Raw genomic sequence first — 121,896 nt, 5'->3', positions numbered from 1 at the left:
ATTTAACCCACAATGAACCTACACATAAATGATCTGCATGTAAGGAGAGGTCACCAGGACCACTGCTCTGGAGAATAAGGCCCAGGGCAGAAATCCCATTCTGTGAGGACCTGACTATGGGATGCAACACTGGGCCTATGGCAGCAGCCGTGTCAAAGACAAAGCTTTCTAAAGAAAGGGGCTGGTGCGTGTGATATCTCTGTCCTCAAGCATACAGGAAACACTGCTTGAGAGCCTTCACTTCAGCTGTGCACTAGAAGGTTTTTTATACCTCTCCATCTAGTTAAATTTTCTTGGCTGCCCTCCACTCTGCCCACAAAGCACTGCTTGGAAAGGAGGAAACTCTTATTTGCATGCACAAAGACTGGCAGATTTCTTCCTCCACACAACGATGCACTATTCATAGGAAGTGCAGTCCAGCAGGTCCCTTACCATGTGTCCAGCAGCATGCTCGTCCTCACCACCGTTTCAGCTGAGCTCATTCAGTGGAGTGAGCCTGGTGCTAGTAAGTATGAGAAGACTTGGCCTGGTGATGTGCTCACGTAGCTTCATTTTTAGATCTTCCCTGATGGGAGAAATTGAGAGCCAAAGATGTTACACCAAACATACTCATCCAATTACTGGAGCACTTTGAAAAGGTGATATGGATCAGTCTAACACCCCAAGCTCCTTCTAGAACAGAACGTGAGCATGCAGACGCTGCACTTTTGGGAAGCATCAAGAACCAGACAGATTAGCTTTGTGGCTTTTGTTAGTTGGTTCTGACTTGCTTTTGACTTCTTGCCTGCTCACTATTAACACCCCATGGTGCAGTTGTGTTTGACTTCACTATAACAAACCCTGATTTATATGGCCTCACACCATTCCTCCTCCTTTGTGTGGCCTTGAGAACAGCATAACAGGCATACTGAAATGGAACCCATTTAAATCAGTCACTACCAAAGGAGCAGACATCTTCAAAGAGAGCTATCTTTGTGAATCAAACTTCACCCTTCCTGAATAACTGTTTTTTTTTGAAATGAAAAAGCTTATTGGGGTTTGGCAGAAGCTGACAAATACCTACTCCAGAGAGTAGACTTTAAAAAAAAAAAGGTGAAAGCACGACTGAGATTCACAGAGCTGCACAATAAAGAGAGAAAAGATCCAGAGGAAAATCAAATGTGCTATATTCATCACTCAATCACTCAATTACAAGTATCCGAGCAGCTGTCCAGTGAAAGGAATTCAAGCTCCCTATTTTATGGCGCGTCTCTGAACATTGCTGATGCTTTTCCACATGGAAATGCAGCAGATGAGCTGTATACTTTCCTAGACCCATTGCCAACAGAAAATCTGCAAACCATTGTCACTGATACTAACTTAGGAGCCATGCTGTAACATACCCTGCCACCAAAGTGTGTCCACTACTTAACGCACTGCTTGCTTTAGGAATGTGGCTTTTCTTTGGTACACAGTGAACACTGCGATTATGTGTTGCATGTGCCAAACAGGCAGGGCTGGGTGGGGAAAGAGGAGGGAGGCTTCAGCTCAGAAATGATAGTACCTATTTTTAGGTTCCCGAAGCCAAGCTGTGCTGCTCCCACTCTCTTCTGATGATCCAACACGTATCACTCTAGATGTCACCAATCCCAGGCAGTCATGTCAGTTTGTGGTGCTGGGCTTTAGCATCCTGGGGGAGGGAAGATAAGCAGCAATTTTTCTGAAGTCTGTGGCAGGAACAAACTGTATCATGATAAATGTAATTTTATTATTAATATTTAGATGAGTTGTGTTTTTTGTTTTGTTTTGGTTTGTTTTTTTTAGTCTGAACTTGCTTTTAGGAGATACATACCTGGCTCTGCGTGCTCTGACAGCCTTCCACCAGAATGCAGCAGAACGTCCCCTTCACTGAAACATCCTCTATGAAAACCTGCTGGGCAACCACAGGGGATTTTTTAAAGATCTGGTTTAAGGATATTGAACGACCAAACGCCCTCTTGCTCACTGCTGCCTGGGACACATAAAAGAAGGTCTAATTGGAGTAAATTCAGGTCCCAAGTCAGTTTTACATAATTATAGTGTTTATTGGGGGCTGCACAGTCTTTTCATAGCACTCTAGGTACTACAGTCCCTGATTCCCTCAGAGATTTGACCCACAAGCAGTTTACCACACATCTGCTTTGCACTAAGAGCCCTCTGCATGCTTTTAACACACTACCAGCACAAGACAGGGATTAGTGTAGCCCCTTGGTGACAACTTATTCAAGTAACAGAATCCTCAGGTACCACAACCCAAGTGCTCTGCTCACGTCACCTGCAGCAAGTACCCGCTGGAGTTATGCCAGAGCTCTCTGAGAAAGCAGGGAACCAAACTGCAGTCTCTTAGGTCTTCAGCTGACCTACTGCAGGAACATTCCTTCTGTTTTCACCTGCTTTTCTCCGTTACGCTATCCTGCAGTACACTATGCAATCAAGTAATTAGAAACACAAATGCTACAGTTTCTCAAATGCTGGAGCATTTATCTTTAGAAATGTAACAGTGAAAGAAAATGACACCATGTAAAAAGACACCATTGTAAAAAGGAAGGGTTTGCTATATTAAAAAAAAAAAAGTTACATTCTTGATCAAGAAAAAACTGGCATGAATAATCACAATCGTATTTTGCAGCCATGCAATCTTTTTATCTTCTTCTCTCCCAAACATCTGAAGAATATGAAGTCTGAACCCTTTACATGAAAATAGTTTAAACTAGCATTGACAGAAAACACGCAGCCATATATTGACCTGAGAGGCCAGAGAGAGTTCAAACACGAGTGAACTGTCCCTGATCTTGGATGGGGGCTGGCAGAGCTCACCTGGACCAGCCGCACCCTGTGTCACTGCGCACCACTTCTGCCAGCCACGCAGCCTGCGGGTGCCTCAGCTGAATTCCTTTTCAGCAAAGGCTGGCTGAAGGAGAGCAGTACCATTATATTTAATCACAGTGGAGTTTTGGTATCCATAGAAGAATCCTGGAACCAAAGTGTATATTCATGATCGGTGACTACAGCCTGGTATAAAATGTCTGCACTGCTTCTTTCCACTCCAGTCTGTGCCTTTGAAGTCATGGTAACAGCTTTTGGATTCGAATCCTCTGATGAGACTCCTTGATTTATTAGGTAAAACATCTGGAAAAAATGAAGACTTGTGGCAGTGTAAATCCTCCAGAAGGAGCAGAGAGGTTTTGTCTGAGTAGTACTCCTGTCAAAAATCAAGGAAACCTGAGCCCTGGTGACTGGCTTAAGGTTGCTCCGTGGTTGCAAAGCTGCAGCTCAGAATGGGCCCGTTCATGTTTCACCCACTGCCCTGAAACCATCAGGCAGGCTCGGCCGAGGCCGCGAGCACAGAGAGGAATGTACATCAGCTAACAGCCCTTGGTGCTGGGATCGTGCCACAGCTAACTAAATGATTTTCATACGCTCTTGCAGCTTGAATGTCGGTAGCAATTCTGCCCTTGACATTAATAAGGTAGCTCCTGTTATAAATCACTCCGTACTGTGGAAGCAGTATGAAATGTAAAATACCTGCCTCTCTCCCTCAAAGAAAAAGGCAACAGCGAAATGCAGACAGGCCGGGAAGACGTAGTTCAGGTCACCTACACTGCGGTTCTGTGCTGAAAAGGGGTGGCAGAGTGACTCCTCTGCTCCCCAGTTACAACCACCTATGTGAGGAAAGGAACGCTGGCTTCGGCAGGAGGCAAAAATTACCAGCCTTGGATAACGCTGATTTGAAAGGAATAAAACCTGCACAGGTAACAAACAAGAAGACACACATTTTGTGAAGTGGATTTCTTCTTTTATTTGGAATGAGCCCTGAATCAAGGCAAAAAATGGACCAGGAGGAGCAGCTTGCTTTGCCCCGGAGTTGCTGCTGATGGCTTCTTCTATGAGAGGTGTGTGCAGGGACACGTGTGTGAGCAGATGCCTCTCTGCCTATCTGTAAAATATTTGTTAGATGAGGGCACAGCTATAAAGCACAGAGGTACTTGACTCAGAATTATTTACTCTCTCTGCCTCCTCCATACACCAACCCATGATCCAAATTTCAGAGCTCCCGCTTTTTTCCCCAGAGAGCCATCTTTTGACAGTCATTTTCCCATCTAAATCCCCCTTCCAGCGATTTGAATAATGCAGCTGTAACACTAGCCCGAGTGCCAGTCTTCTTTTTGGAGGGGGTGTAGGGCCGGCAGAGGAGGGGGGAGTTCGGGGAGTATTTTTTTAATCAGATAAATTATTGCTGGGAAACCAGCCACTTCTCTCCATTCAATTTATACTCTGTGGGGAATCCATCTAATACCCCTTCACCGAGTGTGAGGCAGGACCAGCGAGATGCTGTCTCAAACCAGGGAGGAAAGCAAAAGATGGGGTGGAGCACTGGGAATGAACAAGCCACTGGAGGAAGGGGCTATGCAGAAGCAGAAAGGCAAGAAGAAAAGCCTGAGCACGCACGCAGCTCCTCAGACGAGGAAGGAAAGGAGAAAATGTTCCTGCTCACTTCTCCGCTGGCAAATTGGAGCTGACTCGGGCTGCGAATGGGGCGAGATGAGCTCGGGCTGGCTTGCGGAGGTTTTCACCTGCAGGGAGGTGGCGAAGCTCCAGGCAGGTCCGTGGCTGCACGGGATGCGGGTTCCTATCGGGCGCTGCTTGAGTTTGCAAAATGGGCTTAGTGATTTCACCCTGGCTCCCAGGAGAACTGGGACCATGCCTGTTCACCTCCCCATAGTAACTGGAACTGGTTAATGCCTTGTTGGCTGGCTGAGAGAAGCCGAGGGCTGGGAACAGAGACAGCTCCCAGCACATCGGGTTTCAGACATGCTTGCAGGGCAGCATGTCTGGGAAGCTTGCCGTGCTGTCTGGGCATACCTTTTATTCTTGTTTGTACTACTTTAACACCTAAGGCCCCAACCAAGACAAGGCTCCATTGTGCCAAGGCATTGTGCATGCACATAGCGAGAGATGGGCTGTGTCCTGAAGAGCTCACAGCCTAACCAGACAGACAATTAGAGGTGGGGAGTGGAAACAGGTGCACAGAGAAGGGAAACGATTTCCCCGAGCTCAGGGAGTGAGTCAGTGTCCAAACCAAAACCAGAACTCAGTGCCTGATACCAGGCCACAGCACTTGCTTCCCTTTCATGTGCTAAAACCAATTCAGCCTTTACACATCTCACTGTAGCACTTCTCAGTGACTATACGTTTGTATCGAGTTTGTAAAGAATTACAGGGCAATGGCACCTGAATGGATGTCACGGCACACTTTCCTGGCCTTTTCTTCTTCTGCAGAACAAAGAAAGAAAAGCTTTAGTGGGAGAGTTGGCGGTGAGCTCGGGAGACAAGGAGACTTCTGAGGAAGATTGCCCAGATTCTGGGAGTGACTACAGTACAAATAATGGTAGAAAATAAAGGAACTGACTCAGCAGGAGGCAAAGGGAAACAAGTGGAAGAGTAACTCTGATCTGGAAAACTGCATGGAGAATATGACATACCAGGCAGAAAAGAGAAAGAAGGCAAAAAAGAATCCAGACGTGTATTGCCTGCATTTCAGATAGTTTCCTTCTGACAGCCTGTCACCAAACTGCTGAGCACCCATCCTCAGAAAAGCAGGCCTTACACATAGTCCAGTTATTTTGGGCCCAAAACAAACAAAGAGATTCCTTTAATTCAGAGCTCATTTCCATCTGCCAGTCCCCATGATTTTCCATCTCCAAATACAAACTGCTTGAAGCTGTTGTTCCCAATACCACAGTTTCCTTTCCCAGGTAAAATTTATGGTTAAAGTAACACAGATCTAAACATGTAATTAAACTCCTCTAGCCTATCTACCAAACAAACTTATTTTCAGACTTCAATTAACCTCTGAGGTTACTTCTTAGAATTGCAAATCTCGCTAGAAATGCCAGAACCACTTGTGGCAGGATGAAGTGAGCCCACTGTGTCGGGTTACGGGGATCATCTTAACCTGCAGTGGTTCTTGTCCAGCTCAGAAAAAAAATCCTGAGCTGTCCATTCCTGTCCATTGTCAGTAAAAAAAAAAAAAAAAAAAAAAAGTAACTTGGCATTTTCTCTTTCCTTCCTAGGAAACAGAGAAGAAAGTGTTATCTCCTCCTCCTCAGATACCGTTTTCTTGTATTTTGAGTCCCCAGACATATGTACTTTATATAAGTGCTGCCCATTTCAGAGGTTTTATCCTGGACTGGATGATATCTGGTGGTAGGGGTATTCAAGTTGCTTTGTGCATTTAGTCATCCCTAAGTGTCTTTTTGGCAATCTGTTCCAGATTCTAAGCATTTTACATTAAGACTTGGGGACTTGGTAATCTCCCCTCCCAATCCCCACCAACAATAGAAATATCAACTCTTCAACCTTAAATCAAACACAGATCTCTCTAAAATCCTCACCTGGAGCCATCTTTCACAAGTCTCTTATCTTGGTGACTGCTAGACTCCTCAGGATCCACAGTAGTCTCCCTGTCAGAGGAAATAAAAACAGATCCCATGAATCAGGACCTCTTCTTGACACGAACAAGGTGGAGGGGATGCTCTTTGCCTGCAGCTACAGTAAATTGCTGTTTAAGCCTTGCCAACATTTCTGCAGACTCACCGGGCTGTGGGAGGTTTGGGCTGCTCCATTCTTCCGCGTTGGTTATCATCTTTCATTTCTTTTACACCTGATACCATGTGGTTTACAGAAATCTCTCTGGGCCCAATAAACTATGGAAGTAAGCCTCCTTATTCTGTTTTCTTTCTTCTCCTGCCCTTCTTCATTCATTTCCTGGCTCTAAACTAAGCAACCGAACCCCCCAGGGTTCATCGGTAAGCAAAGAGCAGCCAGAAATGACAGGAAAGAGGGTCCTGCCCAAGCATGAAAGAAAAGTAAAGACAGAAGGAGTCCCCAGCCCTCTAACAGGGAAGAAGTATGCCTGATTGCATCACTCCTACGCTCTATTACACACAGGGTGAGCGAAGGACAAGGAAAACCAGCCTTTATGCAGCCAGGGATCTGTATTCCTTCAGGAAACAGTTCATGTGCTGCTTCTCAGGGGCAGCTAGAAGCACTCGGAGGTTTGTCATCACCTGGGCTGGAGGCCCTGACAGGCTGTGTCAGCGCCGGGCTTTTCTTCCCAGCTCCCCTGTGACCGTCCCTGTGGCGCACCTGCGAGAGCAGAGGCAGCAGGACCGACAGAGCTGCTCCCCACACCTCCGCACGGGGCTGATGCACCCTGCTTCTCTTCACCGGCACTCCGCTAATGGAATATGTGCAGCCACACGCGGATCCCTGAGAAGCAGAAATACCCAAGCCCGGTTATTAGGGAACCAGATCCCACAGATCATCTTCCCCCCTGCCCTTCCCCACAGCGTTCCAGCTCGCTTCCAGCTCACTTCCATGTGCTTGGCTGGACAACTGGCAGCACATGCTGGGTCGGAGCAACACGTGTGCTGCCTGGCCAGCTGGCTGCTGCTGCTTCTCCCAGCGGATGTGGGGCTTCTTCCACTAGTGGGGATGGCAATTTGTTTTTTTTTCCCTCCACTCAGCTGCAAACCTTCAGGTAACTCGTGGGAATTTCGTATCACTCTGATTGACTGACACTTTCAAAAGTAATTCAAGGGAAGGGAAGAATGACAGCGTAACAGTAGGATATTTCTTTAGAAACCAAGATAAAAATGCTAGTGTAAAAGGGCTGATAGAAATCTTGTTTCCTTCACCCACAAATTCCTTGATGCTGGAAAACATACCCCCCCCCCAACCTTTCCCATATTCTCCAGTTTGCTACAAGTTCTGACATGAACAGCTTCTGCTGGGAATAGCTGACTGTGCCAAAATATGATAGTTGCTGTTCCTATGCTGTCCTCCCCTCCCCAGATTATCACATTTCAGCTATTGACATTGCCCAGAAAATGAAAGTTGCTCAGTGTTTACTAACCCTTCTGCTCCTCTCTGCTCTGCAAGGACCTCTGTGGGACAGCCGGCTCTCTGCTGTTTACAAGCCCATCTGCTTCTGTTGCTTTTCTCCACCTGAAGTTGGAATGCTCTGTTCGGGATATTGCTCACAGTTGTGTTGGGAACTGCAAAGAGCAGATGAGGATTTCAGGTGGTGAGCAAGCAGCATGAAATGAAGAATACAAATATGTTTTCCTCTAAATAGTCCTAAAAATAATATAAACAAGAACAAGATGACAAAGGAAATTCCAAAAAGCTAAGGATGGCTTCAGCACCACAATCGTTCCAAGGAGAGACCCAAATTACGAGAATTTAAACATTTAGAATCAAACCAGAAAGGGAAAAACACATGTGCTCCAGTGACTGTTCTCCTGAACTTACACTGCTGCTCTCTGCATTTTCAAGTCTCTCAAGGTAGAGGTACAAGACTCTGCTTTGCCCAAACCTGTACAGCTGCTGTGAGCTGCTTAGTTCACAGTTCTCCATGCAGTTTAACTCAAGGCCACATTTCCAGGGATAAAAGGGGGACCTTGGGAGTCAAAGAGACTGGAAACCTGTCTGCCCATACCGCCTTCAGTGGAGCGCCCAGAGACAACCCTAAAAAACAGAGCTGCTTTCCTAAGAGCCTGAGCTAAGCACAGCTGCAGGAGGGACCAGAGGGGGCTCTTCAGAGTCTTAAGGCACTGAAATGCTCTCCATAGCCCAGCACGCTGCTAGTCAGCTAAGCACACCGTGCGACAAGCCTGGGCAGGCTGCTGCAGACATCCACATGCTCTGTGAGAGGCAGCTGCATGGATGGGAGGCAGACGGGTTGGGGAGCACGCGGTGCTAACAGAGGCGGGTGCAGATAGAGTGAATGCCTCCAAACCCCGTGTTTCTTTGTGCCACAGCCTCTGCGCCTGGCTCGCATGGTGGAGAGGGGCTGCACTGTGATGTCTGGGCACTGCCTTGGCCGATGGGGAGCAGCAGAAGGTGGCAGTCACTCTTTGCTCCCAGATGTGGGCTTCACAATGTTGGTGCCTGGCTTGGAAGAGAAAACAGAAACCGTTGCTGCTTCTGGCCCTTCTGGGAGCTAAAGAAAACTAGCAGACCCCAAAGAGAGGAGCTGAACTGCCCCTGATGAGGTCACATCAGAAAACAAAGGTGACCAGAATAACCTCACTCTTGCCTTGTGCTGTTTTTCACCAAAATTTGCTAATTTGGGCCAAGGACTGGCTAAAGGAAGGGATCAACTACAGCATTTGGGATGGTATCCATGCTGTGTCCCTAGTTTTAGAAGGGTCAGCTTGCCCACAGAGACATTTGCCACTCTGTGTGGCAGAGCAGATGCGAATTTTACAGGACACACACATACTGGAAGTTCACACTGTGTATGGACAAAGACTGAGAAGGAGAAGGAAATACTGGAGGTGGAGAGGGTGAGATCTCACGGAGGAAGAACCCACTGCAGGTTCCTTCTATTGTCCCTCTGTGCATGGCTCCCTCCTATGCTGTCGGGTCACCAAACTCCACCAGTTCAGGGTCAGAAATTTGCCTGGTTTAGGGAGGAACACGATGCCCCAGTTGGCAGCTTCCTGACTCTGCCCCACCAGCTCAGCTCAGCACGACTTGCACAGATCACGTCCCAAGTCTTGAGGCTATTGAGAAAAGAAGCTGTGAGCTCCCGGGAAGGGAGGAGCTTGCCAAGGCAGCTGCTCTGCTCAGATGTGCAACCTGTGGAGAACATCTCCTTCCCTCTGCAACACTAGCGTGCCCTTTTCAACAGATGAGTGGGCTTGGATTACCTCTTTCTAAGCACTTTATGGTAACTGGGCCCCGTGCAGAGGGAGATCTGAAAACCTCAGAGCTGCTCAAGGCTACTGGATGAAATGCTGGCTCAGCTTACACCCATGGACAAAGGGCACCCGCACCTCTGAGAAGCGCACGTGCTTTGTTCCCAAGTTCCAGCAGAGCTCAGCTCTGTGGTGGGCACCAAAGCAAACTGCTAGATTTACAAAGATGCTTTCACATCTGTGCTAACAAGGTGCTGGGCTGCTCTGGAAACTTCACCCTTAGTGGGCGAGGGGAGGAGGAGCGAAATCACACTGCACAAAGCTTCTGCCTTGTTCACTCTTGGGGAATCTTCTCATTCAGCCTAACCACTCCTCTGAACAGCTAGGTGCAACACCCCAGCATAAAACAGTGCCTGCAGCAGTGCTGTAGCGCTCAGGGCCTGGATCAGGACCTCTCAGCACACATGCTCTTCATTAATGCTAACCCGGGAGCAGAAATGATCCGAGAGCAAAACCTCCGAGAGGATTAAGCACAAGCTCTGGTGCAGGGAGGGGATCCAACCTGAACTTCCTCCAAATCACGCAGTCAGATCTGGTTGCTCTGGTTTGGACCTGGCTCTGGCAAGACAAAGTGACGCAGTGAGACGCTGAAAGAGGGGAGCAGAAAGAAAGGAAAACAGTCCGCTCCCTCTCACCCCAAAAGCACAGTGCCTCGCTTCTAGGCCCCTCAGTGTACACAATAAACTTGTCTCCCTTCCCTCACTCCGGGTTACATTGTTCGCTTTCCTGCAAATTGTTTCCACATTCTGTATAAATAACCCCAGTGCCAGGGAGGGGGAGGGAGGGAGCAGAGGGGCGCACGGAGAAGGGGTGGGAGGAAATCAGATGTCTTTGTTACTTTTCAAAAAGAAGGTGGAGGATGCCGAGAAGCAGTTTGGAGCCGGAGCCTTGGCAGGCCGAGCAGAGAACTGCCATCGAGCTGTGTTCAGACCTGGAGGAAGAAGAGTAAACAAGGGAGAGATTATATATAATTATAGACAATCATGTTGCTGGGGATAAACAGGAATCAAAAGCATGGAGGCACTGAAGTCTGGCACGTCCCCAAGCACAGAACAGAAGCCAGCCAGCGAGAGGCAATGTGGCTGGAAAGCGCTTCCCTTTGGGCCTGTTTTCAGTTAGCTCAGGGGCTGGTTTTTTTTCCTCTCTTTTTGGCTTCAGGCATTCCCCCATAAAGAGACGAGCCTGCCCAATGGGAAACAGAAGCCAAACTGAAGTCAGCAGAATCCTTGTCTGCGACATTAATAGATTACTCTGTGAGAAACGTCAGAAATGTTTGGAAAAGATACAGCCCGCTTAGGTCAGCAAAAACAACAACAACAGGAATTTCTGAACAAAAACGGCTTTAGAAACACTCCTGAAGTGGTGCCTGCGTGTCCTGAGGGCACTCTCCTTGCAGGCAAAGCCACGCAGGAGCAGGAGGCAAAGGGTGAGCTGCAGCTAAGGGTCCTGCTCCCAGTGCCCCTGGATCAGGGCTTCGTGACAAAAAGTTGTCCAAGCCCCTTGGCTGCCTCACCTGCTCCCGGCGTGCGTGGTGCTGAGCTGTCTGGGAGTGCTGTGTGTTTGACATAGCTCCCTCCTCGGTTTGCTGCAAACCAACGGCAAAAAGACGAGCCACTGCCTGCGCCATGGGGCACCCCGTGCTCCCTCCCGCCTGTCTCTGCATCTGCAGGGGGAACAAGCAGGAACCCGAGCGTGATGGGGCCCTCCTGCCACCGCCTGCCCGCCCGTGCCGCGAGGGCACCCAGCTTGCTGTATCACAGCCCAGCACGTCAGCAACTGCTTTGCCTTTGCAGAGCCTGGGAGGGAGAAGGAAGAAGCCTCTGCGTGTGCTGGAGATGATTCTGGATGTAGTCAAGCGAGCGGGTTCTGATGCTACAAGTGTTGTGGCCGAGACTGGGGATGCTCATCTGCCTTGGCACAGCTCTCCCTGAGTGCCTAACAGTGCCCTGTGAAGGGGAGAGGAGGAGGAAATTATGAAGAAACAAAGCCAAGAAGCACAACTAAAACAACGGCATATGGCCCACGAGGTTTGTGTTGTTCTGTTTCTTTTTTTAAGAAGGACCTTGGGGGATTTGAAAAAGAAACAAGAAAGAAGCCTCGTTCATCCTTCTTTTCCTTCCCTTGAAGGCTCCACAGCTCACTGGAGAGTTAGAGGGAAGGCGACATGACGAACAAAGGATGGCAACCTCAGTCGGTGACAGAAGGAGGATTGCTTAGCAAGGCAGTGTAAAAAGCTCTCTCCCAGGCATTGTTTTAAATCCAAATAGCTTACAGCCTGCTGAATTCTTAAGCCATTTTCCTGATCTCTCAGCTGTTCTTCATTGAGAACTCAAACAGACATTTCAAAGCAAGAAAGCAGAGAGAAAATATAGATATAGATATAAGAAATAACCAAACCTGTGTTTAGAATCAGCTTAAGAGTACAAGAAGCAGGGCATGCACAAAGGCTCTTCTACTTTCTCTCCTTCAGTAAAGGTGCTCTGAATGTCCTTTTTCCTAAGGAAAGAAAATGGATTTTTTAAGGGAAATTACATTTCCTCTCTGAGAACAGTGTCACAGTTTGGTGAATGATATCACCTGGCTATCTGGGTATAGTATTTTCTGTATTTTCTGTGAATTCATCATTGTGGGCATTTTCCTCCAGGATTTCTTATACCAACAAATCCTTCACCAGTGGTGGAGACATGTTGAGGGACATATATGCATCTGCGTAAGTGCAAGATCTCTCTGTTGGCCGTCTACAAACTGCCGTGGTGTTACAGGTGAGGTCAGTTGAAGCATAAAACAGGAGTCATGTTTATCTCAAAACTGCTAGAAACAGATCAGAGAGGGCAGCAGGAATGGAATTGGAAAAAGACAGCAATGGGTTAAAAAAGGCATTTGGGGTCCAAGCCTTATCTGCTCTAAATTTACATTGACTGTGAGGTAATATCTAAGCAACCTACTCCCACACGAAGTTACAGCAGTTACTTCCAAACATCCCAGGCACGAGTGTACAGAACCGAGAATAAAAACAAGATAACAGAGCAATATCAAAAATAAGCTGATCATGTCCTTTAAACACGTGCCTGTGTGCCATGCTGGACAGAAACAGTGTCAGAAGTTTAGTGATATGGTGAGAGAGTACAAGTGAGCCAAACTGACAAACCTGGACAGATAATAGCCGCTTTACTTTCTCTTTCATTTAGAAGTAACCAAGAAGGGAGAAGGATACAGAGTGCTTGTCCTGATGTTCTGTCAAAAATAAAATGAGGTTACTGCTCTACTGCAAGCACAGATGAACATCAATCACAAGTCCTTCATAAAGTCAGGCCCACAAAACAGTCCCTCAGTATTATTAGAAAGCAAGACTTAAAAGTTTATCAAAGTGGAAAGAGCAGATCCTCAAGGGAGAATGGATTTCATAAGCAATCACCAAATCCTTCTCCAGGCACCTCAGTGTGACTTGCAAGGCGGCCAGAAAGTCAAAAGAGCTGCTACCTAAAGAACATACAGCGAGTGGTCCCAGCAGGAATCATGGAGAACACCCTTGGTGGGATAAAGTGCCACTCCTTCCTTGCCTCTTCCAGTCCTCCTAAAGCAAAGAGGAAAAAAAAGAGTACATTGTCTGCATCGCTGCTTGTTTTTGCGTTGCAAAACTTATTTGTATGTGCTGGGGGAAAGGTTCCCTTTGGCTTGTCACAACATCTCCACGTCTGGGTACGTCAGTTGGCAGTCTCTGCTTTGGATGGGCTCAGGACAGGAGTATCAGACCAACACTTCGGTACCCCAGAGCTCAACAGCTCAGCAGCTGCTGAAGGTCAGCAGAGGCAAGACCCAACTGCATTTCAGTTCTAATAATCCCATTTTGGATACTGGAACTTGGCCACGGGGAATGAAAACACGACTGAAGCACAACTGCTTTATCCCCACCCTGCCTGGCGGCCAAAGCAATGCTTTGGGGCACTGGCCTGTGAGTCCCACTTCTGGCAACTCCAGCAACTCAAAGGAAGCAGAGCGATGGGATTTTTCTCCTCGTCTCCTTGCTGGTGGCACTGGAAATCCTTGTAGGCCACTGAGAAAGCATGCTGCCCCCTTGGCTGGTGCTCACACCTCTGCTGTTGCTGTCATCCCCTGCACATCCACTTTTGAAATAATTACTTCCATGGCTTATGAAATAACTCATGTCACTGACGGAGACTGATGAGAGCAGCCCTCCAGGCCCGAACTGCTGGGTGCAGGCACCTTTCAATATGCTGCCTGCAATAAATGTGGCAGGGGGAATGCAACGTTTTGTTCAATGAAAAAAAAAATCCCATTTCAAGCTTCTGAAGGGTTATTATAAGATGTGGCACGATAAAACTCAGGACATGAGCCTCTTTAGATTTAATAATACATGCTATCGATTTTTTCCTGCAGAAAAACTTCAGTGAACACCCTTTTTTGTTTAAATCTTTTGTTGCAAAATTGATTATTCATTGAAAACATAAATCGCAAAGATTTGACCAAGTGATTTCTTAAAAAGTTCAGATTTCTGCATCAAAGCAGACATTGCTAAAAAGCAACAACCATTTTGCTGTACAGTGATCGTTAGCAGAAAAGCAACTCTGACAGTAAGTTTTTAATTAGCCCATATAAATGTGTATGCAAATGTACATAGCTGCATTTCAAAGGAAAACAACTCACTCCCTAAAACAGAAATGCTTCTACAATAAAAGCTACAGAAAAACAGCAAATAGAAATATTCTGATCCTAACATACATGTTAATATGTCTGTTAAGCAGACGAATAGGGTCAATTTATCCCCGCCCCGCCTGACCAGGGCTCCCAAACTGTCCAGAAAAAAGCCACCCACAACACAGTTCAGGAGCTGTGATCCACAAGCTGTATCTGCTGCTTAAGTACCATGCCCCAAGATCATTGTTAAATTGCTTTCTGAAAGATAAAATATGATGGTTAATCTGACTCCGACGGGTATATTTTTATAACCGATGCAACATGGAGGTATCATTTAAAGGATGCGTTTGTACATCACATTCTTTAAAATATCAGATCAGGAAACCTCCTGAATGCTGCCTACACCGCACGTCTGATTGGCTTCTGTTCTCCAAATGGGAAGGGGGCAGGGAGGGAGGTGAAGCAGCCGCAAGAAGAGGATTGAGATACACACAAGAGAGAAGGGAGGCAAAGAAGAAGATCAATTAATGATCCGATCCCGGTGAGAAAACAAGTACAAATGTGGTCCCTAAAGTTAACGCCGTTGGTTGCAGCGAGGAGCCAATCGATCGATGTTGGCGATGGCGTGGGGAGCGACGCGGAGCGCTGCGGTGGGAGCCCAGCACGGGCTTCCAGCGGGCAGGGCGCAAGTCCCCAGATTACAATAAAGCAGCTTGAAGGTGACAGATTTCATTGTTGAAGGTGATAAAATTCCATGTGGTGCGCTGCAAAACAAGGGCTGGAGCTCAGCCCGCAGAAGGGGATGCAGCCCCAGACAATGTGGCAGGAGTTTCTCCTCCCCTCCTCTCCCTGGAAATCGGTCCAGAAGCGCCCGAGTGCCCGAGGTGTGCGACTTGTTTCTGCCTGACCCACGGCTGCTGCTCGTGAACCGAGCACCTGGTGGGGCTCCCTGCCTCGTGCCTCTATTCCCACCCGTGCGGTGGGAGTGCAAGGGTGATGCAAAGCAGCAGAAACATCAGGCTGGCCTCACAGAGGGTCCTGCAGCAGGCAGGATCCTGCAGGCCACGTGTCAACGTGAATGAGTTGGCCACGGCACCTTCTCCCGTTTGTGTTTCGCTGAATTCTCACTAAGAAGATCCCTGCTGAGGGACAGGCCAGCGGGGCCGATCATGAACAGTGTGTCCCAATAGCTTCAGGTTTTGTTTTTTCAGAATAAGCCCTGACTGCCGTTACACAGGCACACGCCCATGCAGCAGAAGTCCGACCTTCATGCCACACTTTGCTGCAAATGTTTTGAGGAAGGATTGAGAAAGGACAGGTGTTTGCTGTTCTGCTCTAACAGGGGCTGGATTTGGTCTGGATGCTGCCCCCAACACGGCTGCTTGAGATGCAGGGAAGACTCGGCAGCAGCGATGTGAAAGGAACAGGAAAATCAAAGCCTGAGACTAAACTAGCAATTAGACCAGCCCCGGAATATATTCAAGTCAACTCAATCCATACAAGAATTTCAGTCACGGTGTGCTCGTGCCCACACTTCTTCCTCCCTCCCTTCCTCTCCCGCAACCCAGGGCTGAGATCCAGCATTCCTGTCTGCCTAATCAGAATATGCAAGAAGTGCAGTGACAACACGTCTCCTAAGATGCTTTATCAGTTTTGCAAAGTCCCAGTTCATCCTCCTCTTGTGGATCTATTTACATATTGATGTATTTATTCGGCTCTCTCCACCAGGCATGCCCCATGAGATTAAACCATTTTATTTACAAAGACATTGGGGTTGCAGCTCCTAACAATTAAGTCAGCCAAGATATAACTTTGCATGTGCTTTCAGATTGATGTGTGAACAGACAAAAGCGGCCTTGTCAGCGATTCAGGAGCAGCCGGAGGGAGGACCGGTTAAACCCCATCTATATAAACCAGTCAATAGCTGCTGCAACTGGGAAAAATGAATTGGGGTGGTGGGAGGCGCAAATACGCCAACGGGAAAGATAATGAGCCAGTAGGAGTGATGGATAAAACCTGCAGAAGAAACTTTGCCAGCGTAGCTCACCTTAAAGAGCAGGTTCTTCAGAGTAGCTTGTGCTTCATGGGAACTCGCAGGCTCACAGGATTTGCCCCTGCTCCATCTCACCCATCAAAGCCACCTATTAAAAAGGAGAAAAGCTGTTTTCTCTCAGAGGGCTATGCAGGAAGGGAAAGGAGGATGGGAGGAAAAGGGAGAAATATCTTGCAAGATGGAAGTCAGCAAAAGGTCATTTAAGATAAACTGCAGCTGACTTCACGCTCCGGGCAAGGCGCTACGGCGCCTTCTGCAGAGAGCTTTTCCCTGGGCAGATCTCCAGAACACCCTCCGTCCTTCTGCTCCCCGCTGGCATCTGATTGGGCTCCAGTTGTCAACGCTCCTCTCCATACCCTCCCTGGGCACGGCGTTGCGCTAACAGGGCGCATGCTTTGGGCCAGCTTTGCAGCGTTATCCTCCCAATTCCTGTGCAGTGCCACTGAGCGCCAGCGAGCCCTGCAATTAAAACAGCATTAATCAAAGCACGCGCTGGATGCGGAGGTGAGCAACAGGCACCTGCAGGAGTAGGAATGTCCAGCACACCTTCCTCTTTGTCTCTCTGCCTTCTGCCAGATTTAGTATGTCCATCAGAGTATTCTAGGCTCCACCAGACACAAAAGCTGAAAAGCCACCTGCGTATTGAGACCAGTATAAATCTGGCACGCTGCTGCCTGCTCCTGACAGCAATCTCATCGGTGCCAGCATTCTTCTGAGCATCTCTGACATTTCGGAATTATATTTAGAGACCTGCATGTGAATTTAATTTTGAAGTTTGCTACAGAACACTGATATATAAATATTCTGCACACCCCGCCTGAGGGTCTATTGGTGCACAGCAAGGCTGTGCCAGTGCCTGTAATTAAACAGGAATGGGCAGCCCAGGGAAGGAGGACTAAACGGTAGTCTTAACCATCTTAAAAGTCGGCACTTGTCTGCTTATTAATTCTCATCCTGATCTTTTGCATAGCACTATCGCCAGGCTAATTAATCACAGGTGCAAGCATAAGCATTAATTGCAACAATGAATCACTCTTTTTTTTTTTGTCTGTGCCTGGCCATTCCTAGCCTATAGGAATGCTGCTACTCCCGTTACTTTTATAATTATTATAAATACAGAGCCAGCAACATGCACTACATTTGTAGGCATTAAAAAAGACATGGTATTTGGCCTCAAGCACTAACAATCTGGTGCATATTCGGGGGGTGATGAATGCATTTCACTGACAGTCTGAAAATGCATTTCCTGGATCATTTTAATTCAGGAATGGTCTGAGGACTTTAGGTAAAGCACAGGTTTTGGGAATCCAGCGTCTGCAGCTCTCCTGGTCAACACTCTGCAGCAGGTCTTGGCTGCTCATGGCTTGTTGGGACTGCCAAGGTGCACGGCGGTCTCCAAATCCCGCTGCCCAGCCTGCCTCGACCTCCCTGGGAAATTACAGAAGATGGGAGGGCTCTCAAGAGCAGATGGCAGGAGGGAAATGCTCGGTAACCTCAGGGTCTCCAGGCTCGGATTCAGCTTGAGCGAGATCAACCCAAAGCCCTGACGTGCAGATGAAAGGAAGGGATGTTGTGAACCTTCGAAGCCAGGCATGTGCCCAGAGACCCCCAGTACCGCTGGAGCTGTCAGCAGACGCTCTGGTGCCTGACCTCCTTGTGCCCATGAAGAAACCAGGGGCTCCAGGGGCTCACAGGACAGACACAGGGCAGGCAGAGGGGAGCACAGGGGAGCTGAGGCCACCGTGGCCTTTGCTGCAGGGAATTTGGAGCCTTCCAGCCCGGTGCTGGGCGAGCTGATGTCTTCCCTGGCACGGGCACAGGACAACACAGGGATGGAAACACGTCTCAGCATACTGCATAAGGGGTAAAAAGCAGAAAAGCTGCTGACTGTGCTGCGCTGAGAGATTAGATTTTAAATGTATTAAATGACTAACGTGCATTATGCGTCCTTCCCAGGCCAAACCACCTGCATACGCAATGTGTGGCTATGATGTGGGGTTGACAGGTTCAGGCAAATGGTTCAGGACTAATTTTCAGTGTCAGACTGGCAGAAGGTGCTCCAGACAGAAGCTCTTGAGGCTGGGGGAGATGAAGCCAAAGCTGCGAAAACACTGCTTTTTAGGGAGAAAACAAAAGCTAAAATTTGAACAGCTATAAAAACACAGTTTGTCAACCAAACTACAGTAAATATTTCCTTTCTTTGCTAGCACAGAGGCTGGGGAGATAAAGAAATAGCTGAAGGAGAACTCAAGGTGAGCACCCGTTATTTACAGCTGCTGATGAATAAGCAAACCCCCACACTGTGTTTTCCTACAGGACAGCAAATGCTCTGGCCTGCTTAAGAGTCTGTTTAGTTGTTATTTTTTCCCCTCCTGGGGTGCGCTTTACATGCGGCTCCAGTGAAACGCCGCACCACTATTAATTGCTCGCACGCACATAAAGCACACGGCATTCTCCTTCCCCACCGCTGCGGTCCCAGCAGATCAAATGGGGGAGCTGGAAAAGTCACCTACCAAGGCAGAGGCTTGGAGAATAATGTAAAAAAGATCCAAAAGGATTTGTGTTGCTTGTTTTTGTTGGTCTTTTTTTTTTTTTTTTTAATATAATTTACTTCCCTCTGCCAGCTTAAAAGCATAGGCTTGTTTGAACTTCCTAGGGAAGTCGGGAGCACTGAAGAGAAATTGGCAGGCTCCAATCTGGCTGCTTTTCCTTATTATGAGAAAATACACTCTCGTCTCCTTGTCTAAGGGTATGAATTCTTCATCTCATATTGTGTTTGCACAGAAGCGTGAAATGTATCCTGAACATTGGTCGTCACCCACACTTCACAATGCGAGAACAACGAGGGCAGTGAGACATGGAATGAGAACGGGAACGCCACAAAAGTGGGGGAGCGGGTGGCTGCTTCTGTTCCAAGGCCCGGGCTCTTGCGCTGCATTCACCATATCCATGGCATTTAAAAGGAAACCAGAGGCACGTTTTTCCTCCGAGATGCTCAGGGGCCCTGTTTTGTGAGCTGTTGTCCCTGTGGGAAGCTCCCTCCTCCCTTTCCGTAAATGTTCCCCCTGCTGCCGCTGAATCACCAAATAATCTGGAGACCCGTGGGAAGGGAATTAAATGGTGGTTATCACGCTGCCATGTTCTGCTCACTTTATTTGTTTTAAATGACCATGAAAGCAAAGGGGGGAAAAAGAAAACACCCAAGTGGAAAGTTAATTGAGCTCCTGAAATGTCTTTAAAGGAGCACTGTAGGCTGGATTACGATGCCTCGGCTCCCACTGGTGGCATTTGCTCACATGAGTGGGCACCTGATCACGCATCATGCCTGGGACCCCTTCTCTAAAGGATCCACGTCTCTTGGAGCCGAGGACAACCAAAGCTACCCAGCTGCAGGGACCTGACAGGGGGCTTGATAGGACGGCATGCTCCAAAACTGGCCAGGAAGGGAGCAGGCTGCGGCACTTGATGTGGATGAAGGCCACAGGGGTTTGTGTCCTGGTTTCTCAGCAAGGTTTCCTACTCCAAGGAGAGTAGCCAAGGAGCTGGCCCAGCTGGGCTCTGGCATTAGGAGGGAAAAACTATTCCCCTGTCCGTCCTGGCTACTTTCTCCCAAAAAGCTCCACTTACGGTTAGGAGAAATTGGGAACCCACAGCAACGGGAGGGAACTTCCCATGGAGGTGGAAGAAGGAAAAAGACCAAAACATGGGGAGAAGACCCAAGCAGAGAAGAGGGAGGAACTGTCTCGAGCAACTGGATGGAGCTTGAATCTAGGAGATAGGGAGTGAAGAAAAGCCAAGACGTGGAAAGGCCGGTACCACAATGCAGCAAAGAAAAGCAAGCCACCCACACCTGAGGGAGAAGTCAGGGCGGGACCGTGTGGGAAAAGGGGGCTCAAGAGATCTGCTGTGGGAGCCCAGGGATCGGGCAGGGAACCTGCTGGACCTGCTGGAGCAGCTGCGCACGGGCTCAGCTCCGAATAGAACACAACTTGCCTCTGGCTTGTTACACCTGAATTTTATTACGAGCCCAACACGCCGCGGTAAATAAAAATGTGTTCCTCTCTAGTCAATCTGCTGCTAGATCTTAAAATCCTCTAACCTGCAGGAAATTCTAACAGAAACCCTTCAGGAAGGATCCCTGCATTTTTATGCAGAGGTTCTGGGTCCTCTGCAAAGCCAAACAAAAGCACATGGGAGGAGGGAGAGCTGAGCTCCTCTCTGCCCTGCCCTGTGCACCCCCGTTACACTGGCCAGGCACCGCTCCTGGAGCACTGCAACTTTCTGATCCCTTTGTCTCCTCTCCTCCCTGACAGAGGATGCAGTCGCTCCCTGTCAGCTCTACGGGACCCAGCAGCAGTTGTCAGGATAGCCCACCTCCCACGCAGCTCCTCCTGTCCCTGTCCTCCGTGCCCTAGATGCTTTCTCAGGAGCCTTGTAACCACGGCTATGATCAGATCACACTGCTGAGATTCGCAGCACCTCTTCAAGGGGGTGCCCAAGGCTGCTTCCCCAGTCACCCTCCTTTGCTACAGTTTCGGCTGCCTGCATGGCCTCTGATCTGTTTTGTTCCCCATTCATTAGTGCTTCTACAGGACTGACAGCTAACCTGCATGGAAAAGCAAGCTGGGGGAAGCTCAGGGGTGGATATAAACTGTGGGAGTGGTATACTACAGCTCTCCAGGGACACTCACAGTAGGCTGCCTGTGGGCTGTTAGAACAGCAAAAGCTTAAATGTTCCCTGGACAAGGGAGCCAGCACAACTAGGAACACCTGGCTAGAAATCAGAACTGAGATTTATTTTCCTTTTTTTTTTTTTTTTTTTTCTTAAAGGAAGAAACAAACCCACAAGAAGTCTGTTCTCAGGACCACCAGAGGAAGGCAGATTTCCCCCGGTGCTGGTACCTCCCGTAAGCCTGCCAGGGACCCCAAGCCCAATGAGAGCATCACATCCAGAGCTCCCATGACCCTGGTGCTCTGAAACACAAGCAGACAGCAGGAGTGAGGTGGAGGTACGCATCCTACCTTGGCTTGGGAAGATAATTAAAAGGGCAGCCAGGGATGGGAGGGGGGATTAAGGGCCTTCCCTTAGGTCCTGCTCCACTAGGTCAGCACTTTCTGGGAATTGCTGTGTTGCCAGATGTTGATTGGGCATCTGACAGGAGATGAATAAAGTCAATAAAGTTCTTATTTCTGGCTATAAAAAATAATAATGAAAAGCAGACCCAGGTGGGGGAGTAGGCTGCACAAAGCTTTCCCAGGTTGCACTGAGCTGAATGGAGAGGGAGCTTTCCCTTCACAATTTCTCCTGCCTGCATGCCACGAGCAATCGGTTGTAAATCAAGCAGTTGGATGGTACTGGTGTACAGTCAGAAGTATTCCTTGATTCCTGTCAAAGGGAGGACCCTTCATTCATTTTGCATGACCTTCTCCCACTGGCAGTGCCAGAGCTCCCCAGCCGCAGCCCTCCTTCAGAGTGCATTGTGCCAAGCCAGCCCCACTGGTTCAGGGCTCAAGACCCAGGGGTCTGTGAACCAGAGCAGCTCAAATGTCTCCATGAAGGCCATATCACCTTCTTTTAATGACAACTATTCTGCCTCTCGCTCTGCAAGTGAGAGCTCCTGTTACCATGTCAAAGGCTGCCCCACTTCCTCGTACCTCTCCCCAGAGGTACAAACGTGCCTGTGCTTTCAGGTCCTGGGTAGCTAAAGATCGAGTTCTGAATATCAATGATTTCCTTTGTGCTCTGCTGTACCAGCCTGGGGATATTTGGCTGGGGCACTCTGAGCAGTTCTGAGACTTCCAGACGTCATTTGTGTAAAGAGCTTTGCTACACAGCCGCTGTCAGAAGAGCTGCCTTTGTCCCCTCGTGCAGCAGTGACCCTTCTCTTAGGAAGCTCTGCAGAAGGTACAAACTCCTACCACGCCAACACCTCCCACAGTCAGGTGGTAGCTGCTTTGAATTTGGTTTAGGAGGTGAAAAGAGATAGATAGAAACAAATTCATTGGTTTGAAACCCTCATAACCTGGGATCTAAACAAGCTCCTGGGCTGCATCCCCCAGAGGTCCTGAAAACCTGAAGCACTCAGGCAAGGGTGTCTTTATGCCATGTCAGTGCTTTCCCCATTAACAACTCTTACACAGCCTGAAACTCCCCTAGTTTCAGAGCCAGCCTTCAACAGGTCCTGTACTGCTGGGAACACTGGCACTTACCTCGCCTGGCTCTGGATAAGCTTGTAGATCCAGCTCACTCCACAGCAATCAGAGCAGCCCTGTTCCCCACCAAGATCCAGGCTGATAACTGGCACTGGCTCCACAATGGCCTCTCTACAGGAAAAGAAACATTCAAAATGTGTATGAGCACTGTTTGACAAGGAGGGCACCACCACAAGGAGAAGGTCCAGCATGGCTGTCACTCTTTCCTCCTCCCCAGGAGGGCAGGAAGCAAAGCTGCATTACTGGGGTGGGTTTCAACCCAGCAGCTAGCTCCCAGACCTCTCACAAAGCCAGGCACCACTGTTCTTCAGAAACAATAATGCCTTCAGCTCTGAAACTGTTGCAGTCCACATGGGAAAACCTTCTACTGGACCTCTGAAAGCCAAAGAAGAGTTAATTGCTGATCTAAAACCCGGCAAGTTGCCTAGATACCACGGGGCACGATCTGGTTACACTTGTGCAAACAATCTGGCACCAGGCAGTGACGCACACACCTTTGCATTTAACATTTCTGTTTTCCCAAGCCTTAACCTCACTTGTCGGCATAATGGACTGGGAATACACATTTAAGGTGGAAAGCATTTCTGGAAACTGGTTATTCTTCAAAGCCTTATTTACTGGATGTTCCAATAGCCACAATTCAATAAATGTACAGCAATATTATGCTGGGCAAAAATATTTGGGATAAAAGAAGAGTGAAACTCCTATTACTGTTTTTTATTCGATATTTTTATCAGCGATCTAAATGACGCTATAAAAATCCTTGTTGTGGCAAAGTTTGCAGATGCCAACAAGACTGGCGGTAGGGAAACAACAAGCAAGACTGGACTATCAATACACAGCGATCTGAAGTAACTGGGAGTTGGCCACACTCCAGTGAAACATGATTTAAAAAGTCAAATGCAAGGTAAGGCATCTGAAACCAGAAATGCAGGTTACTCTTACAGGATGCTGCCTCGGAAAGCAGTTGCTTTGAAAAGGACTTAGAGGACATCCCAGAGCTCTGCTTTAGCCCCAGCTGCGGTGCAAGCTGCCATAAGGGACATCTCCGATCCCTCCGTGTTCAGAAAGGGCAATCACAGACCCCAGCAGGGGGTGATCCTTCTCGTTCATGACACCAGTGACAATCTGCTGGAAAGCTGTGCCCAGTCTGTGTTCTTCCTTCAAGGAGAAAAACACAGAAGCAATTCAGGCAAAGCAACACAAAAAGACCCAGCAGCTGGGTCCTGCATGCTTCCAAAGGAGCCCAGGCCTGCTGGCTTACCGAAGATGTGGCTGAGAAGGGATCTCATTTCTGCTCCTGGCACCGATATAGGGGAAGGCAATTGTGGGAGAGGGCTTTGGGATACTATGGTGCTTCTTCTAAGACAACGGCAAAAGCTGGAAATTAGAAATTTAACCTTGAAACAAGACACAAACAGCAGCAGAGGCCGTTCAGTACTGGAAGCATTTGCCAGGGAACTAGGTGAAATTATGGGATTAGCTGTGTTTCAGAAGCCACTCTTTCATTCACCTTCTGGGAGAAATTACACTGGCTGTAAGACAAAACAAGACTGTCGTAAGCCCAGCTGGTCCCAGAGCCGAGTTCTTGCTCAAGCTGTTCAGAGAAGGCATTTCTCTGTGACTACTTGGAGGAAGCATTGTGGAAAGACTCAGGCAGCCTGAAAGACTTTTCCTAGCTGCCTCAAACTCTGCACTGTGCTCTGGGGGATACTTCCACTGCTTAAGCTTTACATACTGTAAGTTATATGACTGTCTCTTCCCAAATTAAGCAAACACAGATTCCCTCCTGCAGAGCTGCAAATCTCAGTATCAGTTTCTCCAGTCCTCACCAAATCCTCACCAGTCTGGCTCTGGAGAAAAAGCATAAAGAACCCCCGTCCGCTCCTTGTTACAGCTGGGGAGCTCTACAGATATCAGCGAGGTTTCAGGGTGTAACAGAGCAGAAACCAGCTCAGCATGCTCATCTTCTCAAGCTAAGTCTGTCCTTCTGTTTCAATAGATTAGCTCTTCGCCTGCATTTCCCCTTGCACAGTGATGCCAGCCTGGCCACAGCAACAGTGAGCAGCGAACAGCGGGAGGCCCCGCTTCATCCAGCACCAGCTCCCAGATCTCTAACAGTGGCGGCTTTTGTTCTCCTGGTTCCTATCTGATCTCTCCAGCCCCGTCTTACAGCACTCTGCATTCCTCCTTCAGGGCCCCATCCTGAAGTAACTTTCATGAAACAGTGTATTACTTTTCTATTTCACACCCAGACCTGGCATCTGAGCAAAAATAAAAAGTGATCAATCATCACACTGGTGCAGAAGGGTCTTTCTTCCTCTCTCTCTTCGTTTTGTAAGCTGAACTATCAAAAGTGAAAGTTCATCTTCTGTTTGAATATGCAGGCAACACGTAGAGCTGAGCACGGTGATGCAAGGAGTGTGTTTTACAGTTTGAAACGAATGCATTGCAGAGAATAAACTGATAATGCTAATCTTACCTGCACATCTTCCTGCCAAACTCACTGGAAACTCTTGTCACAGCTACTGGGTGAACTACACTTTGGACCAGCCTCACCTGACACAGTGCCCCACACATCTCTTTGCTCCTAAATCCAAAGTCACCCGTGGGAATCAGGCAACTTTTCCAGTTGTAGACTGGATCTTGGGTGGAGTACCAGAAGCAAACGCCCTCAGCAGATCTGAAGTCTGTCCAGACAGTGCCGTCCCTTCCCTCTGGTGAAGCAGCAATGCTAATCACAAAACAAGCAACTTCCTGATTGCAAAGTATTGCTTCCCTAGAACAAAAGCATTTCAGAGTGAACATGGTATAAAAACAACAAAACAGGCTGTGCATGTTCAGATTATCTTTCCTTAGGCACTTCCAGGAACAGGAGGCTGGTTTGACTGGCTTCCTGAAGACTCTTCTACAGTTGTATTGGCATTTGTCTTATTTTGGACTAGGGCAGCCCCTTTGAGGTGACCTTACTGCACTTTGGTCCACACTGCAGAATTGGATTCCTTTCAGCCAAAACTAAATGGCAAAGTGTGCTCCAGAAAACCACCTAGCGTGTCCCAGTGCTACTGGGTATTCCAAGCCACTGGGCCAGATTAGAACTATCCCAAACAAATCACCCAGGATGCACGTAGTGGACCAGCACCAAATGTTTCACTCCCCAAAGCTGCTCTTACTGCACCTTGCTGCTTGCTAGTGCAAGCACAACCGTTATTAAACCTCTCCCTGCATTTGCTCATCTCCCTGCAAGACTTCATGGTGCTTTGCAGTACATGGCCCCTTTGTAAGAATTAGCTCAATTTTTCCCCCACGCTACATGGTTTAGCTAAGCAAGGTTTCCTCTGGCAGGAGACAGAAGGCAAGACACCTGGAGCTAGCAGCTCACCCTGTTTGCTTGCAAGTGTAGCAAGTTCACACGTCTTCTCCATGGAAGTCTGGCTTGGCACAGCAAACCCTAGGGCTTCTTAAACTCACTCACAGTAATTCCTAGAGTAAAGAAAAGCCAGGGCTGAGGTTCATGTTGAAAAACATGTGTTCTCATGCTGGAGGCACTGAAGGAAACAGAAGGGCAGGTGAATTTCCATAAAGAAATTACCAGCGTCATTAAGGATTAATAATTATTTTTGCATCTGATAAGTGATTGTAGCATTAATCTCCTGCAACAGTTTTTTTCTTAGCTGTTGTGTGTACAACCAAATTCTTTGCAGGATCACCTCTGGTACATTACCTGACATGCTCAGATGACAGGTTGTATACGGCATACTCATTCACTAGTTATTTTCCAATTACCATGTAGCTGTGGTATGATGAGTAATCTTGTACAGAGAGAGGGAATCTTAATTTGACTGCCCTAAAAACAGGTTACTGTGATTTCTAATGAGTGTCAAACAATAGCAAATCCTAACCAACCAAAATAAAAGGTAGCTGGCTAGTGTCATGTCTAATTTCACTAAACAATGGTATCATTAAATTCTCCTGCTACGGTTGATTTTGAACTGTCGGTGAGAATGAATTATGCCTGCTACACAGGGATTTCATATTTCTCCTTCGGTTCTATCTTTGATTTACTCAACAGATTTATTTTATGGTTTACATTTTAATATTTTTGCCCTTCTGTTAATGATAACAGATGTCTGGATTTTTGTGGCTCATCTTCTTAATGGCGGAGAAATCAGGAACATGGAACCTGGGTGTACTGTCAGTGTAACTGGTCACCTTTTAACAACTACGCCAACTCAGAAATGCAGGTGGTGGCTACCCCCAAAAGATTGCTCCTACTGCAGGAATCTCAATCCAAAACCATCACTCTTCTGAATGCTGCCCCAGAAGCTGATTTAAATCAGAGACCAAAACAGAGGAAAAACCACTCTCCTGTATTTTCACTCTTCCCTTCCTCAGAGCCTCATGCAACAAATCAGCTCCTGGTTATCGTACGTCTTCCAAAGACTGAACTTTTTTTCCACAGAGTGGCAGAAAGATGAGCGCGAGTAGCACCGTCAGCAGAGCAGCAGAGGCATCGCATTACCCTCAAAAACTGGTCGGAAAGCTGCTGGAAAGCCCTGAGCATTGTCTGCTGGACAGCTCAGCTGTCTCACGCTCAGTGGGAGCGGTGCGGCGGGCTGAAGCGGAGGAAGCGCCTTTCTTGCCCCGACTGGCACGGTGCTGCCGAGATGTCGTGTAATGAAGAGCACCTAAAAGCAGAGACCCAGATGAGCTTGGCGTTCAGTGCCTCGGATGAGGGCTGTGACAGGAATAAAACTGATAAGAGCTAACCATACACATAGACACAGCTACACTTCCACATCGCTGTGTACTATAACAGGCTAGGGACTAGAAGTGTAGCATCTCTTTCTGGTTAACTCTTCAGCATGTGAACGTGCCTGCATGAGAACAGGAATGTTTTGTTCCTATCCAGTTCCCCCTCCTTTATCTACAGGTAATCAGGAACAGCTGCATGCTTAGGTTAGTCCTTGCTCACACACAAACATAAATTCTCTGATATAATTGCTACATCAGCTACAAACAGAATACATATTTTATATACTATAATAAAGCATGGCCAAACACAATATATATTTTATATACGACAATAATACATTCCATCAAATGTATTATTTGTTACAGAACTTTCTATCAAATGCTGCTGTGCAAATGTTTACACCAAGAGTGCATAAAGGACTCTAAAAATCCAGAAATGAAGGAAAAATCTCTCTCACTCCTCCTGCCGGTCATTCCTCACCCCCATACCTCCGGCAGACCTTGTGATATAAACTGCCCATCTCCACCGACAAGACTGCAGTCCTGGTCACACCTTCAGTTCTCTGTCAAAGGTACTGTAATTGTCATGGAAAGATCTTGGACCAGTCAAAATCGTATTGCAATTTTGAGCCCACTTACATAATTTAGCAAGATAATACTGCCAAAAAGCAATTTCTCTGCAAAGAAAGACCATTGAGGCTTGCCTGATCCCTTGAGCTTCGTGTCGTCTGAAATTTAATGATCCTACTTGTTGTGGTGTTGCATTCATCTTTAATAAAAATATTAAAACACTGCAGCAGAAGATCTTGCAGGACTCAATGCCCCTGCCACCTCCCCACTGACACCCACCTTTCACTCCAAGCCGGGGCTCTGTCTTCCTGCCAGTATTTTATCCTTTTCAATAATGGATTATTTTAACCTACATTTAGGGGGTTTGTACCATAATCCATCATGCAAAATTTTGTTAAAACCTTCTGGAAAACCAGATAGATTTATGCTATCTAGACTGATAGTTATTTCATTAGCATAAGCGATCAAATTAGTCTGACATGATTTACCTGCAATATATCCATGCTGACTCACTCCCATTACAGTACATTTATTCTTTCTAAAAAACCAGCTGCAAACTAGCTGTAAATGAAGGCTACCAAAAGGCTTTCCTAAGAACAACGTTCTTCTTGAATCTTTGCCTCCTGTTATTATTTCTGTTGTGGTAGAGCGTACACATTTTTGCATCATTTTGGGAATGGGCCAGATTCAGAGAGCCAGAGGGTACAGTTACAATTGGAAGTACAAAAGAATTATCTCTCCAGAGAGGGCTGCTATAGTCAAGGACACTTGACTTCTTTCACAGAGAGCCTCAGCAGAAAGAATTAAGCCTGGTATGAGACACTCAAAATAGGATTTCATCTGATCTGATTTTCTACAGACTCTGATGAAGCAGGAGCACCAGTAAAGTCTACCTCAGTAGCTCCCAACCACTGCATCACCTTCTACATCAAACAATTAAAAAAAAAAAAAAAAAGCTTTTCCATAAACTATCCTCACTGCAGGAAGAATTTCCTGACATGTAACCTACATCTTTTCCCACCACAATTCACATCCATCATTTCTTATCCTATCCCTGCCTAACAGGAGAGTCAGGTCCAATGAATCTGTTTTTGTAGACCGAGCAGAAAGACCTGTTGCTCTTTCCCCAGGGCAACAGAGAATTTTCTCTCAAACTGAAACCTCCACTTCCCTTGCTCCACTGTCTGGTTGGGACCTGTAGCTGGACACTGCAATCTTGTTGGGAGATCTCTGTCTGCCGAAACAGGGCTTTCAGGGGAATTGCTTGAGTTTTTGGTAGGAAAAATTTCCTTGCAGGAACAGAGCTGAAGTCCAGAGAAATAAACTCCACCGACACATTCAGCCACAACACGCTTTCTCTTCTTTTTCTGCCCCAGCCCATGGCTTCAGCTGCCTGCCTCACCCCCAGGCACCTCCTTCTACTGAGCTGAAGGGAAGCTCGGGAGGCTTTTTCAATTCTTCTGGGTACACAGAATTGGTTCTTACACTTTCTATACCCATCATGAGAGCTTGTAGATAATAATGTTCCTCCACACCTGAATGCAGTTGTCAAACCACAATGAGCAAAGCCCGCAACGATTTCTACTGTTGCAGTGCACAGGCGCTGCACAGGGGCCAGGGGTGTAATCCCAGCTGTGCTAGTGGCCCCTTGTGCCTCCTTCAGGCATGTCACCTTTCTATGGGAGCCAGCCTCCTCTCCACCTCGAGTCTGCTCCGTATGTTTAAATCCTGAACTCTTCCAAGAAGAGACCAGCTCAGGTATTTTCCAGGGCCCTCTGTCCAAAGACATCTAAATCTGCTTCCCTAGTAAAGGTACAAACCACTCTCCATTAAAAGAGTTTTCTTTCAGTTTGCTGTTGGCTGAATACTCAGTAGAGATTCAACACACAGGATTTAAAGACTGCAGACGGGATGACTTGGGAACTTACTGCGTCCTGCCTCCGAGCTAGTTTTTGTCTAAGGAAGCACTCCTGTACAGAAGGGTGCTTACAAAGGTCCACTCCACAGGCAGGCTATCAGGAAATCTGTCTGTTACCAACTGAATCATTAAATTATACTTTTAATTTCGACTGTTCTTCAACACAGTGAAGCTACATGCAACATCCTGCTGAGGGCAAAGTGAGTCAAGTGGTTACTAAATGGTCACAGCTAAAAGGTAGAACAAAGGTCCAGGCATTAAAGCGAGCACAGAAAACCAACCCTTTTCCACCATACAGCAACCCTCTGTAAGGCTTCCCCCACTGTTTGGCATGGTAAAATAATATAGCCAGAGATGATATTTTTTTTCCCCCTACATACACTCTCATTTAGTTTCTAGGGGAAAAAAAACTTTTTAAACTCTTAGGGATTTGCTTATTGTGTTTTAAATGAAATAAAGTTAACCGTGACAGTCACCGGGGTGCTCGAAGCCTGCTACGTTGGATCAGTTAATCGAGTGGATAAGATGTGTCCTTGGGGAAGAACAGGTGCCAGCCAGGCTTTATCCCTAACTAGCCAGCAGCCTCGATTCGGCAAAATTCTCAAGTGTGTGACTAAAGCTGAAGCACATACTTAAGCATCATTGACTTCAAACGGTTTTAAGCACATATTTAAAATTAAGCAGAAGCTTTGATAACTTGGGACCTTAGTCAAAGCTAAGGACCTCCAGGAAATCAGCAGATCCTGCGCATGTTCAGGGTCTGGCTCCAAGCACAGGATACACATGCCACTCCATGTAAACCCCCTAATTAGCACATAATCTGTAGACTACCAGGAAATATTGGCCTCTTCTCTATCAGCACTGTCAAAGTCATGACAATGCTGCAGAAACCGTTCCCCTTTAATTACATGTGATCATTGAAGCTAACCACGTACTGTATAATTAGTAAGAAAAATGAACTATTTAAGCAACTTGCATTTAACAAACAGTAGTGGCATTCTGATTGCAATTCAGTATTCATTTACCATAAAAAGATCTTATGCAGGAAATGGATTTTTCTGATTTTAAAATCTTGCAAACTTGAGTTTCTCCAGGGTTTTCAAACAAGAAGCCCTATGTTCTGAGCAGGCTGGAGGGCCAGCAGCCACAAGGTAGCTTACCAGGCAGTGTGACCTCTGAGCAGGTTCCTAGCTGGATTAAGCCCAGCTATGTATTACTGTGAATGGAGGAAAACAAAAACAAAACAGAAAAAAAGGGGGAAATGATAGGTTTTCTCTCATTTGACAGAGATCTTGCTTTTCCCTCTTTTTTCCCTTGCACATTTTCATGGTTTTGTAGACAGGTAATTACATGTCTGATGTAAAGACCAACCCTCATCATTCCTGCTTCAGAGCTGACAGGGTTTAGTTGCAATTTTATCACAGTAATCACAGTCAGTAGGACTGTATGTGGGATGCAGCTGGGGTGGAGGAGGGAAGAACAGCTCACTTGACCACCTAGTCAAGGTTTCTAAATGGGTGATGTGGAATCAGTCACAGAGTTACTGCTCTTACCTTTGGCTTCATCTTCTAAGCATGGGAGAAAGAGACCTGAAGCAATGCAGAGCTGAGCTAAGTTCTCACAACACAAAACAGGGTTGCAAGATCATCCACGCTCACTTTCAGGAGGAGATTAGAACACCTGAGCAGAACTGCACCCAAGCCAGTGAATGTGCTCTCTCAGGAAGGCTAATTAAGTGGGGTGAACATAGACAGTCCTAAGCTTGAGCCAACTCAGCATCTCAGCCCCGCAGTTCCCGGCACTTCCATTCTGGCATTAGCAATGGCAGAGCCAGCTCAGTCTGCCTGGCCTCCCCGCCCAGACATGCCCTTCGTTTCCCACAGAGCCCCACAGCTACATTAGCTTGGACTCCGAAACTTAAACCAGCTAATTGCTGGTAGCGGCGTGGGCTAGTGAGCACATGTCATTTGTGGAGGACAGGAGCGAGAAACGTCTCTCTGAACTTACGGCACCACAGCCCACATGGGGGTTATCTTGCAGCTTCTTCCAAAGGATCTGGGAGTGGACTCTGCTGGGGAGAAGCGGAGAGGACACCGCTGTAGAAGCATTACATTGACATTTCCACCAGAATGTTGGCACAGAGGATTTGCTTCGTTGTCATTAGCTGGTCTGAGGAGGTCGGAGTCAGAGCTACACTGCCCAAAACTGCCAAGACCAGGTGTAAATGAACAAATGAAACAGTGAGAGAAATAAGAAGGAGTGAAGTGAACAAACATTTGGTTTAACAGCAGCTTCCACTCACCTGGCACTGAATCTTGTCAAAACATCTTTAGCTCATCACCAGCACTGCTCAGCAACAGTGTCATGCCATCCATGGGCCTGTAGGACAAATAAACCTTTTTGCAAGACCCGAAGAAAAAGGAAAGAGTGAAAACAGTTTTGCAGGTTTTCTAGTGGCAGAACAGCCAGGAGAGAAAATTGATATTCCCCATACAGAATCCAGTGTTAAAGGCTGGATAGGAAAGGGGTCCTGAAATTACCATCATGAGCCTACACCTGCTCAACGAGTGACAATCTTTGGATGAGAAGATAAAATCAGGAGCATCACAACTAACTCAGGACGCCTGGTCACAACTATGCTCTGCTGGTGCTATTGAACTCCCTTAAGCTGCCCTTTAGCAGCATGTCCCTTTCTAAAACTGCCAGCGCCTTTGTTCTTCTCGAGAATAGCTGCCCGCTTGTGCACACAGAGGCAGGGGAAGGTTGGACACTGTGTGTTGCATTGTACTGTCAGCCTAAATAGAAGCTGATGGGATAATAATTAATTGCAGTCTCCCTGTAATAAAAGACAAGACAAAGCAAGAGATATAAATAAAATCATCAAAGGAGCTCACAGAATAGGAGCTGTGTTTGCATTTTGTGGGCAATTTACAAGCCAAAGGAAGGTTGGGAACCCAAGGACTGAAAAGCCATAAAAATCTATGGAGCCCTCACAAAACCGTGACAGCGTCTCACTGATCTGTCTTGTTACCAGGCAGAGGTATAAATTCCCTCAGCACCTCTGTTGTTTAAGGAGCTGGAAAGGGAAGGGAAAAGAGGCCTGAGGTGGGAGTGACCCCAGGCTCACTCAGACCCGAGCAGCGGGGAGGTGCCCTCGGAGAGAATAGAGGGGACAGAAGGCACCGAGCTCCGTTCCGAGGGCAACAGGCTGCCAGCAAGTGCCGCCAGCCCGGAGGTACGGGCTGGAGAGCTCTGGGCCGCCGGGAGCACTTTAATGGAGACATTTTAAACTCCCTTTGTACTGGGAGAGCTCCTTTCCTTACGGCCTGCATGAAAGCAACCCCTGCCCTGCCCTGCCACTTGCCAAAGCCCAGCTGCTTGTCCCTGCTCCCCGGCTGTTGTCACGACTGTCACCTTCCAGCTCGGAGGGAAGGACGCGGCAGCAATGTCGATGTTGGGGGGAGCCGCTGCCCCCAGCGCTGCCTCAGCCTCACGGACAGCTGCACCTGGAGACAGGGCCAGGGGACAAGGAGGGGAATCCTGCTCCTGCCCCCTCGCCATGAGACTGCAAGAAAAAAAAACGGGTGTTAAAAGAGTATGGATGTGAAGGGATCCTCTGTCCCAGACTGAACTCCCGTTTAATGCCCGGTTCTCACGAAAGTCACATAACCAGGAGCCTAAACACCCTCACAGCAGCACCAGTTACATGGCACATCCCAGAAGAACTGAAAGATTATTCGGTGCTTTCATAAGAAAGAAAATGATACAGCCCTCACAGACATATGGGCTAAACTGCTGCTGGTACAAGCCCCTTCTTCTATGAAAATTGGCCATTATACATTCAGCTCATCTCCATATTGCCATTAATCCCACCATGGAGATACAGACACTTCCCTTGTTCGTTCCCTAAAGTGAATGTAGAGTGTAGGGAGAGAAAGAGATGAGGCACCTCCTCTGCCTCTCTGGGAAAAGCTTTTCTTGGTAAATGGGTACACACCAGGGACAATCTGGAAGCATAGATCCTAAATCCCAGCCCAAATCTGGGCTTTGTTTTGTTGTTTTTCTCCCTCTCTTTTAAAAAGTCTCCTTTCAGAAATTCCTTCTCTGGTTAAACAAAGCCAAGGTAAAGAAAAGCAACTAATTAAAATGAACTGCCATTACACAATAACCCCTCCCTGCCAAAGGCAAACACAATCTTCTTCCCCCAAAGAACACATAAGCTCTCAGCTAAACAATAATTTCCTTAACCCAGGCAGCAAAGGCTTCCTTTCACCCGCTACCTAAACAACGAACAAAGCAACCAAGAGGAAAAAGTCGCCTCCCTTTCCCCGTGCCTGCCTTGCCAGAACCCGACATCTCTGCGCTAGCGATGCCCGTCGGGGAGGGCAGCGTCTCCTCGCCTCGTGCAGCACGCGGAGCTCTGCCTTCCTCGGGGCGGTGTGCTCCTGGGGACGTACTTGGGGACCTGGTGCTACAGCCAGGGCAAAGGGATCTTTACGGATCACTCTCTGCCTTGTGTCTCCTTGCAGACTAGGAAGAAGAGGTGGCATGGTCCTAAGAGTCCCTCCGCACAGCAGAGCTGTTGGCAGCCTAGGAGCTCTGGTCTCATCCTGGGCTCTACAGCTTTTGCATTTGCTTCTGTGCAAGCAAAACCCCACTGCTGGGGTGGTTGTCTTCAGTGGCTGAGCCTTGGTTCTAAAAAAGCAGGAATCTGGGCTGCCAGAGAGAAGGGTCAGCTACGGTTTACAGGTCTTCACATTATCAACTTTCTTTGTGGTCCAGCTGGAAAGAAAGGAGAGCGCAAGTGATCCATGCAGAGCACGTGGAAAGTGACGGGAGCTCTCCCTTCCCAGCAGCAGGGCTGATCCAAGGATCTGGAGGCACAATGCTCAGCTGTGCAGCGTCCCCGGCCAGCTCTACAAACCAAAAGCAGACGAGTATTTCAATCACCACAAAGGCCGGGGAAGGCTCCCGTCACTCTGCAGGTAACCTTCGCTCACTAAGCAGAGCACATCTTTGTCAGACAGCAAAGCCAGAGCATAGCTAATGCGCTGCGTGGGGGAGAGAAAGACAGACAGGGAGCTAATGTGTGTCCTTGACTCCAAGCAAGTTGAGAGCTGCAACAGAGAGTAGGAGAGATCTGGAAAACACCCAACTGCTTGTGGGGGCTGCCACCAGATTCTCCCTCCAGCTTGCAATCAGTCCTGTGGGTAGGGAGAAGGGATGCAGGCTCCAAGCCGCTGCCAAAGGAAGAGTGCACGGCAGGGCAAGCGAGCAGAAAACTCCCAGCTCAGCTGCAGCTGCGCCAGCTCGAGCTGAGCCTGCTGCTCACGCCTTGCCACCATCCCACTCCTGAGAGCAGCCTTGCTCAGACCCGCTGCAGTGATCTGCTTGTGAATGCTCCCCGAGCCAGTCCCGTCAGAAAGGGCTGTCGTTTTCCATGCTTTAAGTGTACACCGATGCTTTGCTTCTGCCTCCGTGCCCTGCTGTGAGGGATGGATGTTTTGGGGTGATCCACGAGACTCAGCGTGAACCTAAGTGAGGGAGAGCCTGGGCAAGCAACACTAGCTGTGCCTGGGCAAGAACCAGCTCCATTGACCCAGCTCCCAGGTCTTCAGTGCCCAGCAGCCACCAAAATGATGTGTGCAGCCTGCTCTCTGTGCTAGGGGCATGGATCAGCCCCAGAGCTCTGACCCCAGCCCTTTGTTACGGCACTCGGCTACAAGACAGCCTCCTCACCCAGCTGGCACAAGGTCCACAAGCCTTTGCTGTCCACTGCACTCTCCTGGTTGCAATTTTTAGGTCAATCTATGACCTAAAACTCAAAACTCTTCCAGTGGTTTATGCAGGAGCCCCTGAGCTCACCCCCCAAAACCCAGCTCCATCCCTTCGTGGCTGCTACATGGCTGGGCGGACAGAAGTGCCCGCTGGGGCTGGGAGCGGCACGGGGCTGCCTTCCGCGACCTCAGGACATGCACGTTGAGGCCACCTCCTGCAAAAGGTCAGGTCCCCGACCTCATCACATTCAGAGCAAGAAGAGCGTGCCAGCAGGGTCTTCACACGAGCTTCTTTTACTTTGTGCTGTGCAGAACAGAGGCACAAACAGCTACTTGCCTGCGCTGCAGGAAGGGACCTGACAGCAGAGGGGCATTAGCTTTAGCTGAAATACAGGAACTTTAGAAAAAAGGGGGTCTAAAGATGGATCAGACGCTCATCTGATCACATCTTCAGCTACAGAATTTCCCCGTTCTCCTAGCAGTTTCTTTTACCTGCATCCAGGCAACAGGAACGAGGCTCACTACTACAGTCATTATTGCACACACCGCTACGACCTGCTCAAGGTAATTCCTACTCCAGGGCAGAGGAGAGGGAAAGCGCCGGTGTTTGGAACAGCTCCTGCTCAATTGTCTGGAAGGTGATTGAACGCTGTAGCACTTAGATCCACACCAGCAGCCAGGCGGGAGTGGGTCAGAGGTGACAGAGAGGATCTTGCCATGTGAATATAGAGTTTAAAGAGAAATATTTCACTCTGATCCCATTTAAAGCCCCACGTGCGATGTGAGCAGTAGGAACATGTCCACAGAGAAGCTGTCTGTGCCATGATGCCACCCACAGCAGCATCCAGAAAGGAAGTGCCTCGGTCCCAGGCTTAGAAACTGCCCCAACCTTTGCACCAGAGGGGAAGAAGGGTGCAGGCACCAACTCTACCCACCCCGAGCACAGATCCCACACTTCTGCTCCTTTGATCTCTGCTTGCTGGCACGCAGCCTCGGATGGCTGATCAGCCAGATGCAAGATATGGCCAGGACCTTGAACCTCTTGCGGTTATTGTATCTGAACCATCTTGCCTGTCACGCAGGTTAGGAAATAGGACCGATATTCTGCATGGGAGTGAGCACGCTCACACGCAGAACCAAAGGCAGTTTGAAGCCTTTTTATCAGTAAGCGATAACACCTGGACTTTGAGCGTATATTCAGATTATTTAGCAATTAGTAGTTAATATTCTCAGTGATAGGACGTGTGAACTGCAAGCAAGAGGGGTTTTTGGTCTCCTCTCCGAGTGCTCTTGGATCCTGGACTCCTTGGCAGGAGGAAGCAGCTGACTACAGCCATGGTGAGCAGCTGCTCGTGTCCGTGAGGAGCGCTGCCACCCCATCTCCAGATCCTTGCACTCCGAGACCTGCCGCCTCCTGACAGGCCTGCGAGGTTATTTGGAAGGAGGCAGCCGGGGGTGGCCTCGTGGATTTTAATCAAAACTACGGTCGCATCAGGGATTCTGTTGGATATGGCACACGGACAGGTGGGGACCCAGTGTGCTCCAAGGCATGGACAGGTTCATGAGCCTTGTCAGAAGGTGAAGAATACACCACCGTGGCGTTAGGCTGCCTGGGACAGATGCACCACAGTGACAGGCTTGGCCCAGTCAGATACCTCCAGCACTCGGTGCCCAAAGACACTGGCCCGGCTGCCCAGCAGGTGTTCTTCAGGTCTGTGAGCATGGACCTGCAGACCCATCAGGGGAAGGAAGAGCAAGAGACAAAGCACACGGGATGGCCACGACAATCTGATCAAGCTGTACTGCTAATGCTCCTAGGAAAGAAATGCTGGACTGTGTGGTTTATTTCTGCTTTGCTTTACTGCATGTGCCCTAGGAGAAAAACCAGACACCAGCAGATCTCTCTCACTGCCACAGGACTCTCAGAAGAGAAAATGCTCCATCCAGCAGAGCTCCTGCATGCTGAGCTCCTGCAGACACATGAGGACTGGATCAGCACTGAGCAGATGTATTACAACTTTCCCTCTAATGGTTTCTACAGCACCTGAGGGGCTGTAGGCCTTTCTGTTAATGCTCCACATGACTTTCTGAGCTCTCTGCCCTTCACTCGTGGCCTCTTGTGATGCAGAGTTGAGCCTCCTGTTCCTACAGCAGCATGCAGAGGGCACAAAGCTATTCTCTTGACCCCCCCCTTTCAGGCCGATGAGATTTACCTGCTGCAGCCACAAAGCAGCTCACAGACAGCAACAGCATCCTAACAGGCTGATCAAGGGCAGGAAGGCAGAAAGCTGCTAAGTCCTGAGGGGACTTGTCAGCTTAAACTTTATCTGCTTGAGGCCTGCAAGTCCTGAGGTAGTCCTTGCAGAGCGTTATGCTCACAGAACAGCTCCCACACTTTGACAGTAGTTCCTCCATTCTGTGCATGAGCTTTCCTCCTTCACAAGGTTTTGTTTCACAGACATTTTGTTCTCGTGAAGTCTCTGCCATGCTGCCAGGTGCACAGGTCTCCACTGCAGCGTGTCTGTGGTGCTGCAGAGGTGTTTTATGAACACCACATTACTTCCTGGCCCTGGGACCTGGTTAAGGAGAACATCCACATGCTCTGAACCCAGGGGAGCTCCCACCCCACGATCCTCCAGGTGTGGACAAACCTTATCACGGCAAGGCCAGGATGTTCCGTTGTGTAACCCCAGTGCATCGTGGTGCGACTACGCAGCCGCGTGGATCAGAGCTGCGCGGAAGGCACAGGATGGGCACCAAGGACTGTGCAAGCAGAGGAGCTTGGTTCACTCAATAGAAGATTAAAGTTGCCCTGACTCAAGGGAACCTACTCCAGGGTTTGTCTAGGACAAACCTCTCAACAAGGCGATGACAGCCAGGGGTTGGCAGGATGGCTGCTCGCACACCGGGGGGTCACAGCTCCAGCTCAGCGGGACTGTTTGTTCTCTGCCTTGATCTTCATCCCTCGGCTGTATTGAAAGGACGTTTGCCCGAGACAAGCGTGTATGGCACACAATGTCAGCTTCAGAACAAGCTGCGAGGAAACAGATTGAGTTCTCTGTGCAAACCAACTGCGAATCCATTCCTTGGTGGCTTCTCTTGTGGGACACTTCAAAGGCACCAAGCATCCACAACACAGCTGCTGCCCTGGGGAAGGAGTTGTTGAATAGCCTCTGTGAATGAGAAGTAAAAAATTAAGCAGTTAGATTTGGCACGTGCATCACAATAAAGATCCCCGAATGCTCAGCTTCTCATTGAACCTAAGGCGGGCTGTTAATTCGTTATTCACTTCCCAGCCTGGAAGGAAAAGCATGTTATACCCGAGGGCCAGAACCAATGAACAGAGCCATAAATCAAGCAGTTACAAGACCAGCAATTAAGAAACAAGCCGACAGAAGGGAGAACTCTGTCAGTAATAAAGCAGACACACCACAGGATCTGCTGAGTGCTCAAAGCAACTGGGGACACACAGTCCTTTCTACACTCCACCTCTAATTCTTCCAGCCATTTGCTGCCTTTTCCCTCTGTCTTCTATTTCCTTTTATTTCCTCCTGCTCCCCTTCCAGTTTTTCCTCTGTTCTCTTTCCCCTCTCTTCTGAAAAGCCAATCCTTCCTGAGAAAGCACGAACATACCTGCTGAGCCAATGGATTTACCAGCTGCTGCCCAGGAGCAGAGGCACGTGCTGGCACCAGCAGCTGCGTGCGCACGGCCCCGCGAGCGCCACGAGTGCTGGAGGGAGCAGAGTGCCCTGCGCCTGCCCAAGGACTGCAGCAGTACCTGAGCTCTGGGACAGGGGAGGACATCCCTGCAGGTCCTGGGATGGTGTTGCTGAGGGAACAAGTGGCTGTGGGCAGAGCTGCTCATGTAAGGAATGACTGGGATGCCTCTACGAGCACAAGTCAGGTCTGGCTCCCTTGACTTTGACCACTGCCCCTCCAGCACTTCCTGCTCCATTTCTGGCTCCTTCTCCTTACTCACCACTGGAAATCCCGCCCTTGCTTCCCCTCCCGGTGTTACAGTGTTGTGAGCAGCCCTGGACACTGGCAAAGTCAGGCCTGTGCAGCTGTTTTCTGCACGCAGCTCAGGCACATGCATGTGAAACCTGAGTGCAGGACAGGGGTATTTAACCAGGCTCTTGCTCGCTCACATATCCCTTCCGGCCCAGCACACTACTGCATCTCTAGGACATCACATATTTGGGAAATCACAGCCAGCATTGATATATTTTGTCTACATCAGTCTTTGTCACATGGTATGTGTATAGAGAAGAGAAACATGGCAATTTTAGAGCCTTATTTTGTCAAGGCAGGAGGAAGACCAGATATTCCTCTCATCATTCCAAGACCAAGTGGATCCAGTTACACCAAGAATTAAGATTGTGATATTCCAGTGCAGCCTCAATGGCCTGGAGGAATCTCAGATCTGTGAAGTTTCTCTATGGAAACACTCGCTGACATCACCTAGACACTGCCACGGCAGCAGACACCAGGGTAAAAGCACATGACACCAGGTCAGCATTATCGCACCACGGCACATGCTCAGCCTCTGCTGGTCCAGCACATCCCAGCTCATGGTGCCGACACTTCCCAGGAGGTGAGCTCACAGCCCAGGGAGTTTCCAAAGTAACAAACCCACCTCAGCTGCCGAAGCCTTTTCCTTTTGAGGCTTTTCCCCCATAAAGACATCAGTTCTTGGTCAAGGCTGAGACTTGTGCTAGCCACAAGCACACCATCTGGAAGAACTGCGAGCTGCCCTCGTCCTGGCTGGCACGGGCAGAGGTGACCCAGCAGAGGCCATCAGCCAGGCTGAGAGCGGCGCATGCTGGGGAGCACAGGGGCAAGGAGGGTGCCCCGGGGATGCCAGGACAAGGCCACGTGTCACCAGCGACCACAGCCACTTCCCAGACAGACTGCTCTCCTCTGCGGGGTGAAGCCAGCCTGTCCTCAGCACATCAGAGGCACAGCTGATAGGCACTTCAAGGAAACAAAGCGCTGCCTTTGAGAGCACGTTACTCCAGCGCGCTCCCAGCTGTCTGTGGTTTTGATCTCGAATGGCGAGGCTAAAGAGTCGCTAGTCCACAAGAGAAGGAAACATCTCCTCCAAGGCTGAGCACAGAGGGACTAATAATCCACCTCCCCCAGCGCCGGGGCAGGGAGGCTTTGATGAGCTCTTTGGCAAGTGCTGTAGTAAGAGGCTGCAATATAGAGTTAACTAATTAGGTCGCTGCACAGCAAAAGGAAAATAAAGTAGAAATCGTTTCTGTTCAAAGCAGATTCCAGCGAAGGAGAGAACAGCTGCATTACCGGAGACAGGCTGCAGCGAACTCCACAAGAAATCGGGGAGGGGAATGGGCTTCAAGGTCTTGAGGAAAGCAAATCCCAGACACGAGGCCACAGCAACAAAAAAGGCTCAGCAGCTGGGGAGTCCTTGGGAGATGACGGGAAATCCTCTTCAAAGGAAGGCTTTTCCCACCCAGATCTTGGCAAGCCACTGCGAGCAGTTATGTTTTGCTTATCCGAAGTCTCTTCCAGGCCGGCCAGCTGCAGATTTCACACTCGGAATGGCTGGAGAGTTTCTGAACTCATCCCAAATGTGCCTTGTCCTTCGATGACAGGATCCCAACAGACTGCGTGTGGGGTTGTAGAAGTGTGCCCTCAGGCATCCCAATCCGTTATCTGATGGTTCCCTGGATTCACAGAGCCATGGAAAGGGCACCAGCAGGTGCCCATCAGAAAGCATCCATGGAGCTATGCTCCTCTTTTCCACCTGTAAGCACTGAGCCCTGTAAAGGAGATTTTGTCAGTCTCCTCCTCCTCCTGCACCACCAGAAGACATTTCTTAGCTGCCCGTATCGTACAGGAAGGAATAACATGAGAGAACAGCAACTGCTGGTGCTTCCCCCGTGGGTATGTTTTCCCAGAAATGGCACGGAGGCTTTCCATGGCATCAGGTAGGCTTTCGAGCAGCACTTGATGGAAATCCAGCCGCTTGGCTTTGCCCCAGATCGCTGGCACTCTGGGAAGGTCAGAGCACTGCAATAAGCCATATGCTCAGTCTTGGCTTCCCCTCACAGTGCCAAGGCATGTCTGCAAGGGATAAAGCCAGAGGGAACGTTAACTGATCACCACTGAAACGGAGCCTCTGCTTGGCTTCCACCCTAATTAACTATCAGGAGGCGATGCCGGAAGGCCCCCGCATTGCCAATAAAGAATGTGGGGCTGGTAATTAATTAGTAGCCTATTGGGATCCCAGCACCTCTCGCCCACAGCCGAGCTCTCCAGATTGATACAAAGGGGATTTAATGGAAACACAGCAGTTTTCCCATTACGGCCTAAAGCAAAACAGAACTAGTTTTTGAAGGAACCTCGTTTATAGTCCTCTCACATGACTGATGCTTAACACCTAACCCTGCAGGTACGGGGATGTATTGGAAAGAAACCTACCTGCAGAATACTGGAATAAGAGAGAAAGCCCCTTAGGTAATTTGGTGAGCTATCTCTGTTCACCATCCTCCATGCATAAGAAAACAGCAAGAGCAGAAGGGTAACAGAGGCAGGTCTTGCACGTCAGTGTATAGCTTACAGCACTCCTGGAGACTCCTGGCAGCTCTTCTCTGCCAAAAGAGCAAGAAAACCCCACTAAAACAGAACACACCATGAAATGGGCATCAGGACATCCTGTCTGGAGGGGTCAGGAAGGGACAGTTTTGCTGGGCTGATAACTGTGAGGCCAAATACCATGACTCCTTCCTGTGCTTGGAAGCTGGAGGTGAAAGGCCTCAGAGAGCTGGAAAGGAGACAGCCAGCAGCAGATCAGGTGGTTCTCATTGCTCGTGTAGGGAGCAGTGATGATGGGTGATGTCTAAGCACCAAGTTGTCAGACCCAGGGGACAGAGGGAGGTCAAAAAGGGCATGAGGAAATCACATCAAGGCAGTCGAAGGTAAAGGATGCTCAGAAGACAAGATGAGGAGCAGCTGCCAGAGGTCAATGGATGATCCTGGAATAAGACTTCTCGAAGGTTACTGAGGGTTGCTCTGACTGGAAAAGAGTACAGACAAAGAGGGCATCCTGCTGAGAACACGATATTCCTGGGTATCAGAGCCTGAGATAGCACAGTATCGCACTGACAGCAGAGGACAGGCTAGAACAGCCCTGCACACCCGCAGAAAGAAGCCAGAGCTAGTGCTGACATGATAAAGAGGAAGCCATGTGCACTTGTGCTCTCCCTGTGAAGGGAAAATATGCCTCATACACACTAAAAAGGTGCTAGAAGCACACAAACAGTTGCCTCAGACCATAGTTTCATTCCCTTATCCTAAACTTTTGCAAGTGTCACCTTCTGGTTTTCCTCCAGCTCCAGCCGCTCTGGTCCTGCAGTCTTCAGCCCTCTGGTCCAGCCGTGTTCCTCTTGCCTGTCCCTCTCACCCACTGAACTCTGCAGCTACCTCAGCTCTCAAGCCCAAGCTTGCAGTTGCTCCATCTTCCTAACAAGCTCTCTGGCTCATTAACCTTTCATTTTGCTTCTCTTCCTCTGTTCAAGCTGGAGCCTTTCAAGCTCCCTCTCCTGACTTGAATTTTGTCTCCCTTGGACTCTTGCTCAAAGCAGAGGTCTGCCGTGCTTGCTCTTATGTCTGTCAGCAAGTTACAGCATCTTCCTGACACCAGCAGCTGTGTGCTGGCTCCTCTCGCAAGTGGGCTCCATGCTGGGAGGTACTGTAACCTCTCCCTTCAGACTCCTGCAGTGTTCCCAAAAAATCTTGTCTTTTCCTGTCCAACGGATATCGTTTTCACTTCTCTTTGTAGGCCCTCGTTTTTCCACATACATAAAGCTGTTGGTACCATGAAAATGTCAACTCAACCATCAAGAAACAGATCAACTGGTATGAATCATTTGGAAAGAAAAAAAAGATCAGAACGGAAAAATCTATGATTCATCCACACCTTGGATAGTGTGTGCACTCGTGGTCCCTTCATCTCAAAGGGGATAGCAGGACTGAAACAGATTCTGAAAAAAGCACAACAGATGGTCAAAGACACAGAGCATAATTAAAAGCACAATTACCGAAGGCACAGTGAAGTAGGCTCAGACTTGTTAGCGTGTAAAAGGAAAGGCTTGCGGGGAAAAAGTCAGGGTGTGAAGTCATTACTGGTCTGAAGGGGGACTGGCTCTTCACCTTCTCTTCCAAAACAAGAGCTCCAGGCCAGCGATGAAGCTAAGAGGAGGGAGGACCAGCCCCACGCACCCTACCTTCTCTAAGACCAGGGAGGCCACCCTTCCTCGCTGCTTTTGAAGCTGGTATAAGGTCTTTGCTTTGGGTTGGACTGAGGACCAACCATATTTACCTCTGTAGTTCCCATTTCCCCAGGACTCTCAGCCAAAAATCCTCTCTTCCTTCACATCAGGAAAAAAAAACATCCCAATGTTCTCAGAAGTTAATTATATTACTGCTGAAGGCCTTTCCTTGCCTTCCCCCATCTGTCATCTTTCATTCATTATGGAGAAAGCAGCCCCCATCTTCTTCTATCAGCTCACAGCACCAGTCCACCCACCAGATTTTCAAGGAAGCGCTGTCGTGCTTTTCCTTATTCATACTTCTGGAAGGGAGGAACACCCACAAAGCTGATTACTTGTCTTCTTCAAAATCTTTCACTGTGATTTGTGCAGGAAGTTTGACAGCCATTAGCGCGGCGTAGCACCAAGATCACAGTCAGTATCACTTCACTGCTCCTCTGTTCAACTCCACAAGGAGGTTCCACAAGGAACAAGTCCTCTTTGGCCACAGTCAGGAAAGAATCTCCTCCTTTGTGCAGATGCTATGAGTAAGAGGATGGCTTGGGATTAGAGGGAAGCAAGACCTAGAAAACCATGCATTGCTTGCCCTGCCCTCCCAACAGCCAATCAGTTTGGATGAATACTGTCAAGTGAAATGACAAGATGTGTTCTGGCCTCCTTCCAACTCCTGGGCATTAAAGACACAGAAAAAGACAGAGATTTTAGAAAAGATTTCACACTCAGCTCCAGGATAACATCCATGCAGCCATTTTTCACACTGGGGGTGGCTAAGCACCGGATAGGAGTCCTTGAAGATATAACAAAACCTCTCTGGAGGCCCAGATCACCTGGACCTAACTTTGAAGCTGCCTTTGAGCAGGGGCACAGACTGAAGACTCCCTCGGGCTCCTTTCACCCAACATTATCCCATGATTGTAGGAGTATATGGCCCTGAAACAGCATGCAGAATCTCACTTGCCTCGTTAACAGCAGGACTCTCCTCCAGGCGCAGAGCGCCCCACAGAGCTCAGCTCTCCTCCCCGGCTCACTGGCACGAGGTGCCCACACAACAGAAGAATGTGGCTCGGTCCCTGTGCTCGTTGCCCTTTAGATGCAGGAGAACGGCTCCTGTCTTGACAGCATTCCCAGAGTCTTGTAGGTAAGCCAGAAGTAGAGGGTGCCCCTGGAAAAGTAATCTGCAGGAAAACTAAAGTGCTGCTGTGAAATGCTGATTGGTTTGCATTTGAATTTTGGTAGAAGTGCACTTATATCAATGTTTGACTCTTTAAAAAAGTTACAGGTTCATAAGAGCCTTCCTAAAGAAAAGTGCTTGGCAGAGGGGGGGTGTCTGCAAGAGAAACACCAGTTCCCATTGACAGATACTCAGGATGAGAAATAGCCCTCCTGTACACACACAGACACCTCGGGATTGGCCTCCTGCAAGGACAGATTTTACATCGTCATCTGGAGATCATCATGGAAAAGAAGGGTTTTAGAAAGCCACTTTATAACCCTGAGCATCAGAATAAGTAAACGTGCAGCATCTCACATGCTTTGCTCAAGAGATGAACTGTCACAGGCTTTTGATGGGATTCCAACTAATTCCACTACGGATACAAAATCTGGCTTTAACTCTTCCTGTGCTATCAGCCTTAAGGTTTTTACGTTCAAGCAGATTTTCAGTAAGACCTTCCATGAAACGGCCAAGTACAGCTATTCTCTGTGCTCATTTCAGCCAAGACATTCTTTAGCCCTTTCTCAGTGCAGCACTAGGAGAGACTGGACTGAGCTGCAGGGATATGGGTGGGAGAATGTTGCTTTTTGTTGCTCTCCTTTGGGAATGCAGCAAATGTTTTCAGGGGCGTTTTCTGTATTGAGATCACTTGAAGTTGCTTGGACAGTTCTGCTCGGCAGCCTCAGCCGGTGCAGCAGTGTGGTGGAGAAGAGTTCTGCTAGCGGGAAACTCAGCCCTGAAGACCTTGCCTGGGGTTATGTTTCCAGAAGGGCATGAACCTAGGGAGGAGTAGACAGAGCCACAAGGGGAAACATCAGAGAGCTCCCTTGGAATAATCCCCTTCGTGGAGAAGGGCTTGAGCAGCTGTAGGCTCTTCCAGATTATACCTTCTGAACCCCCAGGGTCAGCCAGAAAGGGGCTGGGTTGTTACTTCCCCAGCAGCCTGACTCTGGAAACAACACCCACTAACACATGCACACAGAGGAGGGTTCAGCACTAGATATGCCCTCGTTTTCTACAGATGTAATAATAAATGGGAGTGCTTGCAGTCCAGAGAATCCCCTGCTGCCCTGTTCAGCAGCTGGCTAGCATCCTTTTCAATAGCCACTGTATCCTCTAATGATACTCCCTGCATTCCGTGTTCTTGCAGGCAGCCAGCTAGAAGTGCTTATGTGCAGTTAGAGCCTGCGTGATGATTACAGATGATAAACATAATTATTTTGGGTCCTGATTGCCTCTGCTTTCTTCATTCTGTTGCTGATGTGTAAAACAGCCCCAACGTTATCAGTTCTATGGACAGAAACACTGTGAAGAGACAGCCTTCCTCCTGAAGGAAGGGCCACGTGTTCAGGGAAATGAACAGTTCAATGCAACGAACTGTTCAAGGCACTGAGCTGCAGCTGTGCCAGCCTCCGGCCTCCTGAAACACAAAGTCTTTAAGATGCACCTGAGCACTCTGCAAAACCAAGGTCAGAGAGTGATGGGAAGTGGGTTTCATTATTTGGCTGTAAAACCAACAGACAGGAAAACATCAGCGATGAACCAGTTAGGCTGACTTCTGCTCAGAGCAGTGCTGTCACACAGGCATCACAGAACGCAGCATTTTAGGAAGCTGAATAACATCGAGTCTCCTGAAGCAGCAAAATGTCCCATCAGACCTGTTACTAGCATGTGTGAAGCTGTGGGGTGGGACAACACTTTCCTGCACCACCCAGGAGCCGACTGCCTTCAGATTTGCAGCAGCAGGTGGAATCCAGAGTACCGATCTCCGACTTCTGTTTTGAACCAAAACTGGGACCCGACACACCAGCAGCGCGGTGCAGGGAGGCTCTGCTCTGCCCCATGAGCCCAGATCTGCTCAGCCAACCCTGGGAGATCTGCCACGTGCTGAGCAGCCACACTTGGACGTGGGTCCATGGGGCAGCAAACACGTGCTGTGACACCGAGCAGGACCTGCACAGGGGAAGCAACGGATGGCAGGCCCACTCCCTGGTCTTCTGTTGTCTTCTCTGTACTCTCATATGGTCCTGTTCGTAGAGCTGGGGGGTGAACTCCCTTTTATACGATCTGTTCCACATGCTGAGGGACAGAACTGGCAAGGTCTGGACATCCTGAAGAGCAACATAATCTTTCCTGTTAATCCAGGAGAAGGGCGGTATTGGGAGAAGGCTGAGAGGCAGAAGGAACAGCAAGGCTGGCAGAGCTGATGCTCACACTCGGCAGCCCTGTTTCCCTCCAGCATGACCTGGCTCCTCCAAGGCAGCCAGTGCCTGGGACAGAGCACTCTGGAAAACAAGGAGTTCTTTAAGTTTTCTTATTAGATAAATAAATCAATCCAGCGATCACGAGGCCCTGAAGCCAAAGTGGCCAAGGATAGGAGAAGCTAGAAAAGCTTCAGTGAGAACAGGTAACAAGAGACGTGTTTACCGCAGAAGAGAGACAAGGCTTCTAACACTAGCAGGCTGCTGCACCACAAACATTCCCTATGGCCTGGTATGGCTGCACAGAGATATTTACACGTACAGGCAGGGAGACGCCAACCCCTGGCTGGTGAACAATCAACTTTTATCCTCTCCAGACCAGCAAAGCCAAGATTTCAGTAAACACGCAACCCCAAAAATGTGCCTGCGGATTGGGTAGAGCAGAGCCTGTGCTCTCCTTGCCAAATAACAAAGCCGTTCTCCTGTGGGTGGTTTCATGGTGAGGTTTCTGTGGGGAGGAAGTGTTTCTAGTGGTCAAGGCAGGGAACAGGGGTTCAGCAGACCTGGCTCCCATCCCTGGCTCTAGGCAAATCAGGGAAGCTCCGACTGCAGCAAATGTGAGCTCTCGCAGGAGTCACTGCTGCCCTCTGCTCACCTCTCCTTGCTCAGGTGCAAATTGCTCCTCTGAGGATCACAGAGACGCGGGCTTTTCCCCACCTGACAGTGCTTCCTGACCTTGCAGGGTTATTGCGGAGCTCGTGTGATTGATGCCTGAAAGACTGGCAGAGCTCTTTGGATGACAATCTGTCTGGAAGGTATTGGAAGACGTGCACATGCGAGTGCTGACACGTGAGAAGGAGACATGCATCTCACACACACTCTTTATTTCCCTCCACGCTCACAAGTCTCTACCCAGACTTGCTGCATCCGCTACTCGTGCATTTAAATATTTACAAGATGGATCTGCAGAAAACCTGTGTTTCAGAGCAGAGTAGCCAATGCTCTGGCTGAACAGATGCCCTTACAAATACCCAACCCACCTCCCTGCTTGCCCAGACTCCACATTTTACTTACAAAATCAGCAAACATGAAGCCAGACTGAAAGCCTACAGCAGATACAACCCAGCTCTACTCAGTTCTGATGGGCTGGTGCCAGTGACCTCCCCTGGCCCCTGCATTGTTCCCTCTCTGTTTCATCCACAGATGTCATTAACCTGCTGTTTTTCCCCTCCTCCAGCTCATTAATGAAGACACTGAAGAAGACTGGACCTAACCCTGATCCCTGTGGCATGCCATTAGATAAACACCTCCTTGAAGAGTTCCCATCAACCTCTTATGTATGAAGGACTGTTGTCCTGAGGTGTGCATAGCTATTAGAGCTAATGACTTCACCTGTCACAGCTTATTTGCAGTGAACCCCACAGGGAGAACCCACCAACCGCATCAACAGTTTGTAAAGAAAAAAATAAAAGAAGGAACACCACATTGTCACCCAGGATGGCTCTGTGTTTAGTGGGCACACCAGGTTTGTCTGTTTACAATGTTTTACCTGACTGCTGTTTCTAATTTCTGTCCTAATTTTATCTGCATGCTGTTAATTTTTTTTTTCAATCTTCTCTTACCTTGTTGGCTGCATTTCAAAAATAGGTGGCATGAGTCAACCGCAGTGGACCAGTGTAAAATCTTGTAAGATACTTCCCTCAAGTGGAGGGAATAAAAATCACTCAACTGAGTGTCACAGGCTCTGAGGTACCTCAGGTAGCAGAAGATAATGGGAGATGGACACCTAGATGAGGTAGAATCTGCCAACCTGCTTGAAAGTTGTTAGGAGCGTAGAGAAATTATCAGTGATACTGCAAAATAAACCTCCCTGCTCTACAAATGTCAGGGCACACAAGACGACACCCAGCCACCCTTTATAGCAGATACCAAAGGAGCGTATGCTCTGACAACCTGTCAAGTTACTACATGGACAGATAATGTATATCCATGAGCAGGTTTTAAAAAGTCCTGAATGCAAGCTGAGCTGAGCGTGCCGAGTGCTCCTACATGACGTTTCAGCAGACATGGAAGAGGCTGTGGGGTGAAATACCTGAGCCCTGTACAACAAGGGAGCCTTGTCTACCAGAGCCTGCAGCGGGGCTGCGAGGGACAGATGGGAACGGAGTGAACCAGATATAGATTGCAGTCTGTTGGTAGAGCTGGCGTGGGTGGTATCTACACTCACCCTAAGGCTGATGTCTGATCTCATGATCACTGTTTTCCTCAAAGCAGGCAATGAAACATGAACAAAGAATTCAGATCTCGCTGTAGTTTTACTGTTACGATGATAGCAGCTCAGCTCTGGTCTCTTCCGCGTACATTGAACAGGAGAACATTTCATCTCCTGCAAATGAAAAGAGATAAGAAGGGCTTAGCACAAGGCAGGATTTGTCTCTGTAACCGATCAGTCCAACAAAGGGAAACACAAACCGTTTATTACTGAAAATGAGTTGTGCCATCGAGGCAGATGCCTGCAATTATTTCTGTTAAATATTATGTTTCATTAACTGTAAAATATATAATTAATAAACTTGGCCCCTCATTTTTGTTAAGTTTCACTGCAAAGACCTTATTACTGGAATAAATCTTTCTAGCAGCGCATGTTGGCAGAACAGAGGAAGGTGCACGCCCCTGTGTGTGTGATAATTTCCTTATGCGAAACTGAATTATTAGGGAGGAATAATCACCTCTCTTCACAGCTACGACTGTAGATACACCCCACTCTGAGACTCATTGTTTAAGTTCATGCCTCTTAGAAACAGGGAAGAAGACACTGCTTTGGCTGGCAAAGATGATTTGATCTGAAAGCCAACAAGTTTTCTTTCACTGTCAAGTCTGCAGAAACAAAACATAAAACCTGATTTTTGATTCACTCCATTAAAACAGTCCATTAAAAAATTCTTCTGACTATAAAGCTGTTCAGAAAGACCTCTGTGGTTAGGCTGCTACCCAGACTCTTTTATAAGCCCTGTGTTCATCCACCTCACGATACTGTAGTAGAGCTGCAGGACTGTGATTTGCTTTCCACATACATCAGAACTGTTTAGATTTGGGGATGTTTGGTGATGGCTGTTAAACCATACCAATTAGAAATGCTTCAAAAATGCTGCTGAAATTTGACTCCAAGCATAAAATTCCCCTTAGATTTTGTCTCCACTTGTGATCTTTACCTCAAGCTAGTTGATTGCCAGTTCACCAAGGGTAATTAAAATATTTCCAAAGGCTGTTCTGGGCAATCTTTTTTGCCTTGCTGCAGGCTACAAATGTTCGTGGTTTGCCCTAGGCCAATGTTCATTCCTGCCTGAGTTGGCACAAGCGGCAATGCATGCCAAACGAGGAGGAAAGCTGCCTCCATCACAATTCTCCCCTCCCAGGGCAGGTGGCAGAGAGAACAAGAGACCAGAGGTGGACGGAAGGAGTGCACAAGCACTCACCGGCTACAACTTCTGAGCATCGAAGAGGCAATAAAACTCTGGGAGGAGAAGAGGGCTGTATGTACTTTAATAAAACCGTATCATCTCACTGCTTCTGAGATGTCTGGATGCCCCTCAGCAGAGCCAGCAGGCTCCAGAGATGAGGGAGGGCAAAAGCGCTGCAGGTCGTGTGTGCTGGGAAATGCACGAGCCCTGCCTTGCAGCAGGTCAGGCCTCAGGACGCTGCACGAGATAACCTCACCCTGATGCTGCCCTGAATCTAAAGAAAGGGGCCCATTCTCCGCATCATTTCAAATAGCACTTAGGAATGTTCAAACAGCCAATCAATTTGATTACACAGAAATTTTAGAGTCAGCAAATTATCTAGTTAAATGATGCGTATAGAAATGTTAATTCAACAGCAACTGAAACCTTCTTAAATTTCTTACCATCTGAAGGCAATAACCCTATATGAAGAAGAAAAGTGAGGGGCTGAGCATTCTGTCCTTGCAGGAGAAATCATAACAATATTTTAGATATTGCCTATAACATAACCTCTTCGCAGTTACACAAATAGCACGGGTTGAGATTGAGTTTAGAAGTACAGCAATGGAAGCTCTGAAATTGCATTACACAACCATTTGCCATGGTTTTGCTCCAGGGGAGGGGCTCGTAGATCAGCTCATCTTCATCAACACGTCTCTCTGCATAACCGTTGTGTATGAAAGTATAATTTTACTTTTGTATACAGAAGCATGATGACACTTGGCTGTATGACACGCGCACACCCCTATCCCTCAGCAGCCACAAACCCCTCTGTGCGCACACGCCGACTCTGCTGACTACCAGGCGTTATTTCGTTCCACAGGATCCCCGCTGGGTCAGACCAGGAACACTGGAGAACGAAGATGGAAAAGTTAAGCAGCTGAACTCTCTGGCTCTTGGGCCGCACAAGGGGGAGGGAAAAGGGAGGCAAAGCATCTGGCTTCCCTGCTTCTCTAACAGCCTGGCGGGAAGGCTGCTGTCAATTCCGCCTTCTGCCTTGTTGGAAGAAAGTAGAAGTGACAAGAGGCCCTCCAGGCAGGCAGCCAGGAACCAGAAATTCAATTGAGTTTCCTCCCGAAACTGGACTTTTTTGGAGACCCTTTCCCTGAAATTGTTTTGCCTTAAAAAAAAAAATTTCATCACAGTTCAGGGCCAATTCATCACCCGCGGTCTCCTGGCTCTCCTCTCCTCCAAAAATGCGTGATTTGCACAAACGGATTTCCATTTTCCAGGCTGCTCTACAACCAGCCGCACCCACAATGAACACACACATGCATAAATATGCACAAACACACGCATGCATAGACACAAACACTGTTATTTATAGACACAGGCATTGCCACAGACAGATAAATACACGGGCGCGTTTCTTTCCTATATAACATGAAGGGAGAGAGGTGATGCTGCAGCTGAATTCACTCTCCATTCGGTGATTAGGAGACAGAGTGTGGGACATACGGTCTATCTCTAGGGCTTAGACCAACTGGTTATTGGCTGGTGCTGCTGTTCTCTAACAAGCCCCTGGATATATCACTGTGGCTGTAGAGAAATGCAGCTGAAAGAGCCTTTCACCGTCAGTAGCAATCTGTCACTTCATGTATCTTACCCTGCCTCTTCCAGCACAAAAGCTTCTGAGCTGCAAGTCGGTGCTAGGAGAAAGGTCACTTTGCAGGTAGGCTGGGGTATTTTTCTTTATTTCTGGGAATGCACGGCCAGCTTGAGGCACCGTCTGGATGCTGCAGCATGCATTTCAGCTTCACATATGCCTAGCTATAATTTAAGACAAGGGAGCATTTCCATCACAAATCCCATTTTTTTCCTGCGGATTTATTTCTTAGCTATTTGGCTTCACTTTGGGGTGAACCTTCATTGAATATATTCACAGGCAGGGAGAAAACTATTTTTCTTGTACAATGTTTAAACCCAGCTCAGCCTCTTTGGGTTGTAAGATGGTGAAGGAAATTACGTATGCACACAAACACTCACAAGCACATACAAAAGCTTATACAAACATATGCCCGCAGAGAGATCTGTTACAAAAAAGACAAGCCAATGCAAATAAGCTCAATTTTAGAAGTGAATTAATTTGACTGACTTTATTATTCTAAATTATTAACAAGTTCTAGCAAACTTAGAATGCAATAACCACACATGGGCTTTCATCCGAGTTAAACAGAAACAGATAACTTCTCCTGATATACGTGGTATCAGCATAAATCTGCGAGAGTGAACTTGGAGGCAGAAACCCAGCACACAATGAGCCCCTCTCTTTGCAGCATTGTGTTCGCAGCTCCTGTATGGCTCTCCTCCCCTGAAATATTCCAGTGCAATGAATCACCCTCCGACAACGCCAGAACCCCCCTATTTTCACGAATGCCAGCTGAAACCTGACCTCCACAGCACTCTAATCTGTTTATGACTTGGTCTGGCTTAGCAAGACTGTTTTGGGGGCTTTTTTTTTTTTTTTTAAACTCTTTATCGATTCTACTTTGATGTAGTCCAATAAAGCACATTGACAGAAGCAATTTATGTTGCCTAGTGCCTCTAGTTCCAGGAAAGCCTCCATAGCATATATGAAGAGAGGTAAAGCAACGTACAGGTTACCCAGTGGTTATCCCAACCTTACCACCTCCGTTCAATCCACCTCCGGAACTGAGATAAGGAACAGCTGGAGCTGGCACAGCAGGCACCAGTACCGGCAGGGTGCAACCCCTGCTGCCAGGGCTCAGGACCACTGGGCCTGGGGAGCTGCTCATGGAGCCCCTCGTCTCTCTCCCTTGTCTCAGTGGCCTGTAGCTCCCTTGCTTGTAAGGTTAGGCACCTAAAGTGATGTAGAAAGCCAAGCTAGGAGGAATCTATGCCAGATGGGCCAGCCCTGCAGGTAAGTGCTGCCTTCCCACTGGCTCCGAAGGTACTTGTGTGGTTGGAGATACCAAATGAAGAAGATGTAGGAGTTCCCTGAGGACCCCACACCTCTGCTGAGAAAAGACAGTGGCAGGGTGCGCGGGGTGGAGGTGGTAAGGTGTCCCCATGCTGTCTGCTGCCCAGAGCCAGCCTGCAGCCCACAGGAGCCTGCCCGTGCCAGAAAGAGAAGCTCAGCTCCCCTGGCACATGCCCAGAGGAGGATGCTACGCCCCAAGGAATCCTTGTGTCACCTGGCAGAGGCTCCATAGCCTGTCCGGGGTTCACCTCCCCATCAGTGAAACGGGGATGTTAGCTCTCCCCTGCCTCACTGCAGCACTGTCACGCTAACGATGTTAATGCACATTGTTCCAACGCCACTGAGAGCCAGATTAAGCAGCCAGGAATTGTACAGATTTATCCTATCAGTTGGAGATGCTGTGGCTATCCTCAAGATATGCTGGATTCCCTCTTCCTTTCTTGGTTTCACACTCAGATCTTCCCCGAGGCTGGGAAAACACTAAGAACATCATCCAGGAAAGATGCCGAGTGAAACCCGTAGTGTTTGGTGGCTCCTATGAGCAATGCAATAGTTTTTCTCTTTAAAGAGAACTTCTTGCTAAGAGGACACAGCAACAGGGCAGAGGAGGATAGCTGAGAGCTGCAGAGACCGGAAAAGTGAGCCCCATTTATCCACAGAGCAGTTTAAAGTTCCTGATGCATTTTTCTGTTAAGTACAGCAAATCCCCCACACCGAGCAGCAGCCCAGGTGGCCACAAATGCTGCAACGCTAACTGCCTGCGCGGCGTGCGGGCATTAGGGAGGGCGTGCGGGTAGGCGTAGCGGGAGAGCAGCTGAAGGCGACACAGGGTCCTTCCAGGGAGGCAGTGCCACCTGTCAGGAGCTGGGCCTGCCACAGGATGGCTCGGGAGGCATTTGAGAGCTGCAGGATTCCCATTCATCCCAAGCCTCCCGTGGGTCGGAAGTGCTGCTAGAGTTTCGCTCTGCGTCAGCCGCTGCTGCACTGCGCGAGCGGCGTGGCAGAGATGGCCACCAGGCACCTCCTGTGCCTAAGGGAGGCTGGGTGGTGAAAACGCAGCTCGGCACCCAGCAAAGGGGAAGATGAAAGAAAACACGGGCTCTGAGCCTACCTGGATCTGCTGCCTCTGCTCAGGCGAGATACCACAGCTCAGCCCGCCTCCTTGCACGGCTCCTGCTGCAAGGAGCAGACAAGCTTATTGCACATTCAGTCAGCATCAGAGCACAGGCACCTAGCTCCAGGCTCTTCATTTATAAACAGAAGAGCTGAAATGCCTCCCATCCCCTCACGGAGAACCTTGCTCGGTGCCAAGAGGAGGAGGATTTCCCCCCCTGCTTGTGCCACATGGGTCTGTGAGCCATACGGGTAGGTGGACACGCGCGGGGACAATGGCACCGCAGCCAGGCTGCAGCCCGGGCATGCGGGCAGCGTGCTGGGTGCTCCAGGAATGGGAGCTGCTTAAATTTCTGGAGGGACTGCAACAGTCCTGGGTGATATGTGATGAACATGGGAGTCTATGCAGTCTTGCACCAGCGAAGGCTCCACCTGTGGCCCCAGCACGTGCCTCACTCGGCACCGACCGCGATTCCCACGTGGCAGTCACCGAGCGACCTGCTGGGCCTGGCAGGACCAGCACACCAGGCTTCCCGGCGCTTCGGCCAGGACCTATGAAGCCATCACGTGCTCAGGCTGTCTCCAAACAGAGCCAGCACGCCTCGGGATGCTGCCTGCTTTTCACCTGATTGTCATTTTCGGTCGCTGTTACTGAAAGGCATTTCGGAGCTTCGAGACCTGCTGGAGAGACGGAGGCCAAATTCCCAGCCCTTCTGCCTCCCCACTTCTCCCCTGCGTCCTCTTTTCTGGAAAGCCTTCCCGTGCTAAGTATAGTTCCTAACAGGTGCATGACCAGAGGGGACTGTCAGGGCCGCAGCTGTCCCCACAGAGGCCTGGATCCAGCTCCATCTGTCTCGCTGGAGTTCTCCACGCCGCCTCGCTGCACTCTTCGGACACGGGATGGGGGAGCATCAGAGGTTCAGCCGGGGAGGAAATGTGTGTACATGCGCGCACACACACAGAGGGAGGATAACTGTGCCGGGGAATGCCACAAACAAAGCCTCTGACATCAAACTAATGCGTCCTTTGAGGCTTTAAAGAGCCCTTGCCACACACAGGCAGGATGCCAGCTAGCTCATCTCTCTGCCTTGCCATGCTAACAGCCTGATGCCAAGGTCAGGCTTAAAACAAAAGCTGACTGCTTTGTAATCCCCTGAGCCTCATTTGGGGATGCCACAGGACTGGTAAGAACCAGTGGCAGAAAACATTTGGCCGGAGCCAACTCCAGCACCAAGCTGCCCCTTCACTGGGGAAGGAAATAGAGAAACAGAGCTGTGCTCACCAACTAAAGGTGCTCCCTACCCCTTAAAGCGTCCTGCCATCACGTCAGGCTGATGTGGAAATAATGAGGAAATAACCCTTTTGCAACACACCACTGCTCCTTGCCACTGCACGTTGTAGAAGAGCAGCTGATGTGTCCTGGGATGTGTTCTCTGCTAACAAGCTGCCATGACTTAATAGGAGGCTGATGAAAACCATATGCAGAGAAGAGGACAGTACCTTGACACCACCACCACCGCTGAAAGAACAAGGAACAGCTTCCTGAACTCACACGGTGCCACCGCAGAACATGCTCCGTGCTGTGCTTGGGCCACAGGGTCTGAACTCGGGGAGCCCAAAGCCCACGGAGCTGCTAAGGGGCAGAGCCCGAAGCTGCAGGGCGCTCGGAGAAAGGGTGGGATGAGACAGATGTCTGTAAATCTTTGGCAGAGGGAAAATCCATTTTCCCTCTTTTATTTCTTTGTTAAGAAGAAACCACACGGCTGCTAGCAAGCCTCTGCCCTGTCAGAGCCTCCCAAAGGAAGAGCGACAAGTCCCTGGAGCTTTGTGGGGGGAGAGGACAGCACTTGCCTGCAGCTGTAGGGACAAGCTCCGAGTCCAGGCAGGTGTCCCAGGGCAGCGAGCCCAAACGACACTGCCATCTGCACTGCCCTGCAGCCCGTGCCCCTTTCCTCCTCAGGGCTTCCTCAGCAGGGCTGAGCACACAGCTCAGCAATGTCTGGGGCCTCCCTGATCCCATTCCACACCTTTTAGCAGGGCATAACCCCTTCAGACGCAGACACGAGCAGGACTTGCATCAGTAGGAAGCACAGGATCAAGGCCAGACTCACTAACACCAGCACTGATTGCAGGGACTGCATCACCTCAACCTTTTTTTCTTAAATTGCCTTACACCTTTTTAGATCTCAGTTTCTGTCCTCTCCTCCAGGTTTCCAGGGCTACGTACAGTTACATTCCCTTACCTTTTACTTTTTTTTTTTTTTTTATGACAACCCTTTTCAGAAAGAAGAGCTGACTGAAGCAATCAACTCCCCTGGGGCTCTGGAGCAATCAAGACTATTCCATCATATCGGTGCTGACAGGGCTGGGGCTGCCAGACTGAGTTATCACAGGTCCTGCCCTCCCCTGCCATCACTCCCTACTCACCAGGAGAGCACCGGTCCAGACCGAGCAGGGAAGGTCAACCCCAAGCTGCAGAAGTCTCCCATTATTAGGGAGACATCAAAGAGAAAGAAGAGGAAAACAAACATATCCCAGACATCTCCCCTTTCTAGACATCTCTGAAAATCATAACCAGCTCAGATGGCCCCAGGGAGGAAATGAGGTATGGGGAGCAACGAACCTTTTGTGACCAGCTCACCATGTATCAAGGAGACTCCAGCCACATGCCAGGCGTCCCACAACACCCCTGTCACACAACCTGACATCTCCTTCTGTCCCCTTTCAGCCCCTGCCCAGCAAAGGGCTGCACTCCTCTCCTACCACAATGAACTGTCAGGCCGATAAAATACATGGCCAACACTTGCAAGTTGTTTTTCTACAGCAACCCGGTGGCCCAAACCGAGCCAAGACAGAAACAACGCACAGCAAAGTTGCCTGCAGTTCAGCAGTACAGCCAGAATACTGGCAGCATTAGGTCTGGCCAGACATGGGATTGAAAATGGGTCTTTCTTCCCTTTCTGTCCTCTACCTAGTTAGAAAAGAGCTGAAAAACCCAAGTGGCGAGGTAAATTCTCTCTGTCTTTGCTCTTAATCCCAGCTTGAGACTGCCTCAAGCTCCAGGGCCCTCCCCACCCAGCACCACAAGCTCAGCAGCAGATCTAAGCAGCCTTGGTCAACTTTGCACCCGTACCTTACAGTACATGTAACAGTCCAGCGGGGTCTGATAAACTCTGGGTCTAGAGCTGGTGGATTAATAATGAAAAAAAGACATTGTCCAGATGGGTAGCGGCCCTGGAAGCCCCGGACTGCCAACAGCTTGCACTTTACTGTGAAGCTTTCAGGAACAGGGTGGTGTTTACAGGGTGGTGTTTTCAGGATGGTGTTCTCCAGTCCCCAGCTTCTGGGGCCCTGCCTCAACAGCCAAAATACCACTTTTGTTAGTGCAAAAATGGCACTCAGCTCCCACAGATGAAAATCTGAGAAAGCAGATCAAGGATGAAAGCCCTGCCCCCCAGATCTACAAAAAAATAAGGGTTAAAGCCAGATTTTTAACCTCCACGTTTTTTTAAACCAATTTTGACAGCCAACTGTCTCAGGCAGTCCTGGCTATTCTTTGTAGCTGGTGACTCACTGCATACGGGGGGTTTGACCTCGGGGACTGGAATGGTTCTCTCCGATGCAGAGATTTCTGGAGGTGGAAGAGAGGAGGCACAGGACGCAAACGCGGACATTTGAGAGGCATTTGCAAAGTGCAACCGATCTCTGAGCCACAGCTTCTTCTGAGTCCTGCCTGAACATCTCTGCAAACCTACCCAGCCCTTGCACGGTGCTTCGAGGACAATTTGACCCGGAGTGTGAACAACAGGATTAAGCACTGTATCAGCAGAAAAATGACTGCAGCTACTTATTATTGCTTGCTATTGAAGAGTTATTGTTACTACAGAACACTTGTTTCCCTGAGCCACGTTGTGTAAGTGTCGGTGCCTTTGCTAGATTTAATGGTCCAATTATCACGGGCTGTGTCACCTCCTCCCCGTTCTACATGACGAGACCTGCTCTCCTGCCTTCATTCCCCTCTCCTATTTTGCTAGCAGGCAAACACACCTCTGCCGCTCCTTCCTGGGTAGCCTTCTTTTTAGCTTCTCCCATGCTCAGGGCTGGCAGGGGCTGGGAGAAGGCAGGCAAGTGGAAGAGCAGTCTCTGGGCTGGACATCTCACCCTAAAGGTGGCTAGTTGGCGTAGTGAACTTACTTACTTAGTGAAAACGTAACCAGAAGTTCTCATTTAGAGTTGAAGTCACGTCAAGGTCTTCTCCCACACGTTGCAGTGAGCCCCGGTCCTGGTGGCCAGCTGCTGACAATACTCCGAGCTGCGCAGCAGGCTTCGCCCAGCACTAGCAGCAGGAGGCTTGGCAGGAATGTGCAAGGAGAAAAGAAGTGACAGCGCACTGCCAGAAAAGAAAGTGCTTCCATCACCTGCAGTAGCTGTGAGGAGGTTACAGCCCACTAAAGATCAACCCATCCGCAATTAGCCCCACAATCCCTCTCTAAGAAATATCCTGCAAATATTCCAGAGGCAAAGAAATTTACCTTTGGTACACCCTACTTGTAGGGTAGTGCCTCAGCCAAAAATCAACACAGACATGGGACTGGCCAGTAATTCTTCTCCCCATCATGGTCACTCCATGGCTGGGCCACGGGGAGCATCAGTACAAAATAAAGAGCGGGAGGGAGGGGAAATGAACATGCTGGGGTGGTGGCCAAGGGGCCAAGCTTCTGGATCCCCTGTCTGCAGCAGGCCACCGAGGACATACCATGAATGCCAGACCTGAGAACATCAGCTCCTCGCCAGGATATCAAAAAAAGCAGTATAACAAACAGCATTAGAGAGTTTCACAACAGGATCAGACATTTATGTGAATAAGAACAGCATCCGCAGCGACAGTAGCTCAAATGAAAATCATAACAGCTATTGATTCTCCTGCTTCAGGGTATAAGCTGCTTGCCAGCTGGGGTCAGGGGGAAATCTCCCCCCATAGGGTAGTATTGCACAGTTATGGGCATTATGGGATTTTTATGCCTTCCTTTAAGGCATCCGGCCTTGGCTTCTGGTGGAGACAGGATACCGGGCTGGAAGGACCATCGGTCTGTTCAGCTCAAACAGTTTTTATGTCCTAATACAAAATTAATGGTTCTTTCGCTCAGATACCATGCAGTAAAGCTGCCTGCTCTGAGCGCCGCAGCTGGCAAGGCAAAAGCAGGACTGAAATGTGATCGTTGTGCGTCCCTTCCAACTCGGATATTCTACGATTCCATGAAATTCACTCTTTCAACCCAACAAGGAAAGACTCTGCTTGGCCGGGAGCAGGGATGGAACTGCAACAACCCGTGCACACCGGTCGATTTGCCTTGACCTGCCCGCACATCCTTGCCCACAAGCCCCGACTGACCCGTTTTGGCCTCCCTGCTGAGCAGAGTTACCGGCACGTTTCCGTTGCCTGGGGGAGCCCGGGGAGCTGCACGGCCAGGCTAGCATGGAAAGCCGCCTGGACGTGACTTCCCTTCCTTGTGCACATCTCGGCTCGGTTTTACCTGCGCTGATGCTCCTGCCTTACCCCCGAGCTCCCTGCCAGCGGGTGCCCAGCATTGGCAGATGAATCTGTGCCCTCATGTCCCGCACAGGGCCCAGCCTTCTGGGCTGTTCTCTCTTCAACAGCCTCTCACGCCAACAAAGGGCTGTCTGCCAGGTCAGGCAGGCTGTGGAAGCAGGAACAACCGTCTTAAGAACTGTATCTGAGGATCCACATGGAGGTCCCTTCTGCTTGTATGGAACCGCACCTCATCCATCATCCAGACAGCCAGGCAGGGCCACTCATCTTCATTTGACGACACCTTTTATCTACAAACACCTAGATTAAGTCTCACAACCAGTCTGTGAACTGGTCAGGATCTTTTTACCAAGCCAGGGGCACACTTTCCTGGCTCAGATCCGGTGTGGGGCTGGATCGCGAAGAACTGCTTGCTCCCAGCCTGACTTCTGCTGCAGGACTTTTCCGAAAAGCCAACCATGCCCCCAGCTTGGTGAGCCGATTATTTTGGTGTCTAAGTGGAAGCCAAGTTCTGCAATTGCAGCGCGTGCGGTTGACTTGTGGCTTGCCCTGAGGGAGCCAACGGCACTGCTGGGAACCCTGACCCAGGAGCCCTGACTCAGGCTTTCTGCGAAACCACAGGGCCTGCTGTTTCCGTGCCCATTGTGGAGCTCCAGTTAACGGCAAGGTTTGAACCTCTTGTGCAGAGGCACAAGGGGATCTTGCTGCACCACCACTGCACCCACAGCAAGGAGAGCTTTCGGTAGCAGCCCAGAAGCCTCTTCCCTTCGGCTCTGCGTCCAGCTGCTACACCGCAGCTCCCCACGCCACGAGTGCCCCAGCAGCCTGCCCACGCAGACTGGCTGCCCAGCTGCTGAACTCGCTGCTCGGGTCAAACAAATGGCTTTGGTGGCTGCACGTGGCCCATGCCCGACACTGGACACCTCTACTCACTTGTCAGATTATTCTGGGGTCAGTCCACGTGCACAAGTACGTCTGCAGGAGAACTGGGACTGACAGGCATCCTCCCCACATACGCTGTGTTGCCTTAAAGGATGGCAGCAACACCCCATAATGCCCATAACCGTGCAATAGTACCCTCTGGGGGGAGATTTCACTCTGACCCCAACTGGCAAGCTGCTTATTTCACTGGGAAAAAGACTCAAAAATTAGGACCTGACTGAAGCAGCCACGGGCAGGCTGAACTCAAGGTTATTCCTCCTGGATGGGATTTCAAAATCCCATCTTCCGTGCCTCACAGCCCCTGCAGCCCCTGCTCTGCTCCCCTCAAATGCAGCGCCATGCTAAACTTCACCCCCCTGCGCCCCCGGCTCTGTCTGTCTAGGGCAATGATGTCCTTACTCATACAGGGATGTCGACCAAATCATAAAGAAGATGTAATGACATTGTCTCGGCTGACACGCTGATCGATGCTTTTCATGCAAAATTATGCTTTCTACGACTAATAAATATTGATCTTTTTTTGTTCCTGTGTAGCACTGCAATAAACAGTGACTTAAAAATCCACTAGCACCGAGCATCCTCCTTGCTTTGCAGCCTCCAGCCCTCTCACACACCCAGCTCCCCTGCAGTCCCCACCAGCACCTTTTGCATTTTTGGGTGTTCTTACATTTGCTTGGGCCCACCTGATCTGAAAGCACCACACCCGATCCCACAGAGGTCAGAGTACTGCAAAGCCCCATCTCCCTTTATTTATCTGTCCTTTAAACAGTGCTTATGCTACAGTGGTTCATAGGAAGAAGCAGAAATTAAATGAAATTGGAATGAGTGCCGAGGAGGGTGGGAGGGTCATGTCCTGGGCACATTTAGGATAACAAACACGAGAAACTGGGCCAAGCGCAGAACGAATGGAAACATTTGCAATTACTTGGCAAGAGAATCATGTAAGCGCTAATAGGCATGGTCAGACAACTTGAAACTCCTTAAATCAACGCTTGGAGCTTAGTAAGCAAGCGCCTGGCTGCAAGCTTTGCTGGACACGAGGCATCCATTCAGTCCTGCTTCAAGCGCTGGGTCCACGTCGCGGCTGTCCCGCTCTATTTACTTCTCTGCTGGAGAGGGGTCAAGCAGTGTTTCACACCCACTTGGCTGCCTCACCTCACTCAGTGCCATACCAAAGCACAAAGCAGCGGTGACTCAGGCCTGATCCCATAAGTGAAAGGCTCACAGATAAAGAGAGTGTCATCTCCAAAGGGTCTGGGGTGAAACAGCCTCAGGAGATGGAAGAAAAAAAACAACACATCACAGTGCAAAGCAAAACTCCGTAGAGCTGTGCGAGGCAGAAGTAGCTCAGATTTCACCTCTGCCTCCAGGACTGCAGAGCCAGAGGGAGAGATCCTGGCTGAAGGCAACCCCATCCCTGTTCACAGCAGCACTCACAGAAGGTAAAGTGGTGAGAAGTCACAGGACTCACAAATGGTACCAGGGTGGTTCCCTGTCCAGGAGACAGCTGAGTTCAGCCTCGTTTTTCGCCAGTAAAAGCCCCCTTCTGGAGTAACAGCAGGTCTCGGTGCATCACCAGGCAGCGACAGTGCATGACAGCAGGCTGGGAGTGAGCCATCACAGAAGCAGTCACGAGATTTGGGAAGAGAAAAGCCTGGTGTGTTCACTGTGACTGCTGCTCTGATGGAGACTGCAGAGGGTTTCCCTGAGCAGGGTACAGGGGTCTGTGAGGCAACCCAGCACCATCAAGAGACAACAGCATCTGAACAGCCAGCAGAGAAACAAAAACAACCTTTGAAACAAAAAAAACACAGAGCAAAAAATTCAAAATCAAAGCTCCAAAGCCAACACGTGATGGCTCACCTGACTGAGGAATGACTGCTGCCAGGTCTGAGGGGGTTATAACCTGCTGGGGGTGCAAGAGGAGGGGACGGGAGCTATTTAGGATGGTGCCTTCTTTCTCCAGCTGACTGCAGCCTTCGATGTGAAACCATGAATTGTTTCAGACCCAGGATGGAAACACCTGCTGCAGCACGTGGGGAGAGCGATGTGCTTCGTGGCGGGGACCACAGTGACCAGCGCCATGCACCGAGGTGGACATCACCTATGTCAGCTCCCAGGAAAAGGCAGGAGACCTCTTGCTGCTGTCCGGGGGTTATGCACCTTACTGCAGGGAGACACTTTTCTTCCTCTGGGATTCACAGCTCCAGACTCACTCCCCAGGGAGAGCTGGCAGCCCTTCCCTGCCACTCATCCTCTTATCACAGCTCTCCTCCCTGCAGATGCATTGGAAAGATGGCACGCAGGCAGCGGGAGCATTTGGTGCCACACAGCCAGGGGAAAACAGCCCTGAGTTGTTGGACAAAAGGCTGCAAACCAGACGGGAAGGGCCCTAACAAGGCTGGAGCCACGGCCTCTGCTGCTGACCCGGCGCATCCTTCGGGACACTCTGCGAAGTGGAACCCGGAGACAGGACTGCAAACGGATTGATGATGACAGGCGGAGGCCTGGGCTCGCTCACTGCTGCCTGGCAGACACACCAGTGATTGGATTTGTTCAGGACACATTTTGGGGAGTAGATTGCTTTCCTTTGCCGAAGGGGACGGTCCAGATTCCTACCCACCATGAGCAAAGGAGTTAAGCTGCAACAGTGAACCAGAAAGGAGGGAGGGCCAAAGGTCTCTGGTGCTCTGTGCAGTCTCAGGCATTCCCACAGGCGCTGCACACACGCCGGCTGCAGCAGATGCTCCTGCTCACCGCTCCTCCATCTACCATTGATCTGTCATTACCTCCCTGCTCCGGGGGAGCTGCTGCAATGAATCCTGTCCCTTGTCTTCCTGAGGACTGCTCGGCCAGGCAAGGGCCTGCGCTGCCTTTTGTGACCCGTGTCAGTGTCTGAAGGTGTTTGGGGTGACCCAAGCCTTGTCCCCCCCGATCCTTCCAGCACAAAACCTGCTTTCACCCGCAGTTCTAAGGGGCCATATTTCCCCCTTCCCCATGCCGACAGCTGAGTGCTGAGAAGGCACTTAAGGCGACAAACGTGCAAATCAAGACATAGATTCTGGACTACAGAGCTTAAAACATGATCACATCTTGCCCAGGCTGTGAATGGGCTCACTTGCAGAGCTCCCCCCGTCCTGAGACCCTCCGTTTCTCCATTCCCCTCCTGGGAAAATCAGAGAGGCCAAGGGCTGCTGGTATAGCAGATTTGCAGGAGTGGGAGTTGAATCAATGAGGCTCTGAAAGCCAGTGGGGAAAGTCATTCTGCACCTTCCTGACACCAGGAATAAATGATTCAGTGGGAAAGAAAAAAAAAATAATACAACAACCCTCAAATGAGGCTGGAATTACCCACTGGAGAGATATTTCATCTTGAGGAATTGGGTTTGCAGCAGTGTTCATCTCACTGAGCCACAGCCAGGCTTTAATATCCAGCAAAAGGTCAAACCTAAATGGGAATTGTTACAGCTTGCCGGGGCCCCCGCCTGCACACATGCAACGCGCTCCCCAGGCCCTCGCGCGCCCAGCCCTGGAAACGCTCCTGCAGGTTACAGCGCTCCAGGTGCTTGCAGGTCTTCGAGTGGCTCTGCAAACATTCATCAGCCCTTCCCACCCCTGCCAAGTATCATCACGCCCAGTTTATTAGCAATCATCTTCCCTGCTTAATTTGATAGCACTTGCCATCTTGCAAGCACGCTCTCAGCCCTACCTTCACAACCTCTCATCTTGCCAAAGTCACGGGGCCTGGAAACGAAACCCACAGGGCCCTACCTGCAAAGGCAGGACCTACTTGGCCTGACCCTGCAAACTTTGCCTGCCCTACGTGCGGTTCTAGAGCCGGGAACCTTCTGCCACTGCAGCACCGCGATTGTGGTGGCAGGCACCTGGATCCCCAAAGGTGCTGCCATCCTCTTTCACCTGCCTCCTCCCCGTATCCATTTGTAAAAAGGCCACTCCAAATGCCAGGAGCGGGGCTGCGCATCCTTCCCCTTCACGCCAGTTTCTAGGGGTGTTCTGGCACAGCCCTCAGCAAAAGCTGCACTGCAGTCAGTGCGGGGTCTGTGATACTGCTGAGCTCAGGCAGCAACATAAAAGTACCACAGAGCCTGCTGCCCTCCCGTCCCCAGAAGGCAGCCATAAGATCGGCTGAGCCCATCCAGCACACGGGGAGGCAGAGCAAGTGCCCAGAAGCCTGAAGACATTCATGCAGAGCTTTATTCTAAGGCCTGAGCCTTGCTGCTAGGGGCACTCTGCTGCTTTAAGGGGCCAAAAGCAGCGCAACAGAGCTTTCCTCCCCCAGAAGGAATGGCAGGAGCACAAGGCACAGCAGAAGCTGGTCCCTACACCAAATCCAAAGCCTGAAACAGGCAGTGGGGCATGGCTGGACCACAGACACGCACCTCCCTCCCTGACGGGTTCCCAGACACAGTTCAGCCCAGGTCAAAGCACGGGAGCACAACCTTAAAAGCATCCTGCGCTCACCCCCCTTGGCAGAGGGTCTGCATACAAGAGGAACAGTCTTGCCTGCTTGGGTGTCTTGAGCAGGGTGAATTTGGGGTGAAGGCTGGGGGCTTCCAGATGTTTCCACTCAAGACATCTATCTAACTAAGTGAGGCACCTGTTTATCGTAAAGGAAGGTGGGATTTCAAGGCACTTGAGGGCTGCAGGAGGTAGCTGTCAGTTCCTTGATCATTGGAAACATCAACGCTTTAAATCTATTTTCTGTGCAGAACTGCAGAGCCCTTCTGCCAGTGCCCTGATCCTGACCCAGTGCCCCGGCAGCCGGCTCTGCCCCTCGCTCCTGACCTGTTGTTCCACTCACCCCCGGAACCGCAGCCCTCTCAGACTTCTTATTTAAGGAATTTGTTTTTATGAGGATCACATTGCACATTTGGGTCAGCTTGGTAGTACTGAATCTTTCTGCCTCCTCCCAGCCCCAGTGCGTACAAGTCCTGGGTGGTCCTTTGGGGCTGTGGGAGCGTTCTCATCATGCCCACCTGCCTCACGGCCCCCTGGACATTTTTGTTCTTCCCACTTCTGCTTTGGTAATGCACACATTGCCTCAGTAATTTGTGCTCCTCTTCCACCCCTCGGACTCAGCCTGCCCTCTGGGAGCTCAGCATCCCTATCCCATGCAGTAGCAGAGTTCTCCAGGAATGAATTAGGCAGACAGGAGGTGGGAGGGAAGAAGGAGGTACCTGGAGAGCTTCTTGCCTCCTCTTCACCATCCTTCTGCATGACAAAGGTGAGGGATCAAAGGAAGAAGAAGAGGGAGTAAAGCAGATGAGCAAGCTGAGCACAGGGGGATTTCACCTAAAGCTGGGCTGACAATCTGTTTAAGCACTGGGGTTTATAGCAAGCCTGGTCCCAAGCTACAGGCACATCACGGACTCTGTAAGGGAAGAGGTGAGAACTGGCAACTCTCCTGACAGCTCCGTCTCATTTCTGTCTCATTTCACCCAACATGACCCGTAGCCCTCCTGCTTTCCTGTTCAGGAGCATACTAAACTCAGCCAATGCACCTCTGTCCTGCCCAGCCATCCCAGCTGCCCTCCCAGCCCTTCCTGATGAGCAGGCTGCCACCCAGGATGGGCAGCATGCTGATGCGGACAGACACCCACTGGGGAATCACCTGAAACTACCGCTCTTAGTTTCACTTGTGACTTAAGCCAGATTTCATTATGTACAGAAGGATTAAATTTTGCTACGGCTAAGACAAGAAATTTTTTTGTTCAAATATTTACAGTTAAAGCTCACCAGAAAGTCAACAAGATTCTGCTGGACAACACTCAACTATCCACATCCCCCAAAGGAAAATAGGGCTTTAACATGGTATTTAAAAAATCCAGAGACAACCAAAATTCAACCTTCACGATTGTTCCTGGGCCAAGCTGAGTCTGTACTATACATCCACGCCTCTGAGGGAAGCAGAAGCAGTCAGCTGGAAGAACTGCCTGCCTTTTTCTTCCTAGTAATGGTGAACATGAGGACGTGGCCACAGTGGGTCAGCCAGTCCCTCACACGGCCATGCTAACAGAGGAGAGTCTCTGAGCCACAACCAGCAGACATATACTTGGGAAGCCAATGCTGTGGAAAATGTGGTCTGATTGCTTCTCCCTAGGTTTGGCCTTGTTGAGCTGTTTGTGTCTTCTGGATGCAAGACCTCCCTGGCAACGAACTGGAGGTGCCATTTAGAGATCTCGTCCTTTCTATTCAGGATGTTTAAATTCAAAACTCTAACTTGTGGTTGGCAGGGAGCGGGGCAAACAAACAGCAGAACGATCAGCTGTCAGCTCCTGACAGCCCGGTGCAGGGCAGCCAGGCTGGCCAACAGCTAACCCTGCTGTCGGTGGGGAAGGGCTGAGGCAGCAGCTCAAGGGCCTGTCACAAGTTTAAACTGCTCAGGTTTAAGCACAACAACAGAAAATCAAAAAACAACAGACAGGAAGTGTATTGTAACATTCAGGCCATGTTCCCTCCTCTATGAGGTCCGTTGATTGTCCTCAGATGCCTCCTGAAAGTCAGCCTCTCATACACTCTCCTGTTTGGTACCCACCTCTCACTGCCACGTTGCAGAAGCGATGTTCTACCAGCAGAAGGAAGGCTGGACTCACCCAACAGAAACCCGGGGGCTTGGGGGTTATCTCTCACTGACCCAACTGCCACTGACTGCTTCTAAATACGTTTTCTTCTTACCCCAGCCCTAGACCCTTTTCTTGGCACGTCAATCTCTATCTGAAGCTTCCCTCATTCACCTCTGCAACTGTTTATGTTCAGTGTGTGCATCTTAGGTTTAATGGTTACCTGTGAGTAATACAGCTCAAGTTTGTCAAAGTTCCTGTGGCAGATGCAGAAGCTCAGGTAGATTGCTCTCTCCCTTCTCTGCTTCTTTACTAAGGTCAAGGGGCAGCAGAGAGAAGCTGATCTACTGATGAGCACAAGCCGAATCCTTGTGCGGACAGCTGTGAAAGGAGAGCAGACATCTTCAGATGTTAATCCCACAAGATGAAGGCCAAGTTGATTTAACAGCTTTATTTCCCTGGGTAGAAAATCAGCTTCCCCAGGGAGTCAGCAAGTTTCTGAGACTCCTCAAATAGGCAGAGCTTTCCTGAAATGAAGATCCTATCTTGGAAGATTTCTCATCTATCTCCCTGTGCCCTGGGCACTGCATAAGCAAGGTCTGTTCACATACACTCTGTTCTCTCATGCAACTGTGTCCTGCAAAAGGCTCAGCAGCAGCCGCATCCCATGCCAGCTTTCCTCTGCTGGATGCAGAAACATGTGCGTGCAACCCTGGTGTGATCCCCCAAATCCACCAGGCTCAAAGAGACTGCAGGAGTGTACACAACGCCTTCCCCTCGGTCACCACCACCTTCCCCCTCTGATGATGCAAGCTGTGGACCTCCAGCCAGCAGCTCAGCATTCCCCCCATGCTGCAAAACAAGGGAAGGCTGGGGCGGGAATGCAGACAATATCCTAAACAAATCTGCTGTTTACAAAGTCCCCTGTAAACTGTTTACATTGCTGGGGAGAAACCATGGAGGAACAGCAGCTGGAGCATGTTCTTCCCAGTGCTCCTGTGGGAGTGGAGCTGACGCATGTCTGGAATGGGTGCAAACATATGAGGGAAAGAAGAGGCAGCAAAATCCCTGCGCCACCCACTCCCCCAGCCTGCCAGGACCTCTGTGCGCACACACTGCCTCCCTGAGCTCACTGGAGGGAGCTGGCGTGGCCCTAGGGCATGAAGCAGGGTGGCTGTGTCAGCTGGAAGAGCTGCACGCCCCAGGAAGAGCCAGCCTCAGGCTGCAGAGCAGTGCGTGGGGCGCGAGGCTGGTCAGGGGCTGCTGGGCGAGCTGCCTCCAGCTGCTGAGGGAAGCAGACCTGAAAGAGCCGGTCCTGCACCTCCCCTGGAGCCCCTTGGCTCTCAGAGGCATGTGAAGTGTCTTGTGACTCTCATCCCATGGAAACTCACTGTGTGGCTCACAGGAGTCAGGGAAGCTGGCCTCCTGCTGTATTATATACATGTATAAAGAGTGGTTGAAAACGGGGCCTCAGAAATACCAACAAGAACATTTTCAAGCCCTGGCATAAAATAAAAGCCTCAGTGTGCCTCTAATCTGCCCTGCTTCCTGTCCATGGAGCCCCTTCAAAGTGTCTGTGAACAGCAATGCGTCAGCGCAGCGCAGCCTGCCCGCGATCCCAGGACAACCACGGGGAAGCCACGCGACTGCCCAAGCCCATCTGGGGGCTGAATCCAGGACAAGAAAGGCTTTGGTGGAAGAGACGGGAGGGTTAAAAGTCAACCAGCCTTTCCCAGTGCCCTCACAACGTGCCTCGCACTTGCAGACCCTTGCACGGAAGAAAGTGTTTGTTACATTACTTGAACAGCTGAAAAGGACGTGAGAAAATATGGGCATCTCTCAAGGAAGGTGATAAGTGCTCCAAGGCCAGAAATAGCATCGGGGGGGTACGTGTATGTGGGGATGGGCAGCTAGCTGAAACAGCAAGGACGTGAAAATGTATTCCGTACACATGATATGGCAACGCTGACCCAGTAGTTGGAAAGGAATACAGGTGCGATGATTAACAAGGCAAAAAGAGTGGGCACACTCACCCATTTGGTGCTGAAGGCCAGGCAGAGAGAGGCACGGAAATCTCTTTGCTCACATAAGCAGGGGGTAAACGATGTCCATCCGCATCTACTCTCAACTGTGTCACCAGGAATCTGCTGTCAGAGCCAGTCCTGCCCTCATTCTGCACTCAGTTGGTCTTGCTGGGCCCAGGTGTGTCCCCCTCTGCGTGACGAATCCCCACCATCTCAGCTGGCAGGAATGTCAGAGGGATCTGGAGGGCTCCTCAAAGACTGAACAACAACAAAGAAACAGGGAAAAAACACTCTCGGGACAATCCATAACTAAAGATATTGTCAGGTTCTTTAGCCAAAGCAAAAAAATTTATATCCAAAACCCTTTTTCATGATCAAACACAAGACTGCCCAACCCAACAGATCGTTTTGTTTTTTTTTAGTCTTGGTTCCAGAAGATTTTGCAGTTAAAAAAATGTCATACAGCAAAATGTCTGAACAAAACAGTGCTTCAGGAAAAAAAAAAATTGAAAAAAATCTGTTTTCAGGAAGTCAGCAATGACTGAAGATCTATTCCCACAAGTGCTGGGTGTTTTACCCAGCTGGAATGACCTGCATTTGACTAGTTTTGCAAATAGCTTTGCTTAGCCCGCACATGGCGCAGTTCCAGTGACAAAGCACCTTCAGATTCAAGGCCTTCCAGAGAAGCCTCAGCCTGTAGGGATACCCCAGTGCTCTCAGCCTTGAGAAACCCACTTTGGAGGCAGGCAGACACTGCTAATCCAAGCTAGAGTCTTTCTGTTTCCTTCCGTGTACACCGGTGCCTACCCAGGTCTCTCCCAGCGGTGCCTTCTCACCTCAGCACCCATCATTTCACTACGAGATGAGAGGCAAAGCCATCGAGCTGCTAGTTTTGAGTGTTCAGGCTATGATTTAACATAAGCCTTCAGAAACTGTGAAGTGAAGCAACTCTCTGAAAAGCACTTATGCTCCCCCCTTGCACCCACATGGGTTTGTTATGTGAGGGAGGCTCATAAAACCTGCTTGGGCCAGCCCGATGAAGACCTTGTTTCCTGAAATGATGCTGAACACAGTTTGTCTTTGTGCTTGGAGTGAGGCTGTGTTAGCACCAGTTCTGCAGCTCTTACTGCTGACAACCATTGTCACAAATGAATCTTTTTTTTGTATGCAGCAGGGCTCTGATGGATGTAAAACAGCCCTGAACATTCGTGTTTGCTTGCAAGGGCTTTCTAAAAGGAACTCCAGATGCTAGCCCAAACACCTCACGCATTTTCCACTTCAATTTTAATTGTTGGCGCTGATGATCACTTCTTTTCGTACGATCAGCTGCCAGGTTCTGCCCTAGAGTTAGCGGTCTTTCAGAGCAAGGGAAGTGGGAAGACATTCCTTTACGTAAAATCCCTGGTGCAATCAACTTGCCCAAAAGATCCCTCAGGCAAAGGCGGAGAGAGAGTAAAGCAAGTTCGTGTACCGCAAATTCACTTAGGCTGGTGTGACAAGCCCATCAGAAAGCATGCGAGAAAGCATCCTGTTGATGGCAAAGGTCTCCCTGACATCGGTTAAGCATCTCTTCCCTTCCTGTTCCCAGGGCTTTTATTGCTACGAATCATGAACACACTGCCAAGATGGCCATGAATTAAAACACAAACTTTCTCAGCACGAAGCTCCAGTCCCATATGTTTGGCGATGCCCCAAAACCAGCTGCTGTAACGCTGTCGCAGAGAGCTACCTAGCCCAGCCCTATCCTTTTAGCCCCCTCTGGCACCTCTGGAGCTTGGGCATTCCCCTCTCGGCCTCTGCACAGACAGGGGACTGGCACAGAGCAGCAAAGGGCTTCTAACCACAGCTCAGAGGCTCAGCTCGCTGCCACTATTTGCTCTTTATTCGGGTGGGGATCAGAGCCCCCTGCAATGCGGGACAGGAGCCGGAGCCTGCCCTGCACATCCCTCACCTGCTCACCCAGCATGCTGCAGACGTTCCTCCCGCTGGGCAGCCGGGCTCTCTGAGGGCCCTTCCTCGCATGGAAGCATTCAGGAATTCCTCTTGTAATTAATTCTCCGTCATCCCCGCACAGCGTTCCCGTGCAGAGGAGCTCAGAAAGCAGAGTGGCACAGAGCAGCAATTAAGGGGCAAAGACAGACTGCAGGGAAAGGCACTGCAGGTCACACCTGCGCTGCATCAGAGCTGCTCCGGGAGAAAGCCCTTACCAAGCTCCGGAGGGAACGGCAGCTCCTAACTCAAACCCGAGTAATAAGATGATCTTGTAGGGGGAAAGATTAATCATTATTGGCAGCCAAGAATGTGCAAGTCTAACAAAAGCCAAAGGTGTGGTTTTTTTTATTTTTTATTACAGTCCAATGGCGGCTGGGAAGGCAACGTTAGCTAAGAATTATTAAACCTATTGCAAGAATAAATTTTCTTTGAGCCAAACCATAAAATGGGAGTAAAATCCTCTTAAGCCAGTGACATTTCCTAATGGAACAGACATTATTATTTTTTTTGCAAACCAAAAAAAAATTTAATAAAATTGCATTAGATTATTAAGTGAATAGATTAGGCTCCACAATGGAAAATATTTACTCAAGCAAAACCCGCTTAATTTAATACCTGCCTCAATTAATTTTTAAGTTTGGGATTATAATTGGACAGAATAATGACATTTTATGCTTGTATAAACAGGGACTCGTGAGCCCTGTTTGCCCAGAATTCAGGCAGGAGAAGAAGGATCTAGGAAAACTTTACCTTGCTAACCCCCAGGTAACAGCAGGCTGCTGTACATGCCAGTAATGAGATGGGCAGCTCTTGCAAGAACGTAAGATATAGGCTGAAGCCTAAGTCCCTTCTCACAGCTGGTCATTAAATTTCCTGAAATGTCTGACCAGGAGGTCACTACTGATATTACAAAATAGAAAAAATACTACAGAAAATGGAAATTGTTTCCTTTGTGAACATGGAGGCAGAACACCAAGTTAAAAGCACGATGAGCTTGTGCTTCATTCCTTCAGCACGCAGGGGGGATCTGCAGCCAGAACTGGCTTTGATCCACCTGCCAGACCTGGGATGAAGAGAGTGCAGGAGCTCCTTGCAAAGACCTGCGAGTTATTAAAGACCTCCACTGGACACTGCTTCCAAAGTCGAAGCACAGGTAATTGATCCTTTTACACCCCAACATGACTGGCTGGAGGGCTCAGTCTGATGGAAAAGAAAAAAATAGACAACTTTGGCTACTGCTTTTAGAGCAAGCTCCCTCAGGGCTTTTGTGCTTTTCCCTCTCTGCCAGTGCGGGCCATGGGGAAGGCAGGTGGAAATCCAAGCTCCAGAACACCCAGGTGGGAAAATAAGCCTGAATGGTCACTCCTCTGCAGCAGGCAGACAGCTCTGTTCTGTGGTCAGAAGCTTTTTTTTCACAGCTTACCATCCTCTGCAGGTTAGGGTACATCGAACCCTCAGTCCTTGGCTGTTCTCCCTTCCCTCTCAGCAGGCGTGTGCTTAGATGCTCAGAGCTTTCAGGTCTCTCAGAAGTTGCCTGATCCAGATGCAGTGCCCTGCCCAGTGGAGCTGAGCCCACCAAAAAAATGTCTGTCTCTACAGAAGTCACCCGCTGCCCAAGGGCTGAAACCCACCACCACTGCACTGTCTGCCTCCTTGCTCGTCTTTTTTCCAAAAGCCATCCTCGAGGCTGAACTAACGCACGTATGAAGCGCTGACATGCTCAGTAACTGCTATCCATAACTACTCATTAACCGCACCACAAGCCCGATGCGTGGTTCTCCTATAGCTGGGATTTCTGGAGCAGCTCCACATCCTGCTGACTTTGCTGGGGAGCAGGGAGCGGCCCAGTGTTGGGGAAGAACGCCGGGAAGAACACGCTGGTTGGCTTACAGCTGGCAGCCGACTCTGATATCCTGCTCCTGTTTCCCCTGGTGTCAGAAGTACACACTGCATAATAAGCAGTAAGAGGAGAAACATTTGATTAAAAAGCTTCCTGCCTGGAAGCAATTCTAATCCTGGCTCGACTGGCTCAAACTCAGCCCCAAGAGCGTACACGTTATATATAAAGTCTTTGGGGGAGGAATATGAGAAAGCATAAGGGTTTTATTTGACATAGACCCTGCTGGCATATCAGAGCTCTGTTGTTTGTGTTTTCAAGACAGCAGCCTTGTTAACAAGTGCTGGTGAGCGCAGCAGCAGCTTGCAGGCTTTCTGCTGAGTTACTGCTGGGGTTGGTCTGGCTGAACGTCGTGTGGAAGGGTCAGTGGGGACAAAAATGAGAGAGAAGAGGATCCTATATTGAAATCTTTCTTATATTAAAGTGAAAATATTGAAGGCTGGATGACAGTGACAGAGAAGCTGAGAAGTGTTTCAGCCCCACGTAGTGCTTAAGTACAGGTGAGAAACAGAGAATACGTGACAAGAACAGAGAGTCTCTGAGCTACCTGGTAATCGTGAGCTGGGAGTTTGTCAGGAAACAATCTCACCAAGATGATGGGCAAACCATACAAGGTAACCGTAATTCTGAAGGCCTACAGAGTCAAATGGCGATCAAAGAGCCATGCAGGGCCCAGAGGAAACAGCATGGAAACCAGAATCCTTCTCCTAAAGGCAAACAGAGGCAAATTACAGCACAACAGACCTGTCCCAAATCACCCCCTAGGTCCCAAATGCAATTGATGAAGGACTGTGCACGTGATGTGCTGACTGACAAGCCTGGAAGACTGTCTGTGGGAAAGGAACAAGAAGGGTAATTTCATTGTCATGTACCACAGGGGGGTGTAAGTAAAAACACAGCATGAGAAAATGACAGTGTATCTGTCTTAGGTCATTTACATGCCCAGATAATCTGTGGGAGGAGAGCCAAAGTTGCTACATTTGACAGAGGCAACACAACTGCAATGCGCTTGGGAAATGGAAGCTTACACACAAGATTTGCATGCACTAAAACTAATCTCACGTTCGCTGCTCCCAGAAACTAAAATGACCAGACTTAGTAATTTAGCCTCCCAAATAAGAGCTCTTTGCCCCCTCACTATGGGCTGTATCACAGGTGCAGCATTAAGTCACGATCTCATCTTGCTGAGCACGCCACAAGAATGCCGCAGAGGGGCAGTTCCACGCTCAGAAGTGTCCGTACATCCCAAGGACACACTTAAATGCAACAAAAATACCATGCACAGGCTAAAGAGCTAAACTGTCATGAAGGCAGACGCTGGGTAGCAGTAGCAGACATCAGGTATGTTGGGGCTGGTAGGCGATGGAGCACAGCAGAGTTTTTAGGAGGGATCTGGAGGATGGAGAAAAGGCTCTGTGAGTGTTTACAGGTTGCTACTCCCCTGCAGAGGGAGTGACACGGGAGGAACATGCAGCTGCATGTTGGAACTGGCATGGCTGCCAGACAGGCAGGGCTCTATCTCCATAGTGGAAAATTTTGATGAGATGGCTCAATGGAGCAGGGCTGGATGAGGCCGTCTGTGGAAGACACAAGCACTTCGCAGTTTGGGTGAAGGAGATGAATAAGGGGCTGGTGAGACGTGTCCTGCAGGACCTTTTAACATTGCACTGCCAGAGGTTCCCAGTGAAAACCCCGACGATAAGGGTCTGTGGTACTCCACACGGAACTGAGAAGCTCGACAGCAATCTGATCGCTCAGAGAAGCTGGGAACCCAGAAGGATTCCAGCCAGGCAGACAGGGAGGAGGAGCTGGATCTTGGAGATACCCTTCAGGAAGAACTGGCTAGCTCACTGGTCAGGGTATGGGTATTTAGAGAGGGGTCATGTTAAAGAGGAGCCAGGTGCTGGGAGGATGGTAAGAAAGATCAGAGACATCAGGAAAGGTAGGAGGGAAGAGCAAGCAAGAGAAGATTAAAAGCTCCACTTCGACTGTGTTGAGCTGAAGCCAGTAGGTGGATATCCACGAAGCGCTGTCAGAAAGACAGACTGAATTAATTTGGACAGCACAGGACAGGCAGGGAGCAAGGCAATCACTCTGTGAGTCATCAGCAGGAGATTACATATGCAAAACTTGTAAATAAGGTCACCCAGAGAGGGAACACAGAAGAGGAAAAGAGGGAGGCTGGGTGAAGGGTGAGTGATGGAGCAGGTGAAGCAGCCAGCAGTACCTGAAGACTGTTGAGCAGGACAGGCACAGCCTTACAGACATCGCTGCGGGGGAACCCCGCCCTGTGGGCAGGGGGGAATAAACACAGCCCCACCAGCTAGGCTGTCCCCTGCGGGTAAACATGCTATACTAAGAAACATGGAAAGGGCTCGGTAAGCTGCTGGGTCCTGGTTCCCCAAGGGTGAATTTCTGCCTCAGTTTCCCTGCCCCTGAGTGTAGACACAGACCAGCTCTTGCAGCTGCAGAGACCAAACCTGGCAGTGGTAAGAGTCCATATTCTTGTTTGAGCTCTTCAAGTCCCCCCAGACACAGCTACAAGCTCACTTCCAAATCCAAGGAGAGGGAGAAAAACATTGTTGGCGGCCATGGGGTGGAAAAGACAACCACACAGCTGTAGCTGGCAGGGAGTTGTGCCGGGAAACCGAGCATGTCCAGCATTCCTCAGCTGCTGCCCAGATGCTGGAAGAGAGGGATAATGGTTGTGATGTGCAGGGGCAGGAGCAGCGGGATCCTGAAGTCACACTTGACCCCAGATCACAGCCAGCTGGCACGACACTGTATGTTGAAATTGCCCATTTACCTGAGACTGCTGGCTGGAAAGCAGAGACAGCATGCAGGGAACGTCCAGGTTAACTCGTCATTGGCAACAGCCTCCAATTTGTCATGAAGGGACTCACACAATTTACAGAGGGAGGTGGGGGTCTTTGCAGGTTTTAGGCAGCTGCCCTAAGAGCTCAATAATGCAAAGAGACTCTGAAAAAAGAGGATCCATTTCTAGCCACGTAGAGACTCTTAGCATGAACAGCAAGCCCCAGGCAGAGGGAAGGGAATGGGGCACTGGGAACGTACCAGTGGGGCTATATGAAGAGGACCTATTCTGGCACTTAAACCAGGTGGAAGCAACTTTGCTGCTGTCTAATCTGAGGACAATGAAGAGTCAGATGTCTTACAGCCTGGAAAGGCCTGACCAAGTCAATGGGGAAGAGCAAGTGAGGCACTGAACCACTTAGATAAACGGTCTGGACGTTATTCTGTTTCTGCCTGCATGTGCGCGGCAAAGGCAAACTGCTTCTAAGGTGCACAAACCTGAGGGAAGCAAGATGTTGTGCAGCCTCAATTCATAAATGAACTATGCCAAAAAGTGATTGCCTCTCTCCCATCACTTGAAGCCAGTAAATGTTAAATCCTCAGAAAACATCCCTCCCTGACTGACAGGTACTCTGCGGTGAGCTGGTTCCAGGGGCTGAGTAGCAGAGGTTGTCTGGAAGCCAGGCTCCAAGAAGTACAGAGGTACAGCCAGGACAACAAAGCCTCGTCTCTCCAAGCAGCCCCGGCAATTCTGAGATTTTTCTATGAAGCTTCATTTACAAAGAGAATCAGGGCTGCAAAACACAGCTTTGTCCAAATTCCCATTACAAGACTTCATCAGATCATTCTGGACTCTGAGGCCGCTGTCTCTGCACAGCAATAGCCATTATCCTCAAGCTTTGTGTGTGTTTATGTTACCCTTCCATTTTCCCTTCAGATATGACAAGCAATTCTTAGAACACGGGTTATAAACTCTTCTGCTCTGGAGTTCTGTCACCTTTGATTGCACTCAGACGAGGCCAAGGATGTAGTCGCAAAGTAAATCAATAAACAACACTTAAAGGGGTCCTGCAGACACAGGCTGGGTGCAACGCCGCAGCCTTCTCTGTCCCCAGCTAGATGTGAAGCACTGGAATAGCTCATGTCCATGGGGCCTTCAACTAATTTGGGATCTGAGCCCCAAGAACATAACCAGATCCTACCGGAGTAACGTGAGCATGGAACAGACGGCACTGGGGAAGACAACAGGCCTGCCTCTTTGTCCCATCCTTGCTTGGAGAAATCCAAAGCCCTTACTGAGCGCCTTGCTGACACGGGGACCAAGCAGAGCCGAGCAAACGCATCAGGCAGGGGGAGCTGAATCCATTCAGGGCTCCACGAAGGCTGGATTCAGAAAGGGGCCACACGCCACTCACTGCAGGCACCTAGGGCCTCTCAGGCCTGCTGTCACACAGAGGGTAACACAGCCACGTAGAGCACAGCTGGGGTGGATTTCCTCGGGAAGCCAAGGCAGGTAGTCATAGTCAGCCCTGCGGGCGTTTTGGCTGCCTGGGGCTCCTTGTGCCCCCACCCAGCAGTCCCAGGACGTGCTCCTGGTCAGCCTTCCATCAAGCTACCAGGGCTCTACCTCTGTAAGCGGCTCCTCCAACTGGGATCTTAACAGACCCCGTCCGAGCAGCCCGGTCTGGTGGCTGAACACATCCCTAAGGAATAGGAAGAGCAGGTTGTTCATCACGTGCAGCTGTCCTGCTCTGCAGGACCAACGTGGCACGCGGGGCGAGGGTAAACTCCTGGAGAAGCTCCCAACAGAAACCCTACTTGAATACACTTCCAAAAGCATTCACAGAGCAAATTAACTCCACTGGTTGAATTATTTGGATTTTGGCTTTTGATTTCAGAATCAAAAGCTGTGTAGACACTCTGGTGACCAAGAGGCAGCAATGCCGTCCCCACAATCAGAAAGGAGGGCTGCTGCCCCTACTGCCAGCATGCTGGGAGAACGCTCCTGTCGCTCGCCCACCTATCAGCTCCTGTTTTTCAGCCCAGCTGCGTTCCCAGCTGACATCTCCATTACCTGTTTCAGTGTGCCGACAGTTACATCGGTGTGCTCCTTGCACTGACACAGGGCATCTGCTTGCTGTTCCCAGCTCCGCTGCCTTCTCTCCCTGTGAAATAAAGCAAATTATTCAGGGCAGAAGTGATCTCTTATTTTGGTTGTCTTTATGTTTTGGCGTCTGTTCAGCACGTTTGTGCTCTGCTTCCAAATCCAGCATCGCCCATGCAGAGCCTGGCGAGGGGAACATACAGCTGCAGAATACATACTCGTCCTCCGCCCCAGAGCACGGCAGGACCTCACTCTGAGCAAGGTTTTTTGGTGACTCAGGGAGCGCTCCTGCAGGCTCTGCTCTTCTTTTTAGCGTAGGCTGTCCTCACTCCTCAGCATCTCCGCGCGGGGGTCCCCGAACCCTGCACACAGAGCTATTTCTCATTGCGTGTAACACTGGATGCCACGTGTGCATCGCAGAGGAGCTTTGGGATATCAGCCTGGAAAGAAGGCTTCTGAGCTGAACTGAGAGACCCAGCTGCCCAAGGCCATACACATGCCATTCCTGCGTGGCCAGATCTCCTCCTGAGTAGCACCAGACAACTGAGCTGTACTCAGCACTTGGATGCCTCACTCTCTCTCTGTGCTTCCAGTGCAACACTCCGTGCCCTTCGTTCAGGCAAACCCCAAACTGAAAGTGGCCAAATTCCTCCCAGTTTCCGTTCAAAGCAGCACCTTGCTCCCATAAATCCCCGCAGAGCAAGGGGAACCCATTGCACCCTGCCCAGGCTCACACTGAGCCCAGTGACATGATCACAGCGCTGCTTCCTACCAGAGCCCCTTCCCGCTGCCACAGGGACCTGCTCTGGGAGCCTGCAGAGCCGAGCACCTGTGGAGCAATTAATTAATACAAATAATCACTCATATTAACCGCAACTGGAATGCAACTCTTCGCATGCCAGCACTGAGGATGTGCTGGCTCAGGGCATAGCTGCAGTGCCTAGTCCCTGAGACCTTTGCGTGCTCTCTCTGGCTGTTAAGAGAATCAGGTGGTGTCGTTCCTAGAAGGTGAATAAATTATTATTGTAAATTACTCTGATGAAGTGGCTTTTATTAGAAAGCCAGACACAAAGGGAGCTTGCTGATTGGCTAGCAGTGATGTCATACCCAGCACAGCACTCAAATGCAGAGATACGAATTTTCTCTTCTATATTTTGTGTGCAATTTTCATTTTATACTGGCAATAAAGCGTCACCAGCAGAGCCTCTCACCCTGTGAGTGTGGCGGGGGGTCTGTACTTCTCAAGTGGCTGATGAAAGCAAAGTGGCCTTTGTTCCTCTGTCTTGCAATGAACCTAGGGCTAACAGTTTTCACCCACAAAGGCACTGTGGTTTATTGCTCTATTAAATCCCCATGCTCAAATTTCTTAGATGGGCAGCAGAGAATCTGGCATTTTTTGACTTGCACGTACCTAAAACCATTCTGATCACAGAGATTTTGCTATTTACAAACTAAAGCTTACAGTGCAGATCAAGTAACATCCCGGCTCCCATTCTGATCTTCGGCAAAAGGCAAGAACAGGGTTTTGAAAATAACCAGGCAGCAAACTTCCAGCAAATTATTTTGAGGCTTCACATCTTGGCTTTTCCTCTCTGCAAAGCAATTGTGAAATTCTCGGTGAGCTTTCAGCGAGGCATACCCAGTGACCAGCCGGCTGCGTGCTACCATTTCTCTTCCCTAATTGAATGCCCTATCAAACTTAGGAAGTTTGCCTAGCAAATGTTCCAGCTTTAATCATTTCTGGATGCAAACAGGCAAGCTGGTAGGGCTTGAATACTAGAACTCAGTACACATGAAAGCGCCACTCGCCTCTCTGAACTGGAATGAACTTTGAAATGCCAGCAGCTGGGTGAAGCGTGCCTCCCCAGGCTGCGGTCAGCTCCGCAGCTACACCGCTGCTGGGCTCCAGCCCCCGCTGAATACGCAGACCCAGGGGGAGCAGAAGGCTTTGCACGTGTTACGTATCGCTGAGGTGTACATTTTGACAGGTGGACCAAGTCTAACATTTCCAGCACTGGGAACGAGTTTCTGCTTATTCCCCCTTGATGATGGTTCAAAAGTCCTTTGTCCTACGAGGACACAAAACAAAACACATCATTTGGAAGACACAGAACGTCCTGAAAACCCCCAGAGATTTGCACTGATGAAACTGGGCACTGAGGGCTGCTGGAGAGCTCAAAAATAGTTGGATTTGGTGTCCCCATCCTGAGGTGGTGACTCTGCAACATCCTCAGTTCCACTTTCTTCCAGGTGGTGTGAGGTTGGAAATCATTGTCTCTTATCGCCTGGAGATTTGCTGAGCTGCCTGCCCCTCGCAGATACCAGCAGCTGCCCTCAGGCTCCTAAAAGTTGAGTCTGAGGCGTTTTAAGCCCCGAAGGTAAAGGTGCAAGGGATGTGCTTCTGGGAAAGAGAGGCTGTGAGAGCCTGACCATGAATCAGGAAAAAAGAAAGAGTATGAAGGCAGAAATCCTTGGAGAGGATGTTGTCTGGCTGGGACACATGGTCAGCATCAGCAAAAAGGGTACTGGCTCTCAGGTTTAAGACCTGGAACAGATTCAAATCACCCCTTTTAGATCTGACCTCCCTTCCTGTCTGAGGAAGACAGCAAAGAGGAGAGGGAGCCATGAATCTTGGATCCGGTCCCTGCTTTGCCGTTGCATGGCTTGGCCTGACATCCCTCTTCGCTTTTAACACTCTGTGCGCAGAGCAGAGAGTTATTAAATGCACCAGAAGATTCTCAAGTAAAACAATTTCATTGTTTTTAAGACATTTGTTATAGCATCTTTGGCATTCTGGCTTGGACCACCACAGACCAGAGCCAAGAAGTTCAGAACAGCCTGTGGATATTGAGTTACTGCTCAGAACCAGATCAAGTTCCAAAACCGCAACCGCTGGCCAAAAAAAGAAGCCTCCACAGAGCAGAATACACCCACGCAGATGGCGCAGACATCAAAATGATCATGCTGGGCCTAACTCTGCTTCCCTTCCTCAAACAGAGCAACATCCTTGCTCACACCTTTGATTTCAGTAGCTTTATTTCCCCAGATGAAGCAGCCAGGCTCTGGAGGAGAATATGGTGCCACCTACTTACCACTTGCCTTACAATGAGAGGTCCTGCGTCGTTTAGCTTTGTAATGAAGTTGTTTTTGATGTACCAGCCAGCTCCTCCCTCTCACTTGAGGCTTGTATTAGAATCACGGCTGGATTATAACACACAGTAAGCTGTTCCGGGGTGATATGAATCAAAGCCCTGAAAGTGGGATTCCATTTAATTAATCGCAGCTGACAGATGAAGGTATTGATCGTAGATTGAGAGGTTCAGTGTTGGCCTGGAGGATAATTATTGCACTGTGTTAGGGGGATGTTGTTGAATTTCGAGCGATGTGGGAGGGAGGAAATAAGCAAATAATTGTTTGGATCAGAAATAAGCAAATAATTGCAGCTAATTAGAACTTGTGTGAGCACCCCGAATCTAGTTAGAATAATCAACCAACAACAGTTTGATCCAAATGAAAAAGGAAATAACTGCCCAGAGAGATCTAGATGGCTCCCATAAATTCTTCAGCCCCTTGTCTGGGACAAATGTTTTATGGAACCAAGGGCCTAAATAGGGGAAGCGGGAAGGGGAAACAGGCAAGTTTATTGATTGGGAACGCTTGGTTTTGCCCAAGATGTGAGTTAAATAGAAGGGGTTGCTGAAGCTGGAGGATGGCAAAGGGCACAGGATAAGGGGAGATGCTCTCGCCTTTGCCACGCTTTCTCCTACCGTTGGCGCCATGCCGCCTCCTGCCAGCCCGCACAGGTGGGACTTCAAATCCACGAACAGGGCGCCGCGGGGCTGCTCCGGGGGGATCAGCCATGCGACTGCTGTCGCCACAGGGATAATGAAAGGTATCTAGGCTAGCAGAGAGGGCAGATGGAGGCAAAGCTGCAGCCAGCAATCTGTGTGCACACACCGACCAACCCACTGCTCCCTGTCCACGGGATCCCCATAATCTCCCAAGGCAGACCTGCTGTTACAAACGCTCTCATCACTAACGCAGCGGGGGCAGCTAAGCAGGGAGAGTGAATGATCTAGCAGGGGGTTAATAAAAGGACTGACGCAGAACAAAAAAGCCTGTCAGACGCCATAAGATGTGCTCTCCACCCCTTCCACCCCTAAGGAAATTAAAAATTGTAGCCTGTGGTGTACACTGTTTGCTCAGCGGGACTGGACGGGGCAATGGGATGTGGAAGGGTGGGATGGGAAGGGGAAGGCTGGGAGTCAAATCTTTGTCACGGCTGTTCTTTCTGAGGCTATATACCAAGCGTTGTTTTTTAAAGGACCAGGATACCTGTCTCTCAAACCTGATGGGACCAAGCCACGTTTCTGTGTGCTGTTGCCAGCAGCTCATCCTGGAGAGAGTCAGCTGGATCCTGCCAAGCTGCTCTGCCTGAAACCAAAGTCCACACTCGCATGTTTCCATGGAAATGGGAAGAGAACAAATGCCTCTGACATGACACCCCTTTTCTGATGTAGATTTGGACCATTTCTAGCATTCCTTCCTACCAAAACCCTTCAGGACTGGATATTTTGCAGGCAGGACCAAAGGGAAAAAAACCATAATCCTATGAAAGAAAATGCACCATGCTTTCTGGTGAGCAGCAACTGAACTCTAAAGCACGTTAATCTACTGAAAACACCGTTTGAGGCAAACAGTGCTCTCTTCTCACACACACTAAGCACAGCTCAGTAATTCGCAGGCTCCTTGTTTCGTACAAGTGGTTAGCGACGAGCTCTTCCCTCCCCTCTTCAGGCTGTTTGGTGCAAAGTTTCCAGAACCATTCCCCCCTCCAAAGGAACAAAATCCCCGGGCTCCCAGGCGAACCCCCCGCTGCCGATTCCTGCCCCTTATTGTCTGCTTTGCCCCGTGCATTGTCTCCAGCCTCCTCTCACAGCTCTGCAGGCAGGCAGGAGCTGCCGGGCTGCGCAGCACAGGCCCGCAGCGCCCTCTCCCGCGGGCCAGCCCGCCGCAGACCGTGCGGCGCCGCACAGCCGGACGAGGGTCGCTGCGGCACCCAAAGCACCGGGTGCGTACGGCCCAGGAGCCCCGCTTGGTTTCGGGCTGCTGTCCCAGTCCCAGCTCCCCGCCCGGTAGGCAAGCGGCTGGGTGTCTCTCACCTGGCAGAGCTGGCGTTTCACGAGGGCTGATGGCTGCAGCACCCAAAATAGCAGTAACTTCCAAGCACCTTGAGCCAAGGCCTGTGGCATTTTGGCAAGCGAAGGCAGAAATACATGCTGGTGCGCTGCTTTCTATCAACTGCTGGGCACTTCAGATAAAGGCAACCTCTACTCACAGAGGCTTGCCGGGGGTCTGAGCTTGGCACCAGAGGAGCATGGAGCGCTCAGCACCCAAGGTCTGACTGCGTCTCGCAGCAGGGACGACTCCCTGCACCGTTACTCCCCAGGCTGTTCTTGCCCTGCTCAAGCCCCTCGCACCAGGAGCCCCCAGCAGCTGGCTCCTGCCTGCCCCAGGACCTGCACCTCTCATCCAGGAGGACATGCACAGAAGCATCGCATGCTTTGGGAGAAGAAATAGGAGAGATCTTTTGCAGACCCAAAGGTAAAGCAATGACAAGTTTGGTTCCATAGGGAGTTTGCCTGGATGGTTTGGGATTATCAGCATTTTAAAGGACAAGTGCTGGAAGGCAAGGGTATGAACGAAGGAGCTTCATGAATACAGATACGCTGCACGGATAGAATAAATAAAGCTCATCTACAGTCGCCATTTCTCTTTCCAAGTGGGTGTAGACAAGGTGTGCCACCTCAGGAAATCCAGAAGAGAATCAGACCTTGTCAACAGAGGCTGGACATTAATCAGTGTCTGAGATGCCAGGCCTGCTAGAAGCAGCTGGCTGAGTGCTTCCCTGCTATCAGGAGTGACATGCTGGGGAAGTCAGCCTTCCTCCACAAGGAGCAACGCTCCCAGGAAGCAACAGATTTCTGGCTGGCACAAAAACACTTGCAAAGCAGAAGCACTTCTCCCTGACCTCGCTGTAAGGGACTGCAAAAAGTCCTCAGCATCCCAGCCAGCGGGGTCACAGACCTGGCTACACCCACGGGGTGTTCAGCACCATACTGCGGTCGCTGGAATGAACAGTCAGCAAAACAAGTTAGAAAGGGGAAATAAAAAAAAAGGATTTCAGTTGACCAGAGTATTTCACTTGTCCTAAGAGAAAATGAGAAGCACGGGGCTGGGCGTGAGCGAGAAGCAGCAGCTCTGGCCACGCAGCGCTGTGCGGGGTCTCAGCCTTGCTCTCCCCACCGAAGGAACTCGCAGCACTTGCTCAGATGCATCCTCAGGTCCTACCCTGCTGGAAAAATGTTTTTTTTTTCAAAATATTGCTTCCTGCCACGCAGAAATACAAATCACACATCTTGTATAACGTTATGTACTCTTAGAGATCTGTCCTGTTGCAGCCCCAGCACAGCCAAACCATCCCGCGCCACACCAACCTTATTTTGCACATTACCTTAGCTCAGCTCACTTGGCACCAGCACAATTTTCTCTGGGTTTGGAAAGATTGTTCCTGCTTTTCTTGCCATTGTGACACATCCTGCGCACGCCGTGGGGGAGGCTAGATGTGGGCGAGTGCAAGCCGGTCTTACGATGGCAGGTTGGCTTCTCTGGGGTTTTAATGGGGCTGAGAGCCTTTTCCAAAATCTACAGCAAGCTGGTGGGCCCACGTTCCTTCTGTGCGCTGCTGATCAAGCCCCGGGAGACTGCATATTTCACCGTCCTCCAAGTCTCATTTGTCTTACAGTTGCAGTGAGTGTATGTGTTTGTGGCTTCAGTGAAATATATGACTCTGCTGCTAGGCTATACGAACAAGAATTTATCTGCTCAACAGATTCTGCTGGCTTCCAAGTGCATGATTTATCCTGGAAAAAAACAGCCTAACACTGACAGGATCTCCTGGTGGTACTTCCAGGTGGCCTGTTGTGTGCTGGTGATAGGTTTGATAGGTTTGGGTTTTTCTTTGTTCTTTTCCTCTTTGTGTTAGCCCTCCCACCACTGCCAGCTGTGGCAACAATGACAGCAATAAGCCTTGGGGCACACAGATACCAAAAAGTGAGTAAATTCCCCTTTTTGTGCTCTAGGCTAAGGAACGGGTCAACTCCGTATTGCCCAAAAGAGACACAGGTAAGGTCCACACGTCCCTGACTGTCACTGAGTACTCACATGTACCCTGACAGCCAGCCCCGTGCCATGCCCAGCAGCGACAGGCCTGGAGACCTGCCCTGGATTTACTGTATCAGCTGGGGTCATGCAGAGTCCCACCTTTCCAGGTACTGAACGTCACAGTTTATTTCTCAGGGGTGACACTGCAGATGAAAAACAAATGCACAGAACTGACAAAGGGAATCTTTAAACAAATAATATATTTTCTCTTTTAGGTATCTCAAGAGATGAACAGATCTAGATTCACTGGGCTTGACCTTAGTGACCTAAGTCCTTTCGCTTGCGTTGCCCTTCTGACTCTTCCCCCTTCACAAAAACACCTCAGAGTCTTCTGCCACGCAGCTCCCAACTCAGCACCTCCAGGGGCCCACACCATGTTATTTGTAGGCAGTAAAGGTAGTAAATTTGTAGACTCCTCCGGTGTCCCACCATCCTGACAGAGTAGCAAGTATTTGCAATTGAAGTTTTTTGAATTTGAATTGCTCTGTCTTATGCAGTTTTTTTCTTTCTCAGATTCCTCCTAACTGCACCCAAAGTGGGCACACAGCTTGGCTCTGTCTGATGCTCAATTTTCTGCATTTTCTTTTGCTCAGAATAAGAGTCTCATTTTATTGGTGCCTCGCTGTATTTACGATCAGCAAAGTTGCTCAGGGTCCCAACTGCGCACACTTTTGTCCTTTTCTTGTCATACAGATATAAGCTGCAGCATGCCGCTTCAGCAAAATAAGCTAAAGGCATTTGGGGGGCACTAACAGCAGCATTTTACAAATCCTTGGGGATTTGATCTCCTTTTACTTAGGAGACCTTCTGTCCTTGAACTACAGTTTGAACTTTCCACATGAGATGACAATTGCTGAACATTCCCGTGCTATTTAGAGGCGTCTTTGCTCCGTTGATAGTGGTGACATTAACAGGAAAGCTGTCACTGTCCTGCCACTCCACTTACAGGCAACAGATGACTGTCACCTCTCAGCTCGTATCATCGGGCTGTACGTGTAGGGATAAGGCTGCTGTGGACCAGGTGTGGCACAGTGATGTAAACCAAAACCATTCTCTCGTTGGCAGATCTAAAGGTTTAAAACCATTTGGAAGATCTGGAAGGAATCTGGAGTTGACACATCCTAAGTGTCTGAGCTGGCTCATTACCGGGGGGTAGACAGCACAGACCTTTCCAAGGTCAAGGGGTGACCTCATTCTAGGCTGGTTCCCCCAGCTCTTGTTCGAGAGTTTGCGATTATGATCTGCTGCAGCTCCTGTGCTGAAGATGTCTCTGCACCTGTCTGCAGAATGTGGCTGGTATTAGAGCAGCCACACCATTTGCTAGGTTAACGGCTGGACTTGATGATCTCAGAGGTCTTTTCCACCCCAAATGATTCTGTGATGCCACCCGTTACCCACCAGCAGCACCACTGCTGCTCGCTGCCCCGCCAGATACGAGTTGCTATTTCAGTTCAAACATTCACGGGTGCTGCGAATGTGACAGTCTATGTTTAAACTGCACTCCAGAGCCAGCTGGGAAGTGGGTGGAAATGAATCTTTTGTCGAATAGTTAAACCCCATTCTCTCCAAATTAATTCACAAAGAACATATCCCTTCATGGATTTTGCAGTTAAAAACAAAGCCAATCTCTCCACCCCCTGCATTATCTGTCAGTTGGGCCACAAAGAACAAAAGAGCTCACTCAGTTGTTACTCATTTGATCACATCATGGAGAAAAAAAAAGTCTTGGCTTTGAGCTTGGTTCTGAGCTGCCCCACATCAGTTTTTCTACAGTTACATCCAAACATTGTTCCTGCTTTCTGTTTGGAGCTGATCTACAGGGTTACAACCCAGCCTTCAGGGAGCAGCCAGAAGCCCCAGCACAGGCTCACTTGCCTGGCAGCCAAGGCGCACCCCAGTTCTATTTTCGGATTGAATTTACCTCAGTTTGTATTAAATGCCAGGTGTCTGTTTGATATCTCTGCTGCGGTGGCAACTCTCAGATCACATTTGGTTTCCCGTGGACAAAATCCAAGGAGTGACGGATGGCTGGACGGGTGCCCAGCTGAAAGCTCAAGAGCCTAACAGCAAGAAGCATCTCAGCACCTGTGACTTCAGCTGAACTTGACAGAGAAAATAACATGCACTGCCACTGAAAATCCAGCCGGCCTCCGGCTCCTGCTCCTCATCTGGCAGCAGCACCCGAGTCAGGCTCACCTACTTTGATAACCTGTGAGGCGCTTAGTGCATCGCTGTGCCCTTTCGCAGTTTAGCATCCCCAGCAGCTGCCCAGAGCTGTCTTTCTCACCTTCAGCTGCCAGCTAAGTGCTAAACCAGTAGCAGTCTCCACAGAATTATCAGCTCTCACCTAAGGGAGCTCTGTTTGGGAAGGGTTTTCTCACACACCTCCCTGTTTGGCATCTCAGGACCTCACTTGAAGTAAAGACCATGCTCAGCAACACCTCACACTCCACAAGGAAAAGACCATCACAGCATGTCAGACCGCAGACGCCCATTATCTCCTCCCTGACAGTGGTGAATAGCGCTATGCCTGGGAAAGAGACAGCGAGCAGTCCTCCACAGGTCACCCTCCAGACACAGACAACTTCACAACCCTCCAGGACATTCCTCCAGAGCACCTCTGCTCAAGGCTGAAGCATCCCCATTAATTTAACTTCTGCCCAGAAGCTGGTCCATATCCACAATCATCTTTGTTGCTCTTCTCTGAAGAATTCTTAATACAAGCTATTTTGAGACTGATGGGCAACCAAAACTTCTCTTATAAACTAGTGTTTGGCTACACCAAACGTTCGGCCCAAGAGGGATTAGCAGCAGACTTTGGAATGAGGCACGCTGACAAGTCTAATCACTTGCCTTCAGAGATGAATGACCTCCTCTAGGCAGCAGATGGAGTCACTTGCTGTTAAGGGCTTCTTTTGCATGCTCAATTTTTCAGCTGAAGTTAATATGGGGAAGAATTAAGCGACACAATAATCTGCTTTGGCAACTGTAGTAGCGAAAGTCCACAGCAGTTATTTCTGAAATCCAAAAAACAGAGGTAGAAAAGGATTGGTTTGCTTTCTTCTACATTTTTGTAAAGACGAAGGAGGAAGAGTCCTCCCTGTGCATTCAGCATGAATGTGCTTGCAATGCTTTCTCTTGTTTCTTTAGCTCATTTGCTTACTGGCTCTTCTCTTCCAGAGCAATATGACGTGAGCCATCGGTGCTGTATTTCTGCAGGAGAGATGTGCTTTGCTCTACGGTGGTGAGAACAACCCAAACACCCAAATTAGCCTGAAGATACTGCACAAAAGCATTCATTCCTGCAGCGTTAATAAAGCTGAATCTCCAAGTTCATAAAATGAAGACGACACCATGAATTGCATGCAAACTTTCAAAATGAAGTCCCCGGAACCTAAACTGGTTGGTCAGCCATACAAGCACAAAGCATTTCCCCTGGGAACTACTTGAGTTTCATCTCAATCTCCTTCAGCCAGCTACATCTCCTTGTCAGACACGTTGCCTAGCCTAGAGGTAACACTTCCTCACAAGAGTTACAGGTGCCTCAAAACTACAAAGGGAAAATGAATTTAGTGCTCAGAGTGTCTCAGTAATATCTGCATGCTTGTATAAGTCAAAAGAGACATCAAATAGTATTTATAATAGCACCGATTTTGTTCTGGATTTCTGTGATAGAGTGAGCATTATTTCCAGAGCATAAGGCATTTTCTTTGAAAACTTGTTCAACCCCTTCCCCATATAGCAAGTCTCACCTCCCCTTTGCTTCCCTACCTCCTTTTTGTTTTATGAAACATTTTCTCAGTGTTTCACTTTTCTCAGCCCCATCTCCTCTAGAGAAGGTTCTACCCCTCCACTCATTGCCCATTTGTGGCAGAGGCTAGAGACCTCTTCTGCCAATTAAGAGGAATCTGGTTTCACAGCAGCAACAATTACTGTCATCGGTTCATTTTACACCAAACCCTCCGTGCCTTACATGGACATTCACACAACGGAAATACCAGGGACAACTTGGATAAAGCAAGCTCTATTGCTAAAACCTCTGTAGACAGATCTAGGGACGAGAGCTGTGCTAGGCACCACAGTTTGAGTTGTGTCGGTTAATATATGACATGGGGATGCATGCGAGTCATTTAGAATATGAACTATGAAATACACAAATAGTTTTGGCAGTCTCGCTGGTGAAATTCTGAAACAACTGCCTCTCAGTAGACCTATACACAAATTTATTGCAAAATGCAATCTGGGGCTTCAGTTAGCACGTTAAAATGTGCTGAGCTTACAGCACTGGTGCATCACATCAGGCAGCAGCTCTCCTACCTGTGAGAAAGCAGAACCATGTGCCTGAGTGCTACAGCCCCGAGCTCCCGTGCTTTGAGCTGCAGCAGTTTGTGCTCACCCTACTGAATGGCACTAAGAGAGCCCTGAGGAGGGTGGAGCAAAGGCAAACCTGGGGCTTCTCTGATTAAGCAGGCTGCAGGATAAGGGCCGACACAGGGCCCTGCTGGGAGGTGGGTGATCGCCAAGGATGAGCAGCACACAGCTGATGTTACATCACCTTGCGCTCTCTCCACCCAACACGATTCTTTCAGTTCTGCATGTGATTGGAATGGCAAAACAGCTTCTGAGCCAGAAGAGAGAACTGCTCCCCACAAAGACCCGTGCCTAAGATCCAGGCTGTGGCTCCTTCGGACATGCATCAGACACATGCTGAATAAGACAAACAAAAGAGGCAATTTTCATATAGTATTTTTGCTAGTAAAACTGTGCGGCTCTCAGCCAGAAATCATGCCTCTTCCCTCCCTCACACTCACAGAAATCTGACCTAAGCACGTCCTACCCCTTGGCAAAGCAATCTCAGCAGGCCCTCGTGCACAGCTCTGCACACAGACAGACCTAAAAGACAGCAAATGCTTTGGCTTCTCTCGTCTACTCTCTCCAGGCCTGCCTACATCCTTCTTCCACGGTCTTCTGCCACAGCAAGAGCCTAAATTAAAGCCTAAAGGGTTGCAAATATAAGGCTTCTCAGAGATCCGGTTTTTAGGCATTTTCTTGAATGGTAATAGAAATAAGTGTCGCGTTCACAACACATCGTTCCGCTGATGGGGTGGTACTAGGCCAATCTGTCAGAGGCGAGCACTGATGACGCTGTGACACTGGGCGAGCAGTGGCCTCCATCTGACCTCAGAGCTGCGATCCCAACAGACACCGAGCACTGCAAGGCACACTCGCTACCAGGGACACCGGCACTGCTGTTGGCGTGAAGTGACACGAGCAGAATTTGTAACCTACATAAAAGAATGCAAAGTATGCAGCATAAGATACAATCCACACAACACTGAGTATGTAAATTGGATGGATCTAGGGGACTGAGGAGTATTTTGAGAGCTTCATTTGCAGCGTTCCTTTCCCAGGATAAGATTGGGCATCTGCCATTCATCTTCTGCCTTGCCAAAGACGTTGGAACAGAAGAAAGCACTTGAAGCACTGCTCTGTCCCTACACCCTGCTCATGCAAGATGTATATCCATCCTTTCTCCTGGGCCAGGATATGACCTCAGCATCCAACAGCTCTCACAGGGCTGTTTACAAGGCCAAACAGGACAGATAAACAGGCGTTTAGCTGGGCTGTGGCTCTGCAGCTCTCAACACCTGGCAGCGCTGCTCACAGCTGCACTGTCTGCAGGAGGGGGCCAAGTTTGCCATCCCTGCCAGGGGGCTTATGCCAGACCCCAAAGCCCAAGCCAACACGCACGCTGCATGCGCAAGCAGGAACTTTGGGCACAGCTCAAGATTCTGCTCACAAGGGAGCACGACGCAACCATCAGCCATGTCTCTGTCTTCTGGAAAGGAAACCTCTCCCACCTGGCTCCCCCTCTTTTTGTCGTCCTCCTCTCTTTTCCCCCAAGCACATTATCCCCCATGCTAACACCCTTGGGTTTTCTGACTTCTACCTTGCTTCCAGAAGACCTTCTGACAAACGGTTTAATTCCTCCACTTCTGACGATCTGAGCCATCTGTTCCAGAAACAGAGCAATTGTTCCTGAGCTCAGGCAGCCACTGCCATGAACTTTAGTGGCTCAGGGTGTTCACCAGCACACACAGAGGTTCACTCTGGCTCCAGCTCCCAGGTGTGCAGCAAACCAGGCTCATCACCACAGGGTGCAAGCAATCAGCACTGCAAAATCCAGCAATTTGGTTCAAACTGAAAGCAGCACATAACTCTGGATCTGGATGCTCCCAGCTCCAGCTCTCATGCACCAGCCAAGATAGAAGCTGTTCCACCCCCAAAGAAAAAGAGATGCTCTGCACAGCAAGTATCACTTCTGCAACAACAAGTCTCTAACATGGTGGTTCCGATTCTGCAGAGCACCCAAACAACCAGCATCTGGCAGCTTCATGCTAGCATTTCTTCCAGACCCTAGCGCTGGGTACAGACAATGCTGATACTAATTAAGTAATTTAAACAGGGACTTGCATCTTTCCTGTGCGACTCCAGTTCTGAAGCACTGCGCTACTGATGAGTGTTTTGCAACTGCCAAGACATGAAAGCGTGTTTGTTATTAACACATCACTATATAATTAGGGGACTTAGCAGGGGACCGAGTATTCACATGTTCTTTTTCCTCTGGCGCTGACAGTGCTAGATGAAAGTCTCTAGGTATCCCGTTAGGTGACAAGTGAAAATGAGTTCTGTGGCCAAAACCAAGCAATTTGGCACAATTTAGAAGAGAGATGGTATTTTCTGCTCAAAAAGGCCCCAGAATTGGAACAGCAGGAGGTGTTACAGATCAAGATTGAGATGCGGTGGCCAAGCTGAGTGTGTGTCTTATGGAGCAGGGAAGCAGTGGGTGCTGAAGTCCAGGACTGAGACAAGTTGGCAGAGCTGAGATGGGGAACGTTGCCCAGTTTCTGAGCACAGCACTGATTATGTATTTTAATTACTCTGCTCATCTGCAGGGCTCAGTACAAACTTTCATCTTTTGAATTTTCCAGGCTTTTATTAGGACCCATCCAAAAAGCCTGGGTGCCACTTGTTCCTACTCCTCCAGCAGCAAGCAGTCACACCCACCAAATTCTGCTACTAGGTCTGGCTACATGTCACCAGGCAAGCATCAGAAATGTCTGCACTAGCTTCACCAGTAGGGATTGATACATGGTTGCCACTCTATCATAAAGTTTCCAATTCAGATCAAAGGCCTGCAATCAAAGACAGGAGGATGTGGGATTTCAGGGAGAGGTTTGATAGCAGAGAACACAAAAGAGGGAGTCAGACACACAACACCTGAATAATTGACTTCACGAAGCCTGGGGAACTCAGAGAGAGGCGGTAGTACCATGGGAGTGTTGGATACCACAGGAGGGAGCAGCCCTGAAAGTATCTGCAATGTAAATCCTGCCTTGGGTACTGCCTAATGTTTATTAGGTACAGCTGAAGATTTAATTCCAGGCATTAAAGATACGCATGACCGATCCCACCAACAATAAAGGAATTCATAGTTCAAGGAAAACTCCTCCCCTTCCCACACTGCGCACAGGCCTACAATTTAAGCTGGCCAAAGTAGGTCAAAAGAAGAGAGTCCATTTGAATATGCAAATTCAACTTAACAAGGAGCAAAGACAATTGCTTGTGAGTTCAAGCTAAGAAAAACAGGTCTTCATAGCTCCTTTGGGAACTCGAAGCTTTGGCTTTCACCCCTCCCTGCTATTTCTTCTGCTTACCCATCTTCATCCCCTTTCCTCTCACTTCCTCCCTAATAAGCTTCTGGCAAACCCCCCAAATTCTCAAAACCGAGCCTGTGATCAGAAAAGTAAACTCACTAACAGCATTAAAAGCTCACAAACCTTTGTGTGTGAGCTTGAGTGGCTACTGAGAGCATGTGCTCTGTGCATAGCTCTCCATGGCGAATTTTTTAAAAGAAGCATTTTCTTGATGGCTTGCCTCCTGCAGACAGAGTCCCCTTTCCCTCCCCCCCCACCTTTTTTTTTTTTTTGCTGAAGGGAAAAAGTTCAGTTTCCAATAACTGAAGACTGATTAAACCCACCTTCCCTGGCACATCCCTTCCAAGTCACAGGCAGCTCATATACTGAAACAGCATCAGGTAAAGGATTGGTTATACGAACAACTTCATATAACCAGGAAGAAGCGGCAAAGGAAAATTGTCATCATGAGTTTTGATTTAAACTGTTTAGAAACCCACCAAGTCTTACCTTCTCTTCCTATGTTTTATTAAAGGACCCCAGCAAAAGCTCTCAAAATCAGTGTCGCACCTTTGAAATATCACACAGCCCTGCACCAAAAGTAATTAAAAAGGTATTTAATTAATACTTTTTACTCAATCTGAGTCATCTCACATGAAACTATCAGCCTTGTGTCCCTCTCTGTTACCCCTAACTAAATTTTGTGGGATGCTTGGTGGCTCACAGGAAAGGAAATAAGGAGATGCATTTCAGTTGTCAGCTGACACTTTCACTTCTAGTTTAGCTGTTACAGGCAAATCTAAGCCTGCATTGGCTTAAAACAAATATAAACTGAAAAGCTGCAGATCAGCTCTGTAACCGAATAGGGTTCTGTGAGGGAACTGCCTTTTTTTTTAAAAAAAAAAAGAAAAAAACACATTATTTTCGTTGGCAGGAACCAGCAGTTTAGGCAGACCAAATAGTAGTGGTTCCTCCTGAACAGGTTTGATTTTGTTGATGTGGAAACTGCACCTATTCTGGGAGTGAAAAAGACAACTTTAGACTTCAGGGCAACAACGCAGAACACGGCATTAGCATCAGATCAAAAACTAATCACCCCAAATTGGAATCGTGGCTAATTCCCTAAAGTACTACTGTATTAGATGGGTTATCTGCTTGCAGCCTAACCCTCTGATGACACAGTACTAATAATGGAGTCCCTGAGCTGTGACAATGTTATGGGTCGCAGCTGCCTTATGGGCATGTCTAATTATGACGTTCTGTGACAAGGCTATAAATACATGTGCTCCCACAGGTGAAGACCTGATTGCACTGAGCAACGAGAGGTTCCAGCAGGTATTTGCTCTGTTCTCCAACAACACAGTACTGCTTGCTTGAACCGGAGGGCTGCTTATGGTTGTGGGAGCCCTCCAGGCCTATACCCTAGGGACTCGAAGAGTATGGAAGCAAGCGAGATTTCATAATCACGTTCAGGTCAAATGTCAGCAGGAAAAGTGCCAAAGGGAAAAAGAGTAAATTTGTTCAAGTGAAAAAGCCAACTGACAAAACCCGAAGACCACCTGAGCAAATGCGAAGAGGGATTGCATACTAACAGACCAACACTGATGGGCTAAATACAGGTCTAAGTGCTGTAATCAGCCTTTTAAGGGGCACTGAAGCAGGTAGCTATTTGAAGAGAAAGAACCATCTGAAGGATTTCTTGAACAATGGGGAAGGTGGCTAGGCCCCCACTTTGTTTGCAGGATATGGTTCTTAAAACTCACTATGTTATTGTGCTGCTCTAGGCTCTTAAAAAAGTGTCCCTGCACACCACCCACTACCAGGTGAGGCCCATTCTTAGTCTTTCCCTCCCAAACTCCAGTCCTGCCCACCTCCAAACCCTCTGTCTTCACTTGCTCCTAGGAGTAAAATCACAGGAGCAAAATCATCGAGGCAGTCAGTCCTTTTTGAGAAGGGCTAGCAAGAAAGGCAATCTGATGAGCAGCACAGTAACCACACAGGGCCAGAGCAATGAGCCACGAGACTCACGTAGATGAGCCACTGTCCAAATACCCGTTCTTGTAATCTAGAAAAAAGTATCAGCAAGAAGCCTTCCTCTCTCTTTCACTGTTTGTTTTGTCAGAGTCAAAGAAAATGACAATCATTCACAACACAGAACTGAGTAGGAAAATTATCAGTTGCCTCAGCCAACGCACTGTGGCACACAGTTGTCAAACTCCCGCAAATTTTGTCATTAAGCCTTAGAGCTAATGTTTCTATGATTTCTAAAGCAGCCCAGAAAGTTTCCCTTTCATTAAGGGGGGAAAGCCTCTCTCCTGACTCGTTACGACACCTGTGTGACAGGCTGAGGCAGACAACAAAGGATGCCTTCCCACTGCTCCCTGCTAAACCCAGCACAGGCTGCCTCACAGGAACGTGGGCAGAGACCTGAAGTAATGTAACCTGGGGAAGGCACAAAAGAGGCTGAGAGCTGAAGCTGCACTACTGAGGTAAAGGTTGATGAACATGAAGAGCAAGAACACAGCGCGTGGGGCTACACAGGTGCTGGAAAGGCATAGAGGGAAAGGGGCACAGACTCCCCGTTCCCCACAGAATCACAGAATTGAAGGGGTTGGAAGGGACCTCAAAAGATCATCGGGTCCAACCCCCCTGCCAAAGCAGGTTTCTTAGAGCAGGCTGCCCAGGTAGGCATCCAGACGGGCCTTGAATATCTCCAGAGAAGGAGACTCCACAACCTCCCTGGGCAACCTGTTCCAGTGCTCCATCACCCTCACTGTGAAGAAGTGAAGAAGTTCTTTCGCATGTTGGTGCGGAACTTCCTGTGCTCTATCTTGTAGCCGTTTCCCCTTGTCCTATCCCCACAAACCACTAAAAAGAGGTTGGCCAAATCCCCGTCTCCCACATCTCAGGTATTCATACACATTGATGAGACCGACACACCACAGCGCTTGCTCCCCGCTGACCTGAGGGGCCGAGGCCAGGCTCTTTGGGGCCGGATGGAGGAGCCCTGGAGGCTGGAGGCAACCCTGAGTCGCGCTGAGGGTGCCCGGGGCTGCCCCGCCCGCCATTTCCCCTCACGAAGCGCCGCCGCGCTGGCGCTCCCCCGGCCTTATTCCCGTAGCTCAGCTACGCCCGCCGCACCGCCGCACCCTGCCGGAGGTACGTAGAATGCGCAGCGTTAGGAGAGGCTGCGCACTCGGTGTAGAGCCCGCCTCGATTCCCGAAGCGGCTTTACGGCAGCCGGCGCCGGGCAGAGGCGGGGCGCTACGGAGGCGGCGTAAGGAGGGGCGGCCGCCCGCCTTCCCCTCAGACGTGGCGGCGGGGGCGGCCGCGATGTGGCGGCGGGCGCTGTGCGTGGGGCTGCTGGCCGTGGCGCTGGGCTACCTGTGCCTGCTGGGCCCCCAGCTGCCCCCCTCGGCCCTGCGGCTCCTCCCCGCCTCGCTGCTGGGGGGACTGCGCCGGGCCCGCTCCCTCGAGAGCCGCATGGTGGCGGCCTGGCAGGCGGCCATCGTCCGCCCGGCGCGGGGCTGGGCGCGCGTCGCCGTCGGGTAGGTCACCTATGTGTCTGAGTGCGTTTATAGCTATATATATACACCTATATGCGTGGGTGTGAGGGGGGGTGGGCCTCAACTGCCACACGGAGCTGTCACCTTATGCTGCATTGTATCAGCTATCGCATCGTGTCACCCCTCGTGTCACGTCGCCCAGCGCATCGCCAGAAACCAACAGCGAGAGCCCAAGTGGCGAGCGAGCAGCTTGTGGTGGCCTGGAGGTGCTGTAGGGTGGGTGACCCCGCTTTGGGACGGAGCGGGGACACCGTGGGCTGAGGTGTGAGGTGCCAGGGTCAGGCAGCTCCTGAGGTGGCAGCTGGTGAGCGCAGGTGTGAGCCCCTGCGGCTTGTCTGAGGGAGGTGACGGGCCGGAAAGCCTCAGGTAGGGGGGCTGAAGGGTGCTGCGTGGTTCGGGACAGGTTGGCAAGCCTGACTCGGGAGACCTTGTCCCCTGTTCGCTGGCCTGTAAAACAATTTTATACACAGAGGCTGAGTGAGTGGCTTGGAGCTACTGGGCCGTTCCTGGAAGGTGGCGATTGGGGAGCATGGACTGGCAATAAATAGATGGGAGAAGCAGGTTTATGGAGTGGGGCAGGGAGTGAAGCCGTCATGATAGGAGAAAATGAACTGGGTAAAGGCAGAGATGGCAACGTAAGCAAAGAAATGGGAGAGGGAATGGTGAGGAGCAAGTGGTAGACATCAAGAATACCTGTGTGTGCATGGGGAAATCCAACACCCTTTCTCTTTTTAAACTGCAAAGAGGGTAAGGGGAAAGTTCAGGAATATCACATTGATCTTAAAAGCTGGGGTTAAGTGTGACCATTAATCTTGCTGTTATATATAGCACTTGACTCACTTTCTTTTAAATAAAAGGATGTGACAGGATAACTTGACTTTGATGCAAGGTTTGGCCTCCAAGTGTTGGAAAAAGTTATTCAGCGTAATGGCTGCATAGCTAATGTAGGATTAGTTGGAGTCTTGCTCTTGCAGTATGGTCAATGCAAAGTTTCTCCCCTGAATATGTGACACTTCTAGTGTCCCCTTTAGTCTTCTCTTATGCCATGCCTTCATTGGAAAAAAGACAGTTATCTTCAGTTTAGTCCTTTCTTCTTTGCTTTAAAGGGACTGAATATATATAAATAGATAGATACACATAATAGATACACACCCCAAACACCCAGGGCCTCAATGTTCAATAGCAAAATAAGTTCATTAGTAGCATATCCCTGCTGTTAGGGCAGTTTATTAAAAGCAGTAAGTGCGTTAGCAGAGGAATGGCAGGGAGGGAGAACAAAGACAGCTGGAGGATGATTAGAAGGGTCTCACTTGAAAGAGCTGTGACTTGCTTTCTGTCCCCTTGCATCTTTAATGATCCATTAAAACATAAGATTGCTGCCCTTTTGCTGCAGTGAGTTTGTGGCTAAAATGCTGTTGAAGCTTATTGTTTCTTTCTTTTGTCTGCTGTGCAAGGGGATTTTTCTCCCTTAGTATGTGATGCAGAGTGCAGAGGATTTCCAATCAAATAGGAGCTGTGTTACCTTGTGCACTGAAAACCCTTGAGGTTTTTAATGTCCTTTATTCAGTGTGATGCAGCCTTCACATGTTGCAGCCCAAGTCGTGCATGAAAGGTCACCGATGAGGAGGAAAGGCTGTGCGTTTCGAGTTGACATTGGTATTTGGAGTGTTGGAGACAGATGCAGAGCAAGCTGAAGATCCTGGGAAAGCTTTATAGGTTGTTTGGATCACTGTCATGGAAGCATGGGGCAAAGGAACAGCAAATGCCCTTAGAGCAGTTCCAGAAGATGCTATAGTAATTGCTCATGTGATCTCAGTAAATATTTTGTTTATATTAGTGTCTCTCTGAAACCAAGGAATAGGAATGAGGGCAAGCACTTATGAACTTCCCATAAAATACACCAGTAGAGCATGTAAGATGTTTCCTGCGGGCCTGGTTCCAGTGCAGAAACTTTCCTGTTCTCTGCTCTGAATTGGGCTCGCTGTGTTTAAATTGCTGTAATTTATAAAAAGCGGGGACTGGAAGGTTTGAGCGGCAGGTCTGATGTCACCTAAGGCTGGATCTGCCGAAATGGTTCTTGTAACTTACCAAGTGGTGCTGGATTTTTCTCCTGCTTCGCTATTTGAGAGAAGGAGACATGCTACTTCTGGAAATTGGGGATGGTTCTTTTGAAATTGCAGTCTTCAAATGTTTTGACTGAAAAGTGGCTCTCTTGACTTCTTGTAAACAGAATCACTCCAGGTACAGGGTGTTTGTGTATGTGCTTTTGCTTTTTATTAGCAGTAGTTGAAACTCAAGAGGCTGATCTAGTGGGCTGAAATACTTTCAGTTTTGTTTTTAACAGTTCTGAATTGCCTGCAGGTTTTAAACCAGAACTAGAACAATAAAAGCTTCTTTATTTTAAGAATTAAAAGTTAAAAATGCTATTATTATTGTGCCTGCTCTTTTTAGAGCAAGCCTAAACAGCAAGCAAAGTGCAAAATGTAATGCAACATTTACAACCACCTTTAAACATGAACAACTTCCACTTTGTTTTAATTTAGCAGAATGTTCAAAATCCACCTCTTCAGTGCTGTGATGGAGCACAATAAAGAGAGCACTTCAGTAAAAATTTAGAAAATTCATATCCCTGTGGGAATTATTTTTTTTTTAATTTGGTTGGTTGTTTTTCCTGAGGGCCGCCCAGATTTAACAGCAAACATCGCTGGCTGGGAAGTGAAGTCATTGTATTGTGTCCCAGGCACCCTAACGTATGCTGGCTTTCCCCACGATGCATTTTCCTTCTCTCTTTCAGCGTCAACGCCTGTGTGGACGTGGTTCTGTCTGGCGTGAAGTTGCTGGAGGCGCTTGGTCTTGAACCTGGGGATGGAAAAAACCACGCTGTCCTGACCTCCCGGCAGGACCTGAAGGAAGCATTTGCACACTTCATGGAGAAAGGGGCGGCTGCCGAGCGCTTCTTCAGCGATGCGGAGTCTTTCCATCACATAGCACGGACAGCCTCGGAGTACCCAGGTGCCCAGGTATGTCCTCCATGAGAAGCCAGGTTTTGAGAAGTACAGTTCTTACGTTCTGCTGCGTTGGTGACTTTTGTTCTCTGTCTAGTGAGAGCTCTAATCGTTTAGGAAAAAACAGAGAACAGAACTCTGCACCTGCCCCAAACTGAAGGGTTTTGAATGGTCTGTCCCTTGCTTGCCTTTCCCAAACTGAAATACCAGCCCAAGATTACCTCTGTAAGGATAGTACTGAAGACATTTTTATGTTTTATGGGAGCCAGATGGGATTGATGCTGTAAAAGAGGCTCTAACATCTTGTAGTGAGGCAGGAAGTAAGGAAAAAATCCCCACATGAGAAGTTATGAACACACTGATCAGCTCTAGGACCTTAATGCAGGGTTTAAATTCTCTCTAGAAGTAGGGATGATGAAAAGAACTCAGTGATTTTCCTGAAGCTTTCCAAAAGCAAAGCTCTGTTGCTCTAATTTATGCTGGGTCTTCTGAATCTAGCTGGATATCTGCTTGACAGCTAATTTCTACGGACTATTTAATGCTGCCTTATATGCAGTTTGCCAGCTGCTTTTGAAAATCTGGCCTTTTATTGGTCAAGACTTTTGCATGTTGGCTTGTTTCTCGATGTTTGCTGTGTGGGCTTTCTGGAATCACTTGATTATCAGCTGTATCTTTCTACAGCTTTTTTTCTGTCACCTCTTGGCACCTGTGGTCCTCGTGACAGATCTATGTTCTTTAGATTCAGAGCTCACATAGGTGTTTTCTTACTAGAAAGTTTGACCTTTCTTACCTAAGAAACTTTCACAGTTCTGCTCACTTTGTGTGGGCATAGATGGCAGGTTTAACCCTGAAATACTGTAGTTTTCAAATGACTGCTTGTTTGCCTGCTGATTTAAAAAAAAAAAAAAAAGTTACCAATTGCCACAGAAAATCTGCACTGAAGTAGGAGGGACTGTTTGTTAAAAATTAGTTGATTTGCACAGGGCTGTGAGTTACCTGAAGGCAAATATTTAGAGTTTAAGAAGAGAACGCTTAAGTTGTTGGCATCTGACAGTGAATTGTAAAATTGTTTTGCCTTCAGCCCCACTAAGCTTTCCTAAATTCTGTAATGCTGGAACCTTTCTAGAAGCTAAAATCTGAAGCCTGTACTAAGGACTAAGCACGTGTAAAGCTATCAAAGCAAGGGAATGCCCATACCTGCCTCGATCTGTTTTACAGCTTTACGTAGGAGGAAACGCTGCTCTCATTGGTCAGAAGCTTGCAGCAAATCCAGACCTGAAGGTAGGTGTGCCAAAAGTTTTATGCTCTTCACTCGGCTTTAAGGAGTCTCAAATCTATTCTTTATGTAATGGTTTACAGCTTATTGCTCCCTTGGAGTTACTGGCTTCTGTCTTAACCTTCTTTCTAATAAAACAAATACGGATCCCTGTGCTGTGCTGACTCTTAATTTTTGCTTATTTAATAAAAGTGGCTTCTTGTTTTCACATGGTCATGTGGAGGCCACATGGTTGGAAACAGATTAGTGTAAGGTCCTCCATCTTTCAGTGAGCTTGCAAGAGTGAAGAGAGTTTGGTTCTAAAGCTGTGATGTCTTAAGTATTTCTGTACCGCGCATAACAAATCCTGAAAGGAAATATATTTTCCTGTAAGAGAACTATCTTGCTCATCAGCAATACTGGGAAGAGATGAAATGTGGGACTAATGCATGCATAGAATGGCTTCACACAAAATGAGATGGCTACTTCAATGCACTGAAATGCTGGCAGGGGACACGGCAGGGATCCTTGATTGTTTTCATTGTTTTCTAGATCCTCCTTTGTGGCCCAGTTGGTCCCAAGCTCCACGAACTGCTTGATGACAATGTGGTTGTGCCACCTGAATCCATGCAGGAAAGAGATGAATTCCATCTCATCTTGGAGTATCAAGCAGGTACCGTGCCAAAGGCTGAATGTTGGATGGAACCCTGACCATCGCTAAGAGATGCCTGGTTTTACAGTTTTCTTTTTTTTTTTTTTTTTTTGAATTGGTTAAAAGGACTGTGTAAGTTATCAGTACTGGCAGCTGTCACTGGGCTAATCTGGTAATTCTGTGCGCTGCAGGGAGCTGTGGTAGGTGAGCAAACATCTTAAACTCCTTTGAAACTTTATTCCTTTGTAATGCAGTTACTGTAAATACTGACTCATGCTGCTGTGCTGCCATCCCCTGGGTTCTGTATTCTTGTACGCTATGGCCTATAAAAACCAGGTATACTTTTTGTTTTGTGGTATATATCCTAAGCAGACCCGGAGGTGTAATTCTGCTGCCAATAGCTGTTAATTGGGTGCAGTCATGGTATGAAACCGTGCCTTCAGATTCCAGCAGGATATCCCAAAATGATCTGTAGATATGTGGTTTGATTGGCTTCTCTTCTGAGTTGGTTCGCTCCTCTTTGCTTCGCCCTAGGTGAAGAGTGGGGACAGGTGAAAGCACCCAATGCCAACCGCTTCATCTTCTCCCATGACCTATCAAATGGCGCCTTAAATATGCTGGAAGTGTTCGTGTCCAGCTTGGATGAATTTCAGCCAGATCTTGTGGTGCTCTCAGGACTTCACATGATGGAAGGCCAGAGCAAGGAGATGCGACACAGACGACTAATGGAGGTAAGATACTTAAATCTCCTTAATTTCCATTCCAACAAATGCTCCATAGCAAACTCCGAGCTTCCCAGGCTTGAACTTGTAATAAGGTGCATCTTTTTCTGTCTCTCACAGTATGCACCCCTTCGTTCCTTCTGTTTCTTTTCAAATGCGTTTTAGGTGTTGTTTTTCACCTTTTCCTCTGCCCTTGCAGGCTGTGGCCTCCATCTCTGACATCCCTACTGACATTCCTATACACCTGGAGTTGGCCAGTATGACTGACCAGGATTTTATGAGCAACATTGTGCATCAGGTAACAAAAAGGACATGCTCTTTTCATCAGTTTCCTTTTCTTTAGTATCACAATGCGCAGACTGGTAGATGAATATAGAAATAAAAAAATAAAATGAGGCTTATCCATTTGAAGAAAAATTGAGAAGATGGATTTAATGTCTGCTGATGCATTCTGAACAGTTTTTCTTTACTGAGCTTACCAGTCTCCTCTGGGCAGCAGAGAACTGCAATGACTTGTGGCCTAGCAGAGGCCAGATCTGTTTTCTTTAGCTCACAGAGGGTATTCCTTTTAGAAGGGTCTGACTGTGAGGTTTCATAGAGGAGGTATCTTAAAAGGCTTTTGGTTGATCATCAATTCAGGGTTTTTGCAGTATTTCTTTCCTGCAAATCCCAATGTTTCAGTTGACACAGCTCTAATCCCAGCATTATGTTTCATGTGGATGTGATGTTCTGTTGCTCTTTAATGTCAAAGTGCACATCTAGAAAACGAATTTCAGAAATAGCCAGCAGGCTGTGATGTACTTTGGTAAAAACAATACTGTGAAGGAGAACCCAGAAGTCTGATCTGTCTCTGAAGGAAGAACTGTTGTTCCTGTTAGCAGGTCTTTCCCCTGGTGAACTCCATCGGGCTGAACGAGCAGGAGCTGCTCTTCCTCACGCAGTCGGCCTCTGGTCCCCACGCCTCCCTTGCTTCCTGGAACGGCATCCCTGATGTGGGCGTAGTCAGCGACATCCTCTTCTGGGTCCTGAAGGAGCACGGGAAGACTGCGGACCGGGCCTCTGATCTCACACGCATCCACTTCCACACCCTGGCCTACCACATCCTTGCCACGGTGGACGGGTTCTGGGGCAACCAGGTTGCTGCCGTGGCTGCTGGAGCTAGAGCGGCAGGGGCTCAGGCCTGCGCGACCGAAACCATTGACACCAGCAAAGTCTTTCTGAAAGCTCCTCTGGAGTTTGTGACCTCCCAGATAGAGGCACCTTCCAAAATATCCTTAAATCCAGATGAGCCAGTAGTGCATTGGCACAGAGAAGGCATCTCATTCCATTTCACACCCGTTTTGGTGTGTAAGGATCCTGTCCGGACCGTGGGACTCGGGGATGCTATTTCAGCTGAAGGACTGCTATATTCAGAAGTGTATCCTCAGTAGGAGGCAAAGGCCCTCCTTTGTCTCCAGTACTGTATGGTGTCTGAGGAACCATGCTCTTCTCATTAGGATTTCAGGCAGCGGTGATATAGGAACAGAATCAGGGTGTGCTATGTTTTCTGGACATAAGTGAAAAAGAGCCAAAGAATAATTCCAGGTATAAACTGTCAGATACATTCCAGTCACTTTGCAGCAACTAAAACATTTCACGTTGAAGTGCAGAGGTTTTAGTATTTAATGTGAAAATTGGCTTTTCTTTGTCTTAAGCATGCGGGGAGGGGAACAAATGCCAAAATGCCTGTCTGGAGTAGGTTTGCTCTTTGGGTCTTGTCTGTTAGTGCTGGAAAGTGCTGCAGCCAGGAGAATTTCTTGTGTGTGGATCCCAGGCTGAGCACAGCAGTGCTCGGCCCTGCCTTGCTTCTGATAAAGTAAAAATAAAAGGCTCTTGCATTATCTCCTCTCAGCACATTGCTACATGGCAAGAGCCAACCTTCCGTTTGCTTGGTGCGATGATGAAATCTATTACTGACAAAATTACCTCTCAACCTCAGCGCCCCTCGTGCTGGAGGGAGCCGCAGCCCTGAAATGTGACGCATGCTGTACCTCCTCCCCACGTGCACAGAGGAAACCAGACTCAAGGCAGTGTAGGTGATTTTGGGTCTCTTGTCTCTGCGATTATTGGTATTCAACTGAGTCCTAGTTGCCTGTATTTAATTTGGGGGCAACTAAAAGTGAAGATAGTCTGGGTTTTTATTTGGGAACACAGCTTTATTTTATTGTCAGGTAAACCATAAAACGTTCCCTGTGTCTGCTGAACACTACATGCCAAGGGTTTCAGCCAGAGGGGCTCACAGCTTGCTTTCTTTGCTAACGGCAGGTGCTTATGTCTGGTATTTTCCATCGGACAGAAAAGCTATTGAGTGCTGGAGACTTTTTTGTTTGTTTGTTTGAGAACTGATGTGCAATCTTTCGTCTCCCTGCTTTCCATTCAGAAGGGTTAATTTATTAGGGAAGGGCCCTCTGGAGGCTCAAAAGCTGCAACAGGTAAGACAGATGTGAGGAGCTTTTTATTGACTTTGACTAGGTCACTAGGCTGTCTTTGCTCCGGACAGCCTTTGAAATTAAAAATAGAGGAGTCAAATCATCTACTATCATCGCCTTGCTAGTTTAGAAATCTTGTTAAATACTTTGTTTGTATTTTTTACCTCTTGGTAGTGGCACACCATTGATTGCACAGCACCAGCGTTCTTTTGTCTCTTTTCCAGCATGATTTTGTCTCTGACTGTTTCCAGGACCTTCAAGCCCATTCCCATAGCAATCATACACTTTTTTTTTTTTCAGTGTAACTGAATTAAATGCAATCAGCGTGTCTATGCAAGTCTGCACTGTACCAGAATTTGTAGGGTTCACTTTTGGTCAGTCTTTGCATCTCAGCAGCAGGGAGGAGAGAATATTACCAATTAGGCTGGCCTGATCTCTTTCAGTAGGGCTATCACATTGCCGTCAGTGATGTTCTCCTGTTGGAAAACGCGATTGTGAATGCTCTGTAAGGATAAAAATTGACAGCTGTTGTAACTTGTACTGACTCAACACAAAATGCTGTCTGTCAACGTGTATTTAACTTCTCCTTTCCCTCTGAGGAAAGTCTTACGTGTTGCACCAGAGGAGAAATACAGGCAGCACTGTTCTTCCCTGTAGCTTATCCCATCCTGGTCTTCCACTGAGTCTCAGTATTTGTCTCAATGCAGGATTTTCTTAAGACTGAAAGGCTTTCTATTCTTTGTTGGTGTTTTGTTTTAATTTATAAATTGTAGCATGGAACTTAAGAGTTCTGGTTTAGTCTTCCTACAGAAAAAATAAATAAAAAATTTCTCCTTTCAGCCATCTAAAAGGTCTGAGGCCATTAGCGGGGTTATTTGCAACCTTTGATCAGAGCCTTCTGGTACAACACCGCTGGGACCACCAGTGGCCACGCATCCTGCCAGCTGGAGAAGTAATCCTTTGCTTACGATAGGTCCCACTTTCCTGACGTTGGGCCAAGCTGTGTGGATTCTCGGGTTGGAAATGAAACAAAACTAAATACACACAAGCTGTCATGAGCAATAGTCCTGCTGCTCTGTTTCCCTTCTCTCTTCCAAAAGCATTTGCTGAGATACGAGGCCAGTTGGGCTGTGATTGTCTTTTGGCCATTGAAAATCAGGTAACTGCGCCATCAGAACTTCTCCCAAGGGTAAGGCATGCTTACACTAAAACGAATGTTACAGGCTTAAATTCAGGCTATTTTTAAAAACTAATTTGAATAAATAACTGCTGTAAGTAAGTATGAAAAAGGCAATTATTGCTTAAGAATTCATCTGGGCCTAAAAAAACTAACCATGAAGCAATGACTCTGAACTTCTTCTGTTGCTCTGTTCCTTCTCAGCAGGTACCATTTCTGCCTCGCCTTTGGCCTGCGGTTGGTGTGCTGCGAGCCTGGCGAGGCTGCAGCTCTGCCCGAGTATCTGCTTTGATCAGGCATCTCGCTGCCAGCTCGCCTGGTCACCAGATTCACTTACCGAGGGTAATTCGTAACAAGCATGACCCGTTAATCAGATAGGCCCTCGCTATCCCTGATTAAGTTTTGAAACAATCTATATGATAATAAAACTGAATCGAATGGCAGCCTGTCTGTGCTTCACGTTTCACATGCTGTGAATTTGATCTGCTTAACTTCCCTCTGCCTCCCAAACTTAATTACAGCAAGGCTTGCAGACTCCTGAAGCCCTGCTTGTCCCACACCTCTGCACAGCAGCAACAGAGACAACAAAGGAAAGCTGCTTGAACAGATCTCGCTGAACAACAGAAATGGAACTAGACTGGTTTTTTAGTCTGTACAGAAAAAAATAAAATAGTGAAATACTGGGGGGTATTTCAACTGGGGGGTTGGAACTTGTCCCCCAGTTTTTACCCCTATTTTTACTATCCCCATTGCAGTACTGTTGCTTTTAGTTCTTGGGGCTTTGTTTTTTGTATTTTTTTTTCCCATGAAAAACAGCTGGAGCACATCTGAAAGGCTGTGTCCAGTTCTCTTAGGAGTACTTAATGCTTAGAAAGGGGTCCTGTGATCTATGCATGCGTGTGGTTGTTTTGTCTTGTAAAATCCAAGAGTCCTTGGTAGGCAAGAGATTATTCACAGATTTACCTACTTGATTACTAAAAATCCAAACTGCTGTTCACCATGAAAAAACAGAAAAGTTGCGATAATACCCAAGTGTCAAAACCAGTCTTGAAAGGATGCCCCCTTACCCTCTCTTTCTGTTCTCATGCCCTCCTCATACCTTGAAATCCACAGTGATGGCTGACTCAAATCTCAGCTAGCCTCGTACTCCCCAGCAGAAGGGTTTCCTTTGGAAATGCCCTGGAAATGTTTATTCGCATATAGTTTGCTGAAGACACAATACATGAGCTCATCGCTGTGGCAGTAAGTCAGTGGCTCTCCAGCTGATAGAATTTGTCCGTGTTGGTATTTCCACCTCTGAGTGCCTGTAGCCAGTGCAGCCATTTGGTTTTGTTTTCTGCTTTTTCTTAACTTACCCTTGACCAAAACCAAGCAGTGATTCCCATCTTCCTTCAAATGAAATGTGCTGACATGTTCCATGACGTTGCCTCGTGAAGGCCAGGTGGCAGGTTAGTTAGCTGGAGGCGTGAAGCTCAGGAAGGTTCAATGTCCCTCAGCAGGTACCTTGCTTCTCCACTGTGCCCATGGTGCCATGTGGTTGCTGCCTGGCCAAGGAAGAACCTATCCCAAACCCCACTCTTTCCAGTTTAAATGCTCGTTGGTGTTTCACAGCACTGCTAAGGAATTACTTGATTTTCTTTACTTTTGTGTTTCTTGGTTATCTCCTGTTGTGCTAAGTAAGATCTGGTTACATTTGCTCTTTTGTGCGAGTTCCTCTTACAGAAATGATGTTGAAGTTTCTCCCTTAGCTTTTATGCCTTGTCTCTAGCAAAGTCCACATGAACTGCCCGAATGTGGTTAGAGCTTCCTGTAGAGCCCAGCTCCACTACTCAGCTACTGGAATCCCAGGCTTGGATAGCAGCAGGGACAGATCCACCTCCAGAAACTAATGGACAATGCCAGCAGTGTGTATGTCTTTGCCGTCAGGTATTTTCTGACCACATTTATTTTAAGGCAGGCTAGCCTAAGGCAGTGGTGGTGGCTTTTTGTAGCCACCTCTCAACAACAAACACAAGAGAATAAAAGGAGATCTTAAGCTGTGAAGTCTGCTGGTGCTACTGGTGGCTGCTTTTTTCTTACTCTGTAATCCTGGACTGAATCACCAGGAAAGATGTGCCACAGCAGGGTGATCTTTCCAGCCACGCGCTGGGAAGTGAAAATAAAAACTGGGGGGCAGCTTCTGTGAGAAGGGTCCAAGGGCACATGCAGCATTGCAGTTACCCCAAAAGCTCTTCAGACATTGTGCTGTTGTGCTCCTTGCTGGAGCTTGCAGCTAGGTGGAAGCTGATGGTGTGGACTAGCGAGCAGCTATGTTGCCTGCACCGGTACCCAGCACTGGCTGCGGGTACACGTGCTCAGAGCAATCTGTTCTGGAGCAGTCCCGGCAAGCGTTCCTGTCACACCATGTGTGTTACTATTTCTGGTGTAAGGAAACTCATCGAGTTGATGAGTACATTTGAAAGAACAGTATAAAAACGGAGGAAATACCAAATTTACATTTTTATAGCATTAGTTGGGTTGTTATGTTCTGCATTAAAAGTGAACGTTTCAACCCATATTAATTGTGCTGTTCTCTAGTGCAATTCATGTTTTGGTAAAAGCATACAGTTAGGTTTTAAACCTGTGATCACAGCGAAGTAGTAGTTTCATTTTGAGGGGAAATAAATAAATACATGTCTGTAGACTCATTGGTTAAAACCTGCTAGAACAGAAGCCACAACAACTACCATCTCACGTTCCACATTCAGGCAGCAATGAGGATATTGGAGAAATGGAAATGCTGAAGTTTGTCTTTGCTCTTTGTTTTTAAAATTTGGATGCTAAGAGGCAGAGCAACCTATTTGTAACGCGTTCTCTTTACCCCCTGGTCTGCTCTCAGCCCTCAGGCCTGTTTTCCTCAGCGACACAGAGTCTGTTGAGCTCTTTAGCCAAACTTTGTTGTAGACCCAGGAGTGACTGCTCTCCTGTCTGTTCAGAGATGCCAGATGAAGCTCTGTTCCACAGCAGATGGAGCAGTTTCTTGCATAATAATCTCAGGTGGATCCTACGCCCCTGACCAGACTGAATTCTCAGGGAGTTATTGATCCAGACTCTTGTGGTAGGATGTCGTTTCAGCACGGGGAACAAACACAGGTTGGAAATAGCATGCACAGCCATTCCCTCCTGTGCCAGAAGCTAGGAAAGGCATAGGTTCCAACGGCTCACTGTCGCTTTGAAAACTGAACTGGTATCAGCCTTTGCTGAGCTCATAGCAGCTGAAGAATACAAATACTGGCAGCTAAGGGTGAATAATCTCATTAAAATGCAAGTGGAGGAAACGACAACAACAAAATCCTGAAAACCTCACCTGTGAACGTCTCAGGAAAGCTGCTCCTTGTACAGTGCAGCCTGGTTAAAACTGGATTCAAATCTCACCTGCATCTTTCATAAAGAACCCCTGCAGAAAACACTGATTTTTTGTGTGCAGTTTAGTTTGAGAGAGTGGTACAGCTTTATTTGTAGCACAGCTGTTTTCTGTTACAGAAACCAGTCTTGACAGATGAAGTACTTGTAATATTATGTGCTTTCTTGTAGTGTATATAGGTGTGGAGCTTATTATTTTAATAAGGCTCATTTTTCTTCATTCAGCACTGAGGTTTTTCTGCCTCTGTAGAAAAGGCTTTGCCACTTCCCAACAGGGAAGTCTAAATTTTAGGTGTTTTTTGCAAGAACAGGACGTTAGAGTAGGACCCAAGCTCTTGCCATTATTGTCTGTCAGTGACCACAACTGGGCAAACGAGGCATGCAGGAACCCAGCGAGTACACGGTAACAGTGCATCAGCCAGCATCCAGTTGTCTCGGGGACCTCAGAACCAGAGTTGCTTGGTTTAATGCAAGTTGCTGGACGGATAGATAATTATTCCTGGCTGAAACAAGGTCTTGCTGCCCAGGCTTTTATTTTTCAACTGTCTTCTAGATTTGTTCCTGTCATGAAGTCAAGCTGCAGTCTACCTTGTAAGCAGTTTGATTTAACCTGGTTAATTATAACACTTTTTTTTCCTGAAAAGGGAAACAAAATGTCCTAAAGCAGGTGGTTTCTGCTTCCCTAGAAATTAAGCTCATTATTACTTTCCATCTTAAGTTTTCAATTACAGGGGAAAAAACAGAAAATTAGAATTATGGCTGATGCCAGAAGCAGGTTTTAGAACATAAGGTGTGATTTCCAAAATCCCTAAATGACTTTGTACAGTCCTGCTGAAAACTCCCTTGCTTAATTTCAGTTGAAAGAACAGTCCAGCCTCATTCTCATCATTAGATAGAATAAAAAACTTTCCATAAAGATACTGCAAATTTACGGCATGCAAATGCTGTCATCACAGTACCCAGGAGGAGGAGAGGAGACGGGACGAGGAACTGCAGTTTTATTTATTATCCAACTGTAATTGCGGATTTAAAAACACTTCCTTAGATGTGAAGCTCCCTTCTGCTTTGCTGAAATCTGGAAAGAACAAGGTGCTACCGTTTCTTTTCAAAGAAGTGGAGTTAATCATCTGCGTAGGCTTTTTACCAGAAGGTGTATTTTAACTACCTTGACAGCACCTCCGAATGCAGCACTCCCTCGGTAGTGACACATAACAATTACCCTAAAAAGCAGCCCAGCAGCCCAGAAGCTAACAGGTCGCACCAGTGGGACCGGGTGAGAAAAGAGCCTGCTCAGATTCTTGCTCGGCAGTTCTGGTTCCTACAGCACCTGTGGGCCAAGGGCTGTTGCACATAGCCAGTTGGTTTCATAATGCTGCAGTCCTGAAGTTAACTTACCCTTCGTACAACTGGCAGAAGGCAGGGGAAAGCAACTAGTGACATGAAAACAAGGGGATCGAGCAGCTGGAGGGAAAACCTTCTGCTATCAGCAGTGCTGGTGATGCTTGCCTGTAAGCACTCTGTTCAGGTCACTGCAACTCCCACAGCTTGCCAGCCTTCATGGTAAGACCAAATGATTACAACAAGCAATTGCCACAGGAAAAAAATGTCACGAACTAAAGTTCTGGGGGTGAGATAGAGAGTTCCCACACCCTGCCTACCCTTGCTCTGCAATCTTAACCCCTTCCTCACAGCTACAGTTATGCTGCAGTAACTTCCAGTGTAAAAAGTTTAATGTGAATAAAATCACTGCACTGTACCTGGTTTATGCTGCTTCTTGTCTGGTTTGTTTAAATTTGCCAGCACTCCACAACAGAAACTGTGATTTCTTCAGCTCCTAGCATGATGAAAACCTCACCACAGTGCTACCCCAGGGCTGCACCAATTCAAAACCAGCCCATAGAGGAGAGGTGGAAAAAACCACGTTTGAGATAAGCCAGCAGTTTTGGCAATCAAAAGAGAGAAAGTGAAGGGTTCCTACTCTTTTAGTGGCCCCTGGGGAGCAGGATAGCACTTCAGTTCCCAGCTGCACTCTAAAGATGCATTAACGTCACTCTGGATAATAGCAGCTAACCAGAAAGCACCACTGAAGGATGTTAATGCATCCAGAGCCTTCCTCAGGCTGCTGCTACAAGTTGCTACAGAGAAGTTTCCATTACTAACCTTGCCCTATTGGACTTGTTGATTACGGAGAGACAGAATGCAGTGGTGCAGAACAAAAAGCAGGAATGTATTTTAAAAAGCTCAGCAGCCCAACCAGCAAATAGGCTGATCCTGAAGCTTCAGCTGCTTTTGGCAAGTGCTAGACATTCTACTTAGAGAACTCGGATCAGAAGTCCCACAGCAACGTTAGCTCTGTGCACTTCTCTGCACACTGAGGGGAGAAAGAGGAAAAAACAGACATTCTTAACCCAGTTACTGGTTCTTTATGTAAAGCATGATGGTCCTGCCTTAATTCCCCAAACCAGTTGCTTTGAGGACCTGTATCAAGCTCTGGATAAATCCCAGGGGCAAAAAACTGACAGGAGCAGAGAAAGGAAGGCTAAGGTTTTTATCCTTGAACAGAAAAACATTTTCAAAGCATCTCAAGTATCACATGGGCATTAAAATTCCTTGCTCCGCTCACCAAAAGGCTGCTTTGCCTTCTGGAACCTAGCAGAAATGATTTCTCCTGAATGCTCCTGTAAGGAGGGCATAACTGAGTTATTCAGAGCACAGCTGCTGTCATACTGAAACAATTTAAATTTAGTGTTGAAGCTGACCATGGCAAGCCTTTTCAGAAAGGATCTTTCTTTCCTGCAAACCAATCTTTTCCCCCGTGCTGAGCAACACTAATTCTAAAGGAAGAACTCCAATCACATGAGCACAGAGCTTCACTGAGGCTCATTCACCCTGTTTCTCAGCAAACAATTAGGAATTTGGTTCTGGCAGACTTTTGTGCTGCTGCAGCTAGCCTGCTTCCAGAATAGCTGGCCCCTGAGCACCTACCTTGCTCTCACCCAGCTTTGCAGTTTTCTTTGGCTGTTGTTAGCTACCACATATGCTTTAAAATAGATTCTCTCCTGTTGGATTCAAGAAATACACAGAGTGATCTTGGCATCAGTGTGACCACAGTCCTAAAGGAGGTGGCTCAGCTGGCTGGCCGACTCACGTGCTGCCACCAGGCTGCACCGTTAACAGAACGATTGCCTCAAGACCAAACAGCTTGGCTTTGCCACGCAGCTGTCACCACTACAGAAAGGGTGTGCTCGTGTGCTCCATGGCCACGACATGGCCCTGCCAAGGAATGAGACCTCCCAGCTCAGCTCCCTCCCTGAGCAACCTCCTTGGCCCAGCCTTGAAAAAGCATTTAGGAAGTCTTGCCTTCGTGAAACTGGAGTGACGAGCACATCCCTGCCAGGATCCAAGTTGTGCCAGGCCCATGCCGGGCTCACAGCTCTGTAATCACCCTGGTGTTTTTCCTTCACCCCTTCTCTGAGTGCACTACCACTGACCTTACTACGGCTTGTGCAGGGCTTCCTCAGCTTACAAGTTCAGCCACCAGAAGGGGTTGAGCCTCTTTGGGTTCTCATTTTCCAGGATGCTAAGTCACTACTGCTGGCTTTTCTAAACTTACTGGATGCCTCAGCGCCCTTCTGGAGGACTTAGAGATGAACACTGAAGACATCCAACCCCATCGGGTCTCCATCCTCCGGTCTCTTGCAGTAAGGTGCGACCACGCTAACAGTAGCTACATGGGAACCACTTCTGACCGCTGCAACTACTCCTTGGGACAAGGCAGAGAGCACGTGCTAAAGTCATTAACCAAAAACAACTGCATTTAGACTAACTGACAGTGGGGTGAAGCCACCGTGGGTCGGGGGAGAGGGCAGGTCCCCTTCCCCACAGGTCAGCAGGCAGCGCTGGAGATGTCCCCACACCTGCCCATGCCAACCAGAGTCCGTTCTAGTCCGCTGCCTGCCGGCTCTTGCGCTTCTCTTTCCGTTGTTCCTCGGCCTCTGTTGGTGCTGTGGTCTCCTCAGAGCCCGGTTCTGAGCCCGGTTCTGGTTCCAGGGGCAGCGAGGGAGGCTTTGCAAGTGGAGCTGATGCGCCAGCACCTGGGGAGAGAAGACAGTTACAGAACAACTGTGTGTTTTGTCTGTTCTTTTGCCCCTCCAAAGAGGATGGAGATGCAAAACAATCACAGCTATTTTTTGTTCTCAGATTTCTTCTGTCTAGCATTAGCTTATCAGTAGCACTCAATTCTTTTGTGAGCTATCCAGCCAGAGACCTTATAGTACTTGGGGTTCTGCTGAAAGGCAGCTGAGGCACACTGTCTCATTCGGCCAGGCTGCTGTGAGAAGTCAGTAGGAACTTAGGAATTAAGTCATGCTTTGGAAGGGAAAATTGTCCCAATAAGGCTGGTTTATACTCAAACTGGAACCAAAACCACAGTGTAGTTTTCAGTTCAGTTTTAGCAATCTCAGGAAGAGTTTCCAGGCAGTTAACGTAGCTCCTTACAGAATAAAATCAGAACAGGATAATGCCACGCTGCAGTTGTATCTATACATACTTAGGCCAACAGCTAATGTTATGAACCAGCTCCTCTGACGTGGGTGATAAAGTCCTTCAGGTAAGCCCCAAACTCCTGCATGTTTTTGTTTTTCAGCCTCCAAATCTTCCATGCATGGAAAGTTTATTCCATGTGTGAGGAATGGAATGGGTCCTCAGGGGTGCCAAGGAAAGAGGCCTGGGTTACACAACCTCCTTCCTGTTCCAATCCACAGGAAACAGAACTTAACAGTGACAGAAAATCACCACAATCAGCAGTATCCTGAGTGCATTCCTCCTTGGGAGCCAAGGGGCAAGAGCAGGTCAGGCCACAGGCATTGGAGATGCCCCCACCAAGCCCCCAGCAAGAAGCAGCACATGCAGCTATCAGCCTAGGTCTTCTAAGGCTGAATATGTCTGAATGGAGCTCTGTAAGTGAGTAAATACCTTCCTAAACACACGTTGTAACTCCCTACCCAAAGGGACAGAGGCTTCTCTTCTCCCCTCCCACAGTTCCACTTTGCGGTGGTGCAAAGGAGGGGTACCTGGTGGAAGCTGCATGCTTCTTCCATACCCAGCAGCTGAGGACATGGCTTGACCCAGGGCCTGGTTAGAGCCCAAGGGCTGCTGAGTACTGGATGATTTCCCTGATGGAGCAGCTCGCTGCTTGGATTTAGACTCTTTAGCAGGCTTAGTCCAGAGCAGGCTCTCCCCAACCTGCAGGGCAGCTCCCATCTTCTGGGCAACCTCCACCATCTTCTCGAGAAACAAAAAGAGGAGACCCTTGTAAACAGGAATACTTTACACAACAATAAAGTCAACAAAGAAATAGAGCTGTGCAGAGCTGGCAACTGCCTTGGTGCTCGAGGGAAACATCTCCGCTAATTCATTCCCTTAATTAAGAGGAAATCTTGTCTTGCTGTGTATTGATTGAAGAACTGGGCTTCAAAGAGCAGAAAAGAAGTAAGCAGCTCTCAGCAGGCGACTGCTCTGCTCAGAAAATCTCATAAGCAGAATTTCTTCCTAATTATTGGACTCAAAAGTCAAATTTCCTCCTTGTTTGTTGTGAGTCTTAATGTGGCTATCTAGTTCCTGCTGACAACTCTTAGGCACCTACCTCAGGGTCAAAGTCAAGAGTGCTGCTCTCCTTCACTGCGTTGACCTTCTTCTCCATCTCCTGGTACTGGCAGAGGGCTCCCTTCTTGTCCCCCTGGTTATACAGCAGGACAGCATAGTTCAGGTTGACGAGGGGATTGCACCTGCGGAAAACACACGGGATGCATCGCACTTACCCGGACTCAGATCACGCTAAGACGTGCCCAAGCAGCAAAGCTTGACAAGCAGACAAGCCACAGGGTGCTCTGGCCCTGAAGTCACATCTGCTTACATCGCTTCTCCAGTGCCCAGTCTCAGTTGCTTTCAGGTGAGGGCTACAAAGATCTCCCTGAGCAGTGACCTCTGTTCTCAGGTAGGTGAGCTGGCTTTGTCAGCGTCCGCAAGATTGGTTCAAAGGAGGCAAGAGCTCTCCCTGAAATGTATGCTACATTTGGGGCCAGCCTCAGAACTACTTGGGCTGCCTGTGGGAGGGTGGAGGAGCGTAACGCAGCCATGCTGTGCTAGAGTTTGGTTTGATACCCAGCTGCAAAGACCTGCAGAACAGTTTTGCACTTTTCAGACCTACAAAGGCAGCGGCAGAAGCCTGGCTGAGAGCAGAAGCCAGCGCTGCGCTGTATTTACCTGTGCTACCACTTACACCTTTGGGAACAAGACAGAGTCCGGCCTGCTTGGCCAAACACTCAGAGCCCAGGGTCAGCAAAGCACTCCACAGTGACAGTGACAGCATGACGACTCTTGTGACTGCTTCACCCCCTTCAGGATCTTCTCTGCACCAGCCAACTCCTTGCACTTGGGGACCATCTCAGGACTGGTTTTAGTAAGTCCTAGACAAAGGTCCATGAGCAGCGAGCAGGCACCTCCATGTGAGAGCTGGTGCCTGGGGCAGATGAAGTGATGGGGGCTTTGTCACACGGTGAAAGCTGATCTCTACTCTGACTTATTTCAGGCTCTCATAGCGCTCCACATTTGTAGGAGAGCAGCTTGTCATGGGACAGGACAGTGGCACTGGCTCATACTGATCATACTTTACGAACTGACATGCTGCAGAACATGCTGTTTATGCTTCACGTTCCCTGCCTCTTCTCTCTCATTCACCCAGTAAAACCATACACAGCGTGTGTACGGTTACAGAGGAACAGCAGACAGTGCCTGCTAACGAGGGATTCAAAAGGAAGCCCAGCACTGCAGGTAACACTGCAATCCTGTGCAGTTCTGCCTCCCTTCCTGATGAAGAACAGCATAAGAACACAATTTTATATGGAATAGAATTGTTCCATGTGCTCTCATTTTCTACAGTACCCATTTTCTTCACCAGGATACATTAACCCAGAGCAGCAGCTTTTCCTCCAGCTTAGCCAGGAGTGTGAGCAAACTCAGCTGGAAGCGAGCTGCTTCCCTGGGTTCTGGGATTCAGTGAACCCCTCGGAGACCTCTTCCTTCTCTAGCTGCTTCACAAGCCAAGGTTTACACTCAGCAAAATGCTCTGACCGTTCTTCAGCAGTCTGAATCCCGCACTCAACTTGGTGAAGCAAAGCACATAGGTGTTATCTGACAAAGAAATGAACAGCAAGAGGGGCACCGCAGGAGCTCAGGCAGAGACTCGGCTCATCCTGGCTGCAGGCTGAGACCTGGAAAAGCAGAGGCTGCATTTGGCCAGACCGCGGCGTGTACATGTATCCCTGCACACGGGTCAGCCAGGGATGCTCTGGAGTTTGCTCAATAAATGTGAGCGAGGGACTGGTGCCCTCTCCTGGAGCGTGGCAGGGATAGCTGGAGCCATCCAAGGATTCCAGCACCCACACCCAGGGGGCCAAGACAGAGAGCTTCCTTTGTGAAAAGTGCAGAAGGAAAGGCTTCTGCTATCATTGTTCAACAAATAGAAAGTGTGGTCTGCAGGCCATGACTATCCATCCTCAGTAAGTTATATGACAGCGCTGCAAGGAAGAAGACTATTAGAAGAAATCCGATAGCATTCATCACCATTGGATTTCCTTTATCTGAGAAACTGGAACACTGATCCTGCAATAAAAATAATAATAAAAAAAAACCACCCTCCTCATCGTCTTTGCCAAAGCAAAGGATGTAATGCATGAGCAAATAAATATAAAAACCTGATTTCTTGGGGGGAAGAAAGCCAATAAAAACGGGGGGGGGGGGAACAAAACAAAACAAAACAACAAAAAAAAACAGACCCACACAACAAAACACCAAAACCAGAAATTGGACAGCTACTTTTAAAATTAATTGAACCCTATCATGCTAGTTGTCCTTCAAGAGCTGAGAAGCAATATAACGGTTAGAAAAATCAATAGCTAAATAACCAAAGAAAAAAAAAACACAGCTATGAGCTAAAACCAGTACTAAGATGAAGAAACATCTTTTTTGAAGATTTTGGCAGAACACTTTCCCTTCCAGACCCCAGCATGGTACCCAGACCAAATGTCACAGCGTGGCTATAAAAGTATTTATGGCAATGGCAACAGACACAGCTACCTTCATCCCAGCCAAACAGCTCATCATGTGCCAGCAAAGAAAGCCTGAGGGGACACGGATTCCGCCACAAAATAACTGTAGAGAATACAAGGCATGTCAGCTGAACGAGAAACAAAGATCAGAGCCTGACAGAGCCTGGATATTCCTCCCAGCAGTCAGTGGCAGTTTGTATTCATTTTTGCTTTGATGAGGTTTTATTTTCCTGGTAAAACTATAAAGCTGTAGGATGCTACTGGTGCCAGATATTTAGGCAAAGTTGTGGAGCTCGATTTCTATTCCCTCTCTTTGATCAAAGCACACAAACTCATGACTAAGCAGTCTGAATGAGCTTAATATCCCGTACTCCTTTGCTAGACATGGAGTTCTGATTAGGAAAGCCAGGCAAAGGAGCCGACTGGATCTTGGTTGGAGATTTTGGTAGAACAGCTGATGCGTAATTGCAAAACACACAGCAAGACGTGCAAATCTTTGACTATGGCTTGCACAGGTTCAGTTCCTGTGAGGAGGCTGCCCAGATGTCCTGACATTTGAGGCAGAAGTAGAAATATTTAAATCTTGCTTTGTAACTTTGTTGATGCAGAATTATGAACCTCAGTGCCAGATGTGTGCTGATGGCGCCGGGCTGACTGATTCAAGGGCTCTGTCATGCATGCAAGCCAGGCAATTCGCAGCAAAGTGCCGAGAGCATTTAAAGCACCTCTCTGCAAAAAGAACTGCACTAAGGTATTAAACACTATTCTTTTAAACTTGCTGCCTTTTTTAATGGGCTTGGGAACTTCTAGAATTCCCAGAATTAAGCCTGGCCTGTGTGCCTAGGTTAGAGGGGACAGGGACCAGTATTTTCTCCTGCCACCTTGTGGTGGCCACTGTGGAAAAGAGCCTGCCTTAAGACTCACTGTGCAGGCTGCTTTAAGTATGCAAATATTCACAGTAAACTGGGGAGAAGAATCGCCATCAAACCACCTACTAGTTAAAATGTGAAAAGTGAAAAATGAAAGGTAAAGAAAAGCAGACCTAGGCAGCCAGAACTATTCCTAAATTTGAGACAAATCTGTTTTTCCTGCCTGAAATGACGCAAATGACTATCTTTACCACTGAAAGGCTCACTTTAACATTTCTGAAAGCAAGTGCTCTGACTTTAAGAGCTAGATTGCAAACACCGACATTGCTAACAAAATGGTGGAGAAAGGGCTGCACCACTGTCCTTCATATGCTTTATATTAGCTTCTTGCCCACATCTTCCCAGCTAAAATCTTCCCTCTGACCAGTTCCGAACAGGCTTTAACCCAAGCCTCTCAATGCTCTCGCCAGTGCTTGAACTTCAGGTTATAAAATATTCTGGGATGGCTGGTTTCCTTCTATTGAATCTGCTCCATTGTGTGTAAATAAAGGAGGATTGGAATCCAAAGTCATCATCACTGACTCACTAAATAAACAGCAAAATAAAAATCAGCTCTGGTTTGTCTCAAACAAAATTTCTTTCATTTTTCAGAGCTGACCTGAATGGAAAAAAAGGGTTTTAAAACTGATTTGCATTGCCTCAGGAATAAAAATATTTCCCTAATGAAAACCATCTTAGGTCAGAGTAGTCAGAGCGACAAAGCATGTGAAGGAAACCAGGTGCAGGGAGGAAAAGCAGCATGATCAAAGAGCTAAAAGATGTGACAAAGACTTACTTGTCCAATGCCACAGCTTGCTCATAGGAACGTTTTGCATTCTCAATGTCTTCGAGGTTTGTCAGAGCAACTGTACCAAAGGAAAAGGTACACACACAAGATGATACTTCACAAGGACTTTACTTTTAGGATAATTCTGTCATTAAATCATGAAATAAATAGGTGCTAGCAGGGTTGTCTGGATTACTGCCCCCTGTGCAGGTGAGGATTAACTCTTCTAATGTCCCTTCTTATAACTACTCATCTCACCAAATCACAAAAATGTCCAGTGCTGGACATGCACACCCTCTAGCCAACTCAAACCCAAACTCTTAAAGGTAAAAAGTGTTTGGTTTTGTTTTGTTTTGTTTTCAAATGTGTAACCTGGATCTAACTGCAATTTAACCTTCCTGTTCACCACTGAGAGAGAACAGACTATTCAGGCTTTACACCCACCAGTGACCTGCTGGGGAACTTGGTATAGCCTTCGTCCAATGTTTTTTGCCTTCAGCCCAAACCTTCCCTCTCCAAAACGCTGCATCTCCTAAGCTGGATATATACCAGAGCTGCATAACGGCGTGTCGCATACCTGCGAGGAGCATGTACAGCTCTCCCATCTTGGGCTGGAAGTTGATGGCAGCACTGAGGAAGTGAAAAGCCGACGCATACTGCTGCATCGTCAGGTGGACTAAGCCCAAGTTGTACAGGATCTTCCAGTCAAAGGGAGCCAGGTAGTTTGCCCGCTTCAAGCAGCTGATAGCCTTCAAAAAGGAATAAGCGTGCTGTAACGCAGCCCACCCAAGCAGACCTCCTGTCTCTGCCACAACAGGACTCATGTTCTTATATAAAATTGAAAACATGAAAAAACATGAAAAAAAGTAAGGAAACGAGATACTTACTGCAACATATTTCTTCTTGCCGAAGAAGCACATCCCAATATTGTTCCACAGCGGGGGGCTTTCAGGCACGGTGCTGGCCACCACCCTGTATTTGGAGAGGGCAACATCAAAGTCTCCATGGGTCTGCATCAGGCTGCCAGCCGCCAAGGTGGCCTTTGAGAAAAGAGGAGAGCGACCAGCTGAGGAACTGCGTTTCCCCAAACATGATGAGAGAAAAAAGTTGTTAAGCTAAAGCCATCTCAAAAGCAACCATTTAACTTTTTCAGTTATTTTCTTCTAGGGGCTGCCAAAACCAACAGTGAGGGGCAGATGGAGACTCCAGAACCTCTCAGCATATAGTGAGGACAGGCTAAAGAGGGACTCGAGTGCACTTTTTCCTGCCCTATCTCAATCGTGGCAGTCTCTGAAATCCTGTAATGTGAAAAGTGCTTAGGGTATGTTCTGGGGTGACAGCATATCTTCTACAGCCTGTATCTCTGAGAAGATCTATGCACTACTAGTTTCTTTTTACCAACAAGTACTGATAGAAACAGTTCTGGTGTAAGTTATCTGGAGAGTAAAAAACACAAGCGAGACAAAGCAGCCTAGTTCATACCAACTAGTTGATACTGCAAATTAATGGAAATATGCATTGGGGGAAAAAAAGGCAAGTGGCTGCAACACATATATATTTAAACCACACTAAGCTAGTTAAGTAATTTATGATACTTCACAGTGACAAGTAAAATTTGTAAGTGTAAAGGTGTTTTCACAATAACATTTGGCTTGCATTCATGTATCAGTTGTCAACCATGCATTTCAATATTCTACTTTGCTAACATCGTACTAAAGGAGGCAGCGAGAAATGAAGTAACATGTCTAAAAAGGGAAGCAGTTCCACAGTCAGGAATGAAACCTAGATGCCAAGCTCAGCTTTCCGGACCGGAGCCAAGGAAAAGTCACACTTGTATGTAACAGCTGGAAACACAGAGGATTATTAGCAGATGGGAGAATAATGTAATGGGACATCACTTGTACCTGTGCTCCATGCATAGGAATCACAGCGACCCAGGCACAGGTCTTGGGATTTTTAAAGCCATGTCTGGAAGACGTTCATTGCAAAGCAAATTCAGTTTGTTAAACTAGGTGCAACTTCAGATTAAAA

The 121,896-nt window shown here is 48.6% G+C and overlaps 4 protein-coding genes across 9 annotated transcripts in view; 1 reads left to right on the top strand and 3 right to left on the bottom strand.

The window, feature by feature from the left end:
• Window positions 1-3,963: 3,963 nt before the first annotated feature.
• On the bottom strand, window positions 3,964-12,169 carry LOC310905021 (uncharacterized protein). Its single transcript, XM_083850559.1, has 7 exons — window positions 11,571-12,169; window positions 11,299-11,448; window positions 10,624-10,716; window positions 8,822-8,973; window positions 7,937-8,078; window positions 6,414-6,482; window positions 3,964-5,292 (listed from the first exon to the last, which is right to left on the bottom strand). The coding sequence occupies exons 1-7, from the start codon at window positions 11,690-11,692 to the stop codon at window positions 5,262-5,264; spliced, it is 759 nt and encodes a 252-aa protein (XP_083706685.1). The 5' UTR covers window positions 11,693-12,169; the 3' UTR covers window positions 3,964-5,261.
• A 192-nt stretch (window positions 12,170-12,361) lies between these two features.
• On the bottom strand, window positions 12,362-96,978 carry LOC310905020 (uncharacterized protein). Its single transcript, XM_083850558.1, has 14 exons — window positions 96,779-96,978; window positions 94,326-94,405; window positions 78,865-78,955; window positions 49,663-49,821; window positions 37,941-38,900; window positions 33,315-34,866; window positions 32,253-32,329; window positions 31,958-32,018; window positions 23,972-27,395; window positions 22,705-23,868; window positions 16,489-16,953; window positions 13,266-13,359; window positions 12,934-13,019; window positions 12,362-12,593 (listed from the first exon to the last, which is right to left on the bottom strand). The coding sequence occupies exons 1-5, from the start codon at window positions 96,881-96,883 to the stop codon at window positions 38,571-38,573; spliced, it is 765 nt and encodes a 254-aa protein (XP_083706684.1). The 5' UTR covers window positions 96,884-96,978; the 3' UTR covers window positions 12,362-12,593; window positions 12,934-13,019; window positions 13,266-13,359; window positions 16,489-16,953; window positions 22,705-23,868; window positions 23,972-27,395; window positions 31,958-32,018; window positions 32,253-32,329; window positions 33,315-34,866; window positions 37,941-38,570.
• Window positions 96,979-97,039: 61 nt separating this feature from the next.
• On the top strand, window positions 97,040-106,333 carry ADPGK (ADP dependent glucokinase). 2 transcript variants are annotated; one of them, XM_083850548.1, is made up of 7 exons: window positions 97,040-97,363; window positions 100,176-100,401; window positions 101,605-101,667; window positions 102,194-102,314; window positions 102,828-103,024; window positions 103,215-103,313; window positions 103,897-106,333. In XM_083850548.1, exons 1-7 carry the CDS (start codon window positions 97,149-97,151, stop codon window positions 104,443-104,445), a joined length of 1,470 nt encoding a protein of 489 aa, XP_083706674.1. In that variant the 5' UTR covers window positions 97,040-97,148; the 3' UTR covers window positions 104,446-106,333. The 2 variants fall into 2 exon arrangements, with proteins under 2 accessions (XP_083706674.1, XP_083706673.1); XM_083850547.1 differs by having other exon boundaries at window positions 97,041-97,363; window positions 103,894-106,333.
• A 3,793-nt stretch (window positions 106,334-110,126) lies between these two features.
• Window positions 110,127-121,896, bottom strand: part of BBS4 (Bardet-Biedl syndrome 4) — a 41,914-nt gene continuing 30,144 nt past the window's right edge. For all 5 annotated transcript variants that reach the window (XM_083850549.1, XM_083850550.1, XM_083850551.1 and 2 more), the window contains 6 exons: window positions 120,753-120,905; window positions 120,443-120,614; window positions 119,875-119,944; window positions 115,707-115,848; window positions 115,135-115,345; window positions 110,127-114,156 (listed from right to left, as the gene is read on the bottom strand). In XM_083850549.1, the coding sequence (XP_083706675.1) occupies window positions 114,005-114,156; window positions 115,135-115,345; window positions 115,707-115,848; window positions 119,875-119,944; window positions 120,443-120,614; window positions 120,753-120,905 (900 nt within the window). In that variant the 3' untranslated portion in view covers window positions 110,127-114,004. The remainder of the gene's footprint in view (window positions 114,157-115,134; window positions 115,346-115,706; window positions 115,849-119,874; window positions 119,945-120,442; window positions 120,615-120,752; window positions 120,906-121,896) is intronic.

The sequence above is a fragment of the Anser anser genome (assembly GCF_964211835.1).
Source record: "Anser anser genome assembly, chromosome: 10".
NCBI classification, from domain to species: Eukaryota; Metazoa; Chordata; class Aves; order Anseriformes; family Anatidae; genus Anser; species Anser anser.
Note: the sequence above shows the minus strand (reverse complement) of the source record. Positions and strands in the feature narration are given on the sequence as shown.

Excerpts from the sequence above, each read along its gene's own strand:
- LOC310905021 (XM_083850559.1), bottom strand. The coding sequence starts at position 11,692 with ATGAGCATCCCCAGTCTCGGCCACAACACTTGTAGCATCAGAACCCGC. Across the intron at positions 8,079-8,821 it reads GTGGCACAAAGAAACACGGG|TTCCCAACACAACTGTGAGC; the intron begins GTTTGGAGGCAT and ends TGCTCTTTGCAG. Across the intron at positions 6,483-7,936 it reads GAGCAGAGAGGAGCAGAAGG|GGAGACTACTGTGGATCCTG; the intron begins GTTAGTAAACAC and ends TTCCTCTGACAG.
- LOC310905020 (XM_083850558.1), bottom strand. The coding sequence starts at position 96,883 with ATGGCGGGCGGGGCAGCCCCGGGCACCCTCAGCGCGACTCAGGGTTGC. Across the intron at positions 78,956-94,325 it reads ATAAAACATAGGAAGAGAAG|GGAGAGAAGGCAGCGGAGCT; the intron begins GTAAGACTTGGT and ends TTTATTTCACAG. Across the intron at positions 49,822-78,864 it reads CTGTCGGCACACTGAAACAG|GAGATGAAATGTTCTCCTGT; the intron begins GTAATGGAGATG and ends TTTCATTTGCAG.
- ADPGK (XM_083850547.1), top strand. The coding sequence starts at position 97,149 with ATGTGGCGGCGGGCGCTGTGCGTGGGGCTGCTGGCCGTGGCGCTGGGC. Across the intron at positions 100,402-101,604 it reads CGGAGTACCCAGGTGCCCAG|CTTTACGTAGGAGGAAACGC; the intron begins GTATGTCCTCCA and ends TCTGTTTTACAG. Across the intron at positions 101,668-102,193 it reads CAGCAAATCCAGACCTGAAG|ATCCTCCTTTGTGGCCCAGT; the intron begins GTAGGTGTGCCA and ends ATTGTTTTCTAG.